This window comes from Castor canadensis, chromosome 2, assembly GCF_047511655.1.
Source record: "Castor canadensis chromosome 2, mCasCan1.hap1v2, whole genome shotgun sequence".
Taxonomy (NCBI): domain Eukaryota; kingdom Metazoa; phylum Chordata; class Mammalia; order Rodentia; family Castoridae; genus Castor; species Castor canadensis.
The window spans coordinates 20,201,038-20,320,819 of record NC_133387.1 but is presented as its reverse complement, the minus strand read 5'-3'; the positions used below and the strand labels follow the sequence as shown (position 1 = coordinate 20,320,819).

General features: G+C 39.3%; 2 protein-coding genes and 2 pseudogenes across 3 annotated transcripts; 3 read left to right on the top strand and 1 right to left on the bottom strand.

The window, feature by feature from the left end:
* The first annotated feature begins 38,673 nt into the window (after positions 1–38,673).
* On the top strand, positions 38,674–98,734 carry LOC109702019 (aldo-keto reductase family 1 member B10). 2 transcript variants are annotated; one of them, XM_074062741.1, is made up of 10 exons: positions 38,674–38,832; positions 40,907–41,074; positions 42,200–42,316; positions 43,203–43,280; positions 47,152–47,274; positions 47,539–47,645; positions 48,057–48,138; positions 48,627–48,710; positions 49,342–49,424; positions 98,599–98,734. In XM_074062741.1, exons 1-10 carry the CDS (start codon positions 38,767–38,769, stop codon positions 98,639–98,641), a joined length of 951 nt encoding a protein of 316 aa, XP_073918842.1. In that variant the 5' UTR covers positions 38,674–38,766; the 3' UTR covers positions 98,642–98,734. The 2 variants fall into 2 exon arrangements, with proteins under 2 accessions (XP_073918842.1, XP_020043052.1); XM_020187463.2 differs by lacking the exon at positions 98,599–98,734 and adding an exon at positions 50,159–50,514.
* On the top strand, positions 45,479–47,141 carry LOC141416822 (large ribosomal subunit protein mL64-like; annotated as a pseudogene).
* On the bottom strand, positions 80,826–81,494 carry LOC109702021 (cyclic AMP-dependent transcription factor ATF-1 pseudogene; annotated as a pseudogene).
* LOC109702018 (aldo-keto reductase family 1 member B10-like) lies at positions 82,926–92,927 on the top strand. Its single transcript, XM_020187462.1, has 3 exons — positions 82,926–82,991; positions 91,601–91,768; positions 92,802–92,927. The coding sequence occupies exons 1-3, from the start codon at positions 82,926–82,928 to the stop codon at positions 92,925–92,927; spliced, it is 360 nt and encodes a 119-aa protein (XP_020043051.1).
* Positions 98,735–119,782: the final 21,048 nt, after the last annotated feature.

Sequence of the window (119,782 nt, the reverse complement as noted above, 5' to 3'; positions counted from 1 at the left end):
TGAATGGAAATGGGGGATATCAAAATCAGACCTAGTCAAATTTGCCTTTGTAAATGGGATATTAAGGGGGCACAGAATTCCAATACCCACCCATAAATGCCAGCCCACGGATCTAGATAGAATCAAGGTCACTTTCACTGAAACTGGCAAGAAGGACACCCCTGGGTGAATACAAGGTAAGGTATGGGGACTTGTATTTTATAAATATGGTGGACATGCTGGCTCGACCATAGTGGTCAGATTAAAAATTGAGCCCATAGGGCCACCGTCCACAGCAGTAGGCCCCAATAAGGTACTTAGGCCGCCCAATGTAAAGCCATCTCCCCAACCTTCCACAACTCACCACCTTCCCTCAACCATAGCTCGGGCTAATGTTACAACTCCAAGACCATCAGAAACCAGCCCTCCCCTGGTGAGGCCCAGTCTCATGACCGCATCTAAAGACCCCCTCTGGGAGCTAGTGGGTGCTGCCTTCCTGACGTTAAACCACACCAACCCTAACATGACTAACTCCTGTTGGTTATGTTATGATGTGAGGCCCCCATTCTATGAGGCAATAGGGCTAAACACCACTCACGATACCTCATCTGAGGAAAACCCTACTCAATGTTCCTGGGGAGACCGTAAGAGAGGTCTGACCATACAGCAGGTAAACGGCCAAGGAACCTGCTTAGGAAAAGTGCCAAAGAACAGACGGGACTTATGTACTGTTATTAACGCCAGTTCTACCTGGGAAAATGCTATTAAATGGGTAATTCCAAAGGACAATGGGTGGTGGCTATGCTCGCGGTCCGGACTCACCCCATGCCTATCAACTAAGGTGTTTAAAAGCTCTAAAGAATTCTGTGTTATAGTGGTTGTGCTGCCCCGCATCCTCTATCATTCGGAGGAAAGTCTATATTCATATTGGAATATAGGAACAGGTGAGAGAAAGAAGAGAGAGCCTATTTCTACACTAACCATTGCTACCCTACTTAGTCTAGGGGTGGCTGGGGCAGGGACCGGCATAGCCTCCCTGGCTACTCAACATAAAGGGATGTCTTCACTGCGCGCAGCCATAGACGAAGATATAGAGAGAATAGAAACCTCCATTAGCCACCTAGAAAAATCCCTCACTTCTCTGTCTGAGGTAGTACTTCAAAACCGACGAGGTCTGGACTTGTTGTTCCTCCAAAAAGGGGGACTATGCGTTGCTCTAGGGGAAGAATGTTGTTTTTACGCTGACCATACCGGAGTTGTTCGTGACTCCATGTCTAAACTCCGAAAGAGCCTGGAACAAAGAAAACGAGAAAAAGAGGCAGGGGAAAGCTGGTTCGAGTCTTGGTTTAACCAGTCCCCATGGTTGGCTACCCTTTTATCTGCACTGGCAGGGCCAATAATAATCATCCTACTGCTTGTTACCATAGGACCCTGGATTCTAAATCGACTTATGACTTTTGTCAAAAGTCGAATTAATACTATCCAACTTCTGGTCCTCCGCCAACAATATCAGGCTCTTCATCCTCTTGAGGATGATTCCTCAATTTAGGCCATAAGAAAGGGGGGAATGAAAGGAATATGAGGTCTCAGCGGGCCCCAACCCCCTTGTTGGAGAAACCAGTACCAAACATCCCATGTAGATAAGATAAGCAATGCAGCAGGGCTCAGTTAGGGCATATAGAATGTGAGGAATGCAAGATGTGAGATACGAGCAAGATGTGAGATACGAGCAAGATGTGAGGTACGAGCAAGATGTGAAGTACGTGCAGGATGTGCTCTGCCTGCTTGTCTAATGTTGATAACAAAAATATGCACGCCACTGCAGTCTATATAAGATTTCCCCCTAAGAGGCTCAGGGTCTTGCTTTCCTAACCGGTCCTGCGTGTCCGTGTGGGAGCTCGACCCTGGCTAGCCAGTCCAATAAACTCTGCTTTGTTGATTGCATTCACGCCTGGCTCTCTGTCTCTCGGGGGAATAGGATTCCGGGTCCTAACAGTATTAGACTTTGCAGCACCCCCATAAATTAATCTCTGAGCAACAACAGTCGGGGAATGTGAAAATCATACACACCCCAGTTCCTCCCTGTTAGGGTTTTCCTGCCGTTTTTTAATCTTGTCTATTTCCTAGCCTCTGTAGCTCTCATGGATCTCAATTCACCTTAACATGGATTCTGATTCTGTTCCACTTTGTTTAACATCAGTCTGTTCATCTCATATCATTTTGCCATTCTGTTTTTATGGCAGTGGAGAAGGAATTATGTGATTAATTTTGTCATGCTACAATCAGATATTTCCCTGCAGGGAAATGCCTGATTTATACTGGACATTTGAGTACTTTGTTCCAACCATTTTATTCACTGTTAAAACATACTGGGAACAATGATTCCCTCTTGTGGCTTTGGCTTGTGTATCACCTAAAGTCTTTCTATCATATGCAAAAACACCACCCCAGTTAATTTGATTTGGATTTACTATAAAATACCAAAAGGTGGGATCAAAGCTGTCAAGGGTCAAATTTCTTCTCCAGTGACAGTAGTTTGTTTTCATCTGGAAGATATGAGTTTCCCGAGAATCCCCTGGGACCTTATGAGATCCTGGATCAGAAAGGATGCTGACTCTAAGGGACTTTAGGAAGTTGTAGGAGGACTCCATACCCTGGGGTGGTCACTGCTGAGTATACAAGACCCTGTCTAATGGGTAAGGGTTAAAATTGGGAGAGATACCAGATCCTCTTCTTTGAACCCTCAGGTATCAGGACCCTGCTACTTTCCTCTTCTTGTTTTTCTTACACACTATGGGAGGATCCCAATCTATCCTGAAAGATTTCCTGTTGGGATACATTCTCAGTCACTGGAAGCAGATATCAATCAGCTTCCTTAAAAGGAAGGCCCTAATTCATTTCTGACATGGAAATTGGAAGATGGGGAAATTTGGCCCAAGGATGGAAATTTAAATTATGATACCATCATACGATGGAGAAATAGCAGCCTCTTCAACAAAAACTGCTGGGAAAACTGGTTAGCAGTCTGCAAAAAACTGAAACTAGATCCATGTATATCACCCTATACCAATATTAACTCAAAATGGATCAAGGATCTTATAAATCAGACCACAAACTCTAAAGTTGATACAGGAAAGAGTAGGAAATACTCTGGAGTTAGTAGGTATAGGTAAGAACTTTCTCAACGAAACCCCATCAGCACAGCAACTAAGAGATAGCATAGATAAATGGGACCTCATAAAGCTAAAATGCTTCTGTTCATCAAAAGAAATGGTCTCTAAACTGAAGAGAACACCACAGAGTGGGAGAAAATATTTGCCACCTACATATCAGACAAAGGACTGATAACCAGGATATATAGGGAACTTAAAAAACTAAATTCTCCCAAAACTAATGAACCAATAAAGAAATGGGCAAGTGAACTAAACAGAACTTTCTCAAAAGAAAGTCAAATGGCCAAAAAACACATGAAAAAATGCTCACCATCTCTAGCAATAAAGGAAATGCAAATTAAAACCACACTAAGATTCCACCTCACCTCTGTTAGAATAGCCCTCATTAGCAACACCACCAACAACAGGTGTTGGCAAGGATGCGGGGAAAAAGGAACCCTCTTACACTGTTGGTGGGAATGTAAACTAGTACAATCACTCTGGAAAAAAATTTGGAGGCTACTTAAAAAGCTAGACATTGATCCACCATTTGATCCAGCAATACCACTCTTGGGGATATACCCAAAAGACTGTGACACAGGTTACTCCAGAGGCACCTGCACACCCATGTTTATTGTGGCACTATTCACAATAGCCAAGTTATGGGAACAGCCAAGATGCCCCACCACTGACGAATGGATTAAGAAAATGTGGTGTCTATACACAATGGAATTTTATGCAGCCATGAAGAAGAACAAAATGTTATCATTTGCTGGTAAATGGATGGAATTGGAGAACATCATTCTGAGTGAGGTTAGCCTGGCCCAAAAGACCAAAAATCGTATGTTTTCCCTCATATGTGGACATTAGATCAAGGGCAAATACAACAATGGGATTGGACTTTGAGCACATGATAAAAGCGAGAGCACACAAGGGAGGGGTGAGGATAGGTAAGACACCTAAAAAATTAGCTAGCATTTGTTGCCCTTAACGCAGAGAAACTAAAGCAGATACCTTAAAAGCAACTGAGGCCAATAGGAAAAGGGGACCAGGAACTAGAGAAAAGGTGAGATCAAAAAGAATTAACCTAGAAGGTAACACACACGCACAGGAAATTAATGTGAGTCAACTCACTGTATAGCTATCCTTATCTCAACCAGCAAAAACCCTTGTTCCTTCCTATTATTGCTTATACTTTCTCTACAACAAAATTAGAAATAAGGGCAAAATAGTTTCTCCTGGGTATTGAGGGGGTGGGGGGGAGAGGGAGGGGGTGGAGTGGGTGGTAAGGGAGGGGGTGGGGGCAGGGGGAGAAATGACCCAAGACTTGTATGCACATATGAATAATAAAGAAAAAAAATACTGGTGAGAATGCATGGAACAAGGAATCCTTATACACTAAAAAAAAAAAAAAAATTATGATACCATCATCCAACTTGATTTGTTCAGTAGAAGGAAAGGGAAATGGTCAGATTCCATATGTTCAGATCTTTATAGAATTAGGAGATAAATTAGATACATGGCAGGCGTATGTGAGAGAAAAGTGTTTAACTTTGTCAAAAACAAAACAAAAAACTAAAATAAAACCAAACCCCAGAATCCCTTTCTTGAATCCCTTTTGAGTCCGTGAGGGGAAAACATCACTTTTATTGGAAGCCCATGGGAGGGGTATCATGAATTCATTATATATTCCTATCTTCTGCCTGAGGAGGACATCACACCTCTTCCAGAACCATTTCTCCCTAAATATCTGATGTTCCCCTTCCAAGAGGATGGGGCTGGATTGCAAATAATGTGGGGGTCCATGCCCCCTTCTTGAGGAGAGACCTTAGACAATGCAGGGAGAGACTGGGTAGATTCTCTAAGCACCCAGATTAATTTCTGCAGAAATTCAGGGATATATTGTCACTTTTGATTATACCAGGAAGGATTTATCTGTTCTTCTCTCACTGTTTCTCTCTTGAGGATAAATGCTGCATTTGGGATGCTGCTCAAATGGTGTAAACGGTGCTTTTCAAATAACACTGGGGACCCACTTTATCACCTAGTTTGCTCCTGATGTATCCAAAAATTAGCTCTGGGTCCCCAGACACCTCCAAATTAACTAATGATGACAGCCTTCCATGTGTTTAACCACAGAGACCAGGCAGAGGAGTAAAAGCAGAGGGATGAGAAAAGAAGAAGGAACTAAGGGCAGGTGCAGTTTTTGGCTGCTCTTCAAGACATCCTGACATCTCTAGGCCACCCCAATAGGACCCCCCAGAAGATAACAGGAAAAGGAGTCTGCTACAACTTCCAGAAACTAGGGCACTAGAGCCAAGAGGGGCTGCAAGGACAACTGCTGCCAAGAAGAGCTGCCTATCTGTAAACGGAAGGATTATTGGAAAAGGGATTGCCTCCCATGTCAAAAAGGAACTGGGATGCAGCCCTAAAGAGTGACTACAGGCCATGTCTGACTGAAGCTGACAAAGGCCCTCTAGACCTCCCTCTACAAGTATCCACACTGGAGGAGAGGAGCCCTGGGTGAACATGGATGTGTCTAGCAAGACTACCTGATTCTTTGTCCATACTAAGGCCATCTTTTCAATTCCACCTTCTTACCCTGAACCACTGCCAAATGTAGCACAGTCGTGGGTATTGATAGCAGACTTTGCCAGTGAAACTTCATGTCACCCCTCCTCTCAAGCTTGTTAGAAAATCAGATAGTTTCTGATCAGTTTCTAGTGATGCCAGAATGCCCTGTTCTCCTACTTGGTAGAGATTTCTTGCAAACCTTGGGGGAAGGAGGCTCATCGTTACCCTAAATAACCTCTTATGGGACCTGAATAAGTTACTCCTGGCTCACTTACATGTAAACAAAATAATTTCCTTCTCTTCTGCTTGCCTCCCAGATTGTATAAATACAGAAAGTGGCTCTTTCAGAGGCTCTACCCTTTATTTTTTGGCAATAAGTCAAAGCTGATTCTAAGGGCCCTAGAGTTCTTAAGCTCATTTCCTGAATTTTCCCTGAGCTCTTAGAGGCAAAAGTGATCTCAGGGAAAGAAATATTTCCACTTCTTCCTTTTCCTCTGATTCCAACACTAAGGAAGCAGCCTGCCCTGCTTTTGTGTATGAGGTGAGCCTGGATTGGGAGCCAAAGCAACATACAACTCAAAGCCAGTGATTAGATGTGGGCTTTGAGTTCAGTAGAAAGGATATGGCTGATGTAGGGGCTTCAGCCTTACCAGTCAGCATGGAGGCAGGGACTCTCAAAGTTGGTGGTGCTTAGAGGCAACAAGTTCCTCCAGATCTTCAACATTACAGTGTGGCTAATGTTCTAATATCTCTAGTGACCAGGAAGTTCCCAACTAATATTGAGAACTCCATTCTGTTTAGAAAGATCTTTCTCATGTGCCCTTCCTTTGTTTTCCGCCTGGACATCTCAATTCCATATGTAATGACAATACAGATCAGGTTTTATCTTTATCATGAAAGCCCTCCAAGTGGGGCATTGGTGGCTCACACCTGTAATCCTAGCTACTTGGGAAATTGAGATCTGGAGGATCATGGTTTGAGGCCAGCCCAGGGAAATAGTTTGTGAGACCCCCATCTCCAAAATAACCAGAGCAAAAATGGACGGGAGGCACATCTTAAGTGGTAGAGTGCCTGCTTTGCAAGCACGAAGCCCTGAGTTCAAACTTATCCCCCCACAAAAATAGCTGTTATATTCTATGCTTTACTCAGTTGTTTGATAAAAAAAATCTCCAGTTTATGGGTACAGTTGGAAATCAACCAATTAAATTCAGCTTTATTGATTTGATTGATTAGTAAACTAGCTTACTAGCTAATTTATTAATACTGTTAGATTATTGAAATAAATTCTATTAATACAGTTTAAAATGGACATAGTTGAAGTGAATGGGAAAAGCCTGGAGGGGAATCAACAGGGCCTTGCTTCTGTCACCTGTCTCCTGAGACCACAGTGTCTGGCTCCCATGAGTGCTGTGTGCTTGGTCATCTGGAAACAGTTCTGTGCTATCAATGCAGAAATCATCATGAGGACCAATCAATGAAGCTCTTCTTCCCAAAAGGTCACCCACAGAGTCCTAGGACCATCTGAGGATACTGGGACACTCTCTCTTACCAAAATACCACTTAGCCTACAGAAGGACACATATCCTTGTAGGAATTCACAGCTCACTCACTTCCCAAGATGGGTCTGCTTAGTGTTTCTTTACCCCCTCAACATCAAGCTAACATCAGCTTCTGGCCAGAACATGATGATCTGAACAGGGAGAGAAGTCATTCTAGGCAAAGGTACTTCTTCAAACTAGTTTTCAGCATCCATGGAAAAGTCTGAGACACTCCGTGTGTGACAGTAGGATTCAAGGCCCACATTTTCCTGCATCTGAAAACTGCTCTGGTCTACCTCTCAACCTGGGCTTGAGTTTCAGATTGTGTTTTGAATGGCTTAATTTTATGTGTCCAAGTGCAAATTTAAGCTAGTTCTCCTTTCCGGTAAAGAGGACCTCTCGGCAAGCTTTGAAATACATTTCTGGAAAGCATGGTGCATTGTTTCTGCTGCCCTCTGCTGGTCATAGTGTGATATGCACATTTGCAATTTGAGTGAGCTGTTTTTAGCTCACACCTGCAACTACCCTGGCTGTTGTAAGCCACGAAAGGGATGAGATTGACTTTGCAATGTGGTAGGTTTATTCTATATCAATTCTTTATTTGCTTCACATGCTGAGGTTTGCCACAGCTTACTACTGCAGAGCAAGATATTGAGATAATGAGTTAGATTTCTTAGAACATTTGTGATCCTTAATACTAAGGGGGTAGGAGCTCCAGAATTACTTTGGAGATTTTTTTCCCCCAAAAGAGACAAGAAAGAATATGTATGCTGGAATAGTATCCCTAGCTTTTCTGATATGCAGTTCCTTGTCTCTGTTGAAAACTATGGCAGTATCATCATTTTACATATGAAGAAACTGAGGCTCAGAGAGAGTAGGCAAAAGTCACAGTGAGAGTAGAAAAGAACCTAAGTCAGATCTGGTGGCTCAAGCCTGTAATCTTAGCTTCTTAGGAGGCTGAGATTGGGAGGATCTTGGTACCAGGCCAGTCCTGGCAAAAAAGTTCAGGAGACCCTATCTCAATGGGAAAAGGTATGCATGGTGGCATGCATCTGTCATCTTAGCTATAGCAGAAAGTGGGTCCATGAAAGCCCAGGTAAAAAGTGATCCCCTATTTCAAAAATAATAGAGGGAGAAAAAATGGAGACATGACTCAATTGATGGAGCACCTGCCTTGCAAATATGTGGCCCTGAGTTCAAACTCCAGTACTACCAAGAAAAAACAAAAGAATCTGTCAGAGCATATGCCTCTCCCATAGGCTTCCCAGGCCATATCCAATGCTGCCTCACTCTGTATAAGGAGGCGTGACACTCATTCACAAATAGGATGGACGACTCAGAGCCAGCTCCTGCACAAGAAGTCAGTTTGACAAAGGTAACTTAGAGGTCAGAGGAGAGGATAGATGACAGTAGGAAGCCTCTACCAATGATTTTAAATACACATGCTCAGGGCTATGGCTTTCTTCAGGATGAGTTTGTCAAAGACAAAACTAACAGGGCAAACAACAACTGCTAGATTGGAAATTTCAGCCCCGAGACCCTCCCTTAAAGATCACCATGGGGATTCCAAGATGGCGGCTAGAGGGAGGAAGCAGAAAGCGAGCCTCCTATAGTGAAATCTTGGAGAGACGCTGGAGACACACTTAGCAGGCAAAATCACTGAGAAGAGGCAAAACTTTGACCCCTCCATACCTCCAGCCGGTGCAGAGAATCTCCACTTCACGTTAAATGGAGAAACAAGGAGGGCCCCCAGGCCACCAGTTGCCCGCACCCAGACGGCTTGGGAAGACGCGGACCAGGTGAGCTTCGTGGTACCGCGGTACTCCCATAGACAAGCCTGGGCCAGAGCAGCATAGCTCCTGGACAGAACAACCTCCACCCAGGGAAAAAAGAGAAACTGACTAATAAGCAATAAGAACAATAAAGACACGCGAGAAAGAGGGTGGGGTGCACTGAGCGCCGAAGATTGGGGGAAGGGAACCCTTCCCGGGACTGTAAATAATCAAGCCGGGTGGGCCAGAGAGGCTCTGGCAGGAGCAGGGGCGTGCGCCCAGCAATCAGGAGCGGGAAAGCTTGTGAAAGTGGCACAGGGAGGAAAACTCCACAGGAGAGGAGGGAAGACCCACTTCCCACGTGAGCTGTAAACAAACATGGCGGCTGGCAGGAGCAGCAGCACCGCCCAGTAATCAGGAGCAGGAAAGCCTGTAAAAGTGGTGGTGGGAGGAAAACTGCACAGGAGAGGGGGGAAGACCCACTTCTTACGTGAACTGCAAATAAACACGCAGGCCTGAGAATGCGGGTGCAGTGTCACCTTTCCCAGTGCTTGGAAAGGGGAAAGCTTGTAGCAGAGGCTCACAGGAAAACTCTGAGTAAACAACACCTGCAGGGCCAGGTTAGTGCTAAGCTCACCCCAGAGATCTGCATAAATAACACCACCAGCAACAGCAGGCTGACAGCAGCGGGCAGGCAAGCCACGGCTGCAGATACCATTCTCAGAACTGTCTCCAGACTCTTTTTCTTTTTTTTCTTTTTTTCTCTTTTTCTCCCTACCTTTGATGAGAGAACAACCAAATTATACCTGCATGCTGAAAAACTTACTGAAACTGTATTGCATTTAAACTTGGGACACTTGGTGGGGTTTTTGTGTGTGTGTGTATGTGTGTGTGTATGTGTGTGTGTAGTTTTGTTCTACTTTATGTGTCCCCTTTGATGAGACAACTACAGAACAACATCTGAGGCACCATCTCCAGGATTGGAGACTGAGACGGACACCCAAATTATTAAGACTGAAACTTCATTGCATTTGAACTTGGAGGTTTTTTGGTTTTTTTAAAAAAAATTTTCTATTTTTCATTTTATTTTATTTTTATATATGGATATTTCTTTCATTTACCTATTTTTTATTTTTATTCTTATCTTCTTTTTTAATTTTCAATCCTCTCTCTGTCTCTCTAATGCCTGTTCAGCTTACTGTCAATTAGTACACTAACGCTCCCTGTTTATACCTTTGAGACTTTCTTGTCTGATTCCTTGTTCTGCTTTCTCCCTCTTGTTTGTTTATTTGCTTTCCCCTTTCCTTTAACTTCTTGCTTTCCATCTCCACTCACCCTTCCATTCTAAATATTACCATTGTTATTATTACAAGCTAGAAAATACTTAATTGCACACAGTACAGGGACAGTAACAACACCAAGACAATGACAGGAAGACAGAAAAAATAGGGAAACCAGTTTCCCCACAGCAAAAAAATAGTACAGGAACCAGAGGGGAAAGAAGAAAACAGATACTCAGATCCAGACTCCAACAAAATGAAGATAAACTATGCCAAAGAACCCAATGAAGCCCACAAGAATAATAATTTAAAGGAGACATGCTATAGGTACTCAATGAGAATTTTATAGAGATGATACTGGATAGGGTCAACCAAAATGTACAGGAGACACTCAAGAAATTCCAAGACAATAAAAATAGAGAATTTGAAAAAGCAAAAGAAGAAATAAAGGAAACCATAGAAGCATTGTATAAACACCAAAGTGAAACAAAGAATATGATTAATAAAGAGATGAATAAATTCAGGACAAAAACAGACAACATTAAAGAGGAAATCACTCAGGATATAGAAAACCTCAGAAAAAAGAATGAAACAGAACTGCAAAACAAAACAGAAGGCCAATCCAGCAGAATAGAACAAACAGAAGACAGAATCTCAGAACTTGAAGATGAAATGGTAATTAAAGGAAAAACCAAAGAACTATTAATTAAACAACTCAAGACCTGTGAAAAGAAAATGCAAGAACTCACCGACTCCATCCAAAGACCAAACTTGAGAATCATGGGCATCAAAGAAGGAGAAGAGGTGCAAGCGAAGGGAATGCATAATATATTCAACAAAATAATGATGGAAAATTTCCCAAATCTAGAGAAATCTATTCCCATACAGATGCAAGAGGCCTCCAGGACACCAAACAGACCAGATCAAAATAGAACTACCCCACGACATATCATCATTAAAACAACAAGTTCAGAAACTAGGGAAAGAATATTGAAGGCTGTAAGAGAGAAAAAACAAGTAACATACAAAGGTAAACCCATCAAAATCACAGCAAACTTCTCAACAGAAACGTTAAAAGCAAGAAGAGCGTGGGGTGATATATTCCGGGCACTGAATGAAAATAACTTCAACCCCAGGATACTCTACCCAGCAAAACTATCATTCAAAATAGATGGAGCAATAAAAGTCTTCCATGATAAGCAGAAACTAAAACAATATGTGACCACAAAGCCACCACTACAAAAGATTCTGCAAGGGATTCTGCACACAGAAAGTGAAACCCAACTTAACCATGAAAAGACAGGCAGTACCAAACTACAGGAAAAGAAAAAGCAAGACAGTAAAGAGTAACATCAACTTAGGTACACACAATCCAACCTTCAAACAACTAAGACAACTAAATGACAGGAATCACCACATACCTATCAATACTAACACTTAATGTGAACAGACTTAATTCACCCATCAAAAGGCACCGCTTGACGAAATGGATTAAAAGGGAAGATCCAACAATTTGTTGCTTACAGGAGACCCATCTCACTGACAGAAATAAGCATTGGCTTAGGATAAAAGGCTGGAAGAAGATTTATCAAGCCAATGGCCCCTGAAAACAGGCAGGAGTAGCAATACTTATCTCTGACAAAGTAGACTTCAAACCTACATTGATCAAATGAGATAAAGAAGGACATTCCATACTAATAAAAGGGGAAATAGACCAAAAGGAAGTAATAATCATCAACCTGTATGCACCCAATGTCAACGCACCCAATTTCATCAACATACCCTGAAAGACCTAAAAGCATATATTAACGCCAATACAGTGGTTGTGGGAGACTTTAACACCCCATTATCATCAATAGATAGGTCATCCAAACAAAAAATCAATAAAGAAATCCAAGATCTAAAATATACAATAGATCAAATGGACCTAGTTGATGTCTACAGAACATTTCATCCAACTTCTACACAATATACATTCTTCTCAGCAGCCCATGGAACCTTCTCCAAAATAGATCATATCCTAGGGCACAAAGCAAGTCTCAGCAAATATAAGAAAATAGAAATTATACCGTGCATACTATCTGATCACAATGTAGTAAAAGTAGAACTCAACAACAAAAGCAAAGACAAAAAACATGCAAACAGCTGGAAACTAAATAACTCATTACTTAATGAACAATGGGTCATCGATGAAATAAAAGAGGAAATTAAAAGGTTCCTGGAAGTCAATGAAAATGAAAACACAACCTACCGGAACCTATGGGACACAGCTAAGGCAGTCTTGAGAGGAAAGTTTATAGCCATGAGTGCATATATTAAAAAGACTGAAAGATCCCAAATCAACGACCTAATGATACATCTCAAACTCCTAGAAAAACAAGAACAAGCAAATCCCAAAACAAATAGAAGGACAGAAATCATAAAAATAGGAGCTGAAATCACTGAAATAGAAACCAAAAAAACCATACAAAGAATTAATGAAACAAAACATTGGTTCTTTGAAAAAATAAACAAGATCGACAGACCCCTGGCAAACCTGACTAAAATGAGGAGAGAAAAAACCCAAGTTAGGAGAATCAGGAATGCAAAAGGGAAGATAACAACAAACACCATGGAAGTCCAGGAAATCATCAGAGACTACTAAGAGAACCGATATTCAAATTAATTTGAAAATCTTAAAGAAATGGATAGATTCCTAGATACATATGATCATCCAAAACTGAACCAAGAGGAAATTAATCACCTGTATAGATCTATAACACAAAATGAAATTGAAGCAGCAATCAAGAGTCTCCACAAAAAGAAAAGTCCAGCACCTGATGGATTCTCTGCTGAATTCTATTGGACCTTTAAAGAATAACTGAAACCAGCCCTCCTTAAACTGTTCCACGAAATAGAAAGGGAAGGAAAACTGCCTAACATATTTTATGAAGCCAGTATTACACTTATCTGAAAACCAGGCAAAGACTCCTCCAAAAAGGAGAATTATAGGCCAATCTCCTTAATGAACATTGATGCAAAAATCCTCAACAAAATAATGGCAAACAGAATTCAACAACACATCAAAAAGATTATTCACCACGACCAAGTAGGCTTCATCCCAGGGATGCAGGGGTGGTTCAACATATGAAAATCAATAAACGTAATAAACCACATTAACAGAAGCAAAGACAAAAACCACTTGATCATCTCAATAGATGCAGAAAAAGCCTTTGATAAGATCCAACTCCATTTCATGATAAAAGCTCTAAGAAAACTAGGAATAGAAGGAAAGTACCTCAACATTATAAAAGCTATATATGACAAACCTACAGCCAGCATTATACTTAACAGAGAAAAACTGAAACCATTCCCTCTAAAATCAGGAACCAGACAAGGATGCCCACTATCTCCACTCCTATTCAACATAGTACTGGAATTCCTAGCCAGAGCAATTAGGCAAGAAGAAGGAATAAAAGGAATACAAATAGGTAAAGAAACTGTCAAAATATCCCTATTTGCAGATGACATGATCCTATACCTTAAAGACCCAAAAAACTCTACTCAGAAGCTTCTAGACATCATCAATAGCTATAGCAAGGTAGCAGGATATAAAATCAGCATAGAAAAATCATTAGCATTTCTATACACTAACAATGAGCAAACGGAAAAAGAATGTATGAAAACAATTCCATTTACAATAGCCTCAAAAAAAATCAAATACCTTGGTCTAAACCTAACAAAAGATGTGAAAGACTTCTACAAGGAAAACTATACACTTCTGAAGAAAGAGATTGAGGAAGGCTGTAGAAAGTGGAGAGATCTCCCATGCTCATGGATTGCTAGAATCAACATCGTAAAAATGTCTATACTCCCAAAAGTAATCTACATGTTTAATGCAATTCCCATCAAAATTCCAATGACATTCACTAAAGAGATTGAAAAATCTACCGTGAAATTTATATGGAAACACAAGAGGCCACGAATAGCCAAGGCAATACTCAGTCAAAAGAACAATGCAGGAGGTATCACAATACCTGACTTCAAACTATATTACAAAGCAATAACAATAAAAACAGCATGGTACTGGCACAAAAACAGACATGAAGACCAGTGGAACAGAATAGAGGACCCAGATATGAAGCCACACAACTATAAGCAACTTGTCTTTGACAAAGGAGCTAAAAATATACGATGGAGAAAAAGCAGCTTCTTCAACAAAAACTGCTGGGAAAACTGGTTAGCAGTCTGCAAAAAACTGAAACTAGATCCATGTATATCACCCTATAGCAATATTAACTCAAAATGGATCAAGGATCTTAATATCAGACCACAAACTCTAAAGTTGATACAGGAAAGAGTAGGAAATACTCTGGAGTTAGTAGGTATAGGTAAGAACTTTCTCAACGAAACCCCATCAGCACAGCAACTAAGAGATAGCATAGATAAATGGGACCTCATAAAGCTAAAAAGCTTCTGTTCATCAAAAGAAATGGTCTCTAAACTGAAGAGAACACCCACAGAGTGGGAGAAAATATTTGCCAATTATACATCAGACAAAGGACAGATAACCGGAATATATAGGGAACTTAAAAAACTAAATTCTCCCAAAACTAATGAACCAATAAAGAAATGGGCAAGTGAACTAAACAGAACTTTCTCAAAAGAAGAAATTCAAATGGCCAAAAAACACATGAAAAAATGCTCACCATCTCTAGCAATAAAGGAAATGCAAATTAAACCACACTAAGATTCCACTTCACCCCTGTTAGAATAGCCATCATTAGCAACACCACCAACAACAGGTGTTGGCGAGGATGCAGGGAAAAAGGAACCCTCTTACACTGTTGGTGGGAATGTAAACTAGTACAACCACTCTGGAAAAAAATTTGGAGGCTACTCAAAAAGCTAAACATTGATCTACCATTTGATCCAGCAATACCACTCTTGGAGATATACCCAAAAGACTGTGACACAGGTTACTCCAGAGGCACCTGCACACCCATGTTTATTGCGGCACTATTCACAATAGGCAAGTTATGGAAACAGCCAAGATGCCCCACCACCGACGAATGTATTAAGAAAATGTGGTATCTATACACAATGGAATTTTATGCAGCCATGAAGAAGAACAAAATGTTACCATTCGCTGGTAAGTGGATGGAATTGGAAAACATCATTCTGAGTGAGGTTAGCCTGGCCCAAAAGACCAAAAATCATATGTTCTCCCTCATATGTGGACATTAGATCAAGGGCAAATACAACAATGGGATAGGACTTTGAGCACATGATAAAAGCGAGTGCACACAAGGAGATATGAAGACAGGTAAGACACCTAAAAAAATTAGCTAGCATTTGTTGCCCTTAATGCAGAGAAACTAAAGCAAATACCTTAAAAGCAACTGAGGCCAGTAGGAAAAGGGGACCAGGAGCTAGAGAAAAGGGTAGATCAAAAAGAATTAACCTAGAAGGTAACACACACGCATAGGAAATGTGAGTCAATGCCCTGTATAGCTATCCTTATCTCAACCAGCAAAAACCCTGTTCCTTCCTATTATTGCTTATACTCTCTCTACAACAAAATTAGAAATAAGGGCAAAATAGTTTCTGCCGGGTATTGAGGGGGTGGGGGTGGAGAGGGATGGTGCAGAGTGGGTGGTAAGGGAGGGGGTGGGGGCAGGGGGGAGAAATGACCCAAGCCTTGTATGCACATATGAATAATAATAAAAAAAAGATCACCATGGAAGACAGGGATCGAAAAACTAATGAGCAGTGCTGCCCCAGTGCTTTTTAATAAAAGTAGCATCCTTTCATTTCATTTCACAATGGAGAGCGTCTCCAGCTGAGACCTTTATGCAACTCATTTGTGTCCATCACCCAGTTAATATAGATTCACCAGAAGACCACTAGAGGGCATGCTGACTGTTGGTAGAGGTAAAAAAAGGTGAAAAAGAAAAAAAAAACAGGCAGAGGAAAATGTGGCTGCCTGCAGCCAAACAAAAGAGGGGGCTGTTGTAAAACCAAACCAAACCAAACCAAAATGTTTGCTGGGAACAATTCCAGAAGCCCACTCTGCTTCCTTACTTTGCTACCTACCCTCCTTCAAAACTATTCTTTTTCTCCTTTCTCCTGAAACTGCCAACATTTTCCCTTAGCTGGGACTCTCTTTGTATATTAGAGACATTAAGTACATAGGGAAACAGACAAGTGTCACCTCATTCTGCCATTGTCAGCCCAGTCCCTGCCGCCGTTGGCTGTCCTATGCCAAAGGTACTCACGGGTGCCTTCTTTTACAAAAGGAGGGCTGACTCTAGTCCTATCCTATCTAGGACTTTCTAAGGGGCAAGGAAGTAAGAATATTTCGAGGACATCAATTCTCAGATGCTCATAAAGTCTAAGTCTCAGACCTGCTGTCATGTAGATAAATTCTTGCTAGGAAACCAACTCCATGCCAGACTCCCTCTGGGGGTCTTTTCAACACCAGGTGCAAAGCATGCTTTTCATCATGGTGTCACTCTGGGAGTTTAGCTTAGTGGTACAGGACGTGCTTGCCACGTGCAAGGCCTTTTGTACAAATACCAGCATGGGTGCACACACAGACACACAGACACACACACAGTTAAAATCAAGGTGTTAGCAGGGCTGAATTCTTTTCTGGAGGCTCTAGGAAGGATATATTTTGATCTACCTGCCTACATTCCTTGGCTCATGGCCCTCTTTTTCCATCTGCAAAGGAGCAGTGTCAGTCCCAATCCCACTTTTGGCACCATCTGAGTCCTTCCTCCTTCTCCATTTCTTGTGATGATTACCTTGAACCCGCTTGAATCATTCAATCCAGGCCAATATCCCCTTTTCACAGTCCACAGATTGACAGTCTTAATTTAATCTGCAAATGGACATGCTTGTTGCCACTCACAGGTGCAACCTGTGAGTAATGCTCCTTACTTTGCTTACCACACCCTGTGTGATTTCTCATGGGGTAATGCCTCTCATCTCAGGAGTCAATGTTGAATGAACAACTAACTTCCTTTCCTCTGGGTATAGGACTTAAGTATTGCTTCCAAAGGAAAAAGGAATCAAAACAAGTCCTACCTGTCCCACACAGGATGCAGTCTAGACCTGCTTAAAATTTGTCCAGGAACCATGAATGGACGACAAGAACATTCACTGGTTAGCATGGTGCCTACGCTCTGGAGGATCATTTCCACAGGTGGCATTCTTCAATTTAACCTCTCATTGACTGCCTGGCCTGAAAGTCTCCCTGATCAGCAGGCACTACTAAGCAAGTTTCGGTTTGTGTGCTCTGTAGTGCTTCTCTTAGACATCCTTGGTTAATTAATGGTTTTTCATTCTGAGTAATGTAGTCTCACCATGTTATACATAATTATTGTTCTCTGTCAGTGGTCTAGGTGTCCTAATTCTTCCTTCACCTGTTCTAGGATTTTTTACCCATGACAGATATTTTTCAATATGAAATATTATAGCAGATTTTATATTGACATGCTAAGTTTCTATCAATATATCCTATACCTTTACCAAACATTCATTAATCACAAAAAGTCATGCAATGCTCATTCAGATAATTTTTGATTAGTGTTCTCTGGATTTGTTGGGGGAAATACACCCCCCACAAGTAAGTTTTTAGCCTAAGTCCTTAGTATGCTTATCAGTTAGATAGCCATATGGCTCACGTCTTAGTTCTTTAAAGAGAAAGTTTCAGCTACAGAGGTCTTGCTCCTAGGTGACATTTATATTAAAACTATTCTCTTACTCTAAGCTTCTACAAGGAAGTAAAATTCAGTAAGATTTCATACCCATTCATTGACTGTCTCTCAACAACAATTTCACCTTAATTTTAATCTAAACCATTTCTCCCGAAGGAGGTTGCTCTGTTCAGCCATTGGTGAATCCTGAGATTCTAGTCGGTAATTATTTGATAAAGAATATCTAATTTTGAGACTCTTCACAAAAGGCATCTTTGTAAAATTCATGTTTTCATTAAAGTAATACATACAGAGACCTTAACCTAAATCATGTAATTGATATTCCAAGGCCTCAATAGTCACATTACAAACACCTCATGGACTTTATTGCTGAGTTTTCAGGGCCTGTTCCTGTGCACACAGAAGGCAAGTTTTTCCCATCGGGGTGCCTTGTGGATCTCCTGGCCTGGCCTACTTGTCCTGTTCAGGCTGCACACAACTCTTCTCACTAAGCCTGCACAGTGGTCTAAGGTGTCTTGTGTTATCAGCTCTCCATCTCCCTCATCCTCTGTGCATGGACTATACTATTTACCTCCAGTCTGGCCCTACCACAAACTTCTTGAAGGCAGGAGTTGCATCCTACCATCAAGTGCAGTGGGTGGCACCTAATAGATGTTTAATAGCTTACTAAATGTTTGTCAAACAAAAGAGAATTGATAAGAGTGGGTGATATGGTCATGGTTATCATTAAACTATATCATAAAATGTCTTTCATTAGATGAGAAGGTAAAAACCAGAGGGCAAGATATTGTCGGGAGAAGGGCAAGTGTGGTGACACACACTTTTGCTTACCTCATGGCTTTGCAAACTGTAAATTGTTCAGAGTTGTGATTAAGCAACTTTTTTTTCTGAAGTGAAAACAGCCAAACTGAAACAGAGAGATAGGGCAAAATGGCAGTGTCTCTTTCCTAAAGTGAAAGTAGCCCTGACCCTTTACTAGTCCCACCCTTAGACTAGATATAGCACCAGTATGTACACTACAAACCACAAGAGACTTCAGGCAGTTTTATTCTCTTAGTGGTGCATGTGCCCAGAAAATGTGGGTGATTGTTTGCCTTCTGAACAATACCCCCAGCTCAGTGGTGAGGAATAGCACCTCAACCCTGCCACTACACTATCCTGCCTGAACACTGAGAATAATTCAACAGAAAGACTACAAGTGGCTAAATTCTACAACCAATGAGTTGACCAGAGATATGCAAATTAAAATGCAGAAACACAAGAAATATGAAACAAACAAGAGAACATGACTCTACCAAAAGTCACCAGTTCCACAATATGAGACTCTAATGACAGTGAAGTGGATGAAATCTCAGAGTAGTCAATAGAATGATTATAAGAATGATCAATAAATTTAAAGAGGATGCAAGTAAACACCTGAATGAATTCAAATAGAATGTACATAAACATCAGAAATAAATAGAGAAGATGATGCAGGACATGAAAGAGGAATCCAGTAAAGGTATACATATTGTGAAAAAATGAAATTGAAATTATGGAAATCTAAAGTTCACTAATCAAATAAAACCTCATTGAGTGCCTCACTGGATCGCATTGAAGACAGACTATCTGGGTTGATGAATTAGAACATTCAGACAATGATGAGAAAAAATAAGAAACTGCCCATGGTGGGCTTGGCAGTTTACGATTTCTGTATTCATTCCTGTACAGTGAGCACATCAACCACATGCAAGCTTTTAGTTTCTTTCCCTTGCCCTACCCCTCCCTTACACAGCCTCCCCTTAGTGTGATTTATGTCCTATAATATTGCTGCATTTATTTTAAGTATACAATCCACATATGAAGGAGAACACGTGGCTTTTGGCTTTCTGAGCCTCGCTAGCTTCACTTAAGATGATGTTTTCCAATTCCATCCATTTACCTGTGAATGACAGAATTTCATTCTTCTTTTTGGCTGAGCAAAATTCCATTGTGTATAAATACATTTTCTTAATCCATTCGTCAGTGGTGGGGCATCTTGGCTGTTTCCATAGCTTGGCTATTGTGAATAGTGCTGCAATAAACATGGGTGTGCAGATGCCTTTGTTCTAACCTGACTCACATTTCTTCAGGTATGTCCCTAGGAGTGGTATTGCTGGATCATATGGCAGATCTATTTCTAGTTTTTTTAAAGAGCCTCCATACTGTTTTTCCAAGGTGGTTGTATTAGCTTACATTCCCACCATCAGTGTATGAGGGTTCCTTTTTCCCCACATCCTCTCCAACATTCTATTCTAACTGGAGTGAGGAGGAATCTTTGTGTGGTTTTGATTTGCATTTACTTTATGGCCAGGGACGGTGAGCATTTTTTCCATGTGCTTTTTAGCCATTTGGACTTCTTTCTTTGAAAAAGTTCTCTTCAGTTCAGTTGCCCATTTCTTTATTGGGTCATTGATTTGGGGGGAGTTTAGTTTTTTGAGCTCCCTATATATTCTGGTTATCAGTCCCTTGTCTAGCAAAGGACTAGCAAAGACTTTCTCCTAATTTATGAGTGGCCTCTTCAATTTAGAGACCATTTCTTTTTTTGTGCAGAAGCCATTTAATTTCATGTAGTCCCATTTGTCCATCCTTTCTCTTAGTTGCTGAGCCACTTGTGTTCTGCTGTAAGTCCTTGCCCATGCTTATTGCTTCCAGTGTATTCCTTGCTCTTTCCTGTATTAACTTCAAGGCTTAATCCACTTTGAGTTGATACTTATACAGGGTGACAAACATGGATCTAGTTTCAGTTTTCTGCAGGCAGATATCCAGTTTTCCCAGAAATATGTATTGAAAAGGCTGTCTTTTCTCCAGGGTATGTTTTTGGCACCTTTGTCAAAAATTAGGTGGACATAACTGTATGGATTCATATCTAGATCCTCTGGTCTTAATATCTGCTTTTTGCCAGTACCATGCTGTTTTTATTGCTATGGCTCTGTAGTATATTTTGAAGTTGGTTATTGTGATATCTCCAGCATTGCTCTTTTCGCTTAGTATTGCCTTGGCTATTCGAGGTCTTTGTGTTTCCAAATGAAATTTAGTGTTGATTTTTTTAATCTCTGTGACAAGTGTCATTGGAATTTTGATGGGAATTGCATTTAACATGTAGATTGCTTTTGGTAGTATAGTCATTTATACTATGTTGATTCTGCCAATCCATGAGCATGGGAGATCTTTCCATCTTCTGTGATCTTTTTCAATTTCTTTCTTCGATGGATTATAGTTTTCCTTGTAGAGGTCATTTGCATCCTTTGTTAAGGTTATTCCTAGGTATTTGATTTTTTTTGAGGCTGTTACAAATGGAATTGTTTTCCTATATTCTTTCTCAATCTGTTCACTGTTGGTGTATAGAAAGGCTACTGATTTTTGTAAGTTGATTTTTGTATCCTGGTACTTTGCTGAAGCTGTTTATGGTGTCTAGGAATTTTTTGGTGGATTTTTTTCAGGTCTTTTAGGTATAAGATCATGTCGTCTGCAAATAGGCATAGTTTGACTTCTTCTTTACCTATTTGTATTCCTTTTATATCTTCTTCCTGCTTTATTGCTCTGGCTAGGAATTCCAGGACTATGTTGAATAGGAGTGGAGAGAGTGAGCACCCTTGTCTCATTCCTGACTTTAGGGGAAATGGCTTCAGTTTTCCCCCATTGAGTCTGATATAGCTATAGGTTTGTCTTAAATAGCATTTATTATGTTGAGGTACATTCCATCTATTCTTAGGTTCATCAGAGCTTTTACCATGAAATGGTGTTGAATTTTATTGAAGGCTTTTTCTGCATCTGTTGAGATGATCAGGTGGTATTTGTCTTTGCTTCTGTTAATATGCTGCATTACATTTAATGATTTACATAAGCAGAACCATCCCTGCCATCCTGGGATGAAGGTGAATTGGATCTTTCTGATATGTTGTTGGATTCAGTTTGCCATTATTTTATTGAGGATTTTTGCATCAATATTCATTACAGAGATTGGCCTGTAGTGCTCTTTTTTGGATGTGTCCTTGTCTGGTTTTGGGATGAGTGTAATACTGGCTTCATAGAATGAGTTAGGCAGAGTTCCTTCACTTTATATTTTGTGGAAAAGTTTAAAGAGTTGGTATTAGCTCTTCTTTAAAGGTCTGATAGAATTCAGGAGAGAATCCATCAGCTCCTGGACTTTTTTCTTTCGGAGACTCTTTATTGCTGCTTCAATTTCATTTTGTGTTATAGATCTGTTTAGGTGATTAATATCTTCTTGGTTCAGTTTTGGATGGCCATAAGTATCTAGAAATTTGTCCATTTCTTCAAGATTTTCCAATTTATTTAAATACAGTTTCTCGAAGTAGTCCCTGATGACTCCCTGGATTTACATGGTATTTGTTGTTATCTCCCCTTTTTCATTTCTGATTTTATTAGTTGGGTTTTTCCCTCCTCCTTTCAGTCAGATTTGCCAGGAGTTTATTAATATTGTTTATTTTTTAAAAACTTTTTATTTCATTGATTCTTTGTTTGTTTGGTCTCTATTTTGTTGATTCTGGTCCTTTTTTTAAATTTTTCTCCTGTTTGTTTTAGGTTTAGCTTGTTCTTGTTTTTCTAGGAGCTTAAGATGTAGAATTAGGTTGCTTATTGGAGATCTTTCTGTTTTTTAATATATGCACTCATGGCTATAAACTTTCCTCATGGGACTTCCTTTGCTGTATGTCATAGATTCTGACAGGTTGTGTTTTCATTTTCATTGAATTCCAGGAACTTATTGATTCCCTCCCTTATTTCTTTTATGTCCCACAGATCATTGAGCAATGTATTTCTGCCTCCAATTGTTTGAGTATTTTCTGCTGCTGCTTTTATTGTTGAGTTCTAGTTTTATTGCATTGTGATTAGATAGTATGCAGGAGGTGATTTCAGTTTTCTTATATTTGCTGAGACTTGCTTTGTGCCCTAATATATGGTCTATTTTGGAGAAAGTTCCATTGGCTGCTGAGAAGAATGCATATTGTGCTGTTGCAGGATGGAACATTCTGTAATCATCTGTCAGTTTTATTAGATCTATGGTGTCATTTAGTTCTAGGATTTCTTTGTTGATTTTTTGTCTGGATGACCTATCTGTTGTTGACAGAGGGGTATCATAGCCTCCTTCTACTACTGTGTTGGGGCCTATAGGTGGTTTTAAGTCCTTTAGTGTATGTTTAATGAAGTTGAGTGCACTGACATTGGGTGCATATAAGTTGATAATTATTATTTCCTCTTGATGTATTGCTCCTTTTATTAATATGAAGTGACCTTCTTTAGCTCTTTTGACTAATTTATGTTTGAAGTCCATTTTATCTGATATAAGTATTGCTACTCCTGCCTTTTTCAGGGGCCACTGGCTTGGTAAATCATCTGCTAACCGCTCACCCTAAACCAGTGTTTGTTTCTGACAATAAGGTGGGTCTCTTGTAAACAACAGATCGTTGGTCTTCCTTTTTAATCCAGTTTGCCAAAAGGTGTCTTTCGATGGGGAAGTTGAGTCCATTAACATTCAGTGTTAGTTTTGAGAGGTATGTAGTGATTCCTGCCATTTAGTTGGTTATTTTTTTGTTTAAGTATTTGAGTGCGTGCAGCCAATTCAATACTACTATCTGAGTGTTTGTCTGTTCTTCTCATGAGGTTCAAACTTCCTGTCCTTTTGTGGTTAAGTTTGTTTTCATCTTCTCTGTGTAGGATTCCTTTCAGAGTCTTCTGTAATGGTGGGTTGGTGGTCATATATTGTTCAAGCTTCTGTTTATAGTGGAAGACTTTTATTCCTCCAGAAATTTTGAATGATGGCTTGCTGGGTAGAGTACCCTAGGACTGAAATTTTTTCTTTCAGTGCTCAAAATACCTCACTCCACGCCCTTCTTGATTTTAAGGTTTCTGTTGAGAAGTCTTCTGTTATTTTGATGGGTTTACCTTTATGTGTTAGTTGTTTTTTCTCTCTTACAGCCTTCAATATTCTTTCTCTGTTCTCTGTCTGGTTGTTTTAATGATAATATGCCATGAAGAGGTTCTATTTTGGTCAAGTCTGTTTGGTGTCCTGGAGGCTTCCTGTGCCTAACTAGACAACTCTTTCTCAAAATTTGGGAAGTTTTCTGCTATTATTTTGTTGAATGTATTACATATCCTTTTGGCTTACACCTCTTCTTCAATGCCCATGATTCACAGATTTGTTCTTTGGAGGGAGTCACTGAATTCTTGCATATTCTTTTTGTAGCTTTTGAGCCTTGTCTAAGAATTTTTGTTTTTTCTTTAATATCTATTTTGTCTTCAAGCCCTGAGATTCTGTCTTCCACTTTTTCCAATCTGCTGAGATGGCTTTCCTCTGTATTTTTTATTTGATTTAAGGAACTTTTTATTTCCAGGGTTTCTGTTTGGTTCTTTTTTTTCTGAGGTTTTCCATATCTTTGTGAAATTCCTCTTTCATATCTTGTGTTGTCTTCTTTATTTCATACACCTCATTTTTATAATTTCCTTTGTTTCACTTTGGAGTTTGTTGAAGTCCTCTTTGAGTTCATTTAGCTGTTTCTGTTTCTTCTCAATTCTTTTATTTGTGGTGTCTTGATATTGTGTTAGCTCATCTTGTACTTTCTGTTTAGCCATGTTTTGTAGCTTCTCCATGACTATCTCAATGATTGCATTCACAGTTTCTCTTTGAGTTTTTTTTTATGGACTTCATTCAGCTTATTGGTTATAATTAGCATCATTCTGGGGTCAGGATCTGGGCGTTCATTTTCTCCATATCCCACGAAACCCTTCAAATTGTTGGTCTTTTGGGGGTAAAACTTCCTGGCCTTCCTCTTCTCCCCATGGTTCTGTGATGTGCTGTGTTCCTATGTTGTTGAGTGGCTATTTTGGGATTTTAATCATCTGTTGTCTTCCCTTTGTCTCAATTATGTGTTATGACTGGCTTGGTCATTAGCTAGGTTGATGTGCTATTTTCAGTTTCCTGACAAAGGCAGTACAAATTAGCAATAACAAATTTGCTGATTCAGTGCCAGACCAGTTATTTACAAAATATGTCTGGAAACTCTTGGTGATATCTATAATCTGTTGAGATTGAGGGGATAATGGTTGCTTGGATTGAGGTAGATACTTAGGTATTGAAAGAACTGGCCTGAGGAAGGGGCAGAAAGGGGGGATGGGGTGAGGAGGGTAGGGTGTGAGGCATGGGAGAGCTAAGATACTGAGTCCTTAGTGTGTGTTGAGGTATAGTTCAGTCATTGTGGGGGAGAGTGCTATTGTCAGGGATTCCCAAGGGATAGGAAGGATGGGGTAATGTGTAAGTTGGTATAACAGACTGTTCAGTGGATGGTGCATATGGAAGAGGTTGAGGTAGTGGGGGAGAGGGAGTGGGAGGAGAGGAAGGTGAGGAGGAGAAAGGAAGGGGGAGAAGATGGAAAGAGAAGAGAAAGAAAAACTTAAGAGAAAGAAAGGAACATGGGGTAACAGAGGGCTGAGTGAGTTAGTGTTAGGATAGAATGGAGAAAGGATGTAGGTAACAGCAAAATGGAAGAAAAAAATGAAAATAAAAGTTAAAATTAAAAATTAAAAAAAATATATATGTAGTTCAATGAATGTTCTGGACTCTTTCCTCTGATTTCAGTTTGAGGTGGTGGTGCTTTTATTTTTTAGAGGGGCTTTGGCCAAGACATTGTCTCTTGTTAAGGTTGGTATGTTGGGTTGTGTGGCAATGAGTGTTGCTCTTGCATATTGGACAATTTTGTGGCACTCAGCCTTAGGTGTTTGAGCCTGGACTTCTGTAGTGGAGTGGGCCTTCTCGAGCAGGTAGGGTCTCAGAAGTGGTCCCATAGGGGTTTGGTAAATGAGCAGTTACCACCAACCTCTTCCACTCACAGGGCAAGCCTGTGAGTTAGAGATGAGCTTTTTTCTTGGTGAGACTCTAAGTTTCAGCTTGCTCCTAGTTTCTCCAAGGCAGTGCAGTGCCTGGCTTTCCCCACAGCAGCTTCTGAGTTGCTCCAACCTTGTATGGGCTTTTTCAGCTCTGCATTCTACTCCACCCCCAACGGCAGAGGGGAAATATTCCCTCCATGTATTTGGCTACCAATTTTATCCAGAGGGGGTGCAATTGGCTCCCCAGCTGTACTAGAATATGTGGTTCCCTCCCGAATAGTGTGTTGTGCTCACCTAGTGGGTTAGCAGATTCACTTGGTTGAAAATGGGTCAGGTACAGGGCAGTACAGGCAAATGGCAGACAGAGGTTTTGTGTCCCAGATGCTTACAGCTCTCTTTATGTGGTTCTCTGGATTGTGTTATTGTTGGTGAGGTTGTAGACACACTAAGGTGGAAAGAGATCTGTGCAGGCAGGCAGCAGTCAGAAGTTTTGTGTCCATACATATTATGGCAAGTCCAGATACTTCCAGATACTCCCAGATGCTTGCAGGTCTCTGCAGTTCTCTGCATTGTGTTTTAGCTTTATCAACCCAGGCAGGAGAGAATTAAGAGAGAGAGAAAAAGAAAAAAAAAAAAGCAGAAGATCAGGTGGGGCTATCTGACTCTGCTCCCAGCTATTCCCAGCTGTTCCCAGCTGTTCCCAGTTGTTCTCAGCTGGTGAACAGACAGGTGGGCCAGCAGTAGCTGCTTGACCCTGTACTGGGATGTTCTGTGCTTTAAAAAGTTAGTTTAAGGGTCAGTCAATGAATATTATGTGCCCTCTGTGTGTTGGCAGTATCTTGGTTGGCAGAAAAGCAAGATTACCCATCCTTGCTGCACCCCTGTGATTACTCAGGCCTGTCTGAGTCATTCAATCCAGGCCAATCTCCCAATTTCAAAGCCTTCATATTAACATTCTTAAATCCATCTGCAAATGGAATTGCTCTTTGCCCTGTAAACTCTGGAACTCACAGGTGCCATAGATTAGAGCAAGAACACCTTGGGAGAAGCATTACTTTGCTTACCACACCCTATGTGATTTCTCATAAGGTTATACCTCTGTTATCTCAGGATTCAATGTCTTGAATACACAGTTGGCTTCCTTTCCTCTGATTATAGGACATAAATATTGCTTTCCAAGGACAAAGTTCCCAAGATAATTCCCATGCATCTCACACAGGAAGCATTATATGTTTATTTAAATTTTGTCTGGTAGCCATGAATTGAACTATAGGAAAAGGACACTCAGTGGTCAATATGGTGCCTAGGCTATGGAGGACAATTTCCATAGATAGCATTCTCCACTTAAACACTTCATTGAATGCCTGACCTACAAGTCTTCCCTGAGCAGCTGGCACTACTAAGGAGATTTAGCTTGTATGCACTGCAGTATTTCTCATAGCTGTCTTTGGTGAATTGCTGATTTTCAATCTGAGTAATGTAGTCTTACCATGTTATACATAATTATTGTCTTTTTTCAGTGATCCAAGCGTCCTAACCTTGTTGCTTCACCTGTTCCAAGGATTTCTTTCCTACAACAGTTATTTTTTACATGTAATATTATAACAGATGGGACATGCATGTGGTAAGTTTCTATCATTATATACCATACCTTTCTTAAACATTCATTTATCACAGAAAGTCAAACAAGGGTCACTCAAATGATTATTGATTAGTGTTCTCTGGTTTTGTTTCGGGGGAAAATACGCCGATGGGTTGTTTTTGAGCATAAGTCCTTAATAAGTTTATCAGTTTTACAATGATGCAGCTCACTTCTTCTTTAAAAGAGAAGGTTTTAGGGTGGGGTAGGGGGGAGGTGGCACAAACAATGTATATGCATGTAAGTAAATGTAAAAATGATAAAATAAAAGGAGAAAAAAACCCAGACTGTTTCAGCTTCAGAGGTCTTGCTCCAAGGGACATCTGTATAAAGGTTATTCTCTTGCTCTACACTTGTACACCGCAGTAAAATTAAGTTAGATTTCACACTGTTCATTGACTATCTCTCAACAACAATCTCACCTTTCATTCATTTATCATTAATTTTAATCTAAACCTTTCCTCAGAACGGAGGTTGCTCTTTTCAGTCACTGGATGATCCTGAGACTCTAATCTGGAACTATTCGATAAAGATTGTCTGATTTTGAGAATCTTCACAAACAGCATTTTAATAAAGTTCATGCTTCTATTTTACTAACATGTTCAGATGCCTTAATCTAAATAAAATCCCAAAGCTTCAATAGTCACATTACCACAAACATCTCACAGAGGCTATTGCCAAATTGGCAAGGACGGTGCCTGTGCACAAAGAATTCACGTATTCCCCATGGGGGTGACTTTTGTTTCTTCTGGTCCGCCCCACCTGTCTTGTCCAGGTTATGCTGAAGCACACAACCCTCCTCTTCCTGCTGCTCTCCAGCTTTTGAGGCCCCACGCAGGGTTCTAAGGCTGCACAGGGTTCTAAGGTGCCCTGTGTCACTAGATCTTCATTTCCCCAATCCCCTATGCCCAGAACGGCACCATTTGTCTCCAGTCTCACCCCACCATAAACTTCTTGAAGGCAGGAACTGCATCCCAGTTCAAGTGCAGTGGCTACCACATAATGGATGCTTAATAGCTTACTAAATGTTTGTCACACAAAACATACTTGATAAGAGTAGGAGATACTGTTATGGTTACCGTTCTATGTTATCATGAAATGTTTTTCATTAGATAAACAGGCAAAAATCAGAGGGTGAGATTTTAGGAAGAAGGGCAAGGTGGCAGAGGGTGATCACACACACTTTTGCTTACCTCTTGGCCTTGCAAACTATAAATTGTTCAGAGTTATTATTAAGCAACTTCTTTTTCTATGCTAAAAAGAGCCAAACCAAAACAGAGAAGCAGGGCAAGATGGCAGAGTCAAATCTTCCTCCATTTTACTGCATGAATTAGAAGATTCAGGATGCCCAAGGAGAAGCTATATTCTGATGAGACAGAGGAAGATCATAAGGAATTATGAAAGAAGTGATAGGATAGCTGAAAATTAGGGAGAAACAGACAGCTGATAGAGAAAAGTTTGGAAACAGTCTACAGCTTCCTCCCTAGCTGTCTGGGTGTGAAGAGGGATAGCTGAAGCCCCAACCACAAGGTAAGCCAGTTGGCACTGGCACCACTGTAGCATACCTACACACAGAATATGCTCACACTTCCCACAATCTTTAAACCCAGGGTAGGGATTTTGTGTGACAGTGAGCACTTTTGCATGGTAGGCTAGCATTGGAGAAGAAAGACACTTTGTCACTCCCCATATCTCAGAGTGTTTTAGCCAGGTGACATCTTGAGAAGGAGACTATTGTTTGAGACTGAGCTACTCTGGGGACCTAAACACAAGGAACACTCATAGCTCAAGGAGCCTGTTGACACCCTGCCACAATGTCTGAATAGGTGATGGACATGAAAGGAGTCATGGAGAGATAGAGGTTCTGATATGGACCTGCTGGGAAGTTTAAGAAGCAGGGAGCTTGGGTAGTGATGGGCACAGTGGATGGTCTTTCTGTTTCTTGTGAGGACAAGCCCCATTACCTGAGGAACACTGTGGAAACAGAGCTCCAAGCCCATGCCTGGTGGAATGGTCAGCCTACACTTCCTAGCTGGCTGAGGTTGTAAAGAGGATGAGCTGAGAACTCTTGAGCTCTCAGTCTTAAGAATCAGTTGATTTACCCAGCTTTCTCCCTCCCACAAGATGGCTAACTGCAGGGCCTGAAAGCCCTGAAGTCAGCAAACAAAGTTCCTTAGCTCTCTCTTTGTAGTCCACAACTCTGTTTGCTACTCCCACTATCTGCCATGCATAGAACACCCATAGGTTTGGATACTTGCTGCCCCTAGGGACATAAGCTTTTGAAACTGTGGAGTAAGTGGCAATCTGCCCAGCCTACAGGCTGCAAAGTTCCCTATGGTAAGCAGCAGCTTCAGGTACACATTGTAATAAGGGAAGCTTCTAAAGTGAAAGTAGACCTGACCCTTGACTGGCCTTATTTATAGCACCAATCTGTATACCACAAACTTCAAGAGACTCCACCTAGTTTTATACTCTCCAAGTGGTGCTGAAGATCAGGCCTTGTTCCTGAGCATGTGGGTGAATGCTTGACTGCTGAACCATACCCCCAGCCTGGTTGTGAGAAATACCACCTCAACCCATCCACTACACTGTCCTGCCTGAACACTGAGAATAATTCAACTAAAGGACAAAAATTGGTGAAAACTTCCAGCCAATGACTTGGACACCAACATGCAAAAAACATAAGAAATACGAAAAAAAAGAAACAAGGGTACGTGACTCTACAATATCAGACTGTAGTGATAGTGGATTGGATGAAATCTTACACAAAATATTCAAAAGAAACAAGGGTACGTGACTCTACAATATCAGACTGTAGTGATAGTGGATTGGATGAAATCTTACACAAAATATTCAAAAGAATCACTATAAGAATGATCATTAAATTTATAGAGGATGTAAGTAAACACCAGAGTGAATTCAAAGAGAATGTAAATAAACACCAGGGGTGGGGCAGGGGGCGGGCGGGGGGGGGGGGAATGACCCAAGCCTTGTATGCACATATGAATAATAAAAGAAAAAAAAATTGCAATAAGTACCTATCCCCAAAGTCTTGGAGTCCAGAGAGATAACTATTATGTGGCACTTAGGATGGTGATGGGCACATATTAACTGGCACGTAAAATGTTGTTTAAAAATGAAAATAAGTGAAAGAAAATGAAAAAAAAAAGAAAATTTACTAAGACTTGGGAACTTATGGCCATCCATGATAGGCAGCTTATAGAAATCTAAACAGACAAGACAAGAAATGAGCTGCTCCACATCACATTACAGTAAAATATTAAGTATACAAAGCAAATAAAGAATACTAGAAGCAGCAAGAGTATAGGTACAAGTCATATATAAAGGCAAACCCATCAGAATAACAGATTTCTCAACAAAAAATCCTAAAAGCAAGGAGGGAATACAATGATGCACTTCATGCCCTGAAAGAAAATAACTACCAAGCTTGATTACTGTAACCATTTTTGATATCCTTCATAACTGTAGGAGAAATGAAAAACTTCCATGATTAACAAAAACTAAAGGAATTCATGAAAATTAAGCCAGCACTGCAGATGATACTTAAAGGAATAGTATACACAGAAGAGGAAAAATACAACTGTAAAAATATGAGAAAGAATAAATCTGAGAAAATATGTATATAAACAAATCATTATCAGGCTGGAATCACTAATTAAAAAAACAATAAAATTTAAAATATACTTTTCAATAATTCTCAATGTTAATGGTCTCAGTTCTGCAGTCAAAATACACATACTGGAAGATTGCATGAAAATAAAGACCCAACCATTTGTTATCTACAAGAATGCACCTCACTGGCAAAGACAAACACAAGCTTACATTGAATGAATGGAAAAAGATTTTTCAAGAAAATGGAGCCTGAGTAGCTACCTTCATATCTGACAAAGTAGACTTCAAACCAAAATTGGTCAGAAGAGACAAAGAATGTTATTTCATAATAGTACAGGAACAATATCAACATCACTTTATAGCAATAGGATATAACAACTGTAAACATATACAACACTAAATGTTGGCACACCCATTTTCACAAAACATTATTACTGAAATGAAAACTAAGATTGAAGCCAAAAAAAAAAAGCTAACATTGACACAAAAACTGTATGTGACTTCAATACCCCATTCTCACAAATGGAGAGATCATCAAAACAAAATAATCTATAAAGATACTTCAAATTAAAAAACAAAACACTACAGATCAAATAGGCTTAACCTTTGAAACTACTACAGGAAAAGATAGGGATGAAGAAGCAAGCATAGAAATAGGATTCCAATAGCTTAGGATATAACAAGATTGACAAATGGAATTGCCTCAAATTAAAAAGCTTCTACATGTCAAAGGAATAAATTGCAGAGTGAAGAGAAAGCCTACAGAATGGGAGAAATTTTGCCAGCTACTCATCAAAAAGGGATCAATATACAGAAAATGTAGAAAAATCAAAAAATTCAACACAAAAGTACAAAAAAATCAATTAATGAAAAGGCAAATGAATTGAACAGAGTTCTCAAAAGAAGTACAGATGACTAGTAAATATATGAAGTGCATAATATCCTTACCTATAAAATAAATGAAAATCAAGATAACACTGGGTTTCTATACCACCCCCTTCAGAATGGTTATCATCAAGAAAACAAACAAAAACAAATGATGGTGAGGATGCAGGGGGAAGAGGGAAAAATGAACCCTTTACACACTGTTGGTGGGAATGTAAATTAGTGAAATCACTATGGAAATCAGTAATGGATGTTCCTCAAAAATCTAAAAATAGAGCTATAATATGATTCTGCTATACCATGCCTAGGCCTATATCCAAAGGAAAGTAAGTCAGGAAACAATGAGACACCACATAGCCATGTTTATTGCAGCACTATTAGCAACAACCAAGCTATGGAATCAGGCTCAGTCACCATCAGCTAAAGAATGGATAAGAGAAGTATTGTACATATAAACAATGCAGTATAATTCATTTGCAAGAAATAGATGGAAGAAAACAGAGAATATTATGCTAAGTGAATTAAGTTAGATTCAGAGAGAGAAATAGCACATTTTTTGTTCTTATGCAGAATCTAGACCTGAAAAAAAATCATTACATGAAAGTAAAGTGTGGAGCGTTTGGCAGGCAAATCAGGATGGGGATCAAAAGGAAACGGTGAAAGGGGTGAAAATGGTAAAAATACATAATATGAATGCATGAAAATATAATAATAAAACCAATAAAAATGTGAAATAAGGATGGGGAGAGGGAATGGAGATAAAAAATGTGAACTGTGTTCAATTCATAGAAGGAATGAATGTGATTAAGGTATATCATATGAATGTATGAAAATATATTAGTGTATAATTAAAGTACACTAATAAAAGAAAGAAAACAGCAAGAACCAGATTAAACAAGTATATAACAGCAGGGTCCTTTGAAGGCTGGCAGGAGAAAGTCGGGGGGAGGGGCAAGTGCCTGCTTCAACCCTCTGTCAGTCTACATTATCATAAGTTAAAAACTATTTGTAAAGGAAACTGCCATCTTCCAAGGGGTATCTGTGCTAACTACTCTACTTTATTTGAGATGAGACTTCATGGTTTGATTGTTACCAGAAGTGTTTGGAGTAGGGGACACCACCCTCTGGGACCCTCCACTAATGGACTGGGGTATTGCAGAATTGCCTTGGCAAGACAAACATTCCTTGTTAATCAGGGGACAGTATAAATTCCAATGGTCTTGTCTGTTGTCCTGCCTGCTCCATCTCTTCCATTCTGTTCTCCTCTAGTAACTCATACAGTACCTGTGAGTCACCTGTGACTGTGCACTTGGTCCTACCTGGAGCCTATGTTAATGCTATGGCAGTAGAGTTGATCAGACCCCAGCATCATGGCTTCATGATTCCAGCATCATGGCCTGGAATTGTCTTGGTTCTCCCAGGCTGAAATTCTTTAATTCTTCTTCAGCCATCCTGAGAGGGCTACTGCCTCTTCCTCACTTACTACCGTTCTGTCCTCTTGGAGGTTTGGGAGCCTTGTCTTGGGCCCTGCCCCTCCTCTCCCAGCCACTGAGATTAAACAGTGCTGTGATACTAGTATTTGCATTAGTATCATTAACAAAATTAGTTTAATTTTAATAGGTTAAGGAGAAAAATACATATTATCCAATACTGAAATTCTTTTCTTCCCTGTTTCTATCAGATATAGTATTTGCTTCCTTCTTTTCCTTTAGGATACACTGAAGTAGGATTGTTAGAGAGGATAAGAAAATGGTCGTGACCACTACATTTTTTTTCATTAGGACAATTTTTCTTTTCAATTGTATGTAGTTACTTTTAACAAAACAAATCCTTTGATGCTATATACTTATCAGGCTAAAGTAGGCAGAAAATGTAGTTTCTTAAAAGTACAAACCAGAAGTAGATTGATAAATCAAGAAGCTAGAAATTAAATAATCAAGTCTTATTAAACCTTCTGGAGTTGATTAATATAGGCACAGATTCTTTGCAATAACTTACATCAGGAAGTGAAGTCTCTTTCTCTACTCTTCAACTCTTGTAATGGCCTTGCAACTTTCTTTGATCAACAGAGTGTGGGAGAAGTAACACTGCATATATTTCAAGAGTAGAGCTGCCTTGTGAACAAGTCCAAGTTAGTCTTTCAGAGCATGAGTAAAAACCTCTCGTGAAGGGAGGTCCCAGACTTTCTGGACATCTCAGCACACCCGAAGGAAGGCCAAATATGAGAACAAACCCAAATGATACCATGTGGAACAGAGACAAACTTCCAAAGGATTCCAGTTGAAACTGCCAACTCACAAAATCATGGGCAAATCATTTGTTATTAATGAGCTGGATTTTTACATTGAAATAACTAACTGATTAATCCTAATTCTCAAATAAGATCCTTTCACTGAATGAGAGTTTTAATGGTTCTGGAAGAAATCTTACCAGAATCAATACACCTTTCTTTCAAGTAAGTCATAAAGGTTTTCTTAATCCAACAGTACTTCACTGCCATGTTATCCAATATGATAGAGACAATAAGTTAAGTACAGATTCAAGAGACTTTACACTGCAACTTGATTCCAGGACATGGATGTATTATTAACTTTTCTTTTTGGCAGCACTGTAGTTTAAACTCAGAGTCTCATGCTTGCTAGGCAAGCACTCTTACCACTTGAGCCACTCCACAAGCCCTAGGTAGTTTAATAAAAAATTAATGATATGTGTAAAAACTTTTCCATATGTAGGTACAAATCATACAAATATCATGCCAATTGACCTCCATGAGCGATGTCATCATCATCAATAGCCTAGAGGTGAAAATCAAATTCTGGTTTTGACCAAAGTGAAAAAAAATTGAGAACACATAAAAGGCAAAACCAAATCAAACCAAACAAGCACTCCCTGCCCCCAAACCGTCACTATGACATTGCCAAAAATGATACTACCATGTCAGGGGTCTGTGTCCTTTCTCCTGGATTGCTGGCTAGTTCACTGTCACAGCTGACTCTAGTCAGGTCAGGTTTTGATCAATAGTAAACTGAATCGGGAATGGTATCTTTGTAATTAGGACTCTGTTGTTTACTTCTTCTCTAGATTTCATTTCACAGAAGAAACAATACAGGGAAGAAGGCCCAATCTTCTTCCTTTCTTCCCTTCTAGCTGGGGTCCTCTTCACACAAGAGAAATCTAGTTTTCCAACTTTCATCTATGTTGAATTTGCTGATTCATTGTGAAAAGGAAAAATTATGATGTTTTATTAATAATTGCACAAGCATAGAAGAAACCAACTTCCCATTTATGGGTAAATGGGTAACTAAACTGGTATATCCAGATAATGGGATAGTAATGCAATGAAAATAGGAATGATCTTTAAAGTCACAAAGTAACAGAGGAACCCTAAACGTATACCACCCGGTGTAGAAGTCAATCTGGAAAGGCTATGTGACTCAGGTATTGACATAGCGAAAAGAAACAACTGTGATGGACATAAATAGATTAGTGCTTGCCAAGAGCTTAGGTGCAGAGAAGGGAGGATGACCAAGTGGAGCACAAGGAGTTGTTAGGGCAGTGAAACTACTCTTTTTGATACTATAATGGTAGAAAGATGTCATTAGACATTTGCCAAAACCCGTATAATATGCAACACAAAGATGAGCTCTAATGTAAACTATGGACCTTTAGTTAATAGTACTGTATCAATATTTTCTGTAAACCTCAAACTGTCTCTCAAAATAAAGTCTACTGATTTTTTTTAAATGTAAGAAAAAAAACCAAGGTTAGTCAGGCATGTTGGTACATGCTTGTACTCCCAGTACTGGGAGGCTGAGTAAGGGGGAGTGCTAGGGCACAGGAGTTCAAGACTGCAAAGGGAAAATAGTGAGGCTCTCTCATAAAACAAAACAAAACAACAACAACAAACCAGAACAACAGCAACAAAAACCACCAACCAACCATCCAAACCACCAGTACGTGACATATGATGAGAGATGAGCTTCCATGAGGCCAGTAGACACATCTAAACAAGAAGGCAATCAGAGTCCCACGAAATTGTTAAAATTTCTTTTAAACTCTGAAAAAACCTGAACATAATAGCAATGCTAATGAATAAATAATAATGAATCCAGTTTTTGTTAGTCATTAAATACAATAAAGTTTTTAATGCAGAAGATGCCTGTGTTAAATTATATTTGCATTGCTGTAACAAGATACCTCATATAATCAACTTAAAAAGAGGAAAGACTTATTTTGTCCTACAGTCTTGGAGGTTTCAGTCCGTGTTCATTGGTCCCATTGTGTTTGGGCTTATGGATGAAGAGGTATATCATGGCAGGAACACAAAAGAGAAGAAGCTGCTCACCTCATGACAGCCAGGAAGTAAAGAGAAGAGAAAGAGAAGCACCCATACACCTCCCACTAGGCCCCACCTCTTAAAGGTTTCCACCATCTTCCAATAGTGCAAAGCCTTTCACAAATAGGCCTTTAGAGGTCATTTCTAATCCAAACTATAGCAAAGGACATAAAGTTTCTAGGGTCTACAAATGTCATAGGGTGGACCTGGCTGTGTCAGTGAAACCTAACACACAGAAAACTTGAATAGAGGCCTGCTCCATGGCTAGGCTACAGTCGGGAAAAAAACTCCCTGTTTTTTTAAGAAAGGAGGAGTTGTAAAGCACATTGATTCAGAGGAAGTTTGCATGTGCAAGAATGAACTTGGGTGTTTGTTAAAAAGGCAGATTCCCAAGGACCACCTCCTTTCCCACTTCAGGCTTAGCAGATGTAGGAATCTGCATTTTTATCAACTATCTCAGGTGACCTGGGTGCCAATACCGTGAAAAACATGTTGATGACTCTCGGGTTATACTTTCTGGTCTGGAGTAGAGCTTCTTAAGCTTGGAGGCACTTTTGGTTTCCCTGGGGAGTTTGCTGCAATGCCAGTAATTCCACTACCATGTAAATATTCACCAGAAATGTGAGCTTACATTGATCAAAAGACACAAAAGTGAATGTTCTTAGCATGGCTACTTTGTAATGGAGATAAACTCAAAACATTTCTAATGTTTATCAAAAGTTTACTAAAAACATTTTGTATCTTTTCATGGGATTCAGGTGGGTTTTTTCCATGAAATTCTACACAATGACATGAGTAAATCAACTACATATACACTCAATGGCATGGATGAATCTTCCAAGCATGCATTTTAGTAAAAGGAGCCAGACACAATAGAATGCACAGTGTATTCTCCCATTGACACTTTATTTTTGGTGCTATGGATGGAACCCAGGTTTTCCCACAGGATTGGCAAGTATACCTATCCCAGAACTTCATCTCCAACCTCCACCTAAACATTTAAATGAAGTCTGAGACCAGGAACGAGTCCTCTATAACAGTAGAAGAATGTGCTATTCTATACCCTGGATCTTAGCCAAAAGGTGGAGAAGCAATGAGAACATGTTATTCTTCAAGTGGCAGTGGGAAAATTTCCCTTTTGGGAAAGAAATACATTTAAATCTACAATTGACATGATCAACTAAAATAAATCTCCTTTGACCATCTAATCCCACAAGAATATTGAGCCCAAAGAATTTATCCAAAATATGCCTAATGATTTACTTCCTATGGTATGTCTTGAAATTTTATTTGTAATAGAAACCAACTGGGAATCAATTAAATATTGAAGAATAGAGAAAATGGCAGAACAAATGAAACTTATAGCCATTAAAATATATTGTGTGAAAACAAATTCTAAATGAATTTTTATAAATGTATATAAAAGTTTGCTTTGTGGTATTAAGCTTAGCACTCCATAGGCAATGTATTACAAATCAATACATGTTCAGAGGAAAAAAAAACTGGATGAAGATAACACTCAGCAAGAGTATCCTGAATAGTGGAATTTAAAATATTCTGTATTTTTCACCATGGGTATGTAGCATTTCATAAGCACAAAGTTTTTTTTTTTTTTGAGTTGGCACAAAACTTTTGAAGTTAAGTATGAATACAATTGGTCAGACCCCCATATCCTAAATGTATAAATAAATGAAAAATATTAGCATGAAAATCTGTCCAAGGAGTTAACAGGTAGTTCCCATTCTTTGGGGGGATTTCTTCTTCTCTGTCTCCTTCTCCTTCTTCTTCTTCCTTTTCAGTCTTAGAGCAATTAAATAAATACAAATTAAACTACATGTACTGCCAGAAACATAATCTTGCACAAAGGCCCCCACAATCTTGTACAAAAATACTACTGCAGGGACATCTGCCCTACAAAATTCTGTTTAATCTCAGATTGACATCCCCCTTGTTATTGAACCTTCTGGCCAATGATTATTGTTTCAAAATCATTTATGTAAACCTCAATTTGCTTTGAAAACTACCCTTTGCCTCAGATTCTGGGACTATTCCACATGGATATATAACTTGAGTATTCTCACTGTATTGTCCATTCACAAATAAATTTACTTATTTTTGGAGACTCTCACTGTATGTTATTCATACTGACAAAACTCTAAGTGTCACTCACACAACAATCCGTAACTTTTGTACCAGGGAGACTTTGCACTAAGTTTTTAAGTTGATATTCATTCACAGTAACCAGTATTATGATAGAGTGGAAAGGACTTCCTGTTCTAGTGCCTGCCCTGGACTCTGGCTCCTCCCCGCTTTAGCTAGTGTCACCTCCTGAACCAGGATAAAAAACGTTTGCCAGCCTCCACAACAAAGACACAGACATCTACCTGCTTGCTCAGAATCACTTCTGCACCAACCATGGCCACCTTTGTGGAGCTCAGCACCAAAGCTAAGATGCCCCTTGTGGGCCTGGGCACCTGGAAGGTAAATATGCAATTCACTGGAGGGTCATTTGGGCATTTTCTCTTCTCAGCATTCAGTGCTGCAGATATTTGGAGAGTTGAGATGCAGCCCTACAGTCTGGACCTAAGATGCTTTCTTTCTCAGGGCTGCTTCAGGCTGCAAAGCTCTAAGACTGGCATTTCCCAGCAGCTTCCCTAGCAAGTATCAAGTTTCAAACAGGCACTGGACTTAACAAAATCATTCTCAGAAAAATTACTCCCCTCTTGGAATTGCCCTCCCTGATTCTGGCACCCTTATAAATGCTCAGTGCTTTATAAGGCTTGGCACTTGATTTTCTGTAGGCTGGGTAATTGGGAAAGAAGGAGGTAGTATTCCAAAAGCCCTGGCACACCTTGCTGCTTGCTGTGGGACTCTGACCAGCAGCATCAGTGTGCCTGTCAGCTGGCTGGAAATGCAGAATCTCAGAGCCCAGGCTAGGCTGCTGAATTCATGGCTGCATGTGACCATGATTCCCATGTGTTCCTGTGCACTTTAAAGTCTGAGCAGCACTGGGACCACGTAGAGCTTGGGCTGAGGACCGGAGCTCCGGTCCTGCTCTGGTTGTGTTAACATTAGCTGACAAAATGCCTTAAGGCACCCCAGGGATCTCTGAAGCAGATTGATGAGTCTTTCTTGGATAAGTTCAACTATTTCACTCTGCTTTCTTCAGCATTTCCCTCAATGACAGCATTACTCTCGGGTTTTTTCCAGGGGCCAAATTGGATTCCTTCTTCTCTCCTTTCCCAAATGGCTCATCACTGCTGGGTTTTCCGCCTCTGACTCTCCTTTCTTCATTGTACCATCTTTCCTGGATTCCTTTTTGTTTCAGCACTGAGTCATTCTCAGGACACATTCTTTCTCAATCTGGTTGGACACATCAGTGTCTGCTTGAGTCAGTCTTATCCTCTCTTGCTTGAGAAGCAAGATTTGTCCTAAGTCAGAACTTTATATAATCTACTCACCCTGACTAAATTTACCCAAAATTAATTTTCAGAATTTCAAAAGTAGATGCAAAGTTTATAAAAGAAACTGTCTTCAAGACATGGGGATGATAATGTTTTGAAGGTTGTTTGGGTATTGGTGGAGGTGAAGGAGGATGGAGTGGTTGGGAGGGGAACCCTGGGGAGCTTTTGAGTTGCCAGCAGCAATTCCTTGCCCAGTGATACTGTAGAAGTATACCTCTGTTTTATGTGCTTTTCAATGTTTGTTTCTTGGCAGTAGCAGAAGATTAGAAAAAGCTTTGGTGAGATATGAGTTTAATGGCACCTCCTTCCTCATTTTTTGGGCTTGGCTAGGTTAGATCAGTATGAGGTGTTTCATTTTTATTACCATATTTTAATAGTACACTGGGTTTCATTTTGATAATTCCATCGATGCGTACAGTGTACTTTGAACAAGAAGAATGTGGTCTATCTGATGGTCTTTCTGTCTCTGGTTTTGTTTTGTTTTCCCTTATGGTAGAATAGCATGCCAATTTTTTAAAGATTTTATATTTCTTCTTTTTCTGAAATAATTATTATATGATGGATTGCATCTACTGAACCTTACTGGGTGTGCTAAAAAGTTTACATTTACTGTTGCAAATAATCAATATGACCTTGTGAGGCAGGTGCCTATTATTCAGTTAAGGATTAGAGAGGTAGGTTGAGCTCAGGCTCACACACCTGTTATGTGGTAGAGCTCAGATATGTCATGTAATGATCATTTTCCAAATCCTTGTCACTATTGGTATCTGAAAATTCTCCTGGGTCAGTTCAGAGCCTAGTTTTCAGATTAGCCTTTAGGAAGTTCCAGTGGGAGCCACTTGCCACTCCCCAGCCATCTACAGACACTTTAGGAATAACCTGGATTTGAAGGGATTGACTTTTAGCTAGGATAGGACATGGAGTGATAATTAAAAAATTAATACACATTTTTTTCTTTTCTTTTGAAAAGGCTGCCCCCTGGCAAACAGGACTTTACCAAGGCCTTGGCTTACAGAAGCTTGGCTGTGTCTATTCTGATGAAGGAGGTCTTGGAATAAGAGCATCTTATGGTCTTTTTTATTGCCTTTCAGTCTCCTCCAGGCAAAGTCAAAGAAGCCGTGAAGGTGGCCATTGAAGCAGGATATCGCCACATTGATTGTGCCTACATCTATGAGAATGAGAATGAGGTGGGAGAAGCCATCCAAGAGATGATCCAAAAGAAAGTTGTGAAGCGGGAGGACCTCTTCATTGTTAGCAAGGTATATGTGGCTCATTTGGTGGGAGGACTTGACTTCAAGGCAAATGAAAGTACCTGGATGTGGACAGCACCAGGAATTCTATGAGTCTTTCCTGTAAGCCCATATTTCCTTACTCTTCTTCATCTTTCCCGTTACTGCAAGCTCAGATGCAAACATGCACGTCTCTAATCAGTATGTGGAAGCGTCTGCTTCTCCCTACCTCCCTGGAGTTGGAGTTCCCATAGTGGAGATTGCGCTCTTGAAACTTCTGGTGCTGTTCTGTGGCAGTCAGAAGTTAAGGGTGCAGTCAGAGGTGGATCCTGAAGCTTGCCTTTCAGCACTATGATCCCAGTGTCTACTTCCCTGAGGGTCTCAGCCAGGGGTACTTTGGGAAATGGTGGGAGCATTTTTATTGTTGCATATGACTTACTTTTTAAAGTCAGACAAGTAAGAGGTTAGATACAAAATGTCATAAAAATAGGGGAGGGGATGGGTAGAGGGTATGACTCACATGGTAGAGTGCCTGCCTAGCAAGTGTAATGCCCCGAGTTCGAACCCCAACATCACCAAAAAATAAAAAATAAAGAAGGGATGGAGTGTTTGGTATTTTGGGATTTAGAATCACTGGATCTTGATTATATACAACTTACTAAAAAGCACAGATTCATACATGCGGAAACAACATTTGGTGGGACAGATAGAGACACCATATGCCACGGCCATCATCATTTGGGTCTGATAGGCTTGGAAATACGGGAGAGAGTAAGAGGGCCACCTGTTCCCAATTGCATATGAATGCTTGAAATTTAAGTGATAGACACAACTTTGCCTTCAGAAAGCAGAAAGCCAAGGAAGGGAATAACATAGGTACATAAATATTTAATCAGTGGCCAAATATGATAGGTGATCTAAGAAAAAAATAGAACGCTAAGATCATTGAAAAAATAACTTCCCTTTAACACTTAGGAAATGTCATTGACTTGCTGACCCCTGCTGACCTGGCACACGGGATGGAATGTATTAACCAACTTTTTAATAAACAGCCTGTTCTCAGGTTAAATCAGACACTATCGCAAGGCAGAGAGAGTGAGTGTGGTATGGCCCTTTCCCTCCCCCGTTCTAATGACTCCACGTTGCACTCCGCAGTTGTGGGCTACCTTCTTTGAGAGAAAACTGGTGAAGGAAGCCTTTCAGAAGACTCTTAAGGATCTGAAGCTGGATTATCTGGACATCTACCTTGTTCATTGGCCACAGGGACTTCAGGTTTGAGCTCCTCTCTGCCCCAGTCTCTAGCTACTGAGCAGACAGATACCAGAAAATAGGTGCTAGGGCTGTGTGCAGGTGTGGCTGAAGTAGTTCTTGTGTGGAAGTAGAGGACACTTAGCCTGGAAGGGAGGCCAAGGCCTTGTGTGGCCATCCTGGTGGCCACATGCTCAGGCTTTCTTGAGAAAAACTGTACTACCTGGCAGCCCAGACAAGCTGAAACTAGAATTGCCTTCCTTTTGATTTCATGCCAAGGCGCTGAATCCAGGCTATATCTTGGATATTCTTGTACAACGTATTTCAGGTCCCAACCTTCCAGTTAATCAAAGCACACCCAGGGAGTGGCATTTTGGAGAAAAGCCCAAGTGTGGAGATACTGGAAGTTAGCTAATAATCACTGCAGGAACAACTCATTGTTCAGAATTCTGCTCGTGAGAGGTAGGAGTGACATGAAATTCTTTGTGGCTGAGTGGGTGATGGTGGCATGCCATCCTTAGTCCAGTCTTCTAGAGGTTGCAAGGACAGAACCAGATCATATCTCCCCCCACAAAACCACACTCTTGACATCTAACCTTCTCCAGTAACCTTGAAATTAAAGTTTGCCCCAAGTGTACATGGGATCTGGGCATGTGAGGTTAATGTCATGGCAATAATGATAATAACAGATTTTAAAATCAATTCTGTGGTTTCTGGAATATACGAATTGACATATAACTGTAGGTTGACACAGATTTTATTGAAACTTATTTATTGAAGTGCTTTCTCCAGGTGTTGAAAAAATAGTATGCTGGAGTGGGTATTTATCATAAGTTGAGGTCTCAAAACATTGCTAAACAGGACCGGATGTCTGGAAGATTCCAGTAAGTTTTCACTTCTGCATTTACAGCCTGGGAAGGGAATATTCCCCGAAGACGACAAAGGCAATGTCCTCCACAGTAAACTGACATTCTTGGATGCTTGGGAGGTAAGTTGCAGCCCATGTGCTAATGCCTTATTTAGTCATGGTTATTCTCCCGTTCTTCCAACTCCCTCCTCATGACCTTTAGATTTGGGGTCCATCTGACACTATTTACATTTTGAAGGCCCAGACTTGAGTCCTCAGAAGACTCTGGAAATATAATGTGTCCTAATTTGGGAGATACAAGTACTGTTCCAAAAACCAGGGGGGACCTTGACCTGTTTGCACTTATTAACTGAGTAACTAGGGCTAACTTAGCAAGTCCTGCATGCTTGAGTTTCTTCATCTTAAAAAAGTCATATTCAGGATGGGGTAATATTTCAGGAATTTTAATCATAGTGCCTGTTTAGGCATCCAGCCCTATGAGAGAATGCTACTTTCCCTATTTACAAGTTAAAATTGAGACCTAGAAAAGTTGATAATTTGTCAGGTTTTAGAGCAAGTAAGTGGCACAGTAAGGATTGTGCCTAGGACTAAGGTCTAACTGACTCATAATTCCAGCTACCACGGCATTTAGTGCTTTGCAAATAGTGAACATGCATCAAAGAACACAATTGTCCTGCTTCTTAGATCAAATAATGACCTGTTTCTCATAGTTCATGTTCACATTTGCATTGTGGCATGGAAGTTTTCTCTGATATATTTTTCTTAAACCACCATATCCTCTTAAAAATGCTGCTGGTGACCAAAGTGAATGAACAATTTATAAATAAATACTGACAGATAAACTAAAAAATTGAGGGTTTTTTTGGTCAGTGTCTTTTGGGGCATAGACAATCCAGAATTTGTATTGTTTTTCTACTTGAAAGTGTATTAAGCCTACCCTTTCCTAAGAACTGGGGGTTGTTCTGGCTACAATAAATAAAGATTTTTAGTTGACTGTTTTCAGAAGTGTTTCTCCATGAGCACAGCATCCTTGCTGCTTTCAACTGTAACAACTAGCAGTAAAAAAAAAAAAAAATTTAGATAGGAAAATCTAAGTGCTAACTCAGGGAAAGCATAATGAAGTAAGAAAGCCATCAACTCGTAATGGTAAGGGTGGCAAACTTGAAATGTACTTGAAAGGAATTATCCTTGGTGAGTAAATTATTAAATTTGCCTACTTACAGCAGAAAGTTTGTTAAAAGGAAGAATGGGGAAAAAAAAAAACTATCTGGATTTTTCCCCTAAGGATGGGTTTTAAAGACTGTTCTGAAACCCTCTGCATTGGAGATGAAAGGAAACAGACAAAAACCTAAAAACTACCAGCAATAATAAGGAGCCATCTGTAATATTACCTTCCTAGACTGATGGTGTTTGTTTTTCTTTGGAGAGTGAAAGCGATCAAAAGCACAGCTTTGTGCATGCTGTGACAGTGCTCTACCTCTGAGGCATCTCCTCAGCCCCTTTACGGAGGTAATGATGAGTGTGCATGGACTCAGCCTACTGAATACTGTGACAGGACTCACAAGATAGTCTCAGATTTCAGCACACATTTTTGCATTGGGTGCATTAACTTAATTGGATGGTGTATCACATATATTGTGTCAGTAAAACATGACCTCTTAAGGGCTGGTGGAGTGGCTCAAGAGGTAAGAGCACCTGCCTACCAAGTGTGGGACCCTGAGTTCAAACCCCAGCACCACCTAAAACAAAACAAAATAAATCTCTCTTCTTAAGTCCTAGTGATAACTCATTGTGAAATGTGGACACTAGCATATACATTGTCGGTTACACAAGATTTTTGCTCTTATGATTATATGATATTAAGTATCACAATTAAGTCACAGTCCTCTGCAAAAAAAGGATACCCCGATTTCCCTAGTGCTATGTTCTCCGGGTATATAGTGAAAGATTGCTACATAACACATGTTAAAGTCATGAAAAACTATCCAGGTCAAGGTCAGAGGCTCTGTTTTGACCCAGGAACAACTGAATATGTCAGCACAAAATGTCAGTGAGGACCCACAAACAATTAAATAGAAGCCTCATTGACCACCTGGAGAACAGAGTGGGGATGGCAGTATAGATTGCAAGAAGGCTCACACAGCCAGGACACAGACGAATACTTATATTAAGTCATTCCCCATTTGGAAGTTCCAAGGGAACGTCTAGCCTCAATTCTAAACTCTTGTTAGTTTGAAGTTCTTCCTCGTCAAACCTAGGGGCTCTCAACTTAACGCTGCATTAAAATCACTGTGGGGGGGGGGGGCTGCCGTGCGTGACCGCCCGCGCCCCCGCGCCAGCGGCCGGGGCCCTGGTGGCCGGACCAGGAGGTCCCGCTGACCCCGCGCCGCCCAGCAGTTCGCGCGGCAGGGCGCCGCCTCCGGGATGGCCCCGGGTCGCTGTGGCCATCGCCGGAACAGCTGCGCGAGCTGGAGGCGGAGGAGCGGGAATGGTACCCGAGCTTGGCGACCATGCAGGAGTCGCTGCGGATGCAGCCGCTGGCCGGGGAACGGGAGCGGCAGGCCGGGGAGCAGCTTGTCTCGGAGCGCTTGGCGCAGATGCCGCAGGTGATTGAGAACTGGCGGCCGCAGGAGCCGCAGCGCTGGGAGGAGGCTCAGGCGACCAGGAGAGGAAGGCCCGGCTGCAGGCCGAGGCCCAGGAGCGCCTGGGGTACCACGTGGACCCAAGGAGCGACCGCTTCCAGGAGCTGCTGCAGGACCTAGAGAAACAGGAGGCAAACGCCTCAAGGAGGAGAAGCAGAGGCAGAATTAGGAGGCCCGAGCTGCTGCCATGGCTGCTTCTGCGGCCCAGGACCCAGCAGCTTCCGGGGCACCTCGCCCCTGAGCTTTGTTCTTTCCCAATAAAGCCTGCTGCCCAACCACCAATTTAAAAAAAATCACTAGGGGAGGTTGAAAAATCTCAATGCCGATGCTATACTGTAGAGGAAATCAGGAAGAAGGTCTGAGAGTAGAATGCAGGTGCAATTTGCTTTAAAGCTCTCGGGGGTTCCAAGTTGCTTCCAAGGTTGAGAACCCCTGAACATGGCCTACTTGTCTCTGCCTCTAAGCCTTTTTCCTGCATTTCTTCCAAATCTGCTCGTGTTTCTCCTTTCTCCATGTTATTTTTCAAAGCCTGGTTTAAAATCCCTTGTAAAGTCTCCCCTGTAATTCACATGAGTTCCTCCACTCCTTGCCTTCCCTGATTCTTGAGGCAGTGCCACTATCAAATGATCTAAGGTAGCCTCAACATTGGAGCCAATTGCTCTATAGGGGGAGACCTTTCTACTTCAATAGGACTGTATAATAGAAGCAAAAAGTACATGGTAAACTTTTATATTCTGACAACTCCTGGGCAGTAATACAACAGGCACTAAATAAATAACACATTTTGAATATGGGGCTGATGCTCACAGGTCTAGTATCATTGAGCTGGTTTGGAAAGACTAGCTCATTATAGGATAAAATTTTATCCATTATAGGATTAAAAATTATGAAAACAGTACCCTTCCCTAGGGTTAATGCAGCTTTCAGTTTTATCTGGACAAGTATACAGTGGACTAGACTTTGGACCCACTGAACCGCTTGACTGGGTGTCCCTACCAAGGGGACAATCATTTGTCCCCCTATTGCAAACCAACTGAGGTTGGGAGAATGATCCAGACAAGTGATGCCTCTCCATAGACTTCAGCCTTTTTTAAAGCTAACCAGGTCATACAGGTTTGAATGAGATGAGAGTAGCAAAATCTTCACCTTCTTTTTCTCTTAGTTGTATTTGGGATGGGGAGGGATAGCAGGGATGGAAGCAATCCCTGCTGAGTAACCAAGTCCTGGATTAAAATTTCCTTTGAATTCTACAGCTAACTGCTGTGATGGATCTCTCAGAGAGGGAGTAAGTCAAATTAGTATGTGTGGAGTCCATCCAGGACTTCAAAAGGTTCTCATTTCCATGACAGGTCATGGAGGAGCTGGTGGATGAGGGGTTGGTGAAAGCCCTTGGTGTCTCCAACTTCAACCACTTCCAGATTGAGCGGCTCCTGAACAAGCCTGGACTGAAATACAAACCAGTGACTAATCAGGTAAATTCGGTTAGCAAAGGGGTCATATCTTACAACTTCCTAAACATTTGGAAGCAAGTTCAATCTATGTAGTCAGTCTCAACTCACAAGTCAGTGATAAGGTTGCTTTGGAGAAATGTGAGACATATCTCTGGGTCTAGTTTAGCATTCAATTAATGAGCAGTATTTGGCTTTTCTGGGTGGTCTTTTGTGTATAGAACTCTCTATGAAAGGCTCACAAAGCTCACAAACATTGTTAGTGATATAACTTGTTCACTCTTGCAGGTCGAGTGTCACCCATACCTCACCCAGGAAAAACTGATTCAGTACTGCCACTCTAAGGGCATCTCTGTCACTGCCTATAGCCCCATAGGCTGTCCGGATAGACCTTGGTGAGGCTTCTGAGTCGTGGCTCTTTCTCTTGATAGTCTTAAAAATATTATTTTATAATTGGATAATATTGATATGAATTTCCAAGGCACAGGAAAGAAAATTGTGTTTGGGGGTATGTGTTTACCATAACCAAATGTGGTCACAGTGAGGAAAGAAATGTAAATATGCAGCATGCCTGACCCTCTGGGAATTCTACAGTTCAGCAGTCCAGTGCAGGATCAACCTTTGAAAATTGATGAGACTCCAGAGCCTGTAATGGGGCCATGGGAATGACAAAGCCTTCAGACTATCGTGCTTGTATTGCTGATGGAGAAGGCTGTGATGCTCAGCCCTGAGACTGTCATTGGAATGATGCCATCAACATATAGTGGCCATGATGATGATTCACACCAGCAACTTCCTTCTTATAGGGCCAAGCCAGAAGACCCTTCACTATTGGATGAACCCAAGATTAAGGAGATTGCTGCAAAGTACAAAAAATCCCCAGGCCAGGTACAATGTAGTTGTTGTTTTTATACTTTTATGTCAGCAATCCATTGTGTCATCTTGTGTTTCATTCTTAGTGTTATCTTAATTTAATTCCTTGAAAGGTAAAAAAATGGGAAAGGAAGTCCAATAAAATACTGCCCTTATATACCATTGGAGTCTAGGAAACACAGTGTGTATCAGTCATAGATAGCCTCTCTCCTTTGGCTTCCTGCCAACTCCTCAAACTGAGCCACAAGAGCGTGGCTACTTTGGGTTCAGATGCTAACTATACTATAACCCAGCCTTATGACCCCAAGTCACACTCCTCATTCCTATACAAGGGGAGTCACTGGTGCATGCTAGGAATAAAAGAGATAAGAGGAGGACTGGCAAGCATCTCTAACAGTTAAGTGCTGTTGTAGCTGAAGCCATGTAGATACTGTAGTTTTTCTTTCACTAGAAGGAGGGTTCCTGGCAGATAAGTGGAAACATGCTGTCCCATTTCTACACAGGTTCTTATCCGGTTCCAAGTCCAGAGAAATGTGGTAGCGATCCCCAAGTCTGTGACACCATCACGCATAGTTGAGAACATTCAGGTAAGACCATTGTTGGTCATCTGTATTCCTCAGTGGAGTAGGGGATGCAGGAAGCTATTCTCACCTGGCTTCTTACCAATGAGTTCTTCCTTTTTCCCACACCTGTCAACTCTTAGTCAGGGAGCTGGCTTAAACAGAGCTAAGATGAATAACCCACAAGCCAATGACGGGCTGAGGGCAGTGAACAGAGAAGCCCTGTCAGAGATGAGCATGCCTGTAGCTTATAACACCAAGAAGTCCTTTGATTACCCTTGAACAGTTAGGTCTTAGGACACACACAAGTGTGGATTGTCCTGGCCAAGAGGCCTGCCTTCTAATACCCTAGAACCTATGGTCTGGACTTGAAAAAGTATCTTTCTGGAAGAAGCTATGTCCCTTAGGAATAACAGACACTACTCACATTGACATTTCATGCCTTTAAGCCCAAGTCCCATTAAACCAAAATAGTACAGTCTTTGTGAAGGGCATAATTTAAAAAAAACAATTTGCAACCAATGGAAGTAATGGGAGAAACTCCTGTGGCCCGTATGTGCTATACATGTGACCTTACTCCCAGCCAGAATGGGTGGAGAGCGCAGATCCCACTGAGAGTCGCCTTCCCAAGGACGCTTAGGAACTGTCACCTTTCCAGGTCTTTGACTTCAAATTGAGTGATGAAGAGATGGCCACCATCCTCAGCTTCAACAGAAACTGGAGGGCCTGTAGCTTGACTAAGTAAGTGACATGGGGTTAACTAGGTGGATCAGCAGAGTTTTCTCCAAGTAGTAGAGAACTGGCTGAGAGTTTTTGTTTGGTTGATTTTGTATTTGTCTGAGTAACACAAGCATGGAGTTGCCACTTAGGGAAGGAACTCAGAAGATTGGTTTGAGGCATGTTTGTGATATATGTTGGACACAGAAGAGAGATGTTCAGATAGCAGTGGAGACAATGTGTTGGAGGTCTCAAGAATAAATGTACCTAGCTTCTAATCCTGGTGCTACTACTTATTCATTAACTATGTGGCCTTCGGTACATTTCCTAACTTCACCAAGTTGGTTTCTATGCCCACAAAGTAGGGGTGATTATAGAAATTATAGCAGACATCCACTCACAGCAACAATCAAGCAGCGAACGGCAATACCATCCCACCTCACAATATCGTGAGAATGAATTGAGGTAACATTTGTAAGACAGTTAGCTTGGTACCTCTTGTGAGCCAGTATTAGGACTTCATTCCGGTAACCTGATCACTTCTTTCTTGCCTGCCCTCTTTTCTCATGTACCTCTCCCGCCATTCCGAGGGAAGGTCAAGCTGTGAGACACCTTCTTGTGTATTCTCAGTAACTCTTGGGGTAGGAGGAAGGAGGCTGGGTGAGCACAGAGATGACAAACTACACCTACCAGATTGCTAATCAGACTATAGTTGTTGCTTTTCTGGACCATTTTCTTCTTCATGCTTGTTCCTGCAGCATGTCTCATTTGGAGGAGTATCCCTTCAATGCCGAATACTGAAGCTGAATGCCCCAGTGAGATCATGTAGTGGACTCCCTCTCTTCACTGAAGTGGAACTGCTCCCCTGAGCCCTGTTTTAGACAAGCTTATCTGAAATCATACTGTGCATGCCCTTGTTTTAGGTCAGATTGTAGGCATTGCTGTATTTTGAGCCATATATTCAACAACGAGGTAATTATCAGAGGAAGTATGACTTAGATAAACAAATGACAATTTTTTTCTTACTGTGTCTGACCCAAATATTTGTTAAATGCCAGGAACTCTGATAACACTGAGGATACAAGGATAAAAATAATAAAAAGTGTAATAGTAACCAACGTATGTTGAGAGTTTGATTTGTATCAACACAATTTGAACTGCACTTTGAGTGGGTGAACTCACAGAATGTATCTCTTCTCCTTCACATTTTAAAGAAGAGGAATTTGAAGCATGGGGAGGCAAAAGAATGTGCTCATGTCCAGCCAAGTGGTAAGTGCCTGAACCAAATTTCAAAGGGAGGTAGGCTCTAGAAGTTCTAAAGGCAAATTTGTGTTCTGTTCCTTCCAAGTCTTTTCCTGACCCCTTCCTTCTTGCATAGCTCTACTATTCCCCTGCCTTGATTCTGTTACTAGACTGGGATACAGGAGAGTTTGGGGTTTTTTTTTTTTTTTTGATAGAGAAAGAGGAAAAAATAAAACCACCACAAATCATTACCCATTATTTCCATAATTCTTGAATGTGTTGGTGAAAAGAATTTCAAAATGCTACATAAACTCTAAGGTTGGCAAATATTTTATTAGGTAAGTATGACAAAGCAGTGAAGGGCAGAAAATAGGAAAGTGTGCTCCAAGAGCTTGGAGTGTAGGCATAGAGATGCAATTTGTGCATCAGGACTATTTATATCTGTTTTTCTGTATTTTTTGGAAGGACCAGGGTTTAGATTCAGCCTTGCACGTGCTAGGCAGGCTCTACCACTTGAAACATAGGCCAGCACTTTTTACTTTCATTTTTTGGGGGGATAGGATCCCTAATGTATGCCTGGCCTAGTCTGGACCATGCTCCTCCTATTCATGCTTCCCACATAGCTGGGATGATGGGTAAACATCACTATGGGTAGCTTTTTATTGGTTGAGATGGGGTCTTGTGAACTTTCCCTGTAGTGGCCATGAACCACAATCCTCCCCATCTCCTCCTCCCAAGAAGCTAAGGTTATAGGTGTGATTTAAAATGCCCAGTTAATATACATCAGACAAAGGACTGATAACCAGAATATACAGGGAACTTAAAAAACTAAATTCTCCCAAAACTAATGAACCAATAAAGAAATGGGCATGTGAACTAAACAGAACTTTCTCAAAAGAAGAAATTCAAATGGCCAGAAAACACATGAAAAAATGCTCACCATCTCTAGCAATAAAGGAAATGCAAATTAAAACCACACTAAGATTCCACCTCACCCCTGTTAGAATAGCCATCATCAGCAACACCACCAACAACAGGTGTTGGCGAGGATGCGGGGAAAAAGGAACCCTCTTACACTGTTGGTGGGAATGTAGACTAGTACAACCACTCTGGAAAAAAATTTGGAGGCTACTTAAAAAGCTGGACATCGATCTACCATTTGATCCAGCAATACCACTCTTGGGGATATACCCAAAAGACTGTTACTCCAGAGGCACCTGCACATCCATGTTTATTGCGGCACTAATCACAATAGCCAAGTTATGGAAACAGCCAAGATGCCCCAGCACTGACGAATGGATTAAGAAAATGTGGTATCTATACACAATGGAATTTTATGCAGCCATGAAGAAGAACGAAATGTTATCATTCGCTGGTAAATGGATGGAATTGGAGAACATCATTCTGAGTGAGGTTAGCCTGGCTCAAAAAACCAAAAATCGTATGTTCTCCCTCATATGTGGACATTAGATCAAGGGCAAACACAACAAGGGGATTGGACTATGAGCACATGATAAAAGCGAGAGCACACAAGGGAGGGGTGAGGATAGGTAAGACACCTAAAAAACTAGCTAGCATTTGTTGCCCTTAATGCAGAGAAACTAAAGCAGATACCTTAAAGCAACTGAGGCCAATAGGAAAAGGGGACCAGGTACTAGAGAAAAGGTTAGATCAAAAAGAATTAACCTAGAAGGTAACACCCACGCACAGGAAATCAATGTGAGTCAATGCCCTGTATAGCTATCCTTATCTCAACCAGCAAAACCCCTTGTTCCTTCCTATTATTGCTTATACTCTCTCTACAACAAAATTAGAGATAAGGGCAAAATAGTTTCTGCTGGGTATTGAGGGGGGGAGCGGGAGGGGGTGGAGTGGGTGGTAAGGGAGGGGGTGGGGGCAGGGGGGAGAAATAAACCAAGCCTTGTATGCACATATGAATAATAAAAGAAAAATGAAAAAAAAATAAAATAAAATGCCCAGTTAAGAAAATATTTTCGATTAATTCTGTGACTTGCACTTGCCAGACAAGTGCTCCACTGCTTGAGCCATACTCCCTAATCTTCCATCATGATTTTGGGAATTTTTGGAATTTTGCTTAAAACTTTCCCTAGATAAATGGTTCTTTGTGTTAGGCACCTGGTAACTTTCAAGCATTCTGCCGATTGCAATAGTTGATGATATCACACAAGCCCAGAGACATGCGGTCTGGATGCTCCTGTCAATCAAAGCGTCTTATGATATGAGTGCCTGTTTTTTGCAACTTTTATGAACATTATTATGATCAAAAGAATTGTTCAACTAGGCATTCTTAGATCCTAGATGCATTACTTGTATGGATCAAGGTCAGAGAAATTGTAGAAAGGTTGTTTCTCTACTAATATTGTAACCAATGAGGAGGGATATGCCTAGGAGAAATGCAAGTGTGTGCTTTCTTAAAAGAGTATTTAATATAACAAATAATTTTGTTGTCCTAGCAATTTTGCAGTCCTAGCTCTAGATTTTGACTTGCTTTGGTCACATGTCACCTGTCCCAATTCTAACCTGCCTCACTCCTGCCTTGCTTTGAGAGTCAATGCCAGAGGTGGCAGAGGCTGTGAAATCCACAAAGATACCGGTGCTCATTAAGAAATAGATGGCATCCCTGGGAATGGGGTGGGAAATAAGGGTGAGTCTGAACAAGAAAGTTACCATTAATCTGGCAATTTCTTCTTTTTTTTTCTGTTGTATTTCCTGTTATGAAATATTGCAATTATCTAGAAATATACAGAAACTAAAAGAATGAGCATCTGGCCTTATAGCCACTCAAATTTAACAAATGCTAACATTTTGCCATAATTGCTGCAAACACTTTTTCTAAAATATTAGTGAAGAGCCAAGTGGTTACCAGTATAGCTGAGGACCACTTTGTACCTCCCCCATCTCTATGCTCCTGACTCTATCCCAGAGTCAAACTCCATCCTCAGTTACCGAATCACCTCATCCTCTGCTTGTCATGGTCTATTGGCTTTCAGACCAATTCTCCACCCGTGCTCTCCTCCCTTCTGCATGATGGTGGAGGAATCAGATGGCCTCTTCTGAGTTTGCTCAGTGCCGGAGTGTTATGTTAGGAGGTTGGAGGGCTGGAGAAAGGGAAAGCCAGATATTTTGTTTCTCTTTCTTTCAACTCTTTTCTCTCTCTCTCCCTTGAGTGATGTCTCCAAAAGAAGTTGCATTCCATCTGTGTTCCCAGCTCTTACCTGGCAGTCTCCACGTTGATCTGTCTCCTGCCAGAGGACACCAGAAAACAGTTTCTGTGATTAGGAAACACCACTTCCTCCCCTGTCCTCCATCTGTAGGGACTGTAGTCTCTTCCTGCTACTGCTACCTTCTTGGTTGCCTCACTCCTCCATTTGTTATCCCAGCTCTTTCGCAAGTGTGTAACCAAGTGTTTCAGTTAAATATCCAATGTTCAAAAATCATAGCATGGTTTCTGTTCTTATGAGTGGACCCTTGACTCATACACATTCTATCCACATCTTTACTATTTCACAGCCACAAATTATCAATGGGATTGTTTGGATGTATATAAAATGTATAAAAATTATATAAAGGAAGCAATTTCAAGCAAGAGCTCAATGATATTTCTTTAGTAAGCATTTTGTGATTGTTTCTCCCTGCTGTGACTGTATGAGTCTTTTGATAAAAAGCTTCTTAGGATTAAAAGTTTGCATTTCCATTGATTAACTATATAGCTTTGTGTGTTTGTTTCACTTGAATTAAACCAAATAGAGTAAATAAAAAAGCTGACATGGTGAAATGGAATGTTTAAAAAAAAAAAGCTGCTTGTTTGTTATTTTCAGCATTTACAATTGGATAATGGGAACATTGCAAGCCTCAGGGCTCTCCACATCACAATTCAAACATGCAGTTAGTTAATTCATCCTAAAATCTGATCACTATTTGTAGATAGTGAAGAGTAGCCCTAGTAGTCAAAAACTAAAACCAAAGCCACCTTGATGGGAGAAGAATCTAAGATACATGTTATAAGTTGTATGACACCAACTCTTCTCTATGATTAAGTAGGGAACTTGCTCTATGAAAAAGGAGGAAGGGTCACAATGGGGGAAAGGAGATGATGAAATTAGGTGTGGAAAAGGAAGGAAGCTAGACATGGGAAGTAAGGAGGCAGGGAGAGTGTTCTGTCCCAAGCCTTCTCTCTACCGGTTGTCTGGGACTAGGCTGGAGAAATGGGTATTATGTAAATGAAGATCCTACAAGTCCCAGGTATTGAAGGGCCATATTTATCTCACTGGTATTTAGGTGTTGGTTAGATGATGCCAAAGTACACCTGGGACCCAAAGGGATTTGGATCTCTGCCAGACTCCATGAGATCCAACTGTCCAGGCCTGTTTCAGTCATCTGAATAGCCTTGTAGTGATTCTGCATTTTGAATCACTAACAGCCTGGACCTTGCTTACTGCATTATCATGGGAATTCACTGGACAGTATAGAGTTTAAAAGGCATATAGATTAGAGAGAGGCTCCTTTAAAATGATTTTCAGGAAAATCAGAAGGATTTCAATAGGGAAGATGTCAGATACAGCATTTTTGGCTTTAACAATGAGTATCCATAACTAAAAAATATAAACTCAAAACATAAAAGCATACAAAAATAATAGGCACTAATCATTCTTGGAAAAATCAACTTGCTATAAATGTGACAAAATGGGTTAATAATTTCCATAAAGTTGAAAGAACTTATATCAGTAAGAAAAATCTAAGTTGCCAAAATGGAAGTTGTTACATGAAAAATGATCAAAAACCAATATGAAAATGACTCAGACTAATAACCCAAGATGCGATTTAAAACAAGCCACTTTTGATATCAAGTCAACAAAACTTAGAAATAAAAGGGAAATCTATTTTAGAAAGATGTAAATTTTAACAAGCTATTTTTTATCTGAGAGGCTAATAAGTTCATTTCATTTTTACTTACACAAAATTTTCTACTTTAGAAAATATACTTTTATAACATTTGATTCTTAGATTGAACATGAAATAATCATTTTAGAGCCAAGGATATAATAAGACAGTCAGTCTTTAATTTATTGATAATGCTTTTACTTCTATTCTTACTAGAACCTAATAGTGAAAGGTAAGGTAGAAAATGAGGAATTGTGTACATTCCCTTTCCTTAATTCTGCTTCATAGACATAAGTGCATTCCCCTTATTAGCAATTCCTTTCTACCTGTGAGTAGAACTGAATATAGGCCACGGCCCCAGGATCTGCATTTGCTAAGGCATAGCTTTCAGAAAGCCAAAATGGTGAGCAGAAAATGGCCACAGCACTGTGTATGAACCAGAGATGCTATCAGCTCAGGTGACTGAGTTGTTAGTGTTAGATGGCCTAGAGTCAGCCTCTCAAGGGACCTTTATCAATCTTAGATAAACAATACCCCAGTGCTTCAAACTTGGGGCAATATTGAAAATTAGAGAATGATAATGACTCTTCTATGTCTATAGATATGCAGAGTTCCTATCCTTGCTCTGTTCCTAGGAATAGGAATATTCTAATTATTCCAGGTTTAATTTCTACTTTACATCTTTGTTCATTTTCCTAAAGATGCTATATCAAGTTATCACAAGTTGGGTGGCTTAAAACATCAGCAATTTATTCCTTCACAGTTCTGGAGTCAAGAATTCCCAAATCAAGGTGTCAGCAAGTCTGAGTTCCCTCATGGAGATCCTAGGCAAGACTCCCTCCTTGCCTCTTCCTGACTTCTGGCATTGTTGGAAATCCTTGGGGTCCTTGCCTTTAGCTGTATCACTCCCATATCTCCTTCTCTGCCTTCCCTGACATTCTCATAAGGAAACCAGTAGCTGGTTTCATGACCTACCTTACCCAGCATATTCTAATCTTAATTTAGCTAACTCCATCTGCAAAATATTGCTTTTTCCAAATACGTCATATTCTGAAGTTCTGGGCAGACATGGAGTTCTGGGGAACACATTCAAGTGGTGTCTTACACATGACTATACCCAGAGTTGAGTGCTCAGTGTTTGTTAGGATATATTTATGGACCTTTTTTTACTTGTTACCCAAGTAGTTAAAAGAGCATTTTTTGCATCATTTGAAAATATACATAAATGCTTTTTTCTTAATAGTGTACTTTTTTCTGTATGTATTCATTTACCTAGCTCCTTAGACTTCGTAGTGGCGTATCCAAGGTAAAGTGTGTTTAATTATGTTATTGGTGTTGGCAGCTTGTCCAGCACCATCACTTTCCATTTGTGTCCTCTGTACTGTGACATGCAACTTGGGCCTCAGCAATGAAGAGCCACAGTTGACATCTGCTGCAACTATGAGAGAACACCATTTGCCTGACAAGACTAAAAGAGTTTATTTGGCCTTTACTATCTGGTGTACACATTTGTTTTCAGTGCCAAGCCCAGTGGTGGCCATGACAGCCTATGAGGGCTCCTTTGTCACAAGATAGACATTGTAGACAGAACTCTAAGAGGTGACTCCAATGACCCCCATCCTTATATATCCCTTTTTGCTTGTGTGTAGGCAGGACTGTGAATGTGATAAGTTGTGCTCACAGGTTATATTATATTGTATGGTAAGAGAAATTTATTAGATGTAATTAATGTCCCAAATCAGTTGAATTTAAGATAGGGAGATCATTAGGGTGGGTCAGAATTAGCATGAGCCCTTACCTGTGTTCCTTCTGTTTATAAAACCATATATAATGAAAATGCTGCAGAAGAAAAGATAGGGCAGAGCATACTTCCTTTTCATTTCACTGCGTCTTTCTCACCAGTAAACCAAACATAGAGCTGCTGCTAGCTGCGTGCATATCCAGAATTGAGATTAAAAACACTTGAGTCAATTTTGTGCAGTGTGTCCGGTGTTCCGATTAGAACGATACTCATTTCAATGTGTGAGATACAAAATATGAGTTGTGCAAGGTTGAAAATTCTGCATATAATTTAAATGCTTTTATATTTATATTTAAAACTGGAATTGTGGACAAGAGGCATGGCTCAAGAGGCAGAGCGCCTGCCTAGCAGCTTAAAGCCCTGAGTTCAAACCCCAATACCACCAAGAAAAAGAAAAAATAAATTATGTAACACTATCTGCTGTAAAATACTTTTTAGGAAAAAATTTATATTTATATAACAGCTGCACTGAAATTAAATTTATATATTATCTTAAACTATTATTTCACATGGAAAAGAAGAATATATGTTGATAACTATAGATGTTACGCCAAAGAAGTTATTTCTAGTTTTGTACTAAAATCAGTTGTGTGAACTAAATACAAAACAGGACACCACAGCAGCAGTTTAAGTCTTATTTTTCCTGTTTATCCATTTGAACACTACTATACCAGATAATCTGTTTCCCTGACATTTTCAGCAAACCTTGGTTTCTGAGAATAGACTGTTAACTTTCAAAAATCTTTTTTATTGGTGAAATGGAAACACTGGTTTTCCTTGTGAATGAATATTCATATTTGTAAGTTCTGAGTTTATAATTCAGGTTTGAGCAAGATGTGATGACTAAAGAAAATTACTTGAAAATATGGAGAAATGCTGTGGAAATGACCCATGTATATACTTCTGGAAAGAATAAAGTTATTCATTACTTCTGTTAAACATTAACCAGTATAGTTCAACTCCTGGTTCTGTGCTGTATTTTATATGCAACATATCTGCTGTAATATTTTAATGTTTGAACATTAATGTTTTCAATATGTTTAACCACTTTCCTGCTGTGATTTTGTCTTCCATTCCCATTTATTTCCATTGCAACTTAAAACAAGATTCTTCATTTAAAAAACTGAAAATGAACAATAATAAAGGCATACTATATAGCTCATAGTAATAATTCAATTTTTGAAATTTCCTTTATCTAAAATGAAATTGAAGAGCAAACAAAGAAAAATTATACAGACAACAAGAAAAACCATGGGGAAATGGGAGAAAGTTTTATATTTTGATACCATTAACAGCACTTTTCTTTCATGTTTTTTGGACAAGAGCCCAAAATTTTCATTTTCCATTGGGTTATGAAAATTATTTAGCCAGTCATGAGCCAGATTTCTCATTCTAAGAGAAGTTTACAACTATGAAATGGTACAAAAAGTACGATAAAGCTTTTGAGATTGGATAAGAATTAGTATGAACTCTTGTTTTTTCACAGATTGCTAAAGAAATAATTATACACATGAAGATTTGTGCAACTGTAGATATATATGAGGCATTCTTCATTAAAAGAAACTACTGGTGAATGGAGAAATAGATGTTCTAGAGTTGAAACAGGGAAAGGTGACCTTGGTCCGTATTTTCTACCTAAAAGAGAGAGCTCAGAAAATGATGGAGCCCTGCTTAAAGGACATAGAAGTCAGCCCAAGTTGAAAATAAAAATTAATAATGGAATGAGTGACTAAAAATCCATCAAATAAAAAAAAATTCCAAAGAGCACACTGAAAATAATGATAGATTATGAGACTAGAAAAATTTTCCTTAAATATATAGTCAGCTAATAAATGTAGAAGACATGATGGAATTGCAGAACCATATTAACATCAATTCAAGAAACATCAGTGAATGTTTAAACATGTATTGATGAGCAATAGACTATTTGCCTAGTCTCAAAATACCTGTTCACTTATCAATTTCTTATTACTTATTCCCTGTTGCTTATTAATTACTAAAGGAAAAAGAATTGCCTTGCAGTGGATAAATCTGATAGAGACCACTTGTATAAGTTTTCTATTTATGCATGTCAAATTACCACAAATTTGACAGCTTAAAAGAGTGTCTACTTATAACCTCAAAGTTCTCTAAGTCACAAGTACAGTGGGTTCCACTGGATTCTCTTGTTAGCATCTCTAAAGACTGAAATCAAAGTGCCAGCCAGGTATGGGAAGGGTTGGATTTCTAGTCTCATTTAGGTTGTTGGACAAATTCAGTTGCTTGTATCTGAAGGACCCTGAGTCTTGGTTCCTTGCTGGCAGTCAGCTAGTGAACCTCTTGCAACCCTGGTGGCCATTTTACAGTTCTTTGCCCCATATCTTCATCTCAGAAAGTTTAAACCTTCCTGGAGTTGAGTCCCTGCCACTCTTTAAATCACTTTGACTAAATCACTGTTACTAGCTAGAGAAATCAGTCTTCTTTAAAGGGCTGATTTTCTTAGGTTAAGCCCACCTGGATAATCATCCTTTTTCCTATAACAGAATAATCATGGATGTAACAGTATGTGCCAAGGTTATAGGACCAACTTAAAATTCCTACCATAGAAAGTCAACTTAGTATTAGCAAAAAATAAGAAAAATTGAAACTGTGTGTCACTTGATGGAATACAATAGGAAGAACTCAGCATCGGACTTGTGGCATCTCTGAGAAAGATGAATAATTTGAATCTAAGCATCAGGGAACATCAGAAAATGCACAATGAGAGATATTCAACAAAAGCAGTGTTCTATAATCTTTAAAATAGTCAAAATCATGAAAGTCAAACAAGGATTCTGGAACTGTTGCAGACTGAGGAATATTGAAAAGACACAACATATAAATGCACTGAGTCATTCATTCTAAGCTGGAATTGCTGGCTATGACAGACATTACTGAGGGAACTGGTAAAACTTGAATGGGGTTTGAAATGATAAAGTGGTAATGCACCATGGCTAATTTCCTCATTTCCGTGACCAAAATGACATGATAGGGGTCAGATCTTCTTTGTAAGAATTACAGACTAAAGATCCAAAGGTGATGGGGTATCATTTCTGGAAATTAGTAAGAAAAAAATAATAATTGTTTGTACTACTCCTACAACTTGTCTGAATATTTTAAAAATTATCTTAAAAGGAAAACTAGATAAAACGAGAAAAGAATCATTCATTAGCTAGTCAAAAAAGTAAAAAAATGCAATCTAGACTTCTAATTCCTAATTCCTTTGGACACAATCTCACATATTCTTCTTAAAAATAATTTTAAGGCCTGGCATGGTGGCACAAGCTTATAATTCTAGCTACTTGGGAGGCTGAGATTGGGAGAACTGCAGATTGAAGTGAGCCCAGCCAAAACGTTCATTGGATCCCATTTCATACTATACCACCCATGGTGGCTTCCTGTCATCCCAGCTACCTGGGAGGCTACGATGGGGAAGACAGTTCCAGGACAGCCCAGGCAAAAAATTGCTGAGATCTCATCTCAACAGAAAAAGGTGGGCTTTGGTGGTGTGTGACTGTCATCCTAGCCACAGCAGATAGTGTGAAATAGGAGAATCATGGTCCAGTCTGATCCAGGCAAAAAGTTCAACTCTATTTTAAAAATGACCAGAGAAAACAGGGCTAGAGGCATGGCTCTAGCTATAAAACAATCTGTTTCATGAGTTGAGGATGTAACTCAGTAGTAGAGTGATTTCCTGGTATACACAAAGTTCTGTGTTTGATCCTCAGAACTGGAAACAAAACAAAGCAAAACAAAACATCCATTTTGCTTTATGTTGAATATTTTTAAAAACCACCAAACAAAAGGATCTTCCCCTTTATAATACTAGTTTGTAACAATGGAAAAATGCTAACTGATATTTTTTAAAGAGTACAGAGGTGCTAGAAGTCTCTGTCAGTGTTAGAGCATGTAGTTAGCACTTGCCAAGCTCTGGGTTCAATACCCAAAGTCAGGAGAGAAAGTGCACAGATATGCCAAGAGTCTGTCCATGTACTAGGGCACTCTCCATTTTCAAAAAGAGAATGGCTTTCTTTTATCTAACACTATATATATATATATATATATATGTATATATATATATATACATATATATAATATTAAAAAGTTTTTTAATTCATTTATTCATATGTGCATACATTGTTTGGGCCATTTCTCCTCGCTACCCCTGCCCCCCACCCCACCCCACCCCCGCTTCCAGGTAGAACCTGTTCTGCCCTTTTCTCCAATTTTGTTGAGGAGAAGACATAACCAATAATAAGAAAGACAAAGCATTTTTGCTAGTTGAGATAAGGATAGCTATACAGAGAGATTCCTAGCATTGCTTCCATGCACAAGTGTATTACAACGTGAATTGATTCATCTCTACCTGACCTCTTCACTACTTCCTGGTCACCTTCCCAAATTGATCTCTGTCATTTTAAAGTTACTGTATTAGCTCCTCAGCAGTGGGGACATCAAACACTTTCAAGTTTTGGGTTTCCTCCCTGTCCCCATTCCTCCCGCATGTGCTCTCCCCTTAGCGTGTGACCCAAGTCCAACAACATTGCTGTATTTGCCCTAGATCTAAAGTCCTCATATCATATGAGGAAAACATACAATTTTTGGTTTTCTGAGCCTGGCTAACCTCGTTCAGGATGATATTCTCCAGTTCCATCTATTTATTAAAAAGATATTTTTAATATTATAAATTTTGTTCCAAGAATGTTTATTTATTTATTTTTTTGGTGGTACTGGGGTTTGAACTCAAGGCCTCACTCTTGCTAGGCAGGTACTTTACCACTTGAGGCACTCTATCAGCCCAAATAATGTTATAAATTTTGTAAGCAATAATATTTACTGCCTATTCTTACTTGTTTCTCATGGAACTCAACAGTCAATAAATACACAAATGCTCCATTTTGATTTCTGCAAAATTGAGAATCACCCAGGCTTAGGATATCTGGGGGGAAGGGATACAGTACTAGGGATCAAACTTAGGGTCTTGTACTTACTAGGTAGACATTCTACCACTTAAGCCATGCCTCCAGCTCTTTTGCTTTAGTTTATTTTTTGGGTAGGTTCTCTTACTTTTTGCCTTGGACCAGCCTTGGATCAGATCCTCCAACCTTCACCTCCTGTCTAACTAGGATTATAGGCATGATGACCATGCTTAAATTTCTTATTGTCTTGCTAGTTTATAAACTTCAATCATGCCTATTACATGAGGCAGTTCTGATGCAATCCACTAAGTGAGTCAAGCATCTTTAGTGGCAATCTCCTATAGTAACATAACTTCAAGTGTCCTTTCCTTTATTTTCAGCTAAAATTTTATGACCCAAGTTGAGTATTGGTTACAGTGAAGTTCCATGTTTTGAATAAGCTCTACTGACTTTGGCATGGGCTAGTTCTCTGTATTACCATCTCTGAATTCAATCTTTAACTATTATGAACTTGGCTGAGTATCCAACACCATGATTTTGCACTTGACTGATCGCAACCTGACTTTGGATTTAGGATTTTTGCTTCCTGTTTGTATGAGACACATTGTCTTTATTCTCTCTCACACCAAGGCAAGGGCTGTGGCCTCTTAGACAAGAGCAGACTTGTGTGAATTCAAAACATCTACAAACTTAGCTCATTTTTTTCCCTTAGGAACCTCTTTTCCTGGTGTTAGTTGTTAAAAAAAAAATTCCAAACATATCACCAATACATTGCCTTCAGAATAAATCACATACTGAGTGTTTTCTTAAAAACATCAAGAAACAAAGTCAGAAAACTCAACTTTTGTTAAGGTATTAAATTGCTACATCCACCAAAGTAAGTGCCCTCTTTTTTGTTTACCTCTCAGGTTATGTAGCTCTAGAAGGAGGCTCTTTTGAACCCTACACTCTTGACTTCTTGACAACAATTTGGAGTTAGTTCCAAAGGCCCTGGATCTCTTAAACCTATTTCCTTAATTTTTGCCTAATCTCTCAGAGCGACAAAAGCATTTCAGGAAAAGAAAACTTTCCATTCCTTTCTTCTCCACTGATTCTGACACTAAGGATGCAGCTTTTATCTTTCAGCTTTGCTTGACTTACTTATAAACAAACAGTTAATATTCTAAAGTGAAAAAAAGTCCTACTGTAATTGTCATGCTCTGAATATTTTTAACTTAATTCCATTCTAGTAGTTAGCCAGAAACCAAGCACTCAGATAAGGATTTAAAACACTTGCTTGATCAAAATTATCAACCATTCAACATCACCCATTATGAATTCATCAGACACAAGCAGCACATTCATAGCTGCAAGCTTTTCTCTTTGATGAGCTAATAGGTTTGTTTTGTGTTGCTGTAGGTCTGCCCTGCTTCTGGGGCAGGAAGTGAGTCTGGGCTGGCAGTCAAGACAGCATACAGCCAGCCACAAGATCAATGAACAGTTGTGGGCTTTAAGCTTCAGTAGAAAAATGGCTGATTTAGGAGTTTCAGCCTTATCCAGTCAGCATGGAGTCAGGACTCTCAAGGTGGGTGAAGCACAGAGGCAACAAATTCCACAGATCTTCAATATTACAGTGTGGCTAATGTTTCAATACTGCTAGTGAATAGGAATTCAGTTCCCAACTAATACTTAGAAAACTCTTCTGTTTAGAAAGGCCTTTCTCATATACCTTCCCCTTATTTTCAGCATATCTCAATTCCATGTTCAGTGACAACCTAGATAACGTCTTATCATAGTTCTTATGAAAGTCCTACAACTATTTAAGATAGGTGTCTTATCCTATGTTATACTCAGTTGTGATAAACATCTCCAGGTTAAGTTTACTGTTGGAATTCAACCAATTAAATTCAGCTTTATTGATTTAATTGATTAATTTATTAATTGAAACTAATTTATTAATATTTTAGATTACATAATTAAATTCAATTAATACAGTTTAAAATAGATGTAGTTGAAGGAAACAGGGAAAGCCTGGAGGGGCATCAACAGGGTCTTGCTTCTGTCACCTGTCTCCTGAGACCATGGTGATCTACCTCCATGTGTGCTGTGTACTTGCTCCATCTGGAAATACCTTCGCAAAGGGACTGAGCTTTCCAGCTCAGTGCTATCAGTGCACAAATCATCCTTCTTCCCAAAGGGCCTCCCACACAGGCCCACGCTCAGGTGTCATTTGCAAGGACCATCTGAGGATACTGGGACACTATCTCTTACCCAAACACCTCAGCCTGCAGAAAGACACATAGCTTGAGAGGAATTCACAACTCACTTGCCTCCAAGATATATTTGCTTAGTATTTCTTTACCATCTCAACACCAAGCTAACTGCAGCTTCTACCCAGAGTATGAGGATTTGAACAGGGAGGGAAGTCATTCTGGACAAATGTCCTTCTTCAAAGTAATTTTGAGCATCTAGGAGAAGTCTGAAACACACTCCCTGTTGCTACAATTACACAAAAAAATGCTGACATTTCCCTGTTTTCAGGAACTACCTGCCAAATGCAATTAAGGAAAAATTGAATATGATAAAATTGTTTCATATTCAAAAGCCATGTATTTCTGTAGTTATTATAAACCAGCTCTGGACTGGGAAATGTGAATGTTAATAGGTTTTTCATCTTTTTGGGGCATCTGGTCCCAGTGTTCTCTTGCATAGCTATCACCACAAGACAAGCATAGCTTGGATGGCTGGAAACACACTGCGAGAGTCGCCAGCAGAGCAAATCTCAGATCTGCCCACCAAGACCACATGAACTACCTCTTACTCCCTCAAGGCCTGAAACCAGTAGGGAGTTTATCCTGTGCTGTGTAGGGTACAGGGATAGGGAGAGGATGAGACAGAGAGTAGAGAAGGTTTCTGTGTGACAGACGCATGTAGGGAAAGGGTGACCAAGATGTGCTTTCTCAAACTTCCAGGAATTACCTAGGAATCTTATGAAAACCCAGATTCTGACTCAATGGGTCTTTGCTGGGGCTGAAATGCTGCTTTTCTGACAACTTCTAGATGCTGCCAAAGCTGCAGTTCCCTAAGCACACTTGTAAAGGACAGACAGAAAACAGGAAGTGGCAGGGTTCAAGGATCACACTTTCCTGCATCTGAAAACTTCTCTGGTCTACCTCTGAGTCTTGACTTGAGTTCCAGATTATGCTCTAAATGGCTTCATTTTATGTGTCCAAGTGCACATTTAAGTTAGTCCTCCTTCCCCAGTATAGAGGACCTCATGGCAAGCATTGTAATACATTTCTGGAAAGCATGGTGCATTGTCTCTGCTGCTGCTGGTTACAGTGACACACACACACACACAGCACAGCAACTGCCTGGCTGTTCTAAACCAGGAAAGGGATGAGATTGACTTCTGCAACCAGATAGAATTGTTCTATAATAAGCCTTTCTGTGCTTCATCTGCTGAGCTTTGCTACTGCTTACTATTGCAGACAGAGCTCTTAAGATTGAGTTAGATCTGTTAGAGCACTTGTGATTCACTAGTATTACAGGGTAGGTGTTCCAGAAGTACTTTGGAGGGTTTTTTCTTCCCAAAAGAGACAAGAAAGAATGTGTATGCTGGAAGAGTATCCCTGGCTTTTCGGATATGCAGCCCCTTGTCTTTGCTGAAAACCAGGGCAGTATCATCATTTTGCATATGAAGAAATTGAGGCTCAGATAGACTAGGCAAAAGTCACAGTGAGAATAGAAAAGAAACTAAGCTACATTTGGTGGCTCAATCCTTTATCCTAGCTACTTGGGAGGCTGAGATTGGGAGGATTTTGCTTCTAGTCTGCCCTGGCAAAAAACAGTGTTCACGAGACCCTACCTCAATGGAAAAGTTAGTTATGGTGGCATGCACCTGTCATTCCAGCTACAGCAGAAAGTGTAAAAGAGGAGAATCAAGGTCCAGGACAGTCCAGGCAAAAAGTGACTCCCTATTTCAAAAGTAACCAGAAAAAAGACTGTGGAGACACGATTCAATCAGTAGACCACTTGCCTAGCATGCACATGGAACTGAGATCAAACCTCAGTCCTACCACAAAAAAAGGGAAAGGAGTCGGAATGATAGCATGCAGCACTAACATAGACTTCACAGTCCATCACAAACACTGACTCACTTTGTGTAAGGAGGTGTGATGCTCCTTCATGAATAGGATGGATGACTCAGAGCTTCACCCTACTACTCCTGCCCAAGAAGTCAGCTTGGTAAAGGTGACTCCATGCTATGAAAGAAGAGAGGATAACAGCAGGCATCCTCTACCAATGGTTTATACACCTGCTCAGGGCTGCCTCAAACCCCTGTGGCTTTCTCAAAGACAAAAACTAGCAGGGCAACCAACAACCCCTAGGTTTGGGAATTTCAGCCCCTAGGCCCTTCCTTAAAGATCACCATGGAAGACAGGGTTGGAAGAGAAAAGGAACATGTGCCTCCTCATCCCATTTTAAAGGATTAAAAGCAGAATCTTTCCATTTCATCACAATGGAGGATGACTCCAGCTGGAACCTTCATGTACCTGGTTTGTATATATCAATTAATTTATGTTCACCAGCAGGTCATCAGGGGGTGTGTTGGTTCTTTGTGGGGGAAAAGAGTCACAAAGAAAAGCACAGTTCTATTTTTAGTTTTTGAGGAGCCTCCAGACTGGTTTCCATAGTGGTTGTACTAATTTACAATCCCACCAAAAATGTGGGAAGGGTTCCTTTTCCCCACAACCTCGCCATCATTTGTGTTTGTGTTCATTCTAACAGGAGTGAGGCAGAATCTTAATGTGGTCTTGATTTGTATTTCCTTTATGGCCAGGGATGTTGAGCATTTCTTCATGTGTTTTTTGGCAATTTGGACTTCATTTGCCCATTTCTTCTTTGGATCATTGATTTTTTGGGAGTTTAGTTTTTCGAGCTCCCTGCATATTCTGGTTATCAATCCCTTGTCAGATGTGGCTAGCAAAGATTTTCTCTCATTCTGTAGGCTTCCTTTTCAATCTGGTGATCATTTCTTCAGTTGTGTAGAAGATTTTTAGTTTCATGTAGTCCCATTTGTCAATCCTTTCTCTTAGTTGCTGAGCCTTTTGAGTTTTATTGAGGAAGTCATTGCCTATGCCTATTAATTAGAGTGTATGCCCTGTTTTTTCCTGTACTAGCTTCAAAGTTTCAGGTCTGATATTAAGGTCCTTGAGGCACTTTGAGTTAATACTTGTATAGGGTTAAAGACATGGATATAGTTTTAGTTTTCTTCATGCAGATATCCAGTTTTCTTAGCAACAGTTGTTGAAGAAGCTATATTTTCTCCATTGTATGTTTTGGGTGCCTTTGTCAAAAATCAAGTGGGCATAGCAATGTGGATTCATATCTGGGTCTTCTATTTTTTTCACTGGTCTTCATGTTTATTTTTGTGACAGTACCATGCAGTTTTTATTGCTATGGCTCTGAAATAGAGTTTGAAGTCAGGTATTGTGATATTATCAGTGTTACTCTTTTTGCTGTATTGCCTTGGCTATTCATGTCTTTTGTGGTTCCAAGTGAACTTTATGGCTGATTTTTCAATCTTTGTGATGAATGTCATTGCAATTTTGATGGGGATTGCATCGAACATATAGATTGCTTTTGGTAATATAGCTGTTTTCACAATGTTGATTCTGCCAATCCATGAGCATGGGAGATCTTTCCATCTTCTATAGTCTTCGATTTCTTTCTTCAGTGGTTTATAGTTTCCATTGTAGAGGTCTTTCTCTTTGTTAAGTTTATTTCTAGGCATTTTGTTTTTGAGGCTATTGTAAATGGAATTATTTTCCTATTTTCCTTCTTAGTTTATTCATTGTTGTTATATAGAAAGGCTGTTGATTTTTGTAAATTGATTTTGCATCCTGCTACTTTGCTGAAGGTGTTTATGATGTCTAGGAATTTTTTTGGGTCTTTCAGGTATAAGATCATGTCGTCTGCAAATAGGGATAGTTTGACTTCTTCCTTTCCTATTTAAATTCCTTTTATTTCTTTTTCCTGTCTTACTGCTCTGACTAGGAATTCCAAGACTACGTCAAATAAGACAGCAGAGAGTGGACCAGCAATACCACTCCTAGGGATATACCTGAAGGCATGTAAATCATGCTACAATAAAGGCACTTGCACATCCATGTTTATTGCAGCACTATTCACAATAGCTAAGCTATGGAAACAGCCAAGATTCCCACTGCTGATGAATGGATTAAGAAAATGTGGGATTTACATACAGTGGAATTTTATTCAGCTATAAAGAAGAATGAAATTTTCTTGTTTGCAGGTAACTAGATGGAACTGTAGAACATTATCTTAAATGAAGTTAGCCGGATTCAGAAAACCAAACAGGTGTTTGTATTCTCTCATATGTGGAAGAGAGACCTAATACAAATACAAGCATTATTATCAAAAACAAGTTATGCTAAGGGGAAGTCACATATGAGAGAGGGAGGGTAAAAGAAGGAAGTTAAGAAGGTAAATATTATTGATGTACTTCCCATACAAGAATGAATATAGAATTTTTAAACCTGTTGAAATCATCATAAGAGGGGGTCTAAGGTAGAAAAGAGAAAAATAGGATGAACCAATTTGGTTTATAATACATATATACATGGAAATGTTACAATGAAACACCCTTTCTAGTATCGTCAACAAACAAAAATGCCATTTTTTCTACAAAAACAGAGACCAGGAAGGCAAAAGAGATCCTGTCTGGGGATTAGGTACCAGTGGGAGGGGGAAGGAAATAAGGAAAGGGCTTGGAAGGTGAATACGGTAGAAATATTCTGTACACATGTATGTGAATGGAAAAATGAGACCTGTTGAAACTATTCCTGGAATAGGGGTAGGGGGATAAAGAATAATGATGGAGGGGGTGAATTCTACTGTGATAAATTGTAAGAAATTTTGTAAATGTCACAATGTACCCCCAATACAACAATAATAAATGAAATATATATACATCTATACGTATATATATATATGTATAAAAGAAAAGCACAGGACAAAGTAGCTACAGAAGGGAAGGGGAAGTGGGATGACATAAAAAATATAAAACAAAATGATAGATTGGGGGCAATAACTGCAGGAGCTAACTCTCCTCTCTGCCATTTGCTACCTACCCTCCATCAAAACTATTCTACATCTTCTCCTTCCTCCTGAAACTGATTAACACTTTTCCTTCATGTTTAGCTGGGGATCTCCATGCACATTTGGAGACAGTGAATGTATAGAGAAAACAAACAAGTGCCACCTTATTCTGCCATTGTCAACTCCATCCCTACCACCCTTGGCTGTCCTATGCCAAATGTATTCCTTTACAAAAGGAGGGCTGACTGTAGTCCTATCCAGAACTTTTTAAGGAGTGAGAGAGCAAGAATATTTCAAGGACAATTCCCAGATGCTCATGAAGTCTAAACTGGATCTCAGACCTGTTGGTTATGTAGATATATGCTTGCTATGAAACCATTCCTATGCCACACTCTTCTGGGTACCTTTCCTAAACCAGATGCAAAGTGTTCTTGTCATTATGTAGTTTCATTTATTTCAGTATAAAATTTAAGCTAATTTCAGGCTTGTTGGAATTAACCCTAATAGCACAACCTAGCATAGGTTCATGGCCAAAAATTTTTTTTTTTCATTTTTCTTTTATTATTCATATGTGCATACAAGGCTTGGTTCATTTCTCCCCCCTGCCCCCACCCCCTCCCTTACCACCCACTCCACCCCCTCCCGCTCCCCCCCTCAATACCCAGCAGAAACTATTTTGCCCTTATCTCTAATTTTGTTGTAGAGAGAGTATAAGCAATAATAGGAAGGAACAAGGGGTTTTGCTGGTTGAGATAATGATAGCTATATAGGGCATTGACTCACATTGATTTCCTGTGCATGGGTGTTACCTTCTAGGTTAATTCTTTTTGATCTAACCTTTTCTCTAGTTCCTGGTCCCCTTTTCCTATTGGCCTCAGTTGCTTTAAGGTATCTGCTTTAGTTTCTCTGCATTAAGGGCAACAAATGCTAGCTAGTTTTTTAGGTGTCTTACCTATCCTCACCCCTCCCTTGTGTGCTCTCGCTTTTATCATGTGCTCATAGTCCAATCCCCTTGTTGTGTTTGCCCTCGATCTAATGTCCACATATGAGGGAGAACATACGATTTTTGGTCTTTTGAGCCAGGCTAACCTCACTCAGAATGATGTTCTCCAATTCCATTCATTTACCAGCGAATGATAACATTTCGTTCTTCTTCATGGCTGCATACAATTCCATTGTGTATAGATACCACATTTTCTTAATCCATTCGTCAGTGCTGGGGCATCTTGGCTGTTTCCATAACTTGGCTATTGTGAATAGTGCTGCAATAAACATGGATGTGCAGGTGCCTCTGGAGTAACAGTCTTTTGGGTATATCCCCAAGAGTGGTATTGCTGGATCAAATGGTAGATCGATGTCCAGCTTTTTAAGTAGCCTCCAAATTTTTTTCCAGAGTGGTTGTACTAGTCTACATTCCCACCAAGGAACCCTCTTACACTGTTGGTGGGAATGTAGACTAGTACAAAAATTTTTTTACAATGAAACACTCTTAGTTTGACAGCACCTATTAGCCTCCTAACATTGTATAATTAAACATCAAAACGTATGCATAGATTCCAAACATTTAAAAATTTTTTCATTAGCATAAATTTATCATATAAAGAGGTTTCCTTATATTTACAGCATGCATATAATGTACTTTGAGTGAGGTCACCCCATCTACATTATTGCTTCTTTTTTGAAAACATTTTTATTAATATACATTATTTGTACAGGGGGTTTCACTGTGACATTTCCATACATGCTTACAATGTGCCTTAGTTAAATTCACCTGCTACACCATTCTCCCATATCTCCTTTCTTCTTCTTAAGACAATTTCAACAGGCTTCGTTGTCCTATTTTCATACAAGTATATTAAGTACAAAACCCACATTTGCCCTCTTTTGTCCTCTCCATTCCCTGTCCCTCTCCCATCATTACCACTCCTAAGCAGGACCTTTGCATGTTACTGTTCTTCATTGTTTTAGTGTATATCCATTGCTCAAAGGGATGTGCCATGGTATTTCACGTCTATTTATATAGATACATACATATATATATATTACTTTAATCAGATTAACTGCCTCTATCACTCTTTTACAATCCCACCTACCTTTTTGTTATTCAACAGTTTTTTAGTGCATTTCATTATGCTATATTCATACACAGATGCAGTGTGTATCAATATTATTCACTATCATTCTCTATTGTATCCTGACATATTCCTTTGGATACATACCCAAGTGTGGTATCACTGGATCTTATGGTAATTCTATTTTTAGTTGTTTTGAGGAGCCCTCCATACTGCTTTCCATAGTGGTTGCACTAAATTTATTGCCACTAATCATGTATAAGAGTTCCTTTTCCCCACATCCTCACCACCATTTGTTGTTGTTTGTGTTTTTAATGATAGCCATTCTGACTGGAGGTGAATTCTCAATGTGGTTTTGATTTGCATTTCCTGTATGGTGAGGGATGGTGAGAATTTCTTCATTTATTTATTGGTTCTGTACTTCTTTTGAGAATTGTCTGTTCAGTTCCTTTGACCATTTATTAATTGGGTTGTTGATTCCTAAGGAGTTTATTTTATTTTTCTGTGCTCTCTATCCTGGTTGTGAATCCCTTGTCAGATGTATAGCTGGCAAATATTTTCCCTCAGTCTCTTCAGACTCAAAATATTTTCAATATACAGTGAGGAGTTTGTTTAGATTAAACAGATAGTTGATCAGCCAATAATTCTGCACAAACGTTCTCATATTTTCATAACAATTTTATAAATTTTCTGCTCCCTGATATATAGTTATCTGTACTTTATGTGATATCTGCTGAGTGATTCAGAACCATCATAAATCTATAATTAATCAAATTTAAATATTTTTAAGATAATTTCTTCCATATATGTAACATCCTACAAGTTATTTAAATCAAACTTCCCAGAAAATTGATCCTCAACATCAATATTATCAGAAGCTTTTTTAGTTTTAATAAAATTCATATTAATTAAATGTTTAAACATATTAATATTAATTTCAGTTATGTTTTTATAAATAGTATTAGTCTGAAATATCATAATTTATAACATAAATTAGATATAATTTCTCTATAATTATTTTGTCCCTTCCAAAGCTACCCTGGCATGTAACATATGTACTAATTTCCTAATATTGCTGTAATCAATCACTACAAATTTAGTGTAAAACATTGTAACTTTGTTGTCTTAGAATTCTGTAAGTCAAAAGTCTGGTATGGTTCTCCTGAGTTAAAATCAAGATGTCAGCTTGGGAGTGTAGCTCGGTGCTATAGGGTATTTAGCACGTGCAAGGTCCTTTGTGCAAATAGTAGCACACACACACACTTAAAATCAAGGTGTCAGCAGGGCTGCCTTCTTTTCTGGTGGCTCTAGGAAAGGTCTTTTTCCTTGTATTTCCCAACTTCTAGATGCCACCTGCCTGCATTCCTTGGCTTATGACCCTCTCTCTCTCTCCATCTTCAAAGCCAGCAGTGTCAGCCTCAGTACTTCTCATGGTGCCACGTAGCTGACTCTCTTCTGCCTCCCTCTTTCACTTATAAGCTCTGCTGCAATTACATTGGACCCATGTGAATAATACAGGCAAATCTCCCCATTTAAAAGTTAGTGGATTGACAAGCTTAATTTTGTCTGCAAATGGTATTGCTATTTGTTATGTAACCCAATAAATTCACAGGTGCCATAGATTAGAGTAGGAACACCTTGGGAGGAGCATTACTTTGCTTACCACACCCTGTGTGATTTCTCATGAGGTCATACCTCAGGATTCAATGCCTTGAATACACGGTTAACTTCTTTTCTTCTGGTTATAGGACTAAAATATTACTCCCCATGGACTAAGATGCTTGCTGCTCCTAGAGGCACAAACTTTCAGAACTGTGGAGTAAGTGGGACTTTGCCCAGCCTACAGACTACAAAGCTCCTTGTGGCCAGCATGGCTCCAGGTACACATTGTAGGAAGGGAAGCTTCTAAAGTGAAGCCTTGACTGGCCCCACCCTTAGACTACATGTAACACCAACCTGTAAACCAGAAACTACAAGAGACTCCAGCTAGTTTTATTTTCTTGGAGTGGTGCTGGGGATCAGGTCTCAGGCTGTGGACATGTGAGTGTTTGCCTCCTGAGCTATACCCATAGCCCAGTGGTGAGAAGTAGCATATCAACCCTGTCACCACACTGTCCTGCCTGAACATGGACAATAATTAAACTGAAAGACTAGAGGTCGTTAAACCTCCAGTCAATGACTTGGCCATAGCTATGCAAATTACAATGCAGAATACAAAAAATATGAAAAAAAGCAAGAGAACATAATTCTGCCAAAAATACTGATTCCATAATGTCAGACTCTAATAGTAGTGAAGTGATGAAATCTCAGACAAAGTATTCAAAAAAGTAATTATAAGAATGATCAATAAATTCAAAGAGGATGCCAATAAACACCTGAAGGAATTCAAAGAGGATACAAATAAACACCAGAAATAAATGAAGACAATGCTGGGTATGGAAAGAGGGACATAATGAAGATATACACATCCTGAAAGAATAAAATTGAAATTATAGGAATCTAAAGATCAATAAGTCAAATAAAAAAACTCATTCAGTGCCTGAAAGATAGACAGGATCAAGTTGAAGACAGAATATCTGGGTCAATGAATTAGAACATTCTGACAGTGATGAGGAAAAAATAAACTTCAAATGGAACACACAAGACCTCTAGAACACCATTTAAAAATCAAACCTAATAACCATGGGAATAGAATGAGAAGAGGTGGCAAGATAAAGGCACAGAAAACATATTCAATAAAATAATAGCAAAAAATTTGCTAAGTCTTGGGAAAGAAACAGCCATTCAGGTGCAGGAGGTTTTTAGAACACCACACATGCAAGACCAGAAAAGATCCACTCCACTTGATATTATAGCTAAAACATTAAATTTACAAAACAAAGAATGTTGAAACCTACAAAAGAATAGCCACAAGCCCTAAATAAAGGCAAGCCCATCAGAATAACAACAGATTTCTCAAAAGAAACCCTAAAACCAAGGAAGGAATACAAGATGCACTTTAAGCCATGAAAGAAAACAGCTGCCAAGTTAAATTACTGTATTCAGCAATGCTATTCTTCATAATTACAGGAGAAATGACAAATTTCCATGATTGACAAAAACTAAAGGAATTCATGACAACTAAGCCGGCACTGCAAAAGATACTGAAAGGAATAATAATATACACAAAAGAGGAAAATAAACAAACCTCTGTGGTTTAGCATTATTATAAGGTTAGAATTATTTGTAATGGAGACAACCATCTTCTAATGGCCATCTCTTTGCTAACTGCTCTACTTACTTTATTTGAGATGAGACTTGATGGTTCAATTGTTACCAGAAGTGCTGGGGTAGGTAAGGAATACCATCCTTCTGGATCCCTTCCCTAAAGAACTAGGCTGTTGCAGAATTGACAAGACAAGCATTTTTTTGTAAATCAGACCACAGAATAAATTCTGATGGCCTGTCTGTTGTACTGCCTGTTCCATTTTTTCCATTCTGTTCTTCTTTAGTCACTCACACAGTACTTGTGGAGCCACCTGTTACTAGTGCTCTTGGTCCTGCCTGGGAGCTGCATTAATGCAGTCAGAGTAGCAGAGTTGATAAGGAATATGCCAATAATTTAGACCGTTCTCCCAGGTTGGAGTTCCCTAATACTTCTTTTTTTTTTTTATTCATATGTGCATACAAGGCTTGGGTCATTTCTCCCCCTGCCCCCACCCCCTCCCTTACCACCCACTCTGTCCCCTCCTTCTTCCCCCTTACCCCATCGCTACCCGGTAGAAACTATTTTGCCCTTATCTCTAATTTTGTTGAAAAGAGAGTATAAGCAATAATAGGAAGGACCAAGGGTTTTTGCTAGTTGAGATAAGGATAGCTATACAGGGAGTTGACTGACATTGATTATCTGTGTGTGTGTTTTACCTTCTAGGTTAATTATTTTTGATTTCACCTTTTCTGTAGTTCCTGGTCCCCTTCTCCTATTGGCCTCAGTTGCTTTTAAGGTATCTACTTTAGTTTCTCTGAGTTGAGGGCAACAAATGCTATCTAGTTTTTTAGGTGTCTTATCTATCCTCACCCCTCCCTTGTGTGCTCTTGCTTTTATCATATGATCAAAGTCCAATCCCCTTATTTTGTTTGCCCTTGATCTAATGTCACATATGGGGAGAACATACGATTTTTGGTCTTTTGGGCCAGGCTAACCTCACTCAGAATGATGTTCTCCAATTCCATCCATTTACCAGCGAATGATAACATTTCATTCTTCTTCATGGCTGCATAAAATTCCATTGTGTATAAATACCACATTTTCTTGATCCATTCATCAGTAGTGGGGCATCTTGGCTGTTTCCATAACTTGACTATTATGAATAGTGCTGCCATAAACATGGGTGTGCAGGTGCCTCTGGAGTAACCTGTGCCACATTTTTTTGGGTATATCCCCAAGAGTGGTATTGCTGTATCAAATGGTAGATCAATGTCTAGCTTTTTAAGTAGCCTCCAAATTTTTTTCCAGAGTGGTTGTACTAGTTTACATTCCCACCAACAGTGTAAGAGGGTTCCTTTTTCCCCTCATCCTCACCAACACCTGTTGTTGGTGGCGTTGTTAATGATGGCTATTCTAACAGGGGTGAGGTGGAATCTTAGTGTGGTTTTAATTTGCATTTCCTTTATTGCTAGAGATGGTGAGCATTTTTTCATGTGTTTTTTGGCCATTTGAATTTTTTCTTTTGAGAAAGTTCTGTTTAGTTCACTTGCCCATTTCTTTATTGGTTCATTAGTTTTGGGAGAATTTAGTTTTTTAAGTTCCCTATATATTCTGGTTATCAGTCCTTTGTCTGATGTGTAGCTGGCAAATATTTTCTTCCACTCTGTGGGTGGTCTCTTCAGTTTAGAGACCATTTCTTTTGTTGGGCAGAAGCTTTTTAGTTTTATGAGGTCCCATTTATCTACGCTATCTCTTAGTTGCTGTGCTGCTGGGGTTCCATTGAGAAAGTTCTTATCTATACCTACTAATTCCAGAGTATTTCCTACTCTTTCCTGTGTCAGCTTTAGAGTTTATGGTCTGATATTAAGATCCTTGATCCATTTTGAGTTAATATTGGTATAGGGTAATATATATGGATCTAGTTTCAGTTTTTTGCAGACTGCTAACCAGTTTTCCCAGCAGTTTTTGTTGAAGAGGCTGCTTTTTATCCATTGTATATTTTTAGTGCCTTTGTCAAAGACACCTAATACTTCTTCAGTCATCCTGAGGGAGGGGTGCTACATCTTCCTTACTTAATACTGTTGTATCCTTTTGGGGGTTTGGGAATCTTGTCCTGGGGCCCTGCCCCTCCACTCCCAGTCACTAAGAATGAAAGAGTGCTGTGTTACTAAGATTTGCATTAAAATTCGTGTAATATTAATAGGTCAAAGGAGAAAATTATATATTACCCAATACTGAAATTTCTTTCCTCCGTCTTTCTACCAGATATTTTATTTGCTCCTATCTCTCCCTCTTGGATACATTGAAGTAGGGATATTAGAGAGGATGCCAAAATAATCATGACCACTACTTCATTTTTTTTCCTATAAGACAATTTTGTCTCGATTTTATGTAGTTAGTTTTGGTGGTACTAGGGTTTGAACTCAGGGCCTCATGCTTGCTAGGCAGGTGCTCTACCACTTGAGCTACTTCACTAGTCCTCTGTAGTTAGTTTTAACAAAATAAATTTTATCATGAATATATTCACGAGACTAAAAATAGGCAGAAAAATGTATTTTCTTAAAAGTACAACCCAGGAATAAAATGGAAAATTCCAGAGCTAGAAATTACACAATCAGTTTTATTAAACCTTCTACGATTTTGGCAAATGTCTAATGACACATGTCTACCATTAAAGTGAAACTATTCTTGATTAAAAATAGGCAGTTTCTTTACAATAACTCCCATCAAGAAGTGGAGTCTCTGTCTCTACTCCTCAACTCTTGCACTGACCTTCCAACTTTTTTTGACTAACAGAATGTGGGAGAAATAACACTGCATATATTTGAAGAGTAAAGTTTCTAGAACTCTACTGCTTTTTGAACAAGTTTAAGTTAGTCTCCCAGATCGTGAGAAAAGACCTCTTGTGAAGGGAGGTTCCAGACTTCCCTGACATCTTAGCCCACCTAAATGAAGGCCAAACATGAGAACAAACCCAACAGATGCCATGTGGGGCAAAGATAAACTTCCAAAGGATTCCAGCTGAAACTGCCAACTCACAAAATCATGGGCAAATCAGTGGTTGTTGTTGTTAATGAGCTAGCTTCTTACACTGAAGTAGCTAACTGAGTAATTTTTATGACCCAATAAGATCCTTTCACTGACTGGTTCTGGAAGAAATCTTACTAGAATCAATACACCTTTTTTTCTTCTAAGTCACAATGGATTTCTTAATTCAATAATACTTACATTGCCATGTCATCCAATATGGCTAGGGACAATAAGATAAGTGCACATTCATGAGACTTCATACTCTAACATGGAAGCCACCTGGTTCTGAGACATGTATGTGTTATGAATTTTGAAGTAGGTAGTTTAACAATTAATGATGTGTGTAAGATAGTCCACTTGTAGGTACAAATTATTGTGTTAATTGACCTGTATGAGCACTGTTGTCATCATAGATAGCCTAGAGATACAAATCAAATTTCAGGTTTGCCCAAAGGGAACAAAAAAATTGAGAACACAGAAAAGACAAAACCAAGCCAAACCAACAAACCCCCCAAACCTTCACTATGTGCCAGCCAAAAACAATGCTCTACCATGGTAGGGACCTGCGTCCTATTTTCTGGATTGCTGGCTCTCCCCCTGCCACCACTGACTCTAATCTGGTCAGGATTTGACCAAACTGAATCTGGAAGTGCTACCTTTAAAACTGGGACTCTGTTATTTACTTCTTCTCTAGATCTCATTTCACATAAGAAACAATCCCATTTAAAAAAAAAAAAGTCAAATTTTCCAAATTTCAGCTATATGGAATTTACAGAATCATGGTAACAAAAAGAAAAAATATGTTTTATTAATAATTGCTCAAGCATAAAAGAAACCAGTCTACCCTCCTATGGGTAAGTTGATAAATAAACTGTGGTACATCCAGACAATGGAATAGTAATTCTATGCAAACCTAAATAACCTTTTAAAGCCACAAAGTACACAGAGAAACCTTAAATGTATACTTTCAAGTGAAGCAACTCAATCTGGAGCAATTATGTGATTCAGGTATTAACATATTAGAAAAGAAATAAATATAATGACAAAATATATTAGTGCTTGCCAAGGACTCAGGTAGAAAGAAGAAGGGATGAATAGGTGGAGCACCAGGAGTTTTTAGGACACTGAAACTATTTTTGATACTTAATGGTGGAAATGTGCCATTAAACATTTGTCAAAACCCATAGAATCTATAATACAAAAATGAGCCCTAGTGTAAACTATGGACTTTTTGTTAATAACACTGTATCAATATGTTCTGTAACCCAAAAACTGCCTCCCCAAGTAAAAGATACTCATTTTTTTTTAGATAAAAAAAAAAAAACAAGGTTGGTCAAGTATGTTGGCCAGTGCTTGTAATCCCAGTACTGGGAGGCTGAGTAAGGAGGATTGCTTGAGCCTAGGAGTTCAAGACTACATAGGGAAAGTAGTAAGGCCATGTCATAAAACAAAACGAACAACCCTCCTCCAACCAACCAAACAAACCCCCAGTAAGTGATATCAGAATGGGCAAGGTTCCATGAAGCCCAATAGGCACAGCTTCTAAAATCCAGCAGACAATTAGGAACCTAGAAAATTGTTATAATGTCTTTTAAAATCTGATGAAACCCAAATGTAATAACAAGAATAGTGAATAAATAACAATGAATCCACTTTGTATAATAGCAGGCATAAAATACACTAAATGCTTAAATGGAAAAGTAGACTGTGTTAACTTATATCTGGATTACTGCAACAACATACCTCAGATAATGAGCTTTGAAAGGGGAAAACTTATTTTGTTCACAATTTTGGAGGTTTCAGTCCAACTTCAGTTAGCCTATTGCTTTTTTTTTTTTAAATCAAATGTCCTTTAATTTCAGGCAACAATATGAAACATAAGAAGCACACAACAGTTTTGTAATATAGTTTCAAAGTGTATGCAAATTAAAATACAGAAGTTAAACATTGTTGTACTGACCACATTTTGACATTTTTAGATAAACTGCTTATAAAACTTAGAATTCAAATATTAGCCAATCTGAAAACTTTACTTTCCATAATATAAAAATGATACTTTGAGATCAAATTTTTTTACTAAACAAACAAGATAAAGATTTAAAATAATCATTAAAAACTCAGCATTAGAATTTATAAAGATTAGCTGCAGAAATATATTGGCAGTTACTTTTCTTATAAAGGTAACATTCACTACCTTACAAAATAGTCTCTAACATAAATTACCTCAATAACTGCTGTTTTAGAACCCGATAACCCTTACATTAAATCGATTATAAAATGTTATTGGAAAAACTTTGATACACATCTTTTGGGTTTTTTTTAAATAATATTTTAAGGACTTATGTAAACATTTCATTCCATCAAAGCACAACAGATAAGTAATGGATATTTCAACTGCAAATAAAATATAGAATAAAAAAATTGTTATATATTTGTAAAAAAATCAACCTTACCAGAGTAAGCAAAAAAGTATCAAACTTTTAAACAGTTCTTTCCATTCTGATACAAAAATCACCACACTCCATTCATGTACCTTAGATGCCCAGTAGGACAAAAAACATGAAAAATGGTTAACCCAGACTCAAAAACTCTCAAGTTCAACAAATGTTTAAAAGCCCATTTTAAAGACTTGACAATGGAACAAGTATACATAATCAGAACACATAACTTATATATTTAGTAATGTCTTAGGTTTTCTTTTATATTTGTAATTTAGAATTTATTCATAGCAATAAAACACACACATACACAACCACACATAACTGAGAAAAGCTAAGTTTCAGAAAACATAAGAAATGCAAACTTAGAGGGTAAATTGATTTATTTTAAAAAATTCAATTTACCAAATTTCATCTTATCTGCATTTTTGGGTTGACAAGTATTATGATTTAGGAAACTGAAGTTGTTGAGAGCTCCTTTCTTCCTGTTCAGTGTTTTTAATTTATACAGGGCTTCCAGTTATGCTAGCAGCTTCCTTGAGGTCGTCCTCCACTTTACGCTGTCACCAATCTCTTACATATGACATACACCTCTGAATGGCAAAATCCTAAATGAAACTTAGCTTCACTTTTGACCTTTTAATTGACAAAACTCCATTAAAAAGAAATCCATCTAATTTTTAGGCAAGTCCACAAAATACTTTCTTAAAAATCAAATGCTTTTATGAGAGTAAAGATCCTTCAAAGTTTTTAACTCTTCTATTAGAGTTTTATTTTGATTTTTCAAGACTATGTCTCAATTTTTGAGGCATTTTGCAGATTCTTTCTTCTTCTCGTGACATTCTAGAGAAGCTTCTCTGTTTTTCATCAACCTTATTTCCCTTTTCAGTTGGGGGTCTTCTGTCTTAGCTGTCTGATACGTAAGAGTCACAGGAGACATCATCACCACGTTTTGTGGCAGTGAATTAGATGAATGTGTGGCATGGATCTGACATGTCTGCATATCTCCTGATGCAATCGGTACAACGATGTGGTTGCTGGGTACAAGTATTTGTTGTCCACCAGAGGACTGCACATACTGGAGAATAATATGAGTACTGCCTGAATTGGTCATGGTTAATGCCTGCAGTCCCTCCATCTGTGCCTGGACTGGCCAATTGTAAGCACCATTTGTGCAATGGCAAGTGTAAAGATGAGTACCACACTAGGATCCCATGAGCTTTCCGTGAGGAACCTATGCTGTCACAGGAGTCCTGACATTCCTCACTTTCTGATAAAGATGATTCCTGTCGAACAATATGAGAAATATGAGCCCCTGAACAGCTGGACCAGGTTGAGGTGCAATCTCTGCAGTGTTACTCTTATAGGAATCTTCCATAATCAACTTTCCTGCACAACTGTCTCCCAAAAGCCCACACCAGCTGGATACTCTCTGCAGGCCTTTTAGAGTGAGGTAGGTTTTCCTGGCATGCTTTCAGCTCAGAGCTGCTCCTGGCCTCTGAGGGATGCCTGCCCCATCGCTTGTTAAGGGAGAAAGGATTTGAAAGGTGGGGTGCTCCTTCCTCATCTTCGCCTAGTTTGCCTAGGTGGTTCATAATCCTGTCAGGTACCTATGGGAAAGGATTTTTTTTCAAGTGCTGGGGATGGAACCCAGGGCCTCACTCGGGAGTTCACTGGGCCACACCCTCAGCTGGAAGTGGCCCCATTGATTTTGGTTTTTATGGGTGAGGCAGTATATCATTGTGGGAACACAAGGAATAGGAAGCTGCCTACCTCATGACTGCCAGGAAGTAAAGAGAAGAGAAAGAGAAGCACCCATACACCTCCCACTAGGCCCTACCTATTAAAGGTTTCTGTCATTTTCCAATAGTGCCCACCCTTTCACAAATGGGCCTTCAGGGGACTTTCCCAATGCAAACTATAGCAGAAGCCATAAAGGCAAAAGTTTCAACAAATGTCATAAGGTTGACCTGGCTGTGTCAGTGAAACATGACACACAGCAAACATGAGTAGAGGCTTGCTCCATGGCTAGGGTACAGTTAGGAAAAAAACTCCCTGCCTGCAGAAAACTGGCATATTAAGAAAGGGGGAATTCTGAAGAACATTGGCTCAGAGGACTTGTAGGCAAAATTAAAGTGCAAATTGTAAATTGCATGAGCAGGAGTGCATCTCAGGGGAAGTCATGGTATTTCCTAATTTGTATAAGAAGCTGGGATCAGAGGAACTGAGGCAACAAGAATCCATTACCAAGTGAACAACTAGACAGGTGACAGATATATTCCTATAGGCCAGGACCAAGGGAGACAGGAAGGGTCCTGCTCTCCAATGTGTGGGGGTGAAACAAGGGAGACTCTGCTGGGTTGGATAAAGACTGAACAAGCCTGGAAAGCTTGGTTGGTGAAACAAGAAATTGTTCATGGCAGAAGCCTGGATGCTTTTCTTCCATCACTTTTAGGTAGGCTGTCACCTTGACTTTGATCCATCTCATGCCTCTCCTTTCATGTGTGTTTATGAAATCTATTCTGTCAGCCCAGAGATAATCAGTCGAACAACAGAGTGCTTTCATGAGTTATGAAATTTTATAAAAATCTTTGAACCATCTCAATTCTTGTAGCAACTTTAATATTCATTCACAGTAATCAATCTTACAAAAGAATGGAAGGGACTTCCTATTCTAGTGCCTGTGCCTGGACTCTGGCTCCTCCCCGTGTAGCCAGTGCTGCCTCCTTAACAGGACATAAAATGTTTGCCAGCCTCCATAACAAGGACACAGACATCTGCCTGCTCACTCAGAACCACTCCTACACCAATCATGGCCACTTTTGTGGAGCTCAGCATCAAAGTAAAAATGCCCATTGTGGGTCTGGGCACCTGGAAGGTAAATATGCAAATCTTGGGACACCTGCCTCATTGGAGGGCCATTTGGGCATTGTCTCCTCTCAGCATACAGTGGGGCAGAGATTTGGAGAGCTGAGATGCAACCCTAGTTGCTTTCTTTCTCAGGGATGCTTCAGGCTACAAAGCTCAAAGACTGACTTTCTTACCCTCCCCCTACTCTCCCTCTGCAGTATAAGAGCTTCCCTAGCAAGTATCAAGTTTCAAAAAGGTACCAGACTTAAAAAATTAAATTACTTTTGGGGAATTTACTCTCTTAGTAGAATTTTCCTTGGAAGTCCTTCCTGACTCTGAGACACTCACAAGGGCTCAGCATTTTATAAGCCTTGGCACTTGGTTTTCTGCAAGCTGAGTAATTGAGCGAGCAGAGGCAGGTATACCCTGGCACGGGCACACCTTGCCGTTCATGCTGTGGGACTCTGACCAGCAGCATCAGTGTGGCTGTCTGCTGGCTGGAAATGCAGAATCTCAGAGCCCAGCCCAAGCTGCTGAATCCATGTTACACTTAACTAGGATCCCCAGGTGTGCTTGTGCAATTTAAAGTCTCAATAGTACTGGGACTACAGAGATCCTGGACTGGGGTCAGGAGCTCAGGTCCTGCTCAGGCTGTCAAAATACCCTAAGGCACACCCCAGTGATCTCTGAAGAAGGTTCATGTGCTGCCTTGAGATAAGTTTAACATTGTTCTATCATCTTCTCACTCTGCTTTCTTCCACATTTCCCTCAAGGACAGCACTACCCTAGCTTTTTCCAGGAAGCTACTTTGGATACCATCTCTCCTGTCCTTCATGGCTCACTTCTGATGGTCTTCCTCCTCTGGCTCTCTTTCCTTCGTTGCACCATCTTTCCCAGCTCCTTTCCGGATTCCTCTTTGTTTCAGCACTGAGTCATTCTCAGGACACATTCTTTCTCAAATCTGGTTCAGCACATCAGTGTCAGCTTGAGTCAGTCTTAGCCTCTCTTATTGAACAGCAAGATTTGTCCCAAGTCAGAACTTTTTTTTTTATTGGTTTATTCATATGTGCATACATTGTTTGGGCCATTTCTCCTCCCTCCCCCTACCTCCCTCCTTCTCTCCCCCACCCCCCTTGCTTCCAGGCAGAATCTATTCTGCCCTTATCTCTAATTTTGTTGAAGAGAAAATATAAGCAATAATAAGAAAGACAAAGCATTTTTGCTGGTTGAGTTAAGGATAGCTATACAGAGAGATTCCTAGCATTGCTTCCATGTGCAAATGTGTTACATCCCAAGTTGATTCATCTCTAAATGATCTTGTAACTAGTTCCTGATCCCCTTCTCATATTGACCTCTGTCGCTTTAAGGTTTCTCTATTAGTTCCTCTGCAGTGGGGACATCAAACACTTTCATGTTTTGGGTTTCTTACTATCCCCATACCTCCCATATGTGCTCTCCCCTTATCATGCAACCCAAGTCCATCCACATTGCTGTATTTGCCCTAGGTCTAAAGTCCGCATATGAGGGAGAACATACGATTTTTGGTCTCCTAAGCCTGGCTAACCTCGCTCAGAATGATGTTCTCCAGTTTCATCCATTTACTAGCAAATGATAACATTTCATTCTTCTTCATGGCTAAGTAAAATTCCATTGTGTATAAATACCACATTTTCTTAATCCATTCGTCAGGAGTGGGACATCTTGGCTGTTTCCATAACTTGGCTATTGTGAATAGTGCTGCAATAAACATGGGTGTGCAAGTGCCTCTGGAGTAACCTGTGTCTCATTCCTTTGGGTAAATCCCTAGGAGTGGGATTGCTGGATCATATGGCAGATCTATGTTTAGATTTTTAAGAAGCCTCCAAATTTTTTTCCAGAGTGGTTGCACTAGCTTGCATTCCCACCAGCAGTGTACAAGGGTTCCTTTTTCTCCACATTCTCGCCAACACCTGTTATTAGTGGTGTTGCTAATGGTTATTCTAACAGGGGTGAAGTGGAATCTTAGTGTGGTTTTGATTTGCATTTCTTTATGGCTAGAGATGGTGAGCATTTTTTCATGTGTTTTTTGGCCATTTGGATTTCTTCTTTTGAGAAGGTTCTGTTCAGTTCAGTTGCCCATTTCTTTATTGGTTCATTGATTTTGGGAGAGTTCAGTTTTTTGAGTTCCCTATATATTCTGGTTATCAGTCCTTTGTCTGATGTATAGCTGGCAAATATTTTCTCCCGCTCTGCGGGTGTTCTTTTCAGTTTAGAAACCATTTCTTTTGTTGTGCGGAAGCTTTTTAGTTTTATGAAGTCCCATTTGTCTATACTTTCTCTTAGTTGCTGAGCCACTAGGGTTCTATTGAGGAAGTCCTTGCCTATACCTATTACTTCCAGAGTGTTTCCTGCACTTTCCTATACCAGCTTTAGAGTTTTGGGTCTGATATTAAGGTCCTTGATCCATTTTGAGTTAATATTGGTATAGGGTGATAGACATGGATGTAGTTTCAGTTTCTTGTAGACGGATAACCACTTTTCCCAACAACATTTGTTGAAGAGGGAGTTATGTCTCCATCGTATATTTTTATCACCTTTGTCAAAAATAAGGTGGGCATAGCTGTGAGGATTCATATCCAGGTCCTCTATTCTGTTCCACTGGTCTTCATGTCTGTTTTTGTTCTGGTACCTTGCTGTTTTTATTGCTATAGCTTTGTAATATAGTTTGAAGTCGGGTATTGTGATACTTCCAGCATTGTTCTATTGCCTTGGCTATTGGTGGTCTCTTGTGTTTCCAAATGAATTTTAGGGTAGATTTTTCTATCTCTGTGATGAATGTCATTGGGATTTTGATGGGAATTGTATTAAACATGTAGATTGTTTTTCATAGTATAGCCTTTTTTACTATGTTGATTGTACCAATCCATGGGCACAGGAGATCTCTCCACCTTCTGTAGTCTTCCTCAATCTCTTTCTTCAGGGGTTTGTAGTTCTCCTTGTAGAGGTCATTCACATCCTTTCTTAAGTTTACTCCTAGGTATTTGACTTTATTTTAGGTTATTGTAAATGGAATTGTTTCCATATATTTTTTCTCTGTTTGTTATTGGTGTATAGAAAAGCTAATGATTTTTGTAAGTTGGTTTTGTATCCTGCCACCTTGCTGTAGCTGTTAATGGTGTCTAGGAGTTTTTGGGTGGAGTTTTTTGGGTCTTTAATGTATAGGATCATATCATCTGCAAATAGGGATATTTTAACAGTTTCTTTACTTATTTGTATTCCTTTTATTTCTTCTTCTTGCCTAATTGCTCTGGCTAGGAATTTGAGTACTATGTTGAATAGGAGCAGGGATAGTGGGAACCCTTGTTTTGTTCCTGATTTTAGGGAAATGGTTTCAGTTTTTCACCATTAAGTATGACGTTGGCTGTAAGTTTGTCATATATGGCCTTTATAATGTTGAGGTACTTTCCTTCTATTCCTAGTTTTCTTAGAGCTTTTATCATGAAGTGGTGTTGGATCTTGTCAAAGGCTTTTTCTGCATCTATTGAGATGATCAAGTGGTTTTTGTCTTTGCTTTTATTGATGTGCTGTATTACATTTATAGATTTGCATATGTTGAACCATCCCTGCATCCTGAGATGAAGCTGACTTGGTCGTGGTGAATGATCTTTCTGATGTGTTGCTGGATTCAGTTTGCCATTATTTTATTGAGAATTCTTGCATTGATGTTCATTAAGGAGATTGGCCTATAGTTCTCCTTTTTGGAGATGTCTTTGTCTGGTTTTGGGAAGCATGTAATACTGGCTTCATAAAATGAGTTAGGCAGTTTTCCTTCCCTTTCTATTTCATGGAACAGTTCAAGAAGGGTTGGTATCAGTTCTTCTTTAAAGGTCTGATAGAATTCAGAAGAGAATCTATCAGGTGCTGGACTTTTCTTTTTTTGGGAGACTCTTGATTGCTGCTTCAATTTCATTTTGTGTTATAGATCTATTCAGGTGATTAATGTCCTCTTGGTTCAAATTTGGATGGTCATAAGTATCTAGGAATCTGTCCATTTCTTCAAAATTTTCAAATTTATTTGAATATAGGTTCTCAAAGTAATCTCAGATGATTTCCTGGATTTCTGCAGTGTTTGTTGTTATCTTCCCTTTTGCATTTCTGATTTTACTGATTTGGGTTTTTTCTCTCCTCATTTTAGTCAGGTTTGCCAGGGGTCTTTCAATCTTATTTATTTTTTCAAAGAACCAATTTTTGTTTCATTGATTCTTTGTATGTTTTTTTTTTGTTTCTATTTTATTGATTTCAGTTCTTAATTATTATTTTTCTTCTTCTGCTTATTTTGGGATTTGCTTGTTCTTTTTTTTTCTAGGAGTTTGAGATGTAGCATTAGGTCATTGATTTGAGATCTTTCTATCCTTTTAATATATGCACTCATGTCTATAAACTTTCTTCTCAGGACTGCCTTTGCTGTGTCCCATAGGTTCTGGTAGGTCCTGTTTTCATTTTCATTAACTTCCAGGAGCCTTTTAATTTCCTCTTTTATTTCATCAATGACCCACTTATCATTGAGCAATGTGTTCAGTTTCCAACTGTTTGCATGTTTTTTACTGTTGTTTTTGTTGTTAAGTTCTAGTTTTAATGCATTGTGATCAGATAGAATGCATGGGATTATTTCTATTTTCTTATATTTGCTGAGACTTGCTTTGTGCTCTAAGATATGATCAATTTTGGAGAAGGTTCCATGGGTTGCTGAGAAGAATGTATATTGTGCAGAAGTTGGATGAAATATTCTGTAGACATCAGCTAGGTCCATTTGATGTATGGTGTGACTTAGATCTACGATTTCTTTCTTGATTTTTTTGTTTGGATCACCTATCTATTGGTGATAGGCAGGTATTAAAGTCTCCCACTATCACTGTGTTGGAGTCTATATATGTTTTTAGGTCCTTCAGAGTACGTTTGATGAAATTGGGTGCATTGACATTGGGTGCATACAGGTTGATAATTGTTATTTCCTTTTGGTGTATTTCCCCTTTTATTAGTATGGAATGTCCTTTATCTTGTTTGATCAATGTAGGTTTGAAGTCTACTTTGTCCAAGATATTGCTATTCCTGCCTGTTTTCAGGGGCCAATTGGCTTGGTAAATCTTCTTCCAGCCTTTCGCCCTCAGCCAGTACTTGTTTCTGTTGATGAGATGGGTCTCCTGTAAGCAACAGATTGTTGGGTCTTCCTTTTTAATCCAGTTTGCCAAACAGTGTCTTTTGATGGGAGAATTAAGTCTGTTAACATTCAGTGTTAGTATTGATAGGTATGTGGTGATTCCTGTCATTTAGTTGTCTTTGTTGTTTAAGGGTTTGATTGTATGCAGCTAAATCAATGTTACTCTCTACTTTCTTGCCTTTTCTTCTCCTGTGGTTTGGTATTGCCTGTCCTTTCATGGTTTTGTATGCTTTCATGTTATGTGTGCAGGATTCTTTGAAGAATCTTTTGTAGTGGTGGCTTGGTGGTCATATATTGTTTTAGTTTCTGCTTATTATGGAAGACTTTTATTGTTCCATCTATTTTGAATGATAGTTTTGCTAGGCAGAGTATCCTGGGGTTGAAGTTATTTACATTCAGTGCCTGGAATACCTCACTCCATGCTCTTCTTGCTTTTAATGTTTCTGTTGAGTTATCTGCTGTGACTTTGATGGGTTTACCTTTGTATGTTACTTGTTTTTTCTGTCTTACAGCCTTCAGTATTCTTTCTCTATTGTCTGTGCTTGTTGTTTTAATGATAATATGTCATGGGGTAGTTCTATTTTGGTCAAGTCTGTTTGGTGTCCTGGAGGCTTCCTATACCTGAATGGGCATAGTTTTCTCTAGATTTGGGAAATTTTCTGTTATTATTTTGATGAATATATTACAAATTCCTTTTGCTTGCACCTCTTCTCCTTCTTCAATACCTATCACTGTCAGGTTTGGTCTTTTGATGGAGTCAGTGAGTTTTGCATATTCCTTTCACAGGTTTTGAGTTGTTTGAGTAATAGTTCTTCAGTTTTTCCTTTAATTTCCGTTTCATCTTCAAGTTCTGAGATTCTGTCTTTTGCTTGTTCTAGTCTGCTGGAGTGGCCTTACATTGTGTTTTGTATTTCTGTTTCTTTTTTTTTTCCTGCGGTTTTCCACATCATGGGTCACTTCCTCTTTAATATTGTCAAATTTCATCCTTAATTTGCTTATCTCTCTATTTATGGTGTTCTCTGTTTCACTTTGGTGTTTATTCAGGGCTCCTATGAATTCACTTATTTGTTTTTGTGTCTTCTCATATTCTTTATTTTTATTGTCTTAGAATTTCTTGAGTGTCTCCTTTATGTTTTGGTGACCTTGTCTAGTATCATCTCCATGAAATTCTCAGTGATTTCTTGCAGGATTTCTTCTTTCAGAGTGTTCTTGTGGACTTCATTGGGTTCCTTGGGATAGTCTATCTTTGTTTTGTTGGAGTCTGGAACTGGTTATCCATTTTCTTCATTTCCTTCTGAATCCTATACTAATTTATTTTTTGGGAGGAGAATGGTTTCCATCCCTTTTTTGTCTTCCCATCTTTCCACTGGGTGCTATTTCTGTCCCTGTTCTGTGTGTAATTTAGTATCAGCTAACTTACAATAGTAAAAGTAATGAGGCCAAGAAAGAAGAAAAAGAAAGAAAAAAACAGAGAAACAAAGAAAATAACAGGGAGAGATGATGTACTAACAGTGAACAAAACAAGCACGTAGAAAAAGAAAAAAGAAAAAACAAATTCCACGTTCAGGAACAATGTTTCAGTCTTAGTAGGTCTGGTGTTACTCCTTCAGCATCCAGTCCTGGTGTTGGTATTTCAACAACAGCTCTGTCATTGTCTCGCCAGGTGGTTGAGTCAGGAGACAGCTTTGTGAACTGCTATCTGCCCTATTTTAGGCAGTGGCTCATCTGCCACCTACTGTTAGCCATCTACTTTTGCAGGCTTTGTTTACTGAAAGTTCATGTGGAGAGCAGCTCCTTGTTCCCTCCCCCCTTCTCTGGTGGAGGGGCTTGCCTGCTGGCTACTTTTGCAGGCTTTGTTTACTGAGAGTTTGCATGGAGAGCAGCTCCTTGCTCCTTCCCCCTTCTCTGGTGCACTCAAAGCACCCTGCCTGTCTGCTGCGTTTCCTTTTCAGTTCCTTGTTTATTATTCAGTTTTTTTTTATGGGGCAGGGGTCAGTCTGTCTGGGGGGCTATGCTGGTTTATCCCAGGGGTGGCTGTGTGAGTACCACATGCTGTTTATTTGCTCACCTGTTGCTCTGCATCTCACAAGCAGATTTGGAGCTGGCATCTGGCAGTGCGGGTGCCCTCCTGGTTTCTCAGTATAAAAACCAGGTGTGGAGAAGCTCTGTATGGCTGGGGGTTTGTAGTGTTGGAGTTTTGCTTATTCTTGGTTGTTTTTTCCTGCCAAGTGTGGCTCCAGCATCTCAGCAAGATTTTTGATTTAGGGATCTCATGCTGTCTGCTTCCTCCCTCTAGTCACCATCTTGGATCTCCCCAAGTCAGAACTTTAATCTTAAATGATTTATTTTCCCTGGATAATTTTACTAAAAAATAATTTTTAGAATTTCAAAAGTGCTTGTAAAGATTATAAAAGAAGCTGTTTTCAAGACACAGGATGATATAATTTTAAAGGTTATGTACTTATTGGTGGAGATAAAAGAGCATGGAGTAGTTAGGAGAAGAACCCTGGAGTGCTTCTGAGTTACTAGCAGCAATTTCTTGATCCAGTGATGCTGTAGAATTACAACTCTGTTTTATGTACATTGTAATATTTATTTCTTGGCAGTAGGAGAAAATAGAAAAAGATTTGGTGAGAGATGAGTTTTAATGGTGCCCCCTTCCCTATTTCTTTTGGCTTGGCTAGGTTAGATCTGAATGAGGTCTAACCTAGTACTCATTAATAGTACAAAGGGGGTTTCATTTTGATAATTCCATAGATGTATACAGTGTACTTTGAACTAGAAGAATGCCATATTTTAAATGTTCTTTCTATCTCTTCTTTGTGGTGGAAAAACAAGTCCATTGTTGTAAGGTTTTCTCTTTCTTCTTTTTCTGAAACAATAATTATTTAATGGATTGCATCTTGTGAACTTTACTGGGTAGACTAAAAACTTTACATTTACTGTTGCAAATAATCAATACAAGTACCTTGTGATTCCAAAACTTATTTTGCAGTTAAGGATTAGAGAGATAGAATCTGCTCAGGCTCACATACCCGCTGTGGGTAGAGCTTGGATATATCATGTAATAATCATTTTCCAGATCCTTATCACTAGCTGGTCCCTGAAAATTCTTCTGGGTCAGTTCAGAGTCTAGTTTTCAGATTAGCCCTTAGCAAGTTCCAGTGGGAGCTATCTCACTTCCCAGCGATCAAGAGACACTTCAGGATTAACCTGGATTAGAAGGATTTTGATTTTTAGCTAGAACATGGGAAGATAATCAGAAAATTAATTCTCTTTTTTTCTTTTGGAAAGTTTTCCAAAGGGTGTTTTTCTCCCAGTTGTCCCAAGGCAAATGGGACCCTACCAAGGCCTTCATTTACAGAAGCTGGGTAGGGTCTAGCCTTTTGAAAGAGGTCTTGGGATAAGAGTATTTTATGGCCTTTTCTATTGCTTGTCAGTCTCCCCCAGGCAAAGTCACACAAGCTGTGAAGATGGCCATTGATACAGGATACCATCACATTGACTGTGCCTACATCTATAACAATGAGAATGATGTGGGAGAAGCCATCCAAGAGAAGACCCAAGAGAAAGTAGTGAAGCAAGAGGAGCTCTTCATTGTTAGCAAAGTACATATGGGCCATTTGGTGGGAAAATTTGACTTCAAGGCAGGTGGAAGTATCTGAATGTGGTCAGCACAAACTACTCTATCAGCCTTTCCTGTAAGTCCATATTTTGCCTAGCCCTCATCATCTCTGTCCCCAAACGCAAACAGGCTGCTTCCCCCCACCTCTGTGAGTTGGAGTTCCCATAGTGCAGATGGCTCTATTGTGCTGCCTAGTGGCAGACAAAAGTTAAGTGTGCAGTAAGAAATGAAACTGAAGCTTACATGTCAGCACTATGGTCTCAATGTCTATTTCTCTGAGGTTCTCAGTCAGTGGTATTTTGGGAAGTAGTGGGAGCATTTTTATAGTTATGTATGAATTTCTTTTAATTCAGATCCATAAAAGGTGAGTTATAAAATTTCATGATGGGAGGGGATGGATCATAGGTGTGGGTCTCATGGAGTGACAGTGTGGCAACTTAGCAAATATGACACCCTGAGTTCATATCATAGTATCACACACACTCACACAAAAGAAGGTGTGTGTTGGGGTTTAGGATCATTGGATCTGCATTACACAAAACTTGCTAAAAAGCACTAGTTTCAAATATTTGGAAACATCATCTGGTGGGACAAATAGTATGCCATGGCCATCATCACTTGATATGATAGGAGATAAAGGAGAATAGAAAGAAGACCATGTGTTCCTAATCTCATAAGAATGCTTAAAATTTAAAATGTAAAAGCTAGACACAATTGCTGCCCTCAGAGAGTAGACAGTCAAGGAAGAGAATAACACAGGTACACAAATATTTAATCAAAGAAAAATAGAATGCTAATATCATTGAAAAACTAGCTTCCCTTCAACTTTTAGGAATGGTTATTGACTTGCTGAGCCCTGCTGACCTTGCACACTGGATGGTATGTATTAACCAACTTCTTATAAACCACCCACCTGTTCTCAGGTTAGATCAGGCACAAATCACAGGGCAGAGAGAGAGAGTGTGGTGCAGCCCTTTCCCTCCCCAGTTCTCATGCCTTGTTGTTGCTCTCTGCAGCTGTGGCCCACCTACTTTGAGAGAAAATTGCTAATGAGAGTCTGTCTGAAGACCCTCAAGGATCTGACTAACTGGACTATCTGGAATCTGGACTATCTAGACATCTACTTTGTTCACTGGCCATAGGAACTTCAGATTTGAGCTCTTCTCTGCCCCAATCGATAACTCCTGAGCAGACAGATGCCAAAAGATAACTATGTGCAAAGGCTGGGGTGTGGGGTGACTGAAGCAGTTCTTGTGCAGAACAAAAAGGCACTGGCCTGGCAGAGAAGCATAGGCCATGTGTGGCCATCCTGGTAGCCATATGCTTAGGCTTTCTTGAGACAAACTGTGATACCTGGCAGTCCAGATAAACTGAAACTAGAATTGATTCTTGATTTCATATTTCATGCCTAGGATATATCTTGGGATACATATCTCAGAACCCACCCCTCCAGTTAATCAAAGCATCTGCAGGGAGTGGCATCTTGGAGAAAAACCCAGGTATGGTGATACTGGAAGTTAGCCCATACTCACTGCAGAAACAACTATCATTGCCTTGGGTTCTGATCCTGAGAGGTGGGAGTGACATGAATTTCCTTGTGACCTGCTGGGTGATGTTGGCATGCAATCCCTAACTCCAGCCTTCTAGATGCTGCAAGGATAGAACCAAATCATATGTTCCCCAGAAAACCACTCTTGACATCTAACCCTCTCTAGGAACCTTGAAATGAAAGTTGACCCAAAGTTTACATTGGATCTGGGCATGTGAGGTTAATGTCCATGGCAATAATGGTAATGATAGATTTTAGAATCGATCCTGGGAGGATGAACCAATTTGGGTTAATAAGAAAATCTAAGTGTTAACTGAGGAAAATGATGATGAATCAGGAAACTCAACAACACATAATTGCAAGGCTGGCAACCCTGAAATACATTTGAAAGAAATTATCCATGGTGAGTAAAGCATTAAATTTGCCTACTTACAGCAGTATGTTATAGGGAAATGTGGGGACAGACTATCTGTATTTCTATGGATAGGTTTTTAAGACTGTTCTGGAGTCCTCTGCAATGGAGATGAAAGGAAATAGACAAAAACCTAAAAGCTACAGCAATAATAATGATCCATTTGTAATATTACTTTACTAGACTGATGATGTTTTTTTTTTCCTTTGGACAGTGCAAGCAATCAAAAGCATAGCTTTAGGGGGTGGGGGCAGGGGGGAGAAATGAACCAAGCCTTGTATGCACATATGAATAATAAAAGAAAAATGAAAAAAAAAACAAAAGCATAGCTTTGTGCAAGCTAAGGACATGCTTTACCTCTGAGCTACATCCTAGCCTTGACTGATCATTAATTGTCAGTACAATGCTGTATGTACATGGACTCAATCCACTGAATATTATGGCACGACTCACAAGATTGTCTTAGATTTCAGCCTTCATGTACACTGAGTATATTAACTGGATAGAATGGCTCTGTCATGTATAGTGCTCCAGTAAAACATGAATTCTTAAATATCCTAGTAATAATTCATTGTGAGTTGTGGAGACTAGCATGTCTATTATACATTCCAAAAGATGTTGCTGTAACTCTTATGATAATATGGCATAAAGAATCAAATTATGTCACAGTCCTCTGCAAAAATGAGTACCTTGATTTCCCTAGTACTAAGTCCTCTGGGTGAACACAGGAAAGTTTGCTAAATAAAACATGTTAAAGTCATGAAAATTATCAAAATCCAGATCAGAGGCTCTGAATATGTCAGCACAGAATGTTTTTGTGGACCCATCAGTAATTCAATAGAAACCTCAATGACCACCATGAAGAAGAAGGGAGGGGGAAAAATGTGCAAAGAGTTCAAGAAGGATCATACATCCAAAGCAAACTTGTACCAGGACACAAAAAATTGTTTATATTGTGTCATTGCCCACTTAGGAGTTCCAGTGACCATCTGGTCTCATCAGTTCTAAACTCTTTTGTTGGTTTGAGGTCCTTCCTCATCGAACCTAGTGGCTCTTAAGTTACTCTGCCTTAAAACCACTAGAGGAGTTAAAAAAAAAAAACCCCAGTCCCTATGCTACAATGCAAAGGAAATCAGGAAGAAATTCTGAGAGTGGAATCCAGGCACAATATGTTTTAGAGCTCCCAGGGGGTTCCAAGTTGAAGCCACGGTTGAGAACTCCTGGGTAAAGTATTCTCTGAACATGGCCTACTTGTCCCTGCCTCTAAACTTTTTCCTATATTTCTCTCAAACTTGCTCATGTTTCTCCCTCTTTCCTCCATATTATTTTTTGGAGCCTAGTTTAAACTCCACTTGTAAATATCTCCTGAAATACATATGAACTCTTTCCATCTTTGCCCTCCCTGATTCTCATGAACATGCCACTATTAGATGATCTGAGGCAGCCTCAGTAATGTGGTCGATGGTTCCATAGAGGTGAACCCTAGCACTTTAATAGGACTGTAGGAATAGAAATATCAGAAGAGAGAAGTGCATTGGTGTATGTTTATATTTTGACAACTCCTGGACAGTAACATGACATGCACTAAATTAATAACAGAGACATTGAATTTGGGACTGATGTTCACAGGTCTGGTATCTTTGGGCTAGTTTGGAAAAATGCCCATTTTAGGGTAAAAATTATTAAAAAAATATGCTTCCTTAGGGTTAATGAAGCTTTTTGTTTTTTTCTGGGCAAGCATACAGTGGACTGGATTTTGGCTCTACTGAACCCCTTGACTGGGTGTCCTTACCAGGGGACAATCATCTGCATGACCTTCCCCTACTGCAAACCAACTGAGGTTGGAATGACAGAGAATGATCCAGACAAGTGATGTCTCTCCATAGACTTCAGCCTTTTTCTAAGCTAACCCAGGTCACATAGGTTTAAGTGAGGTGAGAATAGAAAAACCTTCACCTTCTTTTTCTTCTAGTTGCATTTGGGATGAGCAGAGGCAGCAGGGATGGAACCAATCCCTGCTGGGCACCCAAGTCCTGGTTTGAAATTTCCTTTGAATTCTACAGCTAACTCTGCTGTGATGGATCTCTTACCCATGTCTCCTCCCTCAGAGAGGGAATAAGTCAAACTAGTGTGTGTGGAATCCATCCAGGACTTCAAATGTTCTCGTTTCTCTGACTGGTCATGGAGGAGCTGGTGGAAGCCCTTGGTGTCTTCAACTTCAACCTCTTCCAGATTGAACAAGCCTGAACTAAAATATAAGCCAGTGACTAATCAGGTAAATTTGGTTAGCAAGGGTCTTTCCCTATGACTTCTTAAACATTTGGAAGCAATCCAGTTCTATGCAGTTGGTCTCAACTCACAGGTCAGTAATAAGTATGCTTTGGAGAGGTGGGAGACAGATCTCCATGTCTGATTTAGCGTTTTATCAGTTAGCAGTGTTTGGCTTTTATTGGCTGATCTTTTTGTATATAGAATGCCCTATTATCTGGTCAAAAAGCAGGCAAATTTCATTAATGATACACTTCGTTCACTCTCCCACGTCGAGTGTCACCCATACCTCACCCAGGAAAAACTGATTCAGTACTGCCAGTCCAAGGGCATCACTGTCACTGCCTGTAACAGTGCTACAGAGCACAAAAAATCCCCAGGGTAGGTATAATGTAGTCATTTTCTCCTCCTTTTTGTCCAGCAGTCCATTATGTGAGTTTGTGTTTTATTCTTAGTGTTATCATCATTTAATTCTTTGGCAGGGAAGAAAATGGGAAATGAAACCCACTAAAATACTTCTCTTCAATTCCATAGAAGTTCAGGAAACCCAGTGGGTATCAGTCATAGATCATTGGCTTCCTGTCAACCCCTCAACTTAAGCCACAATAGCATGGTTGTTTGCATTCAGAAGCTAACTATACCATATTCCAATCTTTTTTTTTTTTTTTTTTTGTCGAGATAAGGTCTTGAGAACTATTTGCCTGATCTGGCTTCGAACTGCAACCCTCCTGATCTCTGCCTCCTGAGTAGCTAAGATTACAGGCATGAGAGACCGGCACCCAGCTCCATTTCCCAATCTTATGACCCCTAAGCCACCCTCCTCATTCCTAAACAAGGGGAATCACCTGTGGATGCTAGGTATAAAGGAGATAAGGGGAGAACTGGCAAGTGTCTCTAACAGTTAAGTGCTCAACCCATATTAGCTGTTGTAGCTAAATACCACAGAGATATTACTAGAAGGAGGGTCCCTGGTAGGTAAGTGGAAAAATGCTGTTCCTTTTCTAAACAGGCTCTGATCTGGTTCTAATTCCAGAGGAAGCTGGTAGAGATCCCCAGATCTGTGACACCAGCATGCATAGTTGAGAACTATTAGGTATGACCATGTTTGATCATATGTATTACTCAGTGGAGTAGGGGATGTGGGATCCACTTTCTCTTGACTCCTTCTCAGTGAGTTCATCCTTTTCTCCACCACCCTGTCAACTTTCAGGCCAGGGAGATAGCTTAAGTAGTGCTAAAATTAATGACGCCCTAGACCAAGGATGGGCTGGGGGCAGTGAAGAGATAAACCCTGTCAGGGCTGAGCACAGTTGTGCCTTATGCCACAGAGAAGCTCCTTGGTGCTCATGAACAATTAGGTCATAGGACACACACAAGTGCAGATTGTCCTGGTCAACATGCCTGCCTTCTAGCAGCCAAGGAACAATGCAGTGGACTTGAAGAAGTGTCTGTTTGAAAGAACCTGTGTCTGTCATGTCTGTCAGGGAAAGCAGACTCTACATACATTGATGGTTCATACCTATAAGCCTAGGTTCCTGTCTTTTGGAGTAGTAAGTCAAAATAGTTCAGTCTTTGTGTAGAACCTAATTTGGAAAAAGAAATTTCAGTGGCCTGAAGGTGTATGCATGTGAGCTTACTTCCAGCCAAAATGGCTGGAGATCTCAGATCTCATTGCGAGTCATTGTACCAAGGATGCTTAGAAAATCTCACCTTTCTAGTCTTTGACTTCACATTGATATAGAGATGACTACCATCCTCAGCTTCAAGTGAAACTGGAGGGCCTATTATGAGGCTCAGTAAGAGGCATGGAGTTAACTAAATGGATAATCACAGGTTTCTCCAAGTAGAGGAAAATTGGCTGAGAGTTTTTGTTTCATTGTTTTTCTATTTCTCTGAGTAGTGCAAGCATGGAGTTGCCACGTAGGGGAAGAAATCAGGAGTTTGGTTTGAGACATGTTTGTCATGTCTGTTGGACACAGAAGAGAGAAGGTCAGACAGAGATTTAATGGTGGGCACAATGAGTTGGTCCTCAGGAATAAATCTACATGGTATCTAATCCCAACTCTAGTATTTATACATGCACTCTGTGGTGTTGGGTAAATTTCCTTACTTCACTTCTACAAAGGGGTGAGTATACAAATTACAGCAGACATCCGCTCACTGTTAGCTTAGGATGGGATATGAAGCCCTTTGCCTGAACTACTATCTCATTTAATACTCAAGCAACAATCAATTTGTGAATTGTAATGTCATTTTCCACCTCACAATGTTGTGAGAATGAATTGAGATAACATTTGTACGACTTCACTTGGCACTACGTATTTTATGAGCCAGTATTATGACTTCATTCTGGTAACCTAATCGCTACTTACTTCCCTGCCCTCTTGTCTCACAGACCTCTCTCACCAATCTGAGGGTAGATCAAGGTGTGAGACCCTTCTTGTACGTTCTCAGTAATTGTTGGAGTAGGTGGATAAAAGGCTGAGAGAGCACAAAGATTAGATAGACTACACCTACCAGAATGCTTATCAGACTACATGGATGCTTTTGCAGACCACTTTCTTCTTCATGCTTGTTCCTGCAGCATGTCTCATTTGGAGGAGTATCCCTTTAATGCCGAATACTGAAGCTGAATGCCTCAGTGAGATCATGTAGTGGACTCCCTCTCTTCACTGAAGTGGAACTGCTCCCCTGAGCCTTGCTTTGACAAGCTTATCTGAAATCATACTGTGCATGGCCAGATTGTAGGCATTGCTGTATTTAGAACCACATTATTCAGCAGAGGTAATTATCAGAGGAAGTATGACTTAGATATGCAAATGATAATTTCTTTTCTCATTTTATCTGACCCAAATATTTGTTAAATGCCAGGAACTCTGCTAACACTGAGGATACAAAGATAAAATCAACATATGTTGAGAGTTTACTGTGCACCAACACAATTTGGAATGTACATCAAGTGGGTGAACTCACAGCATGCAACTATTATCCTTTACATTTTGTAGAAGAGGAACTGGACTCATGGAGAGACCAAGGGGCTTGCTCATGTCCACCCAGGCAGCAAGTGGCTGAAACAAGTTTCAAAGACAGGCAGGCTTTGGAAGGGGTTGGGGTGATTTGTTGTCCTATTCCTTCCAAGTCTTCTTCTGACTCTTTCCCTTTTGCCTTTCTCTACTTTTTCTTCTTCTTTTTTCTGTTAGTGGTCAGGGGTCCAGGAGGTTTCTTGATAGAGAGAAAAAACAATAACCTCAAATTATTATCCATGATTTCTTGGTTGTTGAATGTGTTAGTGAAAAGAATTTCAAGATGATTCACAAGATAGAATGCAAAGATTTTATTAGGTAAGCATAACAAAGCAGTAAAGCACAGAAAATAGGGAAATGTATTCCAAGAGCTTCAGGTGTGGGTATAGGTTGCAATTTGTGGCTTTTCCATCAGGACTACTTATTTTTACTTTCATGGGCTTTGTGATTTTGTTTTTGGTGGTCCTGGGGTTTAAACTCAGGGCCTTGCACTTGTAAGCAGGTACTCTACCATTCGAGACACACCCCAACACCTTATGCTTTCATTATTATTAGAATAGGGTCTCAGATTTATGCCTGGCCTAGCCTGGACCACGATCCTCTAATTTACTCTGCCTGCATCACTGTGATGACAGACACACATCATCACACCTAGCTTTTTATTGGTTTAGATGGGGACCTATGAACTTCTTCCCTGGGCTGGCCATGAACCACAACCCTCCTTATCTCTTCCTTCCAAGTAGCTATAACAACAGGTGTGACCTATAAAGCTCAATAAAAAAATTTTATGGTTTACTCAAGTTTTGAATTCAGGGCCTTACACTTGCCAGTCGGGTACTCTACTGCTTGAGCCACACCACCAGCCTTCCGTCAGAACTGTTTATATTAGCTGAAGCATGCTAGGGAATTTTGCTTAAACCTTTCCATAGATAAATGGTTTCTTTGTGTTAGGCCCCTGGTAACTTTCAATCATTCTGCTGATTGCAATATTTGACCATATCACCCAAGCATGAAGACATGGGGTCTCAGTGCTCTTAACAATCAAAGAGTATTGTGATATGGGTGCTTACTTTTGTAACTTTTATGAGCATTGTTATGCTCAAATGAATTGCTGTACCAGGCATTCTTTGATCCTAGGTGCATTATTCATCTGGAGCAAGAAATCTGGTCAGAGAAATTGTAGAACAGTTGTTTCTCTACCAATATTGTAACTAATGCAGAGGGGTGTGCCTAGAAGAAATGCATGTGTTTGCTTTCTTAGTAGACTATTTAGTACAATGTATAATTTTGTTGTTCTAGCAATTTTTCAGTCCTAGCTCCAATTTTGGCTTGCTTTGGTCACATGTCTCCTATTTCAATTCTAGCCTTCCTCACTCCTACCTTGCTTTTAATATGCCATCATGCCAAAAAGTCAACACAAAGGTGCCAGTGCTCATTGAAAAAAAGACTATGACATCCCTGGGAAGGGGCTGAACAAGGAAAGTACTTATCATTGCCATTAATCTGGGACATTTCTCTTTTTTCAGTTGTATTTCTTGTTATAAGATATTCTAATTATCTAGAAATATGCACAAAATAACAAAATGAGCATCTGGCCTTATAGACACTAAAATTTGCTCCAAACTCTTCTTCTAAAAAATTATTGAAGAGCTAAGTGGATACCAGTATAGCTGAGGATCACTTTATAGCTCTCCTTATCCCCATTCTCTTGCCTCTGACCCAGAGTCAAAGTCCATCCTCAGTTTGCTGAATCACCTCATCTTCTGCTAGTAATGACTTACTGGATCTTAGATGAATTCCCCACTCTTCCCTTCCTCCATTCTGTCTCTGGTGACAGAGAGTCAGATGGCCTCTTTTGAGTTTGCTCAAATGGGGTAGGGGAAGATAATGTTAGGAAGGGAAAAGTCAGATATCTCTCTCTTTCTTTCTCTCTCTTTCTCTCTCTCTCTCTGTTTTCTCCTTGAGTGGTGTCTCCAAAAGAACTTACATTCCATCTGTGTTCTTAGGTCTTGTCTGCCAGCTTCTACCTTGATCCTGTTTCCTGCCAGATGACACAGCTTCTGGGATTAGGAAACACCACTTCCTCTGATGTTCTCCATCTCCAGACACCCATCTCTCCCTGCTGCTGCTAATTTCTTAGTTACTTCACTCCTCCATTCGCTATTCTAATCTTTCTATCACCTGTGTAGCCAAGTCATTCTATTAAATATCCAATGTTCAAAAGTCATAGAATGGCTTCTGTTCTTGTGACTGAACCCTTGACTTACACACATTCCATCCACATCTTTACTATTTACATTCATAATCATAAATAATCTATGGGATTTTTTCATAAATGTATGAAAATTATACACAGGAAGCAACTTTGAATCAGAGCCCAGTAATATTTTTGTGAATTGTTTCTCCCTCCCATGATTGGATGAATTTCTTGACAGAAGGCTGTGTAGAATTAAAAGTTTGCATTTCTATTAACTATTTAGTTTTGTTTGTTTTACTTGAATTAAATCAAGCAGAGTGAAATTAAAAAGCTGTCATGGAGAAATAATGTGTTAAAAATCTAGTTCTTAGCTATTCCTAACTTTATTTTCAGCATTTACAACAAAATAATGAGAACTTTGTACCCCCCCAAGCCCTCAGTATCACAATTCAAATATACAGTTAGTTCATTCATCCTGTAATCTGATCAATGCTTTTAGATGGTGAGGAATAGCCCTAGTACTCAAAACTAAAGCCAAAGCCAAAAGATGGAGAAAGCAGCTAAGTTATGTACTACAACTGTGTCTTAAATCAATTCTTCTGCTCTATGATTAAGTGGGGAACTTGCTTTATGAAGAGAGCAGAAGGGAAGTAACTGGGGGAGGAGATGGTAAGGCTGCGTTAAAAGAGGAAGGTATCTAGACATGGGAAGTAGGGAGGCAGGGATTGTGTCCTTCTGTCCCAAGCATTCTCGCTATCCACTGTGTGGGACTGGGCTATACAAATTACTCTGCAGAGTATGGACTCACCCTGACAAGTCATGGGGAATCAAAGGACCAGATTTATCCAATTGGTACTTAAGTGACAGCCAGGAAATGCTGGCCAGATAATGCTAAACTACAACTGGGACCCAAAGGGATGCGTGTCTCAGCCAGATCCCATGACGCCCAACTGTCCAGGCTACTTCATCTACATCAATAGTCTTACGATAATTCTGCATTTTGAATCACTAAAAACTTGGACCCTACTTATTGAATTGTCATGGGATTTCACTGTACATTATAGAGTTAAAAGTTACATAAATTGGATTAGAGAGAAGCTCCAATTTCAGGAAAATTTAAAGGATCTCAAGAGTGAAGATGGTTAGAAATAAGCATTTTTTGCATTAATGATGAGTGTACATAACTATAAACTATAAACTCAGAACATAAAAATGCAAATATAATAAACCATAAACAAACTTGGAAAAAGTCATTTGCTGTGAATGACAGAAAGTGGATTAGTAATGTCCTTACAATTGAAAGGTCTTACTCAAATCAGTAAGAACATAAGATACCAAAAGGAAAGTTTCTACATGAAAACTGACCAATAAACAATATGAAAGATGCTTCCTACCAGTAACCAAAAATGCAACTTAAAATAATATATTTTTCATATCAAGTGAACAAAACTTAGGGAAAAAAGGAAAATCTATGTGAAAAGATTCAAATTTTAACATGTTATTTTTATCTTCTATGGAAATAAGTTAATTTCATTTTTGTTATACTTCTACAACATTTTCTACTCTAAGAAATGCACTTTTATTGTCATACACATTTGCTTCTTAAAATGCACATGACCTGTTCATTTTGCAGATAGGGATATAATAAGATTGTCAGTCTTTAATTTATTGATATTGCTTTTCCTTCTCACTAGAGTCTCATAGTCAAGGGTAAAATAGAAAATGAGGATTCATTGATATTCACTCTCCTTAATTCTGCTATTGCACTCCATACTAGAAATAGGTATATTCCCATTATTAGCAATCTCTTCTTACATGTATGTAGAAAGAGTCTGATTACAGGCCATAGTCCCAGGATCTGCTTCTACCAAGGCTTGTCTTTCAGAAAGCCAGAAAGTGAGCACAGACGAGCCATGGCACTGTTTATGAACCAGAGATGCTAGCAGCTCAGTTGGCTGAGCTGTTAGTGTCAAAGGCTAAAGTCAACCTCCCAAGGGGCCTTAGCAGTCTTAGATGAATTTCCCCAGTGCTTCAAACTTGGGACAATATTGAAAATTAAGAAAGATAATGACTTCTTTATGTTTATAGATATGCGGAGTTCCTGTTCTTGCTCTATTCCCAGGAATAACAATATTCTGATTATTCCAATTTAATTTCTTCTTTAGTGTCAATTCATTTTCCTAAGGATGCTGTGGTAAATTATCAAAAGTTGGGTAGCTTCATGTTTATTGCGGCACTATTCACAATAGCCAAGTTATGGAAACAGCCAAGATGCCCCAGCACTGACGAATGGATTAAGAAAATGTGGTATCTATACACAATGGAATTTTATGCAGCCATGAAGAAGAACGAAATGTTATCATTCGCTGGTAAATGGATGGAATTGGAGAACATCATTCTGAGTGAGGTTAGCCTGGCTCAAAAGACCAAAAATCGTATGTTCTCCCTCATATGTGGACATTAGATCAAGGGCAAACACAACAAGGGGATTGAACTATGAGCACAAGATAAAGCGAGAGCACACAAGGGAGGGGTGAGGATAGGTAAGACACCTAAAAAACTAGCTAGCATTTGTTGCCCTTAATGCAGAGAAACTAAAGCAGATACCTTAAAGCAACTGAGGCCAATAGGAAAAGGGGACCAGGAACTAGAGAAAAGGTGAGATCAAAAAGAATTAACCTAGAAGGTAACACCCACGCACAGGAAATCAATGTGAGTCAATGCCCTGTATAGCTATCCTTATCTCAACCAGCAAAACCCCTTGTTCCTTCCTATTATTGCTTATACTCTCTCTACAACAAAATTAGAGATAAGGGCAAAATAGTTTCTGCTGGGTATTGAGGGGGGGAGCGGGAGGGGGTGGAGTGGGTGGTAAGGGAGGGGGTGGGGGCAGGGGGGAGAAATAAACCAAGCCTTGTATGCACATATGAATAATAAAAGAAAAATGAAGAAAAAAAAAAAGTTGGGTAGCTTAAAAAACACATCAATTTATTCCTTCACAGTTCTGGAGGCAAGAATTCCCAAATCAAGGTCAGCAAATCTGAGCCCTTTTTTGAGGTCTATAGGCAAAACCCCTCCTTGCCTCTTCCTAACTTTTGGCAGTTGCTGGAAATTTTTGGCATCTTTGTCTTGTGGCTATACCACTTCCGTATCTCCCTCTGTTTCTTCCTGATGTTCATATAAGGACACCAGTCACTGGACCCATGACCCACCCTAACCCAACATATTCTAATATTAATTTAACTAACTCCAACTGTAAATATCTCTCTTTCAAAACAGGTCACATTCTGAAGTTCTGGGAAGACATGAAACTTTGGGGGACACTATCCCAGTGGTTTCTTACACATTACTATGCCCAGAGGTGAATGCTCAGTATTGTTAGAATATATTTATGGACATTTTTATCAGAACTTACTTTTGTACTCATTACCCACGTAGCTAAAATAGTATCTCTTGATATCATCTGAAAATATATGTAAGTCCCTTTTTCTCAGTATCCTGTTTGTTTCTGTATGTATTCATTCCCCTGGAGATGATACTCTAGTGTATCCAAAGTGAAGTGTATTTAATTATTCATTAGTGTTGGCAGCTTGCCCAGCACTGTGACTTTGCCTTTGTGCCCTCTGTACTTTGACATGCAATTTATGCCTCAGTAATTCGGTCCCACAATTGACATTGCTACAACTATGAAAGAATGCCAGTGGCCTGATACAATTAGAGGAGTCTGAATAAAGATTCATCTGGTGTAGAGACTTTGTTTTCAGAGCCAGGCCTGATGGTATCCAGGACAGCCTATTAGGGTTCCTAACTATCCTTTGTTCTAAGATAGACATTGGAAACAGAACTCTCAGATAACCTCCAATGTCCCTCATCTTTGTATAACCTCCATTGTACAAGCACTGAAATGAATGAACAAACTAGAACAGAAAAATTTTCCTTAAATATATTGTCAGCAAATGACTGCAGATGAAATGATGGAACCACCCTTTTGGGGATAATGCTAACAAATTTGAGAAGCATCAGTGAATGCTTAAACAAGTAGGCAAATATTTGATAGAATTTGTATAGCAATCAAAGTACCTACTTACCTACTAATTACTTATTACCTATTGTTTATTAATTACTAAAGTAAAAAGAGTTGCCTTACAGTGGACAAATCTATAGAGACCTTTTATATCAGTTTTCTATTTATGCATGTTAAATAACCACAATCGTGACAGCTTAAAACAACACTCATATATAATCTCAAATTCTCTAGATGAAGAGTCCAGTAGAGTTTAGCTGGGTTCTCTGCTTAGGGTATCCAAAGACTGAAATCAAGGTACCAGTCAGGCTGGATTATCTAGAGGGGTGGGGAAGGGTCTGCTTTCCAGTCTCTTTCAGGTTGTTGGCCAAACTGAGTTGCTTGCAGCTGCGGGACCCTGGGCCTTGGTTCTTTGCTGGCTGTCAGTTGGTAGACACCCTCCAACCCTGGTGGCCATTTATAGTTCTTTGTCCCATGTTTTTTGAACCTCCCTGGAGTTGAGTCCCTATCACTCATTCATTCTTGACTTTTCTTGTGTTATATGTCAGAGAAACCACTCTGCTTTAAAGGGCTGATTTGCTTAGGTTAAGTCCACCTGGATAATTATCCTTTTACTGTAGAACAGAATAATTAGGGACATAACAATATGTGCCAAGGTCATAAGACCAACTTAAAATTCCTACCACAGAAAATCAACTTAGTATTACCAATAATGAGAAAAATTGAAACTGTGTGTCACTTGATGGAATACAATAGAAAGAGCCCAGCTTCAGACATGTGGCATCTCTGAGAAAGATGAATAACTTGCATCTAAACACTAGGGAACATCAGAAAATGCACACTGAGAGACATTCAACAAAACTAGTGTTCTGTAATCTTTAAAACAGTCAAAATCACCAAAGTCAGACAAGGACTCTGAAATTGTTGCAGATTGTGGAATATTAAAAAGACAAAATAAATAAATGTAAATTGTCATTCTAAGTTGGATCCGCTGGCTACGAAAGATATTACTTAGGCAACTGGAAAAATTTGATTGAGGTTTGAAACTATATGGTGGTAATGTCTGATGACTAATTTTCTCATTTCTATTGTTGTAATGAAATGATAGGTGACAGATCTTGTTTGTAAGATTACACACTAAAGATTGAAGGGTGATAGAGCATCATTTCAGCAGATTACTCTAAAATTCTCAGCAAAAAATTGTTTCTGTTATTCCCATAATTTTTCTGAACATTTAAAAAAATTACCTTAAAAGTAAAACTAGATGAAAGAAATGAATCATTAGTTAGCTTTCAAAAAAGTAAAAATGCAAACTAGATTTCCAGCCAAATTGAAAAAAATTACTTAGGACACAATCTCACATATTCTTTTTAAAAATCCATTTTGAGACTGGACATGGTGGTTTAACCTGTAATTCAGCTACTTGGGAGCCTGAAGTCAGGAGGATCATGGTTCAAGGTCATCCTGATCAAAATTTTCTTCAGACCCCCATCTCAACCAATAGCTGGGTGCAGTCGCTTGCACCTGTCACCCAAGTTACATGGGAAGCAGAGATGGGGAGGATTGCAGTTCCAGGCCAGCCCAGATAAAAAACGTTCCTAAGACCCCATCTCAACATAAAAATCTGGGCTTTGTGGTATATGACTGTCATCTCAGCTACAGTGGAAGTGTAAATAGGAGAATCATGGTCCAGGCTGTCCCAGGCAAAAACTGAGACCCAATTTCAAAATTAATCAGAGCAAAAAAGGGCTGGAGTCATGGCTACAACGTTAGATTGCAAAAAATCCATTTTATGGTTTGGGGATGTAACCCAGAGCAGAGCAATTACCTGGTATATGCAAAGCTCTGTGTTTGATCTCCAGAACTGGAAACAAAACAAAATATCCATTTTGTTTTATGTTGAGCATTTTAAAAATCACCAAACAGTCTTCCCCTTTATAATACTAGTTTGTAACAATGGAAAAATGCTAACTAATATTTTTTAAAGTGTGCAGAGGTGCTAGGGGTGTAGTTCAGTGTTAGAGCATGTACTTAGCACTTGCCTGTCTCTGGGTTCAATACTCAGCATCAGGGGAGAAAGTGCACAGAAATGCCAGGAGTCTGTCTATGTGCTAGGACATTCCCCATGGTTACAGAAAGAGAACGACTTTCTTTTATCTAGCACTAACAGGGATTCATGATAATTTTAATGTTATAAATTTTGTAAGCAGTAATATGTAGTGCCTATTTTTACTTTTTCTCATGGAACTCAATGTTAAAAAAACACACAGGTACTCCCTTTTGATTTCTGTAAAAATTGAGAATCACCCAGGCTTAGGGTTTTTTGGGGTGCAGAACTGAGGTTTGAACTCAGGACTTTGCACTTACCAGGTTAGCATTCTACCACTTCAGCCAGGTCTCCAGCCCTTTTTGCTTTAGTTTATTTTTCAGGTAAGGTCTTCTGCTTTTTGCCTGGGATCATCAGTCATGGATCAGATCCTCCAACATGGACCTCTTGCCTAGCTAAGATTACAGGCATGGGTGACCACGCATACCCAAGCTTCCATTTTTTATTGTCTTGGTAACATTTTACATTTCAATCATGTATATTACTTGAGGCAGTTGTGATGTCATCCACTAAGTGAGTCAGGCACCTTTAGTGGCAATCTCCTGTATTAACATACTTTAAAGTGTCCTTTCCTTTATTTTCAGCTAAAATTTTATGACCCAAACTGAGTATTGGTTACAGTGAGTTTCCACGTTTTTGAATAAGCTTTATTGACTTTGGCATGGGCTGGTTCTCCAAATTCAATCTTTAACTATTGTGAACTTGACTGAGTATCCAACACCATGACTTTGCATTTGGCTGACCTCATCCTGTGTTTGGATTTGGGATTTTTGCTTCCTGTCTATATGAAATACATTGCTTTTCTTATCTCTCATCCCAAAGCAAGGGCTGTGGCCTCTTAGACAAGACCAGGCCTGTGTGAATTCAAAACATCTACAAGTTCAGCTCATTTTTTTCCCTTAAGAACCTCTTTTCTTGGTATTATTGTTTTTTTTTTTAAATCCAAGTATGTCACCAATACATAGTCTTCAGAGTAGATTACATACCAGTGTTTTCTTAAAAATACCAAAACAGAATGAGTTAATTGATAAATTGAAAAACTCAGCTTTTTTAAAGCATTAAATTTCCATATCCACCAAAATAAGTGCCTTTTCTTCCGTTTGCCTCCCGGATTATGTAGCTCCAAAAAGAAACTCATTTGGACTCTGCTCTCTCAACTTTTTGACAACAATTTGGAGTTAATTCTAAAGACCGCTTAAATCTATTTGTTAATTTTTGTTTGCGCTCTCAGAGCAACAAAAGCATCTCAGACTAAGGAAACTTTCTACTTCTTCTTTCTGCTCCCCTGATTCTGACAGTAAGGATGCAGCTTTTATCTTTCAGCTTTGCTTGACTTACTTATAAACAAACAGGTAATATTCTAAAGGAAAAAAAAGTTCTGCTGTAATTGTCATGCTCTGAAGATTTTTAACTTAATTCCATTCTAGCAGTTAGCTGGAAACCAAGCACTCAGACAAGGATTTAAAACACTTGCTTCATCAAAATTGTCAGCCATGCAACATCATCCATTATGAATTGACCAGACAAAAGCAGCATGTTCATATCTGCAAGCTTTATGGTCTCTAATGATCTAATGGGTTTGGTCTGTCTGGCTGTAGGTCTGCCCTGCTTCTGGGAAGGACGTGAGCCTCAGCTGGCAGCCAAGGCAACATACAATGCCAAGGCCGATGCGTAGCTGTGGGCTTTAAGCTTCAGTAAAAAGGATATGGCTGGTTTAGGAGCTTCAGCCTGAGCCAGCCAGCATGGAGTCAGGACTCTCAAGGTTGTTGGGCCATAGAGGCAAACAAGTTCCTCCAGATCTTCAACATTACCATTTAGCTAATGTTCTAACACCTCTAGAAACCAGGAATTCTGTTCTCAACTAACTTAGAATAATCGTGAGTCTAGAAATGTCTTTCTCATGCCTTCCTCTTTTTCCCCACCTGTGTACCTCAATCCTGTAGGCAGTAACAGGACAAGAAGATATCTTATCCTAGTCCTCATGAAAGACCACAAAGTATTTAACATAGTTGGTATAATCTTGTGCTGTACTCAGATTTTTTTTTTGCTTTTTAAAAAATTTTGGTAAATACCTCCTGTCATCTGAGTATAGTGAACCATGCCTCTAACCCTAGCACTCAGGGAGCTAAGGCAATAGAATCAGAAAGCTCGGATACAAAGTGACACCCTGTCTAAAAACAAAACAAAAGCAACAAAACCAAGGTCTCTAATCAGTGGATAAAATTGAAACTCAATTAAGTACAGTATTATTTATGTAACATACTAATTAACTTACTGGCTAATTCATTAATATTAAATTGACAGGTAAACTAAATTAATTAAATAAACTGAACATATTTTAAAATGGATATGTCCTCTTTTTACATTTTTATTAGCATATATTCGTTGCACAGGGGTTTCATTGTGACATTTCCAAATATGCTTACAATATACCTTGATGAGATTCATCCCCTCCGTCATTTTCCCTCACCCCCTCCTGCTTCTTAAAACAATTTCAGTGCCTTTCACTGTTCATGAAGCACATTGACTGTATTCACTCTCCTTCACCCTCTCTGTTCACCCTCCTTCATCCGAGCAGGACCTGTTTTACATTCCTAGCCTTTATTTTTAAAGTGTGTATTAATCGTTCATTTCACTGTGGTATTTCACACATGCATATAGTATACTTTAATCAGATTACTTCCCTCTTTTACTCTCTTTCTATACCCCATCCCTAGCTTTCAACAGCTCTCAGTGTGTTTTGTTATGCCTTCTTCATACACAGATACAGCATATTTTATTCATTCTTTATCATCATTTTTTCGCTGCTTCCCCTAATTCCCTCAAACAGCCCCATTACTATATGTTTTAATCACATATATATTTATGTATACATTTAGCTTTTAGGTCTATCTTCCACATGAGGAAGACATGAAACTTTTGTCCTTCTGAACCTGGTCTACCTTGATTGGTTTACCTGCAAACAACATAATTTTATTGTTCCTTATGTCTGAACAATGCTCCATTGTGTGTATATACACATTTCCTTAAGGCATTCATTAGTTACAGTGTAGCAACAATAGGCCAGGCAGGCTGTTTCCCTTGCTTAGCTATTGTTGATACTGCTGCAATAATCATGGGTGTGCAAGGTCTCTACTGTGTCCTGACTTATATTCCTTCAGATATATTCCTGAGAGTGGTATTGCTGGATTTTATAGTAGTTCTATTTTTAGTTTTTGGAAGAACCTCCATACTGCTGTCCATAGTAGTTGCACTAATTTAAAAGGGTTCCTTTTTCTTTGAATCCTCACCAGCATTTGCTGTTTGTGTTATTGATGATAGCCTTTCTGACGGGAATGAGGTTAAATCTCAGTGTTGTTTTGATTTGCCTTTCCTTTATGACCAGGGATATAAAGCATCTCTTCATGCATTGGCCGTTGGTACATCTTCTTTTGAGAATTGTCTATTCAGTTAATTTGCCCATTTATGTATTGGGTTGTTTATTCTTTGGGAGATTAGTTTTGAGTTCGCTGTATATTCTGGTTATTAATCCATTCTCAGATGCATAGCTGGCAAAGGTTTTCTCCCATTCTGTAGGCCATCTCTTTAGTCTAGTCCCTGTTTCCTTCACTGGGCAGAACCTTTTCAGTTTGATGCAGTCCCGTTTGTCAATCCTATTGGAGTTCCATTCAGGAAGTTATTGCCTATGCCTACATGTTTCAGTGTTTCTCCTATTTTTCCCTGTTGTAGTTTCACAGTTACAATCACGCTAAGATCTTTGATTCACTTTGAATTGATACCATACAAGGTGAAAAGACTGGGATATAGTTTCAGTCTTCTACATATCCAGTTTTCCCAGCACCTTTGGTTGAAGAGGTTGTCTTTTCTCCAACATATATTTCAGGCTCCTTTTTCAAAAATGAAATCACTATAGCTATATGGATTTGGGTCTGGATCTTCTATTCTGTTCCTTTGGGTTTTGTGTGTATTTTTGTGCCAGCACCATGCTACATTTATTACTATTTTTCTGGAGTATAGTTTGAAGTCAGGCGTTGTGATACCTCCAGTGTTGCTCTTTTGGCTTAGGATTGTTTTAGCTATTTGAGGTCTTTTTGGGTTTCCATATGAACTTTCGGATTAATTTTTCCATCTCTGTGAAGAGTGTCATTGGAATTTTGATGGGGATTGCACTGAACACATAGATTGCATTTAGTAGTATAGACATTTCATAATATCGATTTTGCTGAACCATAAGCATGGGAGGTCCTTCTTTCTTCTGATGTCTTCTTTGATTTCTTTCTTCCATTGTTTATAGTTTTCATTGGACAGTCCTGTTACGTGCGGGTGTCGAGGGTCCTTGCCTTCACAGGCCAGAGAACTGGCTTATGAGGCAGTTCAATGATGAGCCAAAGCCTGTGTATAAAGTAGGATTTAGTAGAGAGAAAGGAAAGGCTACAGCTAGAGAAGCTCAGCGGAGCCTGGAAGCCGGTAGCTTGCTGCTCAGGTGAAGGCTGGGGATTTTATGGACGTTCTAACTCTGGGTTAGGTGGGTTTTTCCCATTGGCCATGGATTCGCGGGCTTTCTCAGGTGAACTGCTTTGGTTTGCAACTTTATTGGGGGAGGGGAAACAATCTTAAGAGCATTTTGCTCATCAGCCCTGTGGCAGATCTATCAGACTCTGTATCTCTCCTTTAGGATGCAGGAATGCAGGCCTCTGACTCCTCAGGATGCAGGAGTGATACTGCCCTCCATGGTGGATGGGATAGGCACTCACCTGCCTTAGGTCTCCAAACCCAACAGTTCTTTCACTTCTTTCAGTAAATTTATTCCTAGGTATTTTTTGATGCTATTGGGAATGGGATTGTATTCCTGATTTCTTTCTAGTCTGTTCATTGTTGATGTGTAGAAGAGCTACTGATTTTTGTACATTGATTCTGTATCCTGCTACTTTGCTGAATGTGTTTATAGATCTAAGAGTTTTTAGGTGGCATTTTTAGGGTTGCTCAGGTATAACATTATATCATCTACGAATAGGGATAATTTGACATTAACATCTTCCTTCCCTATTTAAACCCTTTTTATTTCTTTCTCCTGTCTTACTGCTCTGGCTAGGAATTCCAGTACAATATTTTCCCCCATTTAGTATAATGCTGGCTATAGATAGGTCTGTCATATATAGTCTTTATTATACTAAGGTATGTTCCTTCTCTTCCTAATTTCTTCAGAGCTTTTTATTTTTTATCATGAAAGGATGTTGAATTTTGTCAAAGGCTTTTTATGAATCTATTGAGATGATACTGTTTATGAATAATATTGTACTTACTGATTTGCATATTGTGAACCATCCTTGCCTACTTGAAATGAAACCTTATTTGTTATGGTGTATGTGCTTATTAATGTGTTGTTTGCAAGTATTTTATTGAGGATTTTTGCATCTACATTCATCATGAAAATTAGCCTATAACTTTCTTTTTTTGATGTGTCTTTCTCTGGTTTTGGTATTAGGACAATACTGGCTTTGTAGAATGAGTTTGATAGTATTCCTTCTCTTTGAATATTTTTGGAATAGTTTGAGGGTATTGGTGTTCATTTTTCTTTAAAGATATGGTAGAATTCAGAAGTGAATCCATCTGGGCCTGGACTCTCTTTGTTGGGAAATTATAATTGTTTCAGTCTCATTATTTAATATAGCTATGTTTAAGTTGTTTATGTCCTATTGCTTCAATTTTGGTGAGACATATGTGTTGAGAAATTTATTAATTTCTTCTTGATTTTCCAGTTTGCTATATTATAAATTTTCAAAATATTCCTATATGTTCTTCTGAATTTTGTTGGTATCTGTTTTAAGGTCTCCTTTATCATCTCTGATTTTATTAATTTGCGTCATCTTCTTTCTTCTTTTGGTTAGTTTGGCTAAAGATTTGTCAATCTTGTTTATCTTTTCAAAGAACCAACTTTTTTTGAACCAACTTTTTGTTTCATTAATTCATTGTATCATTCTTTTGGTCTCCATTTCATTAATTTCTGCCATAATTTTCACAATTACTACCTTGAGAATTGTTTCTTTAACAATTTGAGGTACTTCATTATGTTTTTTTTTTTGAGATCTCTCTAATTTTCTGATGTAGCACTCATGTCTATAAGCTTCCCTCTTAAGACTACCTTCATTGTTTCCAACAAGATCTGGTAAATTATGTTTTCATTTTCATTTGCATCTAGAAATTTCTTAATTTGTTTCTAATTTTTTCAATGATTCATTGAACATTCAAAAGTGTGTTGTTCAATCTCCATGTGGTTGAATGGTTTTTATCTTTTTTCTTGCTATTAATTTCTAATTTTATTCCATTATGGTTAGGATACAGAGGATTATTACAATTTTTTCTATTTTTGAGATTTGTTTTATGGGCTAAGATGTGATTTATTTTGGAGAAAGTTTCATGGGCTGCTGAGAAAATGTGTAACCTGCTGCTGCGAGATGAAATACTGTGTAGATATCTGTTAAGCCCTTTTCATTCATGGTATTGTTTAGTTATAGAATATTTTTGTTAATTTTTCATCTGGATGTTCTGTATATTGATGAGTGTTGAGTTTTGAGATCTCCCACTTTTATAGTATCTGAATCTATCTGTTCCCTTATGCTCAGAGGTGTTTGTTTTATGAACTCATATGCACCAAAGTTTGGTGCATATACATTTAGAATGATCATATCTTTTCCCATTATTAGTATGCAGCAACCTTGTTTATCTCTTCTGACTGATTTTGCTCAAAATCTGCTTTGTTTTATATGAGACTAGCTAATCCTGCTTGCTTTTGATTTCCACATGCTTGGTTTATCTTTTTCCATTCTTTCACTTTCAATTTGTGTATCTTTGGTTGTGAGGTGTGTTTCTTGTACACAACATATTGTTGGGTCTTGCCCTTTGATCCAGACAATCTGGCTGGGGAGCTAAATCCATTTAACATTTAGGGTTATGCTTGAGAGAGGTATTTATTGATTCCTGAATTTTTATTAATTTTTTTCCAAGTTAAGTCTAGTGTTGCTTGTTCTTTACTACCATTGTTCATCTTTGGATTTTGCTGGTTTACTAAGTTGAACATGCTTGATACCTTCCAAGGTTTCATGGGCTCATTGATTCCTCTTTTGAATTTTATTCTTTCCTGGCTTCTCACGTTGGTGACTTTTTTTTGCTGTTCTGTGTGAAATAGACCCTTAAGTTTCTTCTGCAATCAGACTTGGTGGACATGAACTGCTTTAACATCCTGGAAGTTTTTTATTTTTCCATTGAAATTGAAGAATAGAAATAGTTGGAACCCTTATCTGCCTCCCCAATAAGGTTGTATGGGAACAAAACTCTGGTGCTAAGCAAATGGTCTGGGACATTAACACTGATTGAACGTATAAGAATTGAAAATTGAGTAATATAGGGGAAAGAGTTGGAGAAGGGAGGGAAATAGGAAAGATAGTGAGAGGGGAAGTAGGTATAAGAAGTAATAGTATAATAAAGTAATAGTATAATAAAGAATGATTTGGGAAATAAGGAGAAAAAATTAAAATTCTTTTGAAAGTTAAAAAAATCCAACAAATAGAAAACAAATTTTAAAAAGACAATTAAAAGTAAACTTTTTTAAAAAAAAGAAGACTATATTTTTTGATGAAGAGAAGTATTAATTCTGGTTAACCTGATAGTGACTTGCTCTCTCTAGTGCTGTGGTTGTTGCAAGAACAGTTTTGGAAGGTTGAGGTTGCACCTCTGGAGGTTTTCAGCTTATAGACCAGTTTTTCTAGGAAAGGTTTGTACAATAAGTGGAATCTCCAGAGCAATTCTTTTAACAAAGCTCTTTGCTGGCAGAGTTGTTTTGGGACCACAGAGCTCCATAAATAGGGAAGTGGAACTTTCTGTTGAACTGCCAAGAGATCTGAGTAGGCAGGACTGTCATGCAGGAGTGGAGATGCACCCAGAGTGTAGCAGCTCAGAATGTGTGACACACTCCACACTTCATGCTGCCCTCTGCTCCCAATGTCACTGCTTGGACCCTTTAGTCATGCAGAGCACACAGCTCTCACCCTGCACTCATGTAAATCAGTGTATGTAAAGAATCTAAATTCCCACCAGCTTGCTGTGTCTGCAATGAGTCTCAGTTGGTCTCTTCCTCACCATGCCCCCAGGCAGATTTCAGGCTTGTGAGAAGTCTGGACTTTTTCAGCAGGTTTGATCCCCTGGGCCATTTGCCTTACCTTGTGTTCATGTATTTAGTGTTTCTTCTCATTAAAGGGGGATTAGTTCAGGCTTGGGACTTTACACTGCTTGTTTTTTCTAATGCATTTGATTCTTCTTGTTTTTCTGGTGTCTTACCATCTCTTTCATGGGTCCTGAAGCTCTTCCTCCCTTTCTCTGTTTTGAATATAGTCTCTGTTTAGTTACCTGACATTTCTCATTCATGGAGTAAAAACAGTGGATGATTCATATCTGCCATTTTACTTCAAACGTCCTGAAACATATGTGTTTTTAAGTTTATACTGGTAGATTTAAGAGTGAGACAGAAACTTCAAGCTGAATCTTATATGGTGCCAGCACAGTGGCAGAGTTGTTCTGAGACAGGGTCTAGTATACAGGATTACAAATTTTAAAATTCACACTTTTAAAATTTTATTTATTGATCTATTTTGGAATGATCTGGGGAAGATCCCTTATAATGTTGTCCATGAAAAACAGTTAAATAAGATAGAAATACTAGTTTACATCACTTTTCACAGAGATACATTCATAAAGCAGACCAGAACATTGTATATATATCTGTTGATTATACATCATCTTTTCAGTACAGAGAAAGCTTTTAAAAACTAGTTGAATGTCAGAACAGCTAGCATAATAATAAAAATTAAGCATGAATCACTTACTGCCTCAACATAACAATTGAGCACACAGGCATAGTGAGTGAGTTCTTTCCACAATACGAGGGGAGACTGTATGCTAAATTCTGGATGAATAAATCTCTGTTCTCAGTATTTGTTACTTGCCATAAAAGTCCTCCATCATCACATTTATGTATTTTGCATTATTGGTAGTGGCTATGAGTCTTGACTGTAAAGGCTGTAAGTATTTATTAAAAAGAATGATAGGATAAATGAAGTACAAATCATTGGTATAGAATATGGTCAGTCAAAATTTGAAGAAGAAGAATGTATTTTATATTAGTTTTCAATTCATTACTCAGTGAATAGTTTGAAAGATTTGTCTTTGCGGCTGCCATTTAAAAGTTGTTACCTAAAAATAGGTTGCAGAGATTCCAAGATGGCGGCTGGAGGGAGGAAGCAGAAAGCGTGCCTCCTAAAGTAAAATCTTGGAGAGACACTGGAGATACACCTTACAGGAAAAACCAGTGAGAGGAGGCAAAACTTTGACTCCTCCACACCCCCAGGCTGCACATAGCATCTCCACTTCACGTTAAACTGAGAAACCAGGAGGACCCCCACACCACTAGACGCCAGCTCCCAGACGGCTTGGGAAGACGCGGACCACAAGGTGAGCTAAGCGGTATGTGGTACTCCCACAGACAATCCTGGGCCAGATCAGCATAGCCCCCTGGACAGACCAACCCCCACCCAGGGGAAAAAAAATGAAAAATAAGCAATAACAACAAAAAAGACACATAGCAAAGAGGGCGGGGTGCCCTGAGCACCAAAGAGGGGGGGAGGGGAAATCCCTCACAACAAACCAGCTGAAGAAGGCAGGAGCAGCAGCACACGCCCAGCAACCGGGAGTGGGAAAGCTTGTAAAAGTGGCGGTGGGAGGAAAACTCCACAGGAGAGGGGGTAAGACCCACTTCCCACATGAACTGTAAATAAACACGCTGTCCTGAGAAACCTGGTGCAGTGTCACCACCCACAGTGTGCTTGGAAAGGGGAAAGCTTGTAGCAGTGGCAGTCGCACCCAGGAGAACTCTGAGTAAACAAAGCCTGTGGGGTCCTGTAAGTGTTAAGTTCCCTCCTGAGATCTGCATAAATAAAGCCTCCAGCAACAGCAGGCTGACATCAGCAGGCAAGCAAGCCACAGCCTCAGATAGCCATTCACAGAGCTGTCTCCAGACTCTTTTTTTTTCTCTCTTCCTTTGATGAGACAACAGCCGAACTACACCTGCATGCTGAAAAACTTACTGGAACTGCATTTGAACTTGAGACACTTTGTGGTGTTTTTTTTGTTTTGTGTTGTTTTGTTTTGTTTTGTTTGGTTTGGTTTTTTTCCCTTTGATGAGATGACAGAACTATTTCTGAGACACCATCTCCAGGATGGGAGGCTGAGGGATGAACACCAAAATTATTAAGGCTGAAACTTTATTGCATTTGAACTTACAGATTTATTATTATTATTGTTTATTCATTTTTTATTTTTTATTTTTTTTCAATCCTCTCTCTGTCTCTCTAATGCCTATTCAGCTTACTGTTGATTAGTACACTATCTCTCCCTGTTTATATCTTTGAAACTTTTTTTGTTTGTTTCTTTGTTTTGTTTTTTCTACTTCTTTGTTTACTTTTTCTTTACCTTCTTTGCTTTCCATCTCCTCTCACCCTTCCATTCTAAATATCACCACTGTTAATGTTACAAGCTAGAAAATACTTAATTGCACACAATACAGGGACAATAACAACACCAAGGGCAATGATGGGAAGATAGAAAAAATAGGGAAACCAGTTTCCCCACAGCAAAAAATTAGTACAGGAACCAGAGGGAAATGAAGAAAACAGATACTCAGATCCAGACTCCAACAAAATGAAGGTAAACTATGCTAAAGAACCCAATGAAGCCCACAAGAATAATCTAAAAGAAGAAATACTACAGGTAATCAATGAGAATTTTATAGAGATGATACTGGATATGGTCAACCAAAATGTACAGGAGACACTCAAGAAATTCCAAGACAACAAAAATAGAGAATTTGAAAAAGCAAAAGAAGAAATAAAAGAAACCATAGAAGCACTGTATAAACACCAAAGTGAAACAAAGAATATGATTAATAAAGAGATGAACAAATTCAGGACAAAAATAGACAACATTAAAGAGGAAATGACTCAGGATATGGAAAACCTCAGAAAAAAGAATGAAACAATTGCAAAACAAAACGGAAGGCCAATCCATAAGAATAGAACAAACAGAAGACAGAATCTCAGAACTCAAAGATGAAATGGTAATTAAAGGAAAAACCGAAGAACTATTAGTTAAACAACTCAAGACCTGTGAAAAGAAAATGCAAGAACTCACTGACTCCATCAAAAAACCAAACCTGAGAATCATGGGCATTGAAGAAGGAGAAGAGGTGCAAGCAAAGGGAATGCGTAATATATTCAACAAAATAATAACAGAAAATTTCCCAAATCTAGAGAAATCTATTCCCATACAGATGCAAGAGGCATACAGAACACCAAACAGACCAGACCAAAATAGATCTACCCCACGGCATATTATCATTAAAACAACAAATACAGAGACCCGAGAAAGAATACTGAAGGCTGTAAGAGAGAAAAAACAAGTAACATACAAAGGTAAACCCATCAAAATCACAGCAAACTTCTCAACAGAAACATTAAAAGCAAGAAGAGCATGGAATGAGATCTGGGCACTGAATGAAAATAACTTCAACCCCAGGATACTCTACCCAGCAAAGCTATCATTCAAGATAGATGGAGCAATAAAAGTCTTCCATGATAAGCAGAAACTAAAACAATATGTGACCACAAAGCCACCACTACAAAAGATTCTTCAAGGAATTCTGCACACAGAAAGTGAAACCCAACATAACCATGAAAGGGCAGGCAGCACCAAACTACAGGAAAAGAAAAAGCAAGAAAGTAGAGAGTAACCTCAACTTAGGTACACACAATCCAACCTTCAAACAACTAAGACAACTAAACGACAGGAACTACCACATACCTATCAGTACTAACACTTAATGTTAACGGACTTAATTCACCCATCAAAAGGCACCGCTTGACGAAATGGATTAAAAGGGAAGATCCAACAATTTGTTGCTTACAGGAGACCCATCTCACCGACAGAAATAAGCATAGGCTTAGGATGAAAGGCTGGAAGAAGATTTACCAAGCCTATGGCCCCCCAAAACAGGCAGGAGTAGCAATACTTATCTCTGACAAAGTAGACTTCAAACCTACATTGATCAAACGAGATAAAGAAGGACATTCCATACTAATAAAAGGGGAAATAGACCAAAAGGAAATAACAATTATCAACCTATATGCACCCAATGTCAACACACCCAATTTCACCAAACATACCCTCAAAGACCTAAAAGCATATATTAACTCCAACACAGTGGCCGTGAGAGACTTTAACACCCCATTATCATCAATAGATAGGTCATCCAAACAAAAAATCAATAAAGAAATCCTAGATCTAAAATATACAATAGATCAAGTGGACCTA

What these genes read in the sequence shown, in the direction of transcription:
- LOC109702019 (XM_074062741.1), top strand. Translation starts at nt 38,767, where the DNA reads ATGGCCACCTTTGTGGAGCTCAGCACCAAAGCTAAGATGCCCCTTGTG. An exon ending in ACAAAAAATCCCCAGGCCAG is followed by an intron (nt 48,139 to 48,626) that starts GTACAATGTAGT and finishes ATTTCTACACAG; the next exon opens with GTTCTTATCCGGTTCCAAGT. An exon ending in AGGGCCTGTAGCTTGACTAA is followed by an intron (nt 49,425 to 98,598) that starts GTAAGTGACATG and finishes TTGTTCCTGCAG; the next exon opens with CATGTCTCATTTGGAGGAGT.
- LOC109702018 (XM_020187462.1), top strand. Translation starts at nt 82,926, where the DNA reads ATGGCCACTTTTGTGGAGCTCAGCATCAAAGTAAAAATGCCCATTGTG. An exon ending in TGGGTCTGGGCACCTGGAAG is followed by an intron (nt 82,992 to 91,600) that starts GTAAATATGCAA and finishes ATTGCTTGTCAG; the next exon opens with TCTCCCCCAGGCAAAGTCAC. An exon ending in AGCTCTTCATTGTTAGCAAA is followed by an intron (nt 91,769 to 92,801) that starts GTACATATGGGC and finishes TGCTCTCTGCAG; the next exon opens with CTGTGGCCCACCTACTTTGA.